Here is a 144,179-nt window from a genome sequence, read left to right on the forward strand (position 1 = left end):
CAGTGCGGCTGCATCACCATTTGTTTTCATTACGCAGCCAAAACAACCTCACCAGATGGAGACAGTGGACGACCACGGTATGGATTTAAAAAAAACCTGTTCTGACACTTTCTAAACTTCTAACCAGTTTATTCACATGTGCATATTATATAAAAAGATCACAAAAATCCCTGGCTTGCAGGTTAAAGTGAGACACGGCTCCCTGCACACCCCACACGTAGGCAGCCAGGAGTCCTTTTTAACCGCCTCTCTGTGATTTCCCCGCCATCAGGAGCTTCCCGAGGGTCGCAGTGAGCGGCAGCCCGTTCTACTCGCAGTAATGTGTTTTGTTGTCAGGGTTTGCGGTGGAGTTGCAGTCTCAGGGGGTGAATCTTCTTTTCTTATCCGGAGGCAGACAGACACTTAAATGCAAGTGAAAAAAAGAACACGTGGACGACGAACCACAATTGTTTTATTTTTGGAGCAGGACAACACCAGACGATTTAATGCTATCAGCGACGTGTCGAGACGACACTCCCTGAGGTGCTTCATCGAAAAGCTTTGAAATGGATTACATTAAAACGCCTGTTTCGTCTTGAACTTGTAGGTGTGGCAAGTTTGAAAGACAGATGGAGTTTTTGCAAGTATGAGCATGTTGCGAATGAGTAATGCGAGTATGAGCAAAAAAGGTCTGTATTTGTGTATCGTCATGGACGGCTCATGAGACGATGGGCCCCTGGGCACGGACATGTAAAGGGCCCCCACTCCTACAGATCATAAGAACAAGAGCCACAGATTTAAAGAGATATATTTTGGGTTGTTTTTCATCTCATTTGTGCGTTTCCTAATGCTCTCTTTTTGCAATTGTTTTCTGCCAATCTTTTTGTAATTTTTCCTTTCTTTGTAGTCTCTTTTTGGTCATTCTTAATCCCTTTGTAATTGTTTTTAGCCTAATTTTTCATCTCTCTGTAGTTGTTTTATGTTTCCTTTCGATAGTTTTGCGTCTCTTTGTGACTTCCCAGAAAGAAATGTTTGCAGTAACTTCAAACAGAGGCTCTGGGACCCCGAACCTGTTGAGCACCTGGGTCTTTGCCCTGTAGACCCGTTTCAGTAATCCGTCCATGTGTGGCGGTGTTGCTGAAGGCCCTTTGAGAAAATGAAATACAAACCAGGTGGTCCAGTTGTATTAATACATATGAATTTTAAAGGTTTATGAGATGCCCAAATATTGCAAAAATATGCATATTTTACAAATATTTTACAATGCAAGTTTTAGATCCTTCTGATTAACCAATTTAAATAACTACAACAGATGAATGTCATCTTAAAACCTCCCGGTCACCGTTTTATTCCACACGCTCCAGGAGATGTGTGGTAGTTGTGTCTACAAAATCCACAAATCGATGCTCACTCAGCAGTGGAAGTTTGTCTGTGGACGACTTGGGGACTGCGCAACATGAATGTGAAGCAGCAGTTTGCTCTGGCAACTTCCTCCCGATGAGTGAATGTTGAGAACATCTGGACCCCGATTGGCAGACGGCGCCGCTGCCAACAAACCTGACTGGAATCAAGCAAACCTGCTGAGTGGAGTGTTTCCGAAACGATGTGTGAATCCAAATGCAGATAACCTGCAGAGAGCTGCCGGTCCAGTTGTGCTGAGTTGAAACTATGTGTCAGCGTGGCCTTACTTCTACCTCACTAATGATGACAGTCAGATTTGGATTTTAATTTGTGGGAAAAATATGGCAAATATGTGTTTTCCTGACTTAAAAATGAATGTAGGATTGCTGTTCTCAAAAAACATTGCATGTCTAAAATTAACTTCTACTACCTTTCTGGTCATGTACCAGGCTGAACTTTCTTTTTTATAAGTAACAACATTTTGTAATTTGAGTTTATTTCTGCAATAAACACAAAATTTAAAAGAACCGGAGGAATACAGACGTTCATATTTGTCAAATATCCTTTTGATGACAGCACATTCCCATTGGCTCACAAATAGAAAACCACAAACACAAGCAGATTAAATATAAATACAACTTTTCTTAACGTTACAAAAGGCTTTACAGAGATGATAAAAAGTGAACAATACATTTTAAAAAAAAATGTAAGAAAATGTGTACACTGACAAATGCATGTAACTATTAATAGGTCAATTAAGGCAAAATCAGCTGTTGAGACATTGCAGCATTTCTCTAACCGCACGGCGAACTGTCGACTTCAGTAGATTTATTCTGTTTGTGCAGACTCAAGTATCAAAAGATCTCCGCCGAAATAAGAATTAAAGTGGGAGGCTTAACCTATTTGCCATGATATTATGCAGAACTACTGGGGTAGATGTGATTGATTGACTCAGGCTTATCCTTTCAAGTACGTGGGCCCTTATGAATCTCAAATATTGGTAGATTTCACGGCTAACCCCCGACACTCGGGCTTCGCGTCACGCTTGGCTTTATCTCTTTCTGCGGATTTGTGCTACTGCAGGTCAAAAACCTCAAGGAGCAGTTGATGAAATTTCATGAAAGAGTTAGTCACACTGCTATACTGGGACACGTGGGAAAGTTGATGTCTCTCCGTCTCTCCCCCCTCCTCCGGTTAGCTCATAGTGTCTCAGTGTGAGAGAGAGACCCCCCAGATGTCTCATTAGGTATATCATTAGAGAGACAGCTGGAAGGGGGTGCAGACAGCTGACACGGGGCTGCAGGGGCGGGATTAGCTGAGACTTCTTGGTGGGGTGGGGGATTTATTCAGATGTCCAGTGTTTCAGGGTCTATATTATGTATATCCCGCAGAGTCAGAGGTAGAAGAAGAGCTTTTAAATAAAGTTACTGTGAGGAACTTTTTAACTGGTAATGAAACAGTCCCAATGCAATTATGATGCCTCTATGTGACCTTCATTCAGCATTTCTAGATAGTTATTCTTATTGCTCGCCATTGGTGCCACCGGAGCTTCTCCTTTCTGCTCCTTCCGGTCCCCGCTGGGAGCCGACAACGTCACCACACTGCTGGAGACCTCGGCCATATTGCTGGGGCCCCTGAGGGAAGGGAGGCACGGGAGAACCAGAACCAGGACTAAGCGTGGAAGACTGTCAGACCTGCTGCAGTAAAATGAGAGGTTTTCTAAAAAGGACTCTGGCGGTCAGAAACAATACCACTTTTGTCCACAGGGGTCACCAAAATCAACCCAACTTCCATGTGGTAGCTTTAAAGATGATCCCACCAATGGGTTTGCAAATGTTTGCACCTTGACCCAATTTATAAATAAGAAGTAGCAGATATCAATCTTCCATAGGCTAAAAGGAGGATCGAACAACATTCAAACCGTTCAGTAGTATCACTTCTCAGTCATATGATTGATATTATTCAGGTTTTAGGAACATTCTTTGAACTTTCAGAATATGTTGAAGAAATACTTGCAGAACGGTTACAACAAGGGTGCACCATGGGAGCAACACGACTACAGTTGTGTAGCAGTATGAAGGTTTTATGTTCATCAAATATATACGTCTGCTTGTAAACAGGAATATCAGTGGACTATTCATTAGCCATAGAAATGTAGGAATGACTTTTGGTGTTGGGTTAGTGTTTATTTACAATTTTCATAAATTGAGTAATAGTACTTTTAGGAACCACTGGGCAGATTAAACATGCTTCATGGCTCCACAATAAGTATAAAATGGTCTCTCTCATTTAGGATCACCAAAATGACTCTGATAGTGTATTCAGAAAGCCCGATTTAGGGACAAGCCTTCCATTCATTGGACACAGGGTAAACAAAATGGAGGAAACGACGTTTAGAGAAGTCGCGATGGAAAACTGAGGTGGTTAGAGGTACGGTGTGATAAATGAACCAGCAGGGTGAACTCACAGCGGCTCGTGTGGATCGGGCTCTTCGCTCCAACGGAGGCTTCAATACTTTACCCATTAATGCGCTCTGCATTGACTCACGGATCCCTCTTAGCTAAATTATAGGCCTGCATTGCTTATGCAGTCGATGGGGGGAATTAATGAAGTAGCACGCCACGGTGTGATACAGTTGATTCGTTTCCAGCGTTATATGGTTTTCATATAGGCCATGAAAAAGTTGCTCTATTGCAACTTTGGCTGCAAACCACTGGGATAAAAGCCTTGCTGCGTTTATATATAAAGTGATATAGTCAGGTGTCACTAAATGTGAGAGATCCAGGTTCTGTATGTAAATATGTCAGCGTTTGTCTTCTTTCATCTATCAGAGACGGATTATTTAACACATATTCTGTAAAGTCACAAAAAGGAAACATGAAAGGACAGAAAAGTTATAATAAAAATACACGCATTTGACTGAAACAAGTAAAACACAAAAAGTGTTTGTTTCACTTTCATGAAAGTCTGCACAATCTGCAATCTTCTTTCTTTCTCCATTTGCTGTAATGACTGTGTTGAGGTTTCTCTAAGAGCTGTAAGAAAAAATTATGCTCTGTTACTGTTTGTCGATCTTCATTATAATCTGGGAGTATGACAAAAAGGTGGGATGTTTAAATACTGCTTGAGACCCGAGAAGCAGCCTGTCAAACTGCTCAGCCAACAGCAAGAGTGTGTTGCTGATAATGTAAGGTTTTAAATTGTCTGGACTTCGTGAGGTTCATTCCCATGTTGTGGCGCTGGGTCGCATTACTCCCCTCGCTACTACACCGCTGGCTCTAGGATGCTAAAAGTAAAAAAAGAAAGAAATCTCTCAAAAATGTTGCACTTCAGAATTAAGTAGCAAATGGATTTTTAGGACAGAAAAGTTGTGGAGTGAAACAAAAAAATGGGAAAAGTACTTAGCGTATCCAGACCTATCTCGACAGCACTGTGTCGTCGTTAAAGAAGTCTGTCTCCATACATAATCATTCTGCTGTCAGGGAAAGAACGCTCTTCAACATCATCAGTCGTCTTGGGGCGGCGCTAAGCACAGAATGCCCTTGCAAAATAAATAGGTAGAGGATCCTTGCTAAAAAAGGCGGCCAATGCCAGACTTCTAAGCACAGTCTACATCTGGTGAGTCAGACTACAGGCGACAGATCAAACCTGCTAAGAGAAGCAACACATATATTCCCTTACATCAGAGAGAAACCTCACCAAGATCATATTACATCCTGAAAATTGTGAAAAAAAGGACAGTGACCTTTAAATTCTAGATATTTAAGGATAAGCAAGAAAGGCCCGAGAACATGTGGAATAAACCAATGCAAAGTAATAGTAGCGTGCAAGTACCTCACACTTGTATATAAGAACAGCTGACAGTTTAAACGTTGGACGAATCAAAACATGCCGCATTGCTCCTCCAAGAAGCAAAAAGTTGTCCCAAAAAAGGAAATTTGACATTCTAGATTTCTTGTGAAGAAGACAGCAGCAGCAGAAAGGACAAAACAAAATAGAAGAAAATGTACATTATTAATATTATCTAACTTTTTCCAGATCAAATATGCTGCACTGCTCCTCCGAAAAGCAAAAAAAGGCCCTTCCTCTTAGAATCCACCCAAAGATGTTAAAGAAAGAATATATATATATATATATATATATATATATATATATATATATATATATATATATATATATATGTTTATATTCTTATCAACTCTTCCAAAAAAGGTCAACTCATTGCACAGAAGAAAACCCCAAGTACAAATGTATTTGAGGAACTTGGGGGTGTGATAATTGTAAGAACAGCACTCTGGGGGGAGTATTGGGGGGGGTGGGGGGGGTCGGGGTTTACATTCTTGGGGTATTGCATTTTGCTGCACTTATGCTCCCTCAACAATGTCGTACCTCATCGGGGCCGCAATCCTACGCGACCGCAGGGCCTAGCGGGGCGACAGCTGCCAAGCCAGAAAAACAACGGACGCCATTTTACTCCATGTGAACCCAATGAGAAATTTCTGGAATGGCCGTGATTGTAATGCGGATCCGATAAGGTTACATAATGAGGGCGCTTCATAAACATTATCTCTGCTTCCTTTTCTCCCCTCTTCCTCTTCCCTCGATGTCACCTTCTCATCTCCCACCCGCGGACAGGCTTACGTTCTTCTGCGTTGGATCCGCCCCCTCCCCCTCGCTGTCTTTTACATATTTCACATTATGAATTTGGACGTTCACAGCCGTGCTTACACAGCTGTTGTTTGACTGCAGTTGTGATTTTGTTTATGCATATTTTTGTGTTATTTGTTCTTTATTGCAGTCTCCCTGACAGCAGCTCACCGTGGACCATGAAATACATATCTGTAATCCCTGACATGTTCCAGGGCCGAATAATGATCGCTGAATATTTTATTCACCACCTAACTGTTCACCTTGTGCCACCATAAAAAGCCTGGAAAACCTATTTTCTAAGATTCAGCTCCTGACTATAAATGATGGGTCCCAGATGAACACACATCAGCCGACCAGACCAACAACATCAACTCATTTTAATGGAATCGGCCTCTCAGCCTTGCTGCTAATTTGTCCCAGTTGACATTTGTGGAACTGCAGTAAAATAAAATCTCCTGTGGCCGAAAAAACATTTCCCCCCAAGATTACATTATAATAGAGAGGTCTGTAACACTGCTGACAGAACACAGCCAACTGCAAAAAAAAAGGTTAATTATTTCTCCTTACCGAGATGCATAACAAAAAAAAAAGTATATCTATTTGGAAAAAGTATTTTTCTAGTTTTGGCTGAAGTTTGTTACCTATTCAGTTTCAAATATCAAATGTTATGTGGAATTATTGAGATTGAGCAACGTATCTTCTTGCAATTGTTTGTATGATATCCAACAAAAAGTGATTCTTCATTTTTCCTGCGTTTTTCTTACAAAATCCAGCAACACGCGCCAATTTCCGCTCGTTACATTGATGCAGCCTTTTTAAAATAAACTCCGGTCTTCACAGGAAACTCAGGCTGAGGAAAGGATCCATGTTTGAGTTAAAATAACCACGGAAGTGCTGTTACTACAGTGAGCAAGTCACGTGACAAAAAACATCAATGTTTACTTCTTTTTTCACGTGATGAACGAACAGTGGTTGTTGGATCCACCCACCTCACCTCCCGCTGCCCTACGTGCGCTACGTGTTATTTATACATCCCCGTTCAAGATTACGTGGATAACATACAAAAATATTTCGTGGGGTAATTATGAATTACATTATTTTTCATAGGTATTGCTACAAAACCTCCACCCTAAAGTCAGATTATGTGTAAATTCATGTATTGTCAACTTCTTCATACTGTGGGATGTAATGAACGGGGAGGCCGTTAGAGGTCATCAGTGGGGCTTTTGACCTTGAGCCTAAAAGCCTAAAAGTTTACAGAACATTTTGTAAAAAAAAAAAAAAAAAAGGTGGTTGATTGTCAAAAAAAACTACCTTTGGTCTCAAAGCATCCAACTGAAGTTTCAAACTTGTATTTAACCAAAAACGTCCTGTTGAGTGCACCACTCTCCCGTCCCATCCCATTCTGTTTATACATTGCTCAGAAAGCCACTTGACCAACAGCGTTGACAGCATGAAATGATCGTGGAACAGAAGAGACCAACGGCTCACTTTTTCCACAACAGAGGGAACTACAGTTTACGTCTGCCGTCTGTAAAACAAGCGTATCGGCTTCGATATGTCGAGTTTTGTTTACGGCGCGCTCGTCTCCCCTCTTTGGCCGCTCCTCCCTCCCTCCTCTTTGTTTCTTGGAGTGCTTGGAGTGGGTGTTGTATGAAAAGGCCTACTTAAAAAAAGGACCGGAGGGACCCTTGGCGCTCCCCAACAGCTGCCCAGCTGTGCCCCTTGTCCCCCCCCCCCCCCCCCCCCCCCCTTCAACCCCTCACCAAAACCTTGACATCGCAGCAGAAATGAATACAACAGCGCCAGCAGCTACTGTACAGCTGTACTGAACGGAGTTCTGGGTTTTCTGGGTTCTCAGCAGTGGCGCGATCAGTTGTTAAACAGCAGGCGTAGCTACAAAATCCACGGCCCGCCACTGGTTCTCAGGGTGATGCCAGGGTCAGCTTTCAATCTGTGTGAGGTAACTGACTCAGTCTCATAAAAATATACTTTGACACTTTCTGTCTGCTGCTGTTCCCTTTAAATGTGATGCAATGTGTAATGAATGTTAATTAGCTGTTTAAAAAAGGAAAAAGCATCTCATATCAAGGTTTAAGAGCGCCCTGCCTTTCTCTCCCTTCATTCATTGTGTCACTCCTCCTGCCTCATCCTCGAGATCCAAGCCCCCCCCCCATCTTCTTCCTCACCCTCCTCATCCTCATTTTCCTCAGGCAGGAGCGGCAGATGAAAGGCAGACCGAGGGAGCATGAAAGGCAGCGTCTTGGCAGTCAAGTTGACCTCTAGGCTTTTTTTTCTCCTCTCCTGCGTTTTTTTTAATCCATTCCCTCCCACCTATTCACCTGTAAAGCCCTCCTCCCCTCCCTCCTAATGCCGTCTGCCCCCCAAAAACCTCTCCTCCATGTCTGTAGGTGGGATTGAGGAGTTTGGAGGGTGATTAAGACTCCATCGTCCCGTTATTCCCTGTTTTCACACCAGAGGGAGCGCCTTAAATAGGGGCTTACTTCATTTTTTTTTTAAAACACTATTTTGTTAATCACATAGGAAACATTAAAATGTTCGAGTTATTCTGCTGTTTTTTATTTTTCGTCACTTCGCTGATAAGGAAAAGGGATGAAAGGGGGATGGGGATTTGGTGCTCATAAGAGGTTGAATGAAACTCGCTGATCTGAGGCGGTTTTCCTTCGGACACGCCTGTGAAGGCGATGTGCAGAGCGAGCGTGAACTATGAAAGTGTCAACGTTATCAAAAGGTGGATGATGGAAAACTGAGTTATGGATATGAGATGGTTCCGGCCGATGGAAAACAATGATATCTGTTTCACAATATCGCCGTTCATTCAGAGAGTGCTTTTAGTAGATGATGACCAACGGACTAATAGAACAAAAGGCCTGTCAGATAAATAGCTTCTGACCTGTGAGTATGCTAGTAATCGCCTGCACCCACTGTACAAATATGTATATTGTTTATACCAGGATAGTCTCAAGATGAGAGTACTTCACACGATATAAATACAAATATTCATACTTCCATGTAAAAAGTCAACCTACAGCACAAGTATACTCAGAGGTGAAGTCACAAAAAACAAGTGTGTTGCGTTTTGGTCTAAACCTGCACAAATATGAAAAAAAGAAACCGTTAAATTGTCAAAAGAACTTGCAAAGGGTGAAATGCAAACTCGCTGCGGGGGCAAGCTCCTTTCATCTTGGTGCTCTTTGCAAGTATTTAAATGTAGACCCTTTATGTGCAAATGAACCTCACTGAAAATATTATTGGCTGATAACCAGACGCAGTGACAGTAAATTATTAGCCTCTTCATATAGTTGGTGATCATTTTATATAGTCCCGACGCCCACACTTTCCAGCAATCATAGGATATTAAATCCCAAATACAGATTCTCTCTGTCACGTTTAAATTGGACCTTTCACTCGCCTTCTGAATGTTTCACATTTATTATTTTCTCTTATGTTCTGCCTCTGCCACATTAAAAATTGTAATCAGATGCAAAAAACAACAACGAACAGGCAAATTAGAATCTTTCAGCTGATTGTTTTTTCTTTTTCTTTTAACTAGTACTATACAATTAAAGTATTATTATTATTATTATTATTATTATTATTATTATTAAAGAGCCAGATATTTCACTCACGAGTAGGTGGAGACCAAAACAGAGCAGAAGGAGAGTGAATATTAAACTTATATTCAGACACAAACAAATGTCAAAATGAATACGGCTCAGTGTTTACTGGATGTGTAAACAATCAACGGTTGGCTACATTGATGAGTGCTTGTTGATGAATGCAGGTTTGAGAAATGAAGGTGCCGAATGTATTGCCGTCATCTGAATAAAAACTGAGTAAATTAAAAAGAAAGGAAATTATATTCCAAGTTGTAAGTAATACACTCTGAGACTACGATGCTATTTGAGAACGGCAGATGCCTTTACAGCTGGTGAGCACCAAAGGAAGCAAAACATTTAAAAAGGGGAAGAAAAAAAAGAAAAACAACTGGATGAACTCAACATCCTCTCAGAGCACCTGTCAGGCCTGAACGTTGCCAGGCAACAGCTCCCCTTGCTTCTCTCCTCCACTTCACTATATTTTGATATTCACACACACACACACACACACACACACACACACACACACACACACACACACACACACACACACACACACACACACACACACACACACACACACACACACACACACTAACCTGGTGTTCTGCTTAGCATAGAGGTTTTATGACCTCGGGGATGGGTATCGTTTTACCACGGCGAGCGGGCGGCGCTGCGTTGGCTGCTGCGGCGTGGACAGTTTTAGCGCTGCGGCTAACTAGGTTTGCAACCAGAGTGTTTCTCTCTCGTCTTTCCTCTCGTCCTCCTTTCATCAGAGATGAACAGCAAGGCGCTAACAGCCATAAGAAATCAGGCATGGAATTTATTCTAAAAAGCAATTCAGTCTAAACAGTGGGGAAGATATGGAGCGGGCCTTTCACTGAAGCAGGCACCCAGAGGAAGAACAAAAACTAAAACACACTACAAGCCCTCTTCGTTTCACCCTGTGAGTGATTAAATGTTGGCGCTTGAACACTCGGGCTGGGACTCCTCAGCACTTAATTCATGATTTAACAAGCCATCAGAATTCTGTATAAAAAAGTGATATTGTCACTGTTTTTAATGTAAATGGTGTTACTTCAAGCCACATTTTTGCTTAAAGTGACACCATTTTGAAAGAGACCTTGCTCCAAAATTAAATGAATGCAGCCGTGTAGAACCTTTAAAAAACATTTAAACAGCTTTGTGTTTTATTTAAAGCTATATTTTTGTCTCTTAAGTGCTGATTGCTGGGGTTTCTGGGCCACGTGTCTATAACATCACACGTCAATTAAGACACTGTTTTTCTATCCGCAGCAAGGCCAGCCATCGTGTTAAGACTCCTTCCTGTGAAAAAGTAAAGAAGAACTCAGCGCCCAAATTTGACATACCAGCTACAGATGTAAAAGCACCTTCACTCAACTCCAACATTCGGGTTAAACAGCAGACTGGCAGACTCATAACAGGCAAAGCGAGAAGAGACCTGACGAGGCGAGTGGAATGAGCTGCCTTTACACATTCAGCCCGATGCGCCAACGAGGAACGAGGCAGCAGGTCAAAGGGAGGATCCGCTGATGAGAGGCAGGTGTGTGTGCAGAAGCAGGAGAGCTGCCAAAGGACGACGATTTGAAATCTACTTTGTACATTTTATACATCTGCCTAAAATACACGACTTGCTCATATGCCACATGTGATGTCCTGCAGTGCATCATTGTGGACGGCAGATGAGTTTTAAAGGAATACTTCAGATGCTACTATTGCTTGGCTCTCTGTATTACTGCGTACGAGGAGTTATGTTTCAGCAACAAAACCACTTAATGGGTTTCAGAAAAACATCTTGCTTGGGTAAGTATGTAAGTATGTAAAAACATAAATAACTTAAGTGCAGAAAACACCTGACAAACATCACTGACGTAATAATAGGCCGTAATAATAGGCCGCTGTTTAAGGATCTCCTCATCCAATCACATTTCACTTCTGTTTCTCTATAGAATCGAGAGCTGATTAAACTATATGAGAAGGCCTTCTGGGGTTCTGGACGTTTGTTTTGCCATAGTGACCATTAACGTGCGCTGTGATTGGTCAGTGTGTCAGTACACACTCAGTGGGAGTACATGGCCACCTGTTGCTGGAACTGAAGCGCACCAATAAACTGTACAACCGCGTCGCTGAACTTTTTTTTAAGGAGAGCGGATGGACTTTGTCTTTAATGAACAGCATCTGGTCAATTTCTTGCTTTTTGTGTTTTTTTTCATCTGTGGTAGCGTGTTGATGTGTCTATGGTGCCGTTTTTAAGGGGTCGGGCTGGTCAGGTGGGTCAGTCAGGACGCACAACATTGGCGAGGCTCGGTCGGAGGCTCGGTCGGAGGCGTCCGACCGAGAGGCGCTGCGCAACTGTGCGTTGCTCGGCGGGGTGTCCACTGGTGGTTGAAGTGGCTTCGTGGGTCGGTCCACGCACCCAGAATGGCGCTCCGTAAAAGCGCATTGCTGAACGGGAGCGTCGGCTGTCTCTTTTTCTCTCAAAGTGGTGGAGCTCCGCGGGTCGGTCCCCACGCCCTGTGTGACCTCCCTCCATGCTCGTGGTGGTGCCGTGCGGCGGAGTGGGTGTCCGCTGTCCACACATGGTGGACTGTATGAACACGCCACGTATTGAGCAGCACGCCGTATTGAGTGGGTCGGTCTGTGACAGTAACTCCCGGGACACTTTTTCCCCCAGTCCGCCCCTGATGTGGACTATATGGCACTGAAGGCCTATCTCGAAAACACACAAGAAAAAAAAAAAAACACCACAGTTAGAAGCTCCCGTCGCTTTGTTATTCAGATGCTTTAAAATCAGCATCAAACATGTCTTGAACCTTTTTATTTAATCTTGTACTTGTGGGTGTGGGTTTGTTTTAATGGCTTTCTGCAAACTGCAGATAAACTCAAATTGCAGTTCCCTGCTGGTTGTCTGCCAAAACGTGAGCCTCCAGAAATGTTTTTTGTCTGAATCGACTAAAGTAGTCTGTAGTCTGATAACTTTCTATCTGCTGCCAGTTTTTGTAATCCTTATCATATGATTTGAAGCGTGTTTTAGTGTTTGAATTGCCAGGAATCCAGAAATTTTTAAAAGCATTATTTTTTGCAAAAAATTATAAATATGATTTGCCAATGGAAACACATTTCTTAGGCGAAGGGAATTCCAGTATGATGCAACGCAGAAAAACAGTAACTGAACATTTGGTGTTCACTCTTCCGTTACATCAGACAGCAATAAACGAAACCAGGAAAACAAACTTTTAATTTGTTTGTGCATTTTTGAACCAGTGAATGTTTTTCCACATCAGCTAAGCGAACGAGCTGAAGTTCCAGATGGCGATACGACGGCGATCCGGTTGTCTCCGGTCACATGAAAGGTTGAGCAGGTGGTAGATGCTTGTTGATACGGGGAGCGAAGGATGCTGGGAAGATTGTTCCAGATGTGATAATTGTTCACAGTCGCAAGGAAAAAAAAGAAGAAGCAGAAGACCAACAAGTAGAAGAAGTAAGTGGAGAAGGTGACGAGAAAAGAAGAAGAAACCTTTGGGCACTATGTTACACCGTGGTCTACACACAACCTTTTTTCATCTTACTCCTTCAAATTGCTTCCTTTTCTTCTCATGTCCTTTCCTTCTGTCTGCTTTCATCTCCGATTTGACGATCTTCACCTTTGTCACCTCAGACTTTCTTGTCCTCTTTCTGTTGCTTTTAAAGCCCAGTAGTGTGATTCTAGCAGAAGTCTGTGAACCACTTTGGTGCAGACTGAAATATCTCATCAGATATTTCCATATAATCGTGTGCAGACATTCAGGGTTCCGAGAGGATGAATCCCAATTGACTTTGGCTCATCTCTGACTCCTTCTCCAGTGAAAGTCAGAGATCCAGCAGCAGATCGACACCTCTTTCCAAGATGGACTGCAATAACATTTTCATGGTTTGCAGACGATGTGTTTTAATGATCCTCTGACCTTTTCCTCGAGGTTCAGGTTGAATGAATTGAAAGTGTTCAGATCATTCATGATCCTGTCAGGATGAATTGTTATAACTTTGGACTGACTCTTTTCCTTAAGCGCCATTATCAGGCACAACAATGTAGTTTGTCTTGTATTTAGTTTATGACCAAATGTTTGGAGTTCTAATGACTTTAACCTTTGTGTTGAATGCTAATTAGCAGATGTTCCCATGCAAAACTAAGAAGGTAAACATTGCCTGCAAAGCACAAGTGGCAACCTCCGGCTCTGAAAAGTGAAATCAATGCCGAATTACCTTAAAACTTGTATACTCTCTCAGGGGCCGCCTCCTCTGGTTATAGAAGTCTATGAGAAAATGTATCTCTTGATTTGTTCCCTCAGTAAACATTGTAAACATGAGTTTACGGTCTCAATCTCTAGTTTCAAGTCTTGTTCAATACAACATTATGTTGATTTGGTAAATTATGGTCCATTTAGAGTTAAATAGATCACAGAGCTGCCAGCATGGCTGCAGATAATTTTGTTTTGTCTTCTTTCTTCTTATATTTCTTTCTCCATTCTTTTTCTCCACAATATCCTCATACTCTCCTCCCTTCAGTCTTTTTATTTCCCTTTTTTGTCCCCATCTCTCACCCCTTTTTGTCTCTTCACCTCTCCTCTTTTTCAAATCCTAGCAACTTCATCTCCTCTTCTATCCTCATCTCCTCTCTTGTCCATGTCCTCCTCATCGATCCTGACTCCTCTTCTCCTTCTTCATCTCGTCTCTCCTCCAGCGTTCCTCCTTTTGTCCTTGTTGACATCCCTCCTCTCTCCCCTCTCTCTTCGCTCTCCTTCCGCCTTCCGCCCTCCATCTTCTCTTCCTCTCCCTTTCTTGCATCGTCTTCTTCTTCTCTGCTTATTCCTCTGGGCACTGCTGCCTCCAGGAAGTGCCTTGTCAATGGGAACTATTGAGTGTGCCCGGGCACGGCCCAGTTGGGCTTCTCTGGCCCGTCAACAGTTGTCTTGGAGAGGGACAGCAGCCGCCAGAGCTGGCCGTCCTCCCTGCTGAGCTCCTTTGACCCGACCCGGCCCCGACGCTGCTGGGCTGCCCGATTCCAGCCCAAACAAGCCGGTCAAGAGCCAGCGGTGGTGCTGCTGGTGGAGGGTGTGTGTGTGTGTTGCCTGTTTAGTTGACTGGCTGAGCTCAGTGTCACACTCGCAGCACAATAAACACTTCTGGCTGGGATGGACTGTCTGACCGTCTCTGGCAGGGATTTCTGTGTTTGACATTTTTGGTAAAAAAAGAGTAAAATGTCTTTGTTATCAACACAATGAAAAAAGTGATGAGATACCTCCTCCTCTGACTGATGGTGCAAGTAGGCTGAACACATAAAGACTAAATATCAAAGGACAGAAACAATTGACTATTCGTATTTGTTCGAATCCAGTGAGTTGGAGTACAAAAAGAAAACATATCACTGTCCCACCACTTTCCGACTACACTGTACCATAATTACTCACTGAATGTATGTTTGTACTTTCTGGCTTCAGCCCTCGGTGACCCTGAATGGGATAAACAGATGGATGGATGCAGGGATCTACTATGTAATTATAATAATCAGTCGCAGGCTCTGTTTCTGCGAGAGCAGAAGACAGAAATATGCACTTCAATTTTGCCCTGCCTTTAAATGCCCACACAGTCTGTACATGTATGAGTGCACGCAACTCTGCACTAAACTAAGCTCAGAGCCACAGAGCGGGAGATTTCTGTGATTTTATTTGGCTCTTGTTTGGCGTGATGTTCGAAAACACACAGCAACTGTATGACTGCATGCGATACTATAATTACACAATGTATATAGTACAGTATGTGATTATACTATAAACCACAGCCTGTGGTTTCTTTCAACAAGAGAGGCGGTTGTTGAGAAAAAAATGGGCAAAGGACGAAATGTTTGCGCCTTTCCTTTGCTCAATAGTTCACCATGTGAGGGGAAGACAGAGCTTTACTACCAATGTGTAACAAATCAGCTAACACTTTTTGAACATCGGCCTCATGCAAGAACCACTGGAACAAAAATGATCATTCTTAAGTGGCGTGTACGTTTGATTTAGGAGAATTTTCTCTTCTTTTTTATTTTCTGTTTACAAGTGGTCCAGACCTGTCGTAGTTAGTCTGCTGTTATCCAAGCCCAAGAATCTGGCGCGACACATTGGGATGCAGGGGTTAAGATTCAATATAGTGCGATCTATTGAGATTTAGTTTTAAATCCAATGAAAGCTGTCATAGCAAAAATAATACATGTGCATGAAATATGAGTTTAACATTTTTTACTTTTCTTTATGCAATCAGAGTAGTGTGATCTTTTGTGTGTGATCTGAGTAAAGGAATTCACATTTGCATTATATGAGTACAAATAATTGTCAAACCCAACAAAGGAAACTACGAGATGTGTGTGCTTTTATTTTTGCTCTGCTTTAAATACATGTAAAACACCACACTGTAAATATATGCACGAATGTGAGTTATAGCTTATGCATATATGTATGCTGTATAATTATGTTCACCACAGCTGTGCATGCAGACTCTGTTGCTTAGGGAAAAATAAGTTTGAAATGCACATGCTTTTATTTGGCTCGGTATTAACATGTTGTAGGAAATGTGCATGTAACACTGCATTTCTTACATCACATGTAGGCCTCTGTTCTTGAGTAAAGAAGTAAAAGATATGGCTGCTTTTATTTTGGCGTGCGTTGGAAAAAACAGTTCCAAAAGAAGAATGACAGGAGGTGTGTCAAACTGTCCCAAAATACAGACTATAAATATACAAATATGAGAGCACGTAATGATATGTTTACACCGTAGATGAGTTGCGCTCGCTGCACGCCTCTTATATTGAATGAAAAAAAGAAAGAAAAACTCCATTATGTGGTTTTCTTTTCTTTGTCATGGAAAAGGGACATGAAGGATAGCAGTCGAGAAAACTTGATGCACTGTAATCACTTTAAAACACGAGGCAATGAAAACAAGCCGCACTCTTTGAATACATTAAACACTGTGACACCTCTGACTGATGTTTCAAATAAAGGAGAGACTTTGAGTTCATTCCGTTCTGCTTTGACGAACTATAATGCAAGAAAACAAGAGGAGAGGAGAGTATATAAAACTTCCCCAGAATACTCTACAATCACAATATCACTGCAGGTCTTTGAGTGGATAAAACCAACGAACCAGGATGAAGAAACCTGCAGACTGTGACTGAAAACGATGATGGAAATCTACCACTGCATGACCACTATGCATAAACACATTACATCTCCATGGCTATAAAAGGCACTCTAACACAATATAATATTTTACCATTATTTTGAATTGAACAGTGCTCGCGGTGCTTTTTTCCAACCCTGTAGCTCCTTATTGATTGCAGAGAACAATGGAGACCTGAAGGGTCTTTGTAGTCCGGCTCTTGACAAAGGGAGCGGGTAGAAGTCGCTGGAGTAAGAGCTGCCGGACTCACCTGTCACTGCACACTGAGGAGCGTTTAATCTCTCTCACACCTCATCCATCACACGCTGACAGCGCAGGAGACAGCAGCTATGTTGACACGCGCCGCACGAGTGTTCACTTCTTAACCTGGTTACTCATGCGTTTTTATTTTATTTCTAGTCTCGAGGGACAAATGAAGGACCTTTTCAGTAAATAATACTTTAATTTATGCATAAAGCGCGTAGATCCTTGCTTTGAATGAAAAATAAATAAATGCTGAAGAGAGATATTTAATTTACATGCACAGAGGCAGCTTGGCTTGGATCAATGCATACAAATGTCATAGCTCTGAATAACCTTGCTGAACTCATAATTTAATTATGGGTCGTAGGTAGATTTGGATGTCAATAAAACGGCATAGTGAGCGAGCAGAGCCCACGATAACTGCTGCCATGGGAATCCTCATTTATTTCCCCTGTAGGCTATTAGAGGAAGCCTCAGTCACAGATGGAGCCGGCAGCAGAACCCTTTCATATATTTTATGCAGAAGACGACTCGGAACAGACAGGAATATTCTATTAACTTTTTTTTTGACACGAGGGAAACTTAATCCCACAGTATCAAAGGTTCATGTAAAGGTCTGACACCTTAACCCAAATAATACTGAATAATAAGTATGAGCAGGGCTTCACATACTGTATTGTGTCGTACAAAAGATGGTATTTCCAACTTTGTGTCGACAAATATAGATTTTTTCTTAGAAACAAACAGGTCTGATCAGGTATCCCCATCACTCTCATGGGAAACGCTAAAAGCATTTATTTGTGGGGGTATCACATCTTTCAGTGCACATATAACTAAAAACAGGAGATTAAAACAGCAGGAACTTTTAGACTCAATACTGGACATTGACAGACAACAGGCCTTGACAATTAACCCAGATTTAACAACCAACCGTCTGCAATTACAAACCGAATTTGATTTACTAGCAACAGGGAAGGCAGAATATCTACTAAAACGTACAAGGGCGACTTACTATGAGCATGGGGAGAAGGCCGGCCGCCTTCTAGCTTCACAACTTAGACATCAATATGCCTCCCGTTTTATACCACAAATCTCTGATTCATCTCATACTCTGACTACCGACCCATCAAAAATAAACTCAGAGTTTGCTTCCTTCTATTCTACGCTCTACAAATCACAACCCCCTCTTGACACATCTGTTATGGATGCTTTTCTTAATAATCTAGACTTTCCAACTTTAAGTGAAGAACTTTCAAAACGGTTAGATGAACCCCTGAGTTTGGAAGAAATTACTTCCTGTATTTCTCAAATGCAGAGTAACAAGAGCCCTGGCCCAGATGGTTATCCAGTGGAATTTTACAAAAAATTCTCAACACAACTTGCTCCTATACTATTAGAAGTCTATAATGATTCTCTAGAAAGGGGTGTTTTGCCCCCAACACTCAACCAAGCGTTGATTTCTCTTATATTAAAGAAGGACAAGGACCCTAATTTATGTGGTAGCTATAGGCCTATAAGCTTATTGAACAATGATGTAAAGCTGTTGGCAAAAGTGCTGTCACACAGACTTGAGACTTGTCTTCCAAGTATAATTTCAGATGACCAATCAGGTTTTATCCTTGGCCGTCAACTGTCATCTAGTGTGCGTAGACTTTTGAGTGTGGTTCTATGTCCCTCTGCTTCTCCAACCCCAGAGATGGTCGATTTCTTTAGATGCAGAGAAGGCGTTTGACCGCGTTGAGTGGCAGTATCTGTTTACGGTACTACACAAATTTGGTTTTGGCTCCAAACTCATCTCCTGGATTCGCCAATTATACTCTGCACCTGTAGCTAGCGTTAAAACTAACTCTGAAATTTCTTCTTCCTTCTCTCTCACACGTGGCACACGTCAGGGATGCCCCCTGTCACCTTCACTATTTGCATTGGCCATTGAACCCCTGTCCATAGCCCTTAAAGGCTCTTTAGCATTCTCAGGTATAGTCAGAGGAGGCATGGAGCACAGAGTGTCATTGTATGCGGATGACCTATTGCTATATGTGCAAGATCCTGTGAACTGCGTTGATGAAATAGTGAATCTGCTGAAGATGTTTGGTACTTTTCCAGGGTACAAACTGAATATTGCTAAGAGTCTCTGTTTCCCAATTAATCAAACAGCCAAATTCATTGCCCCAGGGACTTTGCCCTTTCACTTTTCCCCCAACGGTTTTAAATATCTAGGTGTCAATATTTCCCACTCTCTCAAGTCCCTGCATGAAGATAATTTCATAAAGCTGGCCGAATTGAAACCATCAAAATGAACGTGTTACCTCGAATCCTATTTCTTTTTCAGACCCTCCCTCTTTTTCTTCCCAAATCATTTTTTAAGTCATTGGACACCGTTATACTGTCTTTCATTTGGGCTGGCAAGATCCCAAGAATTCAGAAAAGAAATTTAGAAAGACCCAAAGTAGCAGGGGGTTTTGCCTTACCCAATATGCTGTTGTATTACTGGGCCGCTAACATTCAAATGCTGAAAAAATGGTGCCATCGTCTAAATATTGTCTGGTGTATCTTGGAAGCTAACTCTTGTACTTCCACCTCACTCTCTGCACTACTCTTTGCACCCCTCCCTCTGCGGCCCTCCCAATACACTAATAATCCTGTTGTTCTCTCCTCACTAAAAATTTGGAAACAGTTCAGGTACCATTATGGGCTAAAATCCCCCTCTGCCCTTACTCCCATATGCAATAATCACCTGTTTCTACCGTCAAGCATAGACAAAACCTTTGCACACTGGAAAAATATGGGCCTTGTCTCTTTTAATGACCTTTATGTAGGTGGGACCTTCGGGAACTTCACTGACCTAACCACAAAATTTGGTATTTCTAATTTGGGTCTTTTCAGATATTTTCAGTTGCGCAATTTTAGCAAAACACAATTCACTTCATTCCCTGTTTTGCCTGAAAAAACCTTGTTAGAAGACATCATGTCCTCCCCAGATTCACAAAACAGTATCTCTTCAATCCATGGTCTTCTCTCATCTCAAATTCTTCCTCTTGTAGGGCTGATGAATATTTGGGAAAAGGAACTAGGTGTTACACTAGATGAATTCTGGTGGAGTGATCTTTTGCTCAGAATTAATACTACTTGTATTTGTGCACGTATGCGTCTCAACAACACAATGGCCAGGCTGAAAAAGCTGTTCCCTGAAACAGATGAACTCTGTGTTAGGTGCTCTCAATCTCCAGCAGATCACACACACACACACTTTTTTCTCCTGCCCTAAACTACACTCTTTCTGGACATCCTTTTTTGATACCCTTTCTGCAGTCTTTAATATTCGTATGTCTCCATGCCCTTTGATTGCTATATTTGGTGTGTCTCCTGTTGTGGGAAGGTTTACTAGTCGTCAGGCTGATGTTATTGCATTTGCTGCTCTGATAGCCAAGCGCCAGATACTGCTACATTGGAAGAACCCAAAGCCGCCTAGCACATACTCCCGGTATGAAGAGGTAATGTCATTTTTACTCCTTGAAAAAGTCAAACATACTATCAGAGGATCTCTGAAGAAATTTCATTAAACCTGGGACCCATTCCTTTCTTATGTAAATAACCAGCCCTCTGCCAACAGCTAACCCCCCCCCTCCCCTTTTCATTTGTTTGCTTATTGTTTTTGTTTTGTTCATTCTATTATTTGGTATTTTTGTTTTATTTTACTATGTAGTTTTATTTTCCTCTGTCTGCCATTTCCTTTGGATTTGTGGGTTTAAAAAAAAAAAAAAAGCCTGACAAACCCTGTTAACTACAATCACAGCTTGTATCACTTTTTTCTGATCAATAAACATATAAAAAAAAAAAGATGGCATTTTCTATTGTGCTTTGTGTGGCTCAGGTGAGATATTTAGGATGGCAGGTTCATGGATGGAGGTAATAATTATAGGCCGAGTCCATACAGATGACATAATTTTCCTCTCTAGTGCTCTCTGGATGGGCGGCCACTGCTCTACAGGAGAAACCAGTTGCCAGAAAAAATGTTGGCCTCGTAGCCTCGAATCAAGCTTGCAGAAACGCACAATGTTATGTGGTTATATGATAGATAGATAGATAGATAGATAGATAGATAGATAGATAGATAGATAGATAGATAGATATCAAAATAAAACAAGCACTCCGTATTCGTAACTACTTGAGATTATATTATGTGGCTGGCTTCACATCTCTAAATCCAATCTATGTACTAGTAGAGTGAAACGCACAACATTGGCTTCTAAAATGTAGTGGAGTAGCATAAAATGGAAATACCCAAGTGAAGTACAAGTACCTTAAAGTTGTGCATAATTACAGTCCTTCTTAATTTAAATTTTTTCACTTCCTGTTCTCACCCTCCAGCCATCGCCCTCTGCACATGGCCCACACGAGCTCTGTCTCGATGGTGGCAGATAAGTTTCACAGGAGCACTTTAAATTCCTCATCGGTAGTATTGTGCTACCTCGGTGTCATCCGTCATGTTCGTTTCTCGCTCACAAAAGAAGTAGGACGAGGAAGTGTGTTCATGTGCGTGATCAAAAACTCTGCAAGGTCAAACAAAAATGTGGAACGTGAGGGTGAGAAAGAGAGATGTGTTGTTTGGTGGTGTACGTTGTTAAGTTTGTCATTGATGCTTCTTTCTAGGTCAGACGGGGGAGAGACTTTTACTCTCAGTCGGGTGAAAGCAGCCAGCTAAAGGTTATAAAAATAAAAGAGTTGGGGCAGGAGAGAGAGAGAGAGAGAGAGAGAGAGAGAGAGAGAGAGAGAGAGAGAGAGAGAGAGAGAAAGAGAGAGAGAGCTGTCTTTCTTTTGTTGTTTACCTTGAGTGAGAGATGGAGGCCGATTTTCACATGTGGAACCATTTTCCGCCCAGCCTTAATGACTCCTAATTTCATGGCAAATAAACTAAACAACGATGCCTTTGAGTCTCGCTCCTTTCCTCGCTTTGCTACAAGACAAAATCGCATTCTGTTCCAGTTAAAAAGCAGCTTAAATTGTTCCGTTCTTATCTACCAATCGACCTGCAAGTGCCCTGGGTTTGTTGTTGTGATCTTTTTCAGGTTTGGTTGTTTGTTTGAGGCCTGGTGCCCTATGGGTTGGGAAACCATCACTTCAACACGTGCTGCCAGTCCTCATTATTTCTACCATCAACGCAAGAAATATGACAACTCTTAAAATTCACAGAACTAATCTGATTAAATTAGATTTCACAAAACAAGATAATTGTTGCTAATTTGGAGCTTGCACAAGCTAGGTAGCTACAGGCCAGTAAAGCATGTTTGCATTCAGGTCAGCAGGGCTAACGAATTAATCAAGCTCTACTCTCTAATCTAATCTCGGCTTCAGTGGGTTTGTTGTATGTTATATTTGTTCTGATTAATTCTTCAGGCCCACGGGAACCAAAAACAAACCCTCAATAATCTCTTGTTTGAAGTGATTATTTTAAACACATGTTTTGTCGAAATATGAAATGTTGACACCTACAAGACAGGAAGACACAGACTGAGGAAATGAGGTCCCATGTCTTTTCCAAACCATTTTTCCTTGACCTTGATGAGGTTAAAGAAAGACATGAAGGAGAATTGAAAAGGATTTAACAATGCATAGTAAATGAGTAAAATGACAAACTCGATGCTGCACACTTCAATTAAACATTCCTATCCTAAACAGAATCACACCTTCTACGAAGGACATTTTCAATGTATCCATTAAGTACAATGTAACAGAGACGACGGATGTTATTGACGAACAAATTGTTGCTACCGCAAGGGATTGTGGGATGGTATTATCTCCTTTCCTTTCCTCCTTTCCTTAGGATGGTCCAGCAAGGTAGCAGCTTTCCTTAGCATTTCTAGAATTCGATTCAATCAGCTCTAATCACGGCTGCCACTTTAATACTTCAGGGTCATTTAACTCAGTGAGGAACCTTTATCTGTGTAAACTTAAGCGTTACAGAATTTAGGAATATAACAAACGGTATGCCTTAGTAACCAAGACGCATCTATGTGAGATTGGTGCAGAAGGAAACAAGATTCCCATTGTCCAGTAATTTCCCACGGAGCCACTGGGTAGCTGCTGCACCATGAAGGAAAACAAAAAGGAAATAATAGAAGATTTTATCTGAAGCAGCCCATTCTGTTTCTTTTTGCATTAATATTAATGTATTACAATGATTGTACATGAGAAACATAAAGCCTCATTCTACTAAAATGGAAAAAGCAAACATTTAATGCATACAAAGGTTTGTATGAAAATGCTGAACCCTGAATGCTAGATAGAAATGTCAAGTAATCGTAAAACACTTATTGTCGTTTGCGCTCACATTTGTGAGTCGTGATTTGTTAGCATCACCTTTCTCTCTGTAAATCAGAAAACCACCAGAGGGAATTGTAAACACACTGTGCCCTCCTCTCCCTTGAATCATCCCTGCAAAAGGCTATTGAACACAGAGATACCGTGACCCACACCGACATTTTTCCCTCATGATCGCACATCATGGGTGAACATGTCAAAACAGCTCAGAGACGACTCTCAACAACCAGGGCCTTCCCGTCACCCTCTAATCCAGCAATTAGAGACAAGGCCAGGGAGATGGAACAGATGTTCCATAAATGGGAATGGTAGAGGGAGTCCTGGCCAACGATGGTATTCCTAATCTCTCCGAGGAGGACGACCAAGGAGAGAAAGGGAGCAGCCACCCTTCTGCTGCACAGACTGGGGTCAAACAGTGCTGTTGTAATTCATGGGACTTGTTTTAAGCACCGTCAGTTGCCAGGGAGGTGGGGTTTGCTACTTGATGGGTCATTATACTTCAAGTAAAGTGGTTGTTGGATAATTTGGTTTGAAAAATAGTGATTATTTTCCAATGTGAAAAGGCTGCGTGTAGTGCCAAACCCATTGAGCGTTAGCACCAAACTCTTCAGCTCTACGGAGCTTTTTAACCTTTTTCAACCCGTTGTTTTGGTTCTACGGTCGCACACACAGTATGCCACATTTCCACTGCAAGGAACAGCATGCCTCTACCCAACTTGACTTGCTTTTTGATTTTCAGAAGCAAAACTTGTGGATTATACCCGGTACGTGTTTGGTACCACCTTGGTCGAGGTTCCAAGCGGGAGTCGATGTGATTCAGAGTTAAAACACTGCAAACACTGATTGGTCGGAGAGAATCGTCCCTTAGGACATGCGCGTAATTATGAATCCAACTCTGGCGGCAACCTCCGGTTGTGTGGCGCCAATGCTGAAGTGTCATAAAACGTGCATTCTCTCTACTGACAAGCAGGGGACAACTCCTCCGGTTGCAAAAAGAAGTCTTGTTGTATACATGTCTATGATCAAATTATTACTTGATTTATTACCTCAGTAAACATTGCAAACATGAGTTTATGGTTTAAATAGTCTCAAGTCTTCTTGATGTTCATTTAGTAAATGATGCTCTATTTAGAGCTGAATAGACTATAAAGCAGGGTATGCTTTAGGGCAGGCTTACTGTGATTGACAGGTCGTTGCAACTACTAGAGACATATACGGCGTCTCTACATCACTCCTCCGGATTCCAAAAATGTTAACTTATGTTTATTGGTTGGTGATGGCAAAATTGCTGAACTCAAGGCTTCAAATCAATAGTCCACAAACCAATGGGTGCAGTCACAATGGGTGCAGTCACAGTGACTGCGTCTACTTCTTATATACAGTCTATAATCCCATTGCATTTCTTGGCAAGACCCGTCCTGCAAAGTTGGTTGAGGCAGAGACGATTATTAAAGGTTAGGCACTGACCTTGAGTAACTTTCCTGAGTCAGTTACTGGAGAAACTCCACTTTGAATACAAAGCAAGAGAGGAGTATCTCGTAAGTTGTGTTTCATGTATTTAGAGATTCATCATGAATGTATTGCAATTGTTACAAAAGAAAAAAAATACTTTTAAAGTTTCCTCTCTTTATATAGTTTTATTTTTGTCTCCAGTGCGCTGAGCTGAACCCTCATTGCTGTGGAGTTTCTGCACTGAGCTTTCACCTGTCAATCAAACAATATGGGCGGGACCGTATATGTCAGAACTCCATAAATGGATTTCCTCTAGCTTGAGGATCTTTTCTTTGTGTTTTCCTCCTATTGTCCTCAGAAAATGTTCAGTCGTACAGTTAGACTTCAGCTTAATTCAAATAAAACTTTAACTCAACATCATGTATTTGCAATAAACTCACACACATATTTCTGCTTTGCTTTTAAAAGACAAAAAAAGATTGAAAGTGAATCATTTCTAAAACCAACTGTTGCTTTTCTGACCGACACCCGAGACGAGCGGCGCTGCCAGTGGGGCATCCACAACCTAAGCAGCAAACAAACCTATGTTGGTCCCTAAACTATCATCGGGTCTATTTCCTGCTGCTCAGTGGGACTGGAGTTCTCCAAGGAGCGCTGAAAACCGGATTGTTTTACACACACCTGTTCCTCAACGTCACTCGGCTACACGCCTGTCTCAGAGGGAGCGCGGTTAATCGCTGATTTGGCACACTTACAGCAACAACATACCAAGGTCCAGTTTCAGGAACTTAGTACACACACACACACACACACACACACACACACACACACACACACACACACACACACACACACACAATGGGCTGTGTAAAGAAAAAAGAAACCTCATGATGAGATGACCAGTCCTGCTCTGCCCCTCGGCAGCCATCTTTGATTTTCCTCCGACTCACCAAAATAACTCCAAAACTGTGCAAAACATTTTCAAGGCCTGGCTGAAACTTGCAATTATTTTTAGTTGTCTGCACAAAAAAAAGGATACTGATAGTTTGTGTATACTGGAGCGCTCGAAGCTTTGTGGCTTTGACTGAATGGGAAACAATTAAAGTACTTCTTGGCAGCACATGAAGCCAGAGGGCGATAAAAAAATGACTGAGCTTTTTCAGTGACTGAGGCCCCTCAGCTCGGCCTGTCTGGATCATGAGAATCTTCAAGAAAACCTTTCCTTCTGTTGTCTGGCTCAGTTGCTGCTCTTCTGTTTATTCTTTCCTCTTCAGTTCGAGAGCGCAGTTTACTCAGCAGCTGCAAAATACAACTTTCTTTTCACTGGACAGACATAAAATAAATTATATTTCTTCTCAAAAGTTGTTTTCTAAAATCTCAGTTTACAGTAGGGGTACTTAGAAAAAGGGAGACTCTACAACCACTACAACTTAAGTGGCAAAGCTCACGTGACTGAAGGCCAGGGATAGCCAAGTTAGCACAACAACTGGCGAGCTCATCGGTAGCATGAGTGTGAGTTTACTGTCTTTAGTGGTATGGATCCGTGGCCTCTTTATTCTACAATATCAGAGAGGATAATAAACAAAGCTAAAACTAATGTCATGGATCTGAGTCCATGCTAACACGTGCTCACTGATGGGTCACAAGTATATTTGTTTTAATTAGTTAGTTAGTTAACTACAGAAACATAAAGTCCACCAGCAGTAGTAGAGTAATGTTATAGAGCACATTGACCAGACAAAAGAATCTAAAATATAAATAGAATATTTTTGAAAGGTACAATGTCACATTTTGGCCAGAGGTTGGCTCGCTGCAAAATTCCAAATACATTGGAATTAGTTTTAAAAAGAAATATATTCATAAACAGTGTTGGTGGTAACGAGTTACAAAGTAACGGATTACAGTAAGGTAATAACTTTTATAGGTAACGAAGTAAAGTAACGCATTACACTCAAAATATTGGTAACTACACCACTTTACTAGACCTCAGTAACGCGCGTTCCTGCGTTACTCAAGACATTTTTACCAGTCCGAAAAGTTCTCTTTTAGCGGCGCGCGAGTCACACGACACTTCCTGCATGAACAATATATCACAGAACTCGATCTGCGTGATTTGAGTGACGTAGCTGCTGGTGCGTAGGAGGAGGGAAGAGGGGAATGGATGAGACGGAGACGGAGACGGAGAGCCCGGATCCAACTGGGAGGTTCTCTCCAGGTTCCCTAGGATTAAGGATATTGCAAAGCAATACAACACTCCAATACCATCAAGTGCACCTGTCTGTAATGACGTGGAGCTTCTAATGAGGACAGGACACGTCTGGTATGAAATGAATCACTTTACTGGTGAACTGCAGTATTACAACTGTTAAAGCATTGAGAACGCGCTCTTGCACCTGACATGTAATATATTTTCCACACGTAACGTCAACATTAGTTAGCGTCAACAAGCACGTATAATTGTACTATCTGCCATCAAAGTAAAAGCACTTCCTGTTTACATGCTCTTCACAATAAGAGTAAATCATGTAATAAAACAAGTTACAACACTGTCGAAAGGCTTTTCAACCTGGGCAGTATTGTTCTGACCCCAAGGAGGAACAGGCTGTCGGATGAAAGATTCAAGAGACTTTTACTCATGCGATACAATCGCTATTTTGAAGGGTTAGGGAATAGAGAAAAATTATAAACTTCATAGGATATAGTGCACTTTCTGTTTATTTAGGCAATGATGAAGTGGATTTTCTGTTTATTTAATTGCATTTTCAGTTTCTATTTTTTGGGTTAAGTGCATTTCTGTTTCTATTTATTTGGAAAAAGTGCCATTCATTTTCCTATTTTTCTTAAACCACTACAATGATTCCTATAACAAGCTGGTTTTGTTCTTAGGAGTCGGCCCCCATTTGGTTTAGTGGGGTCTCATGTTTCCAAAAGCCTGTTTTTAATGTGTTATGCTGTTTGACCTGAATGTCCCCACCATACACAGCCTCTTGTATCCTGTTTGTGGATTTTAAAGTGAGGCATATTTCTTTGGTCAGACGGTGTGAACAGGGTTAATGTTCGTTCAAGTTAATGGCTGAGTTTTATATGCCATTTTGTTTTACATGTTTACAATTACAATACACTATGTGGAAAGGCTAAGAAATAAATGCCCTTTATTGAAAATAAAGTGATGAAAGGGCCATGATGTTTGTCCATGTATCTTTGCGGTTAATTTGGACATTTGCTTAAAAAAATGGAAAGTAAAGTAACTAGAAGTGAAGTTACTTTTCAAATGCAGTAACTAGTAAAGTAATCTAGTTACAATTTTCAGAAGTAACTAGTAACTTGTAACTAGTTACTTTTTCTGAGTAACTACCCCAACATTCTTCATAAACCTCTCCTCCTCCTCTTACTCCTCCTCTTCCGGTCGGCCGGGTGAGAGATGGTTTAAAGGTCGCACAGCAGCCTAAAGAGGGAGAGTCGGTTTCATGACCGGCAGCCAATAGTGGCAGAGAGAGAGGTGAGTTGGGAGGAAGAATGGGGGGAGGAGAAGGAGTGGGATGGAGAGAGGAGGAGAAGGAGGAGGAGGAGGCTAGGAATGGAAAGCGTCCACCAGCGCAAACACCTCTGAAACAGAAACATCCATTTAGCAGCGAAAACAAGGCCCCCTCACAAGACCTCCGTGAATGGGCCACTTCAGCTGGCCGAGGAAGTTCCAACGAGGGGCAGGATGTTCCCCTCAGGACGCACTTGAGACGGGCTGAGGGCCAAAAGCCCGACTACATAGAGCCCTCTCTCTCCCTCTGTCACTGTCCAGCTTTGCCCTCCCACCCGACCCGAGCGGCATCAGTAACCCCCCCCCCCTGCTGCCCTCCGCTGCCTGCCAGCCTGCCCCTTCCCCCTCCTACCAGCCATTTACTGAGCTGCAGCCAGCAAGGCAGTGAGGGAGGGCGTGGAACTGTACTCAGCAAACAAAGACAGAGGGGGAAAAGACTTTCCGTGATTAAAGAGCAGTTAAGATGCTATGAGAGGCTAATTTGTTCACTGTGTGACAGAAACAACAGGAACTGGGTGCAGAAATCGGTTCTGGCCGCATTTTCCTGCCGCAATTTAAAAGGAGAATACCGCTTAGATTCAGATTTATAGCTTGTTTACTGATATCTACATCCATTTCACTTTTTCTGTCACTGAATCCTTTATGCATGCCATTATTACAGAAGAAATACATCTTTTAATTTGTTTACATGTACACAGTTTACTTGCTGAATACCTGTAGTACTGTAAAGTTATCAAAGCTAGTAAGTAGACCTTTTCAAGGGATGGCTTGTTGGCCTGATGGACGAATGGTCAGCCACAAAACTTTGGAAAGACATTCAATTCTACCAACATTGGCGATCCCTTAACTTTAACTCTATCATCATTTCTACATAACTTCAAGTCATGTTGTATCAAAATTGAAATGTATACATTACTTTGGTTTATGACTAAATGCCTGCAAAACTAACGACATTCCCCACCAGTCTCAACTGAACTTTGTGTTTAGTGCTAATAAGCAAATATTAGCATGCTAGCATGCTTAAAGGGGCTACATTTGATATTGTTAGCAGCGGAATTGCCTCCCCACGGCTCTCAACATGGCAAAGGCTGAGCAGGAGATTGCAGACAAGGGTGCTAACAGCTTTAACAGCTTTAACAGAGCTGACAGTGTTAACCTGGGGGAGAAACAAGAGAGTGTGCGCTACGCTTCGGCAACTACGCCGTCCGTTGGGGCGTTCCGTTAACATCGCGGACGCGGTTCACATTAAACTTGCTCAACATCAAGATGTCAGCCTCACAGAACCACCAGCACGGCTGGAGACTTAGTTTTGTGAGCATCTGTGACATCCATGTCCAATGTTTTGTTTGTATTCAGTTTCACCCACAGTTAGTTTGTATGGCGGGAAAACAAGCCTGGATATCTGCGAATGTGCTCACACAAAGGTTCAGACAAAACAAACCGAGACACTCTGCAAACAAACTCACTGTCGTGTGTATTCTGTGGTATTTGGGTTTCATTTCATTTAAATAAACTTCCAAACTTGTGATTTGTTCAACATGTTGGACTTGTTTTTTGTTCTCAGTGACAGACACGGCAATGACAGAGAACGCTATTATAACATGTTTATTGAAAACCTTTTTTGACAGCATGGTTTGTCAGGCACAGAGAGAGAGAGAGAGAGGGAGAGAGAGCAAGAGAGCGAGAGAGATAGATGGGAAGTAGTTGTTTTTTTCCCCAGTGGGAGATGTTTGCCCAGAGGGGTTGTTGTGGTGGAATGTTACAGAGGATTCATCATGATCAAAACAGGTACAATGCAACAAATAAGCTATGAAAAAAAAAAAAATCATATAATGCCAAATGGTTAGTTCCACCTTTCTATGTTATAAACATGAATACAGAGAGAGGACGAATAAATTATGTGGGATTGAAAAATACAAATAAAATCAAAGGACAAATATGATGTTGTCTTGTTGTTGTTGAAAAGAAAAACCTGATGTGGAATGCAAAAAGAAACAGAAAAAATAGTGTATATAAAAATCATTTCCTCTCCAAGATTCTTATAAAATAGCTCACACAGCTACATAACTCTCTACTCATGTACATCAGCAACGTAAAAACATATTTTCAAACTATAAATTAATCTGGACTAACATTGTCAGAGTTAGAACTGCATGATAAAATGAAAATGTGACGAAAAAACTGCGTGAAAACTAACCATTCCAACCTGGAACATAAAATAAAACAAACAAAAACATGAGAATTATCTATAGTTTTGATATCGCTTGAAGAAAAAGTGTGTATCCCCGACACCACAGGAAGCAGAGATAAGCCCCCTCTCCCCTAAGTCCCATCTTCAATCCCGATTTTCTTTTTGTTGACGAAAAGAGAATAAATAAGTCAGTCGACAGGTGGTTCAAGGCCGATGTGTGACTGTACATACAGTGAGAGTCGCTCCCCGCTGAGGCTGCGCTGTTTATTCATTCAATAGCAAAGAAAACGTGTTCACTTTCAAAAGCATGTTGTTTTTCACATCTGTTGAGCAGCGCACATCTGTCTCTTGTTTTCAAGGCCAACACTGATATTTATTAGCATTAGAGCTGATGACATTTTGTTGATAGGAATACTGCTAAAAATGAAATTAGTGTTCACAGTTTCCCCAAGGATTTTAGATCAAGACTATTAAGGGACATTGAAACTCAAGATTTACATTTCATAATTCATAGGAAACTTTATTGTATTACTGCGATACTGAAAAAAACATTATTTTCATACGACAGTAATTAAATGTATCGGCAAACTGGCATATCGGTTTAATACTTAAAAACCTGAAAGAAAGTCAATACATTCTGCTCTTTGTTGCCTTTCTTTCATCTATTATGAATATCCAGCTTTGGCACATGCAATAAGTGGTGCTTTACTTTTGCTGCCATAAACAACACAGACGTTAAAAACAACATATTCTGTGATCAGAGAGAAAAAGGCCGTCAGAATTGGATTGAAGGATATCAACAAGGATGCAGAAAAAAGGCCAGGGAGGGCATCATGATACAAATAAAAAGAAAAGATAATTAAACAGAAGCAAAGCCTGATGGGACGAATCAGCATCTAGTAAAATGACTACTCTACATCATCATCATCATCATGATGTTCTGGCTCTTTAATGAAAAACAACAATGAAAAGCAGATCGCTGTGAATAAAAAAACTCTCACCATAGGGAAAGCTTTTACCCAGCATGGAAGAATAAATAAAACAAAACAGCGTTTCATTAGATCCATCCACCCTTTACATAAGCGCCTTTTTGTCTGTCTTGTTCACCCGAGAAAAAAAAGGCTATTACTGAAAAACTGCTTCTTTTATTGTTTTAAATATATCTTTGCAATTATATATATCAAAAAACATGATCAAAATTAATCAATTAATCCCCTCTTTGTTTACTAAATTATTCCAGGCACTTCCTAGATTTGGGGTCAAACACTATATTGGAAACAGAAATAACAATAACTTGGTGTAACCGTTCACTTTACAAAGGCCTTGTTTCTGTGCATAAACTGATGATGAAGTAAATAATTTAGTGCTAAAAAAACATACAAATCTCCCAGTCTATCAATAGAATTAAATACAATGTTCACTCTTTTAAGTACTTTAAATATGGAGGTGGGGGGGTAACAATAAATGTCTCGATTTAAATGCAGTTCACACACTGGAATAATGCCAGTGCGCTGCAAAGCGTTTCCACCGTTTCCATTCAGCAGCAAGTCAATCGTGTTTCTGAACCCTTCAAGTCCACCTTCCCTTTTGTGACAAAAACACAAAAACACACTCTGTATGAATTTCAACCCTTTCACTTTTGTTTTGGGGATCAGCTGGAGAGACGACTGCATAAAAAAAAAAAAAGAGTGTGTGTGGGGCGGGGGTAACCATTTGGCAAATCCCATGATCCTTCACTGCACGTGTAACCTCCACCCGCCTACATTCGCCAGTGCAGTATTCTGGTTCAGAGATCTGGAGAACTCGGTGAAATAGACTTTAAGACAAATTTGGCACTTTTCATTTTTGCAAACTAAGCTAAGGATCCACCACAGACTTCAGAGTCTCCTTTAACAAACCAATATATATATTTCATTTTTTGCTGTGTACTTGTAAGTCGCAGCATGTCTTCATTTCAGTATAAATACTATAGAGCAGCGACAAAATCTCAAGCGTCTGGGTAGGTTTTTCAGGAACACTCAAGGGCAAAAGGACATAAGAGCTTTACACTTCTGTCTTCAAGCTGATGTTTTTTTTATCCCAGTGTCTTGCTCAAGGGCACTTTGACACCACACGCAGCTTGTTAGCATCGACCCTGTGACAATTCCATTCCAATATATGAGTTTGAAGCCTTCAGAGCGACCTCGAAAAGAAAATATCCTCTAATAAATGCTTTAACACAGTTAAAGAAAACACCAAATTATGCTGATATACTTTGAATTACTGGGTTCTTTTGTGTGTTTTGGAGTGTTTTTAATTTATTCTTATACATTAACGGTTCATGTCAGAATTTTGTGACCTTTTTCCAAGACTAGAGCCATTGACGTTCAACAATTATGCCTGATTGTTAAAGAGGAGCGGTCTCTTAAAAAAAACTAAATGCATTGCAGTTCTGGTTACATTTCTTTTTTTTGTTCATTTGCTCTGAAAAATCTATTGCTAACACTTAAAAAAAAAAATTAATGCTGTAATTGTAAGCATCTTCCTTGATAAGTACTGAACAGCATTCTAGGAAATGTAGTCATGTACAGACTGAACAGTGAAACCATACAATTAAGAGATATATTTCCTTGAACAGGCTGCTGAGGTTCTCTGAAGGCTCTTTATGAATCACAGCTAGTTGTTGTTGATGTTGATCATGTTGATGCTTTAAGTACTCCAGTCGCACTAAAAGGCCTCTCTGTACATATCTTGAAGCTCTGTTATTTCTTGCCCAGCAAGACTTAATCGTTGCTTTGATATTGCAAACATCAACTTTCCGAAACCACATTTAACTCGAAGGAAACATCCAGCTTCCCTTTAGCGGGAGCCTTCAGCTCGACGAGTCTACCTCTGTTGGGCGAATCACACTCGCTCTCAAAATAATCACCTTCGATTCTGTAATACATTCTCATATATTTTTTTTAACTGTAAAAAGAGAAAAGTAAAGAAAAAGATGGATCAAAAACCAGAGGAGTCTGAAAAACAATGTTGCAGTTCTGCTGCAAAATAAGTTACAAAAAAAATTGAAATAAAAATCTCTGCGTACAGTACTAAAATCCTAAACTAGACATTTCGAACTTAAGAACCACATGTTAAGTCTATAAATATCTTTACAAATATACATGTTAATTATTCAAATAAATCTTTTCTGTATCACTTTAAATGATTAAATGTTTTACACTTTCATGACAGTGTCTTCTAGATTGCAATGCTTTCATCCTAAAACAATACTTTAAACAATGTAATTTCTTATCTTTTAAGTACATGGCTGTGAACAGCAATATGATACATATTTGCATTTATATATTTACAATAAATCATTTTCTAGATACATAAAAAAAACACTCTGAACCTTGTACTAATTACTGAATGGCCCTGAAACTCCGCCTCACACATGATGAGGAATTTGTTCCGTGATTATCAAAAACCTTATTTTTTTCGGGGTGCTAAAATGTGACGATGGCGTACGAACACATTTGTACGCTCACGTAATCCTCTCTCTCTTTGAGCGTCTTCTTTCAGTGAAAAGTTACTGAGTCCCATCATCAAGTTGATTCTGGCTTTGCTGGTATCTTGTCAACGGATCCTCTTTTAGGTCGCACACTTTTATCTCGCGGTCTCAGGGCTCCATGCAGACGAGGGGATAAAAATCTGAGGTCCTCGCCTACTGGAATCGCAAACCAATCACTGACCAATGCCCTTCATTCCCTCCTCTTGTATCCTTTTTTTTTTTTTTTTTTTTTTTTTTTATCAGTCTTAGGACGTTTTCATCCCAGTAGGCACGGAATGGTTTCATCCCCAAAGATTGTCCGTAACAAAAAGACTGGCCCGAGTACAAAAATATAATTTCATTTCTGAAAAAAACACAAACATGGTTCAACGGCAAAAAATAATCCTTCAATGTTTCAAGAGTCTCTTGAGGAGGAGGAGGAGGAGGAGGAGGAGGAGGAGGAGGAAGAAAACTCAGTCAAAGAGGATTTTGACGAAGAGTTTAAGACTAATTGAAGAGCTGAAGCACTGTGAAACTATTGCATGCTGAGTTTTCCTTTCCATATCTTGAGGAGTCACTTCAGAGGTGTTTTATAAATCTCAAACTGTGAGGGGAGGTTAAAGTCCAACCGTCCCCCCCGTCCCCTCCAGCTCAGGTTTTATGTCCTAATCACGCCGTTACTGGGAGGCTGTTTGGGAAGACAGGGCTCGTCGGGCAGCGGGTCGTGGGCGAACACCGAGTCGTCCCCTGAGGAGCAGGTGCTGTTGGAGTCCTGACAGGTGGGCGAGTACTGCTCGAAGGGCACCGCCAGGTCCAGGTACTCCTGTCAGAGGAGGGGTCAAAGGTTAGACTCCGGTGTCACAGTCAAATCCCTTCTGCGGTAAATAAGTGAAGAATTGTATAGTTTTACTGTGTTATCACTTTATATATATATATATATATATATATATATATATTTTGTACATGTTTGTCAGTTCAACAGAAGATATTTAAAATATTTTTTTATATATATATATATATATATATATATATATATATATATATATATATATATTTATTTTGTACATGTTTGTCAGTTCAACAGAAGATATTTAAAATATTTTTTTCTTTCTTGCATACTTTGCATGTTTCTTTGACAGTCAAAATACATAAAACACATGTGTCGGTTTGTGGAAGCCTCAATTTTGGCTTCTTGGCCGTCGCCATCTTGTTTTTTGCAACCAGAAGTGACCGGAGAGGGTGGAGCTAATTCCAACCATACGCTGAAAGGGTTAACGTCGTAAAATGAAAACACAAACGCTCCTCCCTCCTCCAATCCCTCCCTTTTCACTTCTGGTAAAATATTTTTTAAGACTAATCTTGAACTTGGCGGTGTATACATAATCCAATCAAATATGATGTGGGGCGACTATCTAACTTTGTGGTAAAAAAACACATTTGACTGTTAGCTTGTCGGTCTTAGTAGCTAGCAGAGCCTTATCATCAGGAGATGTATGTTTAGAGAACAAAAACATTTCCAAAGAATGTGGTTGTGATCTAATCTACTGATGTTTTGTGGCTAAAGAGTCGCTCAGCCATCTGAAGGAATTGTGAAACTGAGAAATAAGTTTGATATAATATTAATAATATTTTTTATAAATGTGCTTTCTAGCTCGGTGAATGTGCATTATGAAGTGAAAAGTTAACAGTGGTCCAAGGTGAAACTGAAGGTAATGCTTTTTGTGTTTCCATGTTTGAGTGAGCAGCAGCTGTGCTGGGAGACTTACATCGGTGGAGGTCATTGATAAAACCCGGTCGTGATCTTCTACCAGCTGTCTGAAGGTTGGCCTTTGTGACGGCACGGCGTGCCAGCACTCCCTCATGATCATGTACCTGAAACGCCCACATCAAGCTTTAGTTTCTCTGCACATCAACCATTAAAATGTGGTACTCTCAGATGGACTGTTTTCAGTGATTCGTACTGGTCTACTTGATCTGCAGCTGGATGGCGATGCTCTGTAATTAAAGTTGAAGTAAAGTAAGGGCTCATCATTTTAGTTTTTTACCAGTTTAAATGTTTCTGCTGCGCTTCCAGCTGCAAGAAGACACTGTTCACCCCAGCTGACTGTAATGCAGGACATCTTACGACAACCACAGACATGAGCAGAAAACCCCAATAAGTTGCTGACCTTGTATGGTGAGGATCAATGGATCTCTCGAAAGTAGTAACTAAACTAAAGCCCTTTAAATATATGTTATTGATCTTTTCTAAAACCAGATTTCACCACTTTTTGACGTTCAAAATAAATGTGGATACATTTCACCTCAAACACTCTGGGTATTTCATATTCAAGTTGCAACTTGTCATTTGAGTGCAACTGAATATGAGTACAGAATGCAATAAAAACAGATTATATGAAGACCCTTTATATTTTGGGGAATGTGAAGGTTTTTCAACCAGTTACTACGTGCAACTTTCCATTTTGGTGTAAATTCATCAAATTAATTTGGAAATGTAGGGTTCGTCAACACTATGTTATATCCTAGTAGTCTATCAATTGGGTCTCACAGCCAACTCGTCTAATGTCGCCGCTTGGTCAGCACCTAACGGCATCGGATAGATGCATCGACGCATCAAGGCGCCCCGTTTGACGAACTCCAATGTAAACATTTAAAAGCCTGGCTTCAGCTGTGGTGTCGTGTCTTTCCTTCCAAAGCTTTTCCTACCCAGGTCAGTCCCGGTCTTCTGCTAAAATCATAATATATAAGTAACAATAATTCAGAGACACCTACAGTTCATGGGTGCAGTTGGCAGGTTTGTCCATCCGATGTCCCTCCTTCAGCAGCTTAAAGAGCTCTTCGACTGGGATTCCGGGATACGGCGAACCTCCCAGTGTGAAGATCTCCCACAACAACACCCCATAGGACCACCTGCACACAAACACACACAGTGGATACAAATTAGAGGTCAAACAGCACTCATAGCCTGAAGCAGTCAAGACGGTTGTGTTCCCCGACTAAACCGATGAATCTGGTTGGGGAAATATTGATCTTTAATAAAGTTTACTTCACCCAATGTAAAAATCTATTTGACATTCTTATTGTCCAGGACGCCGGTCAGTCAATATTTGTAAAAATCAACTACTCTTCCCTCAAGCCGGACAAGGAGACAAGAAACACACTTTTTAAAGGTCCATTAATTCCCATAAAAAGACGGGCACTGCAGTTTTTAGCAAACTTTACTCACACAGGAGCAAATAGAGCATTTGTTGGGGACTATTTTCAGCGGCGGATTGATACATGTTTGGTGTTCTAGTGAGTATTTGTGGCAGCAGGACGGTGTCAAAAAAACTACAGTGTGTGGGTTCATGGTAATGAAGGAACATGTCAGCCAGCGCGGCTCATTGATGTGTTTTTAATAGTTATTGGACAAAAATGAAGCTCGATGGCACAAAGGAAAGAGATATATATCAGGCGTACACAAGTAAAAGCAGCTGGAAGTATATCAATAGCATATTAGCATTTTGCTTGTGTTTCATCAGCTTAATAAAAACATCACTGTCAGGATCCTTTGAAACTGCAGCCAGTATGAGCTGCAACCAAATGCGAAAAATATATAAATAAAAACATCTGCAGTTACAGTCCAGCTGCTGCCTTTTGCAGAAACTGTGCATCGAACTCGAGCCATCTTCCCTTTTCTTTCTGTGTCTGAGGCAGAAGCTTCAGTGAACTGCTGCATTGTTCCCACATGGCGAAGGTAATCAGATAATGGCGGTCTATTAACCCAGTGTACTATTGTTCGTTCGCTTCGTCCAGTGACTCAGTGAGTCAGAGCCCCTCCTCTCACTGCGGTGCTCAGGAGGCTTAATCTAATTATTCTCGCTCCGGTCCGGAGGATGGAAGACGAATGTGAACAACATTGGTTTGTTGAGGGCCGATACAATGCTGATGTTTGTGGGCTGAAGCTGACAATAGACGTTCACGTATCGTCTATCTTTTAACTGAAAGATATTTCGGCAGTAAATATTCCTGGTATCTGAATTTAAATAAATGCATTTTGGTCTAAGTGCATTTGAAGAAACTGTCACTTGGAAACATCATGCAAATTACTTAAAGGCATGCTGCTTCTCTGCCCAAAAAAATATGTGAGACGACTGTAAACATCCAACAGAAATGTCTCCCTGAGCGGTCTCTCACAGCCAGTTAGCCTTTAGAGCTGTAAATGTTTGGAAAGCCGCAGGAGCCAGTTGTGCCATGAGAGCTGCTGCACGCAAAAAGGTTTTCCATCAGATTCAGTCCTTTTGCCTGCTGTCTGCTTGTGAGTGTGCGACAGATTTGATTTAACGCGTTCTAATTGTCTCCTCCGTCTGTTTCAGTAAAAAACCATCACAGGTCAGGAGTCAGAGTCCCCCGAGGTGTGTGAGAGTAAACTGGCTGCAGAGCGACTACTGTATAAAAAGGGAGGAGGAGGTTTGGCGGGAGGATCGACTCTGTAATCCAGACCTGCTGAAATAACAGAGCGGGGCTGATTCTCCTCTCGGCTTGTTCCCAGTCTAGTGTAATTACACGGCGAGCCCGTGTTGACAGGGGCCCGTGTTTGGCTTGGATGGCTGTGCTGGGGACACAGCGTCTGGCTGTGGGGGGGTGGGCAGCAGTTTAAAGGGGGGTTAAACTACCGCAACACAGATTGACTTTGTGACCTCCTCTCTTAAACTCGCCTTTCTTCTCCTGAACGCAGCCAACTCAGGAGCAATCACAGGTCGTAAAAGGTGCGTTTGTCTACGGCGCCCTTTGAAATTGTTAAAGCCACCTTGTGATAAATCCACTGACCCTCTTATCGCCTTCTGTTCTGTTGGCGAATTGGATTTACTCTTATAAAAACGTGATGAATCCACAGACCCTCTTATCTCCCTTTTCTTGAATTTGTGCAGACAAAACAGCAGCTTGTGGAAACTCCGTTTCTGTCTCTCTCTGATGGCGCGTTTGGGAGATTAAAGAACAAACGCGGGCGAGGAATGCAGAGCCACTGATACACAAGAAGCTCAGGATTATCGAGTGAGCACGGGGTGACGGAAAGCGGGAGATATTTGGAAGGGGAACGCTACGATTCCATATTCACACGCACAAAACTCGCAGCTTGACGCTAACACGCTCGGTCACAACATTTCAACACCCGGATTCCTGCCGGTCTCCACATGAGCGGGCAGTTGGCATGTGACGGTTGGTTTGTGCAAACTCACACGTCGCTCTGGTGCGTGTAGACCCGGTCGAACAGAGCCTCCGGAGCCATCCATTTCACGGGCAGACGACCCTGCAACAACAGAGGAACAGCAGAACCGCTGTGGTCAGCAGAACCATTCTGTACTGAGCAGACAGAAAAACATGGACCCAAATACAGTCTGGTACCGCCAAGGCTGTAATCACACCTTGAACTTTGGCTAGCCTGTCTCCTCATAAGCCATCAGAAGTATCTTCAATCCAAACTCAACAAATATGGCTCGATAAGTTTTAGTAATGCCACAGAATGTATTAAAGATCCATGTATGTCATCGCATGTCTTGGTTATTGTTATTATCACAGTGTCTGCTGGCTGTCCTGGTTTTTAAATCAATATGCTGAACTTTGAGGACTTTTCCAGCGCTGTATAATCTAAATGTCTCTTATCTGCTTGGACATCAAATCTATATGACAAATGTTTATTTCTGTTCTTTTCACTATAAAATAAAGTATTCTAACACCTTAATTAAATTCTGCAGCCTGGAAGAACCTTTCTGTAGAATATCGAATGCTGGGCAAAGTGGCCCCGGTCTCACAATAGCTTCTCTTTTTAAAAGTTAGGGGCTGAAATGATAGGACAATCCTATATTTCTGACAAAGGGGATGCGACTCACGTTCGTGGTCTTTTTGTAGTAGTCTATATTGTGCACATCTCTGGCGAGACCAAAGTCGGCGATCTTCATAATGTTGTCCTCTGTCACAAGGACGTTTCTGGCTGCCAAGTCTCTGTGGATACACTGAGGGAAGAAATAAAAAGGCATCAAGCACACGTCGACACAACACATTTCACACACACACACACACACACACACACACACACACACACACACACACACACACACACACACACACACACACACACACACACACACACACACATTTACCATTGTCAAACTTTCTCGCTCGCAAATGTACCTTTATCCAAACACAAAGGGTCTTATCCGATCCTCTGACCCTGAAACTTATTCGAATCCTACAGTAAAACTGTTTTTTTTTTAAATATTTGCAAAGATGTTAACCGCACGATTTAAAACTAACATACATGCTACAAAGCACATTTGTGACAGGTTTGACTATCTTCACGCAGGCAGAGGACCAGCATCTGATTTACCCAGAGCAGAATCTGGCAGTCTGTCTGAGGTAAACTGCTTAAGCTACTTTAAGCTATTTTATTGAGTCTCCTTTAGTGACAGTTACCCATTCTGTTCATGCCCTGGCTTTTATTGTGAAAGGTAAGAACAGAAGGAGTAGACCTGGCTGGCATGCGCTGCCTTGTCAAGGTTGAAAGTGTAATAAAGTTAGCTGACTTATCCTATCCTCTGTGTTGTTATGTTGTTAAAATCCTCCTAAGTACTATAGTGTATGTTCTTTTGTGATTGGTCTACGCCCTTATTTGCGACACTAAACCTCATACAAATTAGTTCTGTGTGAGAGTGCTCCCACACACACACACACACACACACACACACACACACACACACACACACACACACACACACACACACAGGGTGGTGGCTGACCTTCTGTGAGGCGAGGTACTCCATGCCTCGGGCGACTTGGTAGGCGCAGGACACCAGGTCTTTGAAGGTGAGCTGCTCGTCTGGGATTTTACAGGTGTCGAAGGAGTAGTCCATGCCTGGTGGCCGTCGCGCCCGCAGGTACTCCCTCAGGTTGCATTTGGAGGCGTACTCCACCAGGACGTACAGAGGACCTACAACACAGAGCAGAGCGTCACTTCCAGCGCACGGCTTCACCACAGAGCTAATCATCTCCTCCGTGATGCACCGAGGCCTCACCGTCCTGCGTGCACGCTCCGAGCAGGTTGATAATGTTTTTGTGTTTTCCAATCATCTTCATCATCTCCATCTCTGACACCAGGTCCGACAAATCTTTGTCCGTAGCGTCATCTAAGGACAAATAAAAGAGAGTGTTGATGTTGTGTGCATCGAGGGGAGGAATGCAGGGTGAGAGGAAAGACTTAACGAGAAACGAGACGAGACAAACCGAATTATGATGTGTACAGGGAATGCGTTTGAAAAACAGAGAGGGAGAAAGACACTGCTGATTTCCGTCAGGGAAATCTCAGAGCGCAACACCACGGCTGTCTCTAGCCATGTTTCCATTCAACTGTGAAGCAATTTTCAAGCAAACTTTTGAAATGTCACAACAAAAAAAAGAATTGCCATGTTTCCATCGACTGGTTTGGAGTGAATACGGTGAGCTAAAGTGCAGTTAGGTTATGCACAGTTGCAATCTGCCAGTTAACACAGCAGAAGAAGAAGAAGTAGAGGACGCCAACAGTCATGTGTGTTCAATGTTTGCTACGTCAGAATTTTATCAGCAAAAGTTCCACGATCTATTTATTTTTGACATACAGCTTTTCTGATATGATACTTCAAAAACAAGCATAAAAACACACAAATGGAAACACGGCTACTGTCGAGGTTGTGCATTCACTTGTGAAGCGCTGCCCACAACGATCGCTCACCTTTCAGCATTTTCACGGCAACGTCGAGAGGCTTGTTGGGCTTCTCCTTGTCGATGCCGATGGCTTCGGCCATCACCACCTGACCGAAGCAGCCCTCGCCCAGAGGTTTACCCAGAGTCAGCCTGAAACACAAGTGAGACAGTCTCAGAGCTGGGATTTCTTTTAAGTGGGGATGGGTGTCTTTTTTGCCTATCTGTATTGTGTTGAATGAGACTGATGTGATTGCCAAGTACAATAAACATGGAGGGAAGGTGTCATTGTGCCCTTGATGTATTGACGGCTCATGTCTTCACAGCACATAACGTTACAAGGACAAGAGCCTTTGTCAACTCTGAAATATGTTGCTTGGCAGCGTGAAAAAAAAAAGCCACAGCGCACCATGTTTTGTCTCTGACAGGCGTTTAGACAGCCATGATGAATGTAGATCCGTGGAGGTATTTGTCTCACCGTGTCCGAGGAAACTCCCATTTGGGGTCGGAGGGCAGCTCCAGCTCCGAGACGTTAGCCAGCATCGGCCCGTCGCTGGATGACAGGCGGGCGATCCGGACCAATGGGGTGTTGGAGTTCATGGAGGAGTTAGAATCCAAGGACACCTGCTTGGGTTCAAAAATAAACTGTTATAGACTCTGAAGAAGGACGAGGTGATGTGTGATTATACAAGCAGACAGGAGAAAAGAGAGGAAACACAACATGACCTTTGACCCGACACAGAACACTTTCCCAAATTCTAAAATGTTCATCCGTCAGAGTGAGATTTAGTCAACATAATCAAAAACATTTATATTGAAATATGTTTTGTAATTATCTTTCAAGTTAAAATAGTTAAAACTCCCCTTCCTAAAAAAAGACGTTAGTCTAATTGATTTTAAATGTCAAGGCCAGAAACCCAGAAATTGAAAAAAATACACGTAATTAAAAATGCTGCAAATGTTTTACAGCTCCGTTTTTTTAGAGAATGTCGTGTTGGATATAAATACTTCCAGGTTAACCTCGGTTTGAACTTCTCGGTGTAAAAACAACATTTAAGGATTGCATAAATGACTGAATAACTTCACAATGTTTTTTTGGCAGCGACAGACTGCAAACATCACACTTCTCGAGACCAACGTCGGAGCTCTCTCATCAGCTCGGAGTTTCTCTGGGAAAAAAAAAAACCAGCGAGACTTCTGACGGTGACTTTTACAAACAGCCGGCCTGTGGCTGTGCACAGGAGGAAGCGGGCGCTAACAAAGACGAATGAAGGAGGGAGCAGAGGTGGGCGAGCGCGTGGCGAGGTGGGATGGACGTCTCTATCCATCAGCGAGCTCCGTCTCCAGACTGGCGGTCCTGCCGCCGAGCCCCGCCGGCTCGACATCCTCCCACCATTTATCTGGCTGCTGCAGGCGAGCTGATGGCTCCGGCCCTGCGTTTGATGGATCTGTTTGTCTCTGCCAGCTCGGGCCCCTTCAGGTGGGGTCTTCAAACAAATGTCCACTTACCAGACTTCCCTCCAAAAACTTCTTGACCGCAGGAAAATGAGAAAAAATGTTGTGAAGCTTTAAAAAAAAAAAATGCCTCAACCACAATTTCGGAGGGCATGAAAAGTAATATCTGATAGAACATGCCAGGGGGTTTATGGGAGATTTACTCAGAGTTATGAAAAAGAAAGGAGAGAACTGGGAGATTAGCTTTACAAAAGCGAAGCAAAGATTACAGAAAAATGCAATAAGATCTTTCCCTGCACTACCTTATAAGAGCATGTATATGAAGGTAGCAGAATAGAAAATATTTAGAGGCTCCAATTAGAGCATCTTTCAAAAGATGAAGTTTCTACCTCATAGAACCTGACAAGGCTGCTTTTATGTAACAAGGTCTTATTAGAGAAATCACTCATCTGCATTTCACACCCATTCAGATGATCGTTGTAACCGCAGTGCAATTCGCAAACATGGAAGAAATTCTGGGTCACCTCTATTGCAAGAAACCTAAAGAACGAGAGCCTCACTGCACTGCATGAGGAATATATAACACAGGGAAGCGATGAGAAAGGAGAAAAGAAAGTGTTTGGATGAGAGTAATGGGGAGTGAACAGGGGAAAAGATGAGGGTGAAGGTCTATTAATTAGTGTGGAGAGGGAAAGCCTGCAAAAGAAACTCTGGCCCTGTTTCAGAAATCCTTTTCCCTTCTTGCACATTTCTGATTCTCGTTCCTGGTTGGACTCTGACATGTCCTGGTCGAGCCTCTGATTGATGTCGAGTCAAATATTTGCTCCTACCCATCTAAAGAGCAATCTTGCAACAACAAAAAAAGCATAATTCCTACCACTTAATCTTTTCATCTGATGAACATAGCTTTAAGATATAAAATCAAGTGTATAAATGATGATCCACCAGAATCCTTAGATCTGGATCTAGATCAACCAACTCTAACTTCTCAAAACATGTTTGTTTTCATAGCTTCATGTTCAGCAGACACATATGAGAGTGGGATGAATCTTCTCATCTGATGCTTGGCAAGAAACCGAGCCTATTCCTTTATTCTTTGTTTTCAGTGTATTTCCTATTTTGGTCTCGAGTAGGACTCATTCTTGTCCTGGTCTGTATTCTGTTTGGACTTGGTCTCGAGTTGGACTTGGACCTTGACCGCCGCCGTTTGTCTCGATTGCGGCGCCCTGAGAGACAATGACGTGAAGTGCCGTGCAGACCGCAGACTGCAGCGATGCAGCTGCACCACTTTGTGTTTCTCTCCAAACAGTTGAGTGGGCGAGTGTGCGTTACAGAGAGTGAAATCTAAAACTAACACTGACACAGGAGGGCATAAATATCCCAGAGCTGAATCCACTCCAAGATAAATGTGAACACATGTCACCAGCGTGACGCCTTCCAGCGTCCGCACGACATCATCAACACTGCTGGACGGAGAGAGATCCACCACAGATAGACGGACATTAACTCACTCTATTTATTCACACTCTTAGCTTGCGTAAGTCCGATCCTGCAAGCAATTCTTCTTTGAAAGTTGAAAAGACAGAAATTGCAAAAGCACACTCTTCTGCAGTTTTCTCAAAATTACACTATTTTTCCACGACTCTCCTTTACTAATTCAGGGTGCTTCCGTGAGCTAATAATGTTACTCCATCCCTGACCGTTGAGGTTGTTTTTAAAGTAATCGAAATTCTGCTGCGGTTCAGTTTGCAGGAAAAGCAGCATGCTGAAAGCAGGATCTGATGCAATGAATGTGTTAACCAAGTTTCTGATGTGTTTTTTCCCTCGATGTTCTATGTTTTCCCAGAAACTTCTGTATAGTTTGCTGAAAAGTTGGTGAACTAAAAAAACTAATTAATAGTTTGGTAGCAAAAGACCCTCATGGATTACTGGTTATTTCGTTCTGTTTTCTAGCAGGTCATATCATGTTTTCAGCATGATTGTGACATTAATTTAACTGTATCATATTTAACCAACGTTACCCCTATATATAATGCTAGATGCTAAACTAAACAGACAAGAGAGAAGAAGAGGGAGGAAGTGCTCATACGAATCTTGTATCTACTTTCTGTTACCTGTCTCTTGAGGGGGAACTTTGACAGTTTCTGCACGGGCGGCTGTGGCAGCGTCTTCTGCGTCGTCATCCTCATGCGGCAAAGGACGACGATGACCACAGCGAGGATGAAGAGCACGCAGCCCGTCACGTAGATGAGGATGTCGGCGTAGTAGTCCTCTTTCTCCGGGCTCACTGCTTTGGGACGAGGAGGTCACACACACAAATTGTTCGTTCGAAATACAATAACCATGATAGTTATTATGTTATTCATACTTTTCCATTAATAACATTTCTTCTCAATAATTGAAAAGAAGCTTTGCTCAGTAGCACATTTCACATTTCAACAGATTCTAGGAAGCAGCTTTCTATGGAATAACAGAAACACATCAGAAAGTAATCAGCCTATAGTGTTATCCTGCAGCAGGTAATTGCACCTGTGACATGCTCCTCCTCAGGGAGGTAATTATTGTGTGAACACAGAACACAAAAATGTCTTTAAATTGCCTCGTAGCCTCGAGACATTTAAATAGAGGATCTGCTCTGATTAAAAAACGTCTTTCAATGGAGGCTAGATTGCATGTTCGGTTCGTCAAATTTAAAGGGGAGATGACACCGCTGCAGCACACTTAAAACCTGTTAACAAGTAACAATCTATGGTAATTAGGTTTGAAAATGAACGTTAAAGATTGTGCTACTGAGCAAAAAGAAAAAAAATAAGAAAAAAAATGACAGTTTCAATCATAGTTTGGAAATGGAAATGGTCGACAAGAGTCGAAGGACCCGCAGAGAAGAGAGGAATATACCTGGAAGCACCGTCAGCCAGGCAGAGTGGTAAGTATAGCCGATAGAGTTCCCTGCCAGACAAGTGTACACGCCCGCATCCTCAAAAGACACATTGGTCAAGAAGAGAACCTCTAGCTCCTTATCTGTAGTGTTAATACCGGCCGTCTGTGGAGGATGAGAGGGGGAAAGATGGAGGGAGAAAATAAAGAGAGAGAGAGAGAAGAGATATCATGAGCCTAAAAGCTCCTGAGAGGAAACACCAAATACACCCTGTAGGAAAGGACAGGAGTGAGGATTTATAGGAGGGATTTTCTTCTGCTGACAGTGGCGACGCCGACACCTGAAAACACCCAAAGCATCACCTTCACCGCGCTGCGAAAGAAGCCTGCTGGTTCAATCTAAAACCACACACAACCCAGAAAGATGTCATGCTGCAAAACCTCCTTATCAGTCAGTTTAACTCCTACTGAGTCCCAATAGTGAAAAAGTTTCCTGTCAATTTGTTTCAAGAATTTGCTCAAATTCATTTTCTTGATTCTAGTGTGGCAACCTGCATTATACAGTATTTCTTGAAGATACTGTCACTAATGTAGAAAATACTTGATACATGTTGAATTATACTGAAAACAGGTTGATATATTCACACATCGATTTCAGATTTCATCACTTATTTTAGTGCTCAGTAATAGACAAAAATGACTTGATAAGATGTACATTTTTGCAGCGGACATTCAATTTTTGCCAGTGTCTCAAAACTGATACTTCTGAACTTATAATATGATACTATTTTGAGCGGAGAAGTGTGTTCACACTGACAAGTATGTAAATATGCAGAATGAGCACTGGTGGTGAGCGCTTAACGGTGAAAAGGTTGATTGCGCAATGGAACTTTGCACGCCTCAATGTTCGCCATGTTGTCTACGCAGTGGAAAGGGCAGGACATTTGTTTGTAATGGCCATGTTTGATTCGAGACATTACCCTAAATGTGCACACTTGACGAGCAAGTGCATAGTGTAGGCAGTGTACTACATGTAAGTGTACTAACAGAAGTATAGGATTTGAGATACAGCATTACAGTTTTCTCTCGGTTGCTGCTACAACATGCAAGTTTAAATTAAACCAAGCAAAGCAGATCACTTCACCATTATTTTTAGACCTGTAGCTTTTCAGCTTTCAGCTTCAAACTTTGATTTAGGATGTTGGTCTGAAACATTTTTCTAGTTGTCTATTTTGTAGAGGTTTTAGAGGTTGATTTAATGTCGCCACAATTGTGCATTGATTGTGCAACCTCTACAGCCTAAACTCTACTTTAGTTTTTAGGGGTGCCTCAAGGACCTATTCTGGGCCCACTGCTTTCAAGAACTACCTGTTCATGATTTGTACACATCTTTTATGAAGATTTTAGTTCCCTAATGCAAGATGTTTGAAACCATTTTTCAGTATGTTTTTCAAGCCTTATTAGAAACACAAAGATGGTATTCAGTATTATAAAGAGAAAGACGTACAACATACTTTATAATACTTTGCAGCGTGGTTGCTAAATAACCTTGAAATTACTCAGAAAAGGGCATCACTGCAGTTGTGGCTTTTCCCCTTTGACTAATGGTGGGTGTGATGACCAGTGGGGGAGTTTCCCAGTGTCTGATGTGGCTCGGTAGGGGGTGGGCAACTCTCCTTCCCCCGGCCTCAGTAATGAACAGTGACATCCAGACCCAGTCATGAATCAGAGCCCTGCAGAATGCTTTCATATAAAAGCACATTAATACAGCTGGAGAATGCACTCCCGGTGAAATCAATATGGTTGTGTGTGTGTGTGTGTGTGTGTGTGTGTGTGTGTGTGTGTGTGTGTGTGTGTGATGGTGGTTTGTGGGAGAGAGAAGCTTTTGAAGTTGTCTCAGTAATTAAAGGGTGCGATATTGTGTTTGTTATTGATCTGTAAGGAAGACAAAGTGGCACTGCGTGTTACAATGGATGATAGCAACTAGCAACAGAATGTGAGAATAAGCCAGTGAGCCAATCAAACCCACAACCAAGAGGAGCCCCGCAGAGAGGAGACACAGTAGAGGATCAAATGTGGTGAAGACAGCAGTCGCCTGGAGCTCAGGATTTACCTGGTTTGTGTATCTTAAGCCAGAAAGCGTTTTCCGACTTGCCTACAAAGTTTGAGGCGCGACACCAGTATTTCCCAGCATTTCTCTCTGTCACGTTGGACAGTTTCAACTTACTGTGGGCCTCTGTGTGTTTACTGACAACACTCTGTAAAGGGAAAATTGAGAGGCAGTGAGGCCTTTGCAGCGAATTCCTGAAAGATCACATGTACAGAACACACACACATATTCCATTTGCAGAACTTTTACTTGCAACTCAGTACTTTGACATGAGCCTAAAAGAATTGCAAATTTACATGAAACACCTGGACAGTGAACACACACACACACACCGTACTGTACATTGTAATCTATTGGGAGATTAAAGGCATTACAGCGTGTCAATCTTCTCAAAGTGTGTGCGTTGCACACAAACACATCGCTTGTGGCAGGCTCTCCAGCAGAGAAACTGCAGATGAATAATTAAATGGGGCAAGCGCATAAAGGAGCAAACATATCATGTTTTATGGTTGCTTAATGAACATCTTTGGCTCGGCTCCAGACGCCTCCCCTCTCCCTCCCTTCGCCGGGGTGAGACGCTCATCATTAACCGTTTTTCCAGGCATCAAAAGAGCAATTTAGGCATTTCTCCCCCCCAAAAAAAGATCTTGCATGACCCCCCCCAGCTGTATTTAACTCCTATCAAATTGGCCACACAGGAGATGTCGCAGAGAGTCTGAGTGAACTGCGGTGGGACCAGAGAGAGGCAAACATATCTCAGTAAATACTGTTTCAATTATGTGGTAGTTGAAAATAGAGCGTGGAGTGTCTCTCTCTCTCTCTCTCTCTCTCTCTCTCTCTCTCTCTCTCTCTCTCTCTCTCTCTCTCTCTCTCTCTCTCTCTCTCTCTCTCTCTGTCTGTCTGTCTCTGTCTCTGTCTCTGTCTCTCTCTGTCTCTCTCTGTCTGTGTGTGACGGTTCCAACTTCTCAAATCAAACGTCGTTACATTATGTGAAAGCTAGAGCATGCAAATGGTTAAAAGAAAAAAGCGGCGTCTTGTTCTGACTTCTTAGACCACTGCAATAAACTTGTTATTTAATTATCACTTCTTTTGCATGAAGGAAAAACAAACATTTAATAGCTGTTTCTGGCAGTTTTAATACATCACAAAATATGGCGAGTGAGCCAATTTTAAAAGAGGAGTTCAACATTTATGGCAGATTTAGTTACTGTAGCCAGAGCTCTCTGTTTCCTCCTGTCCTCAGTCTTTATGGTAAGCTAAACTAAGCTAAGCTGGCTTCTTCTTTACTAATAAATACATAAGAGTAACAAATTCCATCAGTGAGGCGCTGAGTGTCCCCCGTGCTCACGAAGGCCAGCTGTGGAGGAGAGAGCCAGAGAACACTCTCCTACCTTAATGATATCATTATGTATCAACTCACCGCTGAATAAAGTAGAGCTAAGTCTGAAAGCCTCAAATCCATCACAAGAAATAGATGAAGGCAGCAATGTTAGATTATCTTTGTTCTGTCTCCTGCCACTCTTCTTCTTCTTTCATTTTCCGTCTCTACCTTCTCCCATTTCTTTCTCGTTCCCTGCGTTTGTCTACCGGCCTCTCTCTCACCCCCTCCCATCCCACTCATTCTTGAAGCCTCTCACCCTCCATCTTTACCCACCACTCTGTCACACACACTCTCTCTCTTTCTCTCTCTCTCTCTCTCTCTCTCTCCCTGCTGACTTTGCCCTTCCTTGTGTTCCTCCACTCATTTTTTCCATGGCTTTTTTGGGTGCCTCTTCCCTCTTTCCTCTCTACTCCTCCTCCTCAAACCACGCGACGCAGCACATCTGACGGCAGTGGCGGTTAAACAGAGCCTGTCTCTCTCCCTGCGTTGCCGCCACCACGGCAGTTAACTTAGTCCAAACCAGATGTTTGTTTTATTCCCTCGCTCTCTCTAGAGGCAGAAAGAAAAGAGGGCGAGGCTAAATAAGAAAGCAAAAGGCCTTCCTGGGTTTTTTCGATGGGTGTCTTCCTCTCCCCAAATAAAAAAATAAAAAATACACGCCTCACAGTGGGTTTAGGGTGTTGTCCTCTTCGGCGAGGAATGCTTTCTACTTTCTATTCTTGAACACCAGTGCTGCTTGGGTAGAAGATGAGACCTCCAGGAGTTATTCTTAAGACTACCCGGTGCCTTACCCTCTGATTGAGAAAATGCTTTTTATGCATTTCAGACAAAAATACTGGGACAAAAACATCTGAGCAGCTTAAACCAAAAAACACAAATCAGAATGAATCAGTAACTAATTAATACTTGGAGATAAAAGTTCACAGCCTGTTGCTTTACTTGATGTATAACAGAAGAGTTAATTCATGTAGACACGTCCAGCCAATCAGCAGCAAGATGCATCATCAATGAATCAAAGCTGGACTGCCAGTGTGGCAGGTGTGGCTTCAAAATGTCCAACATATGGCCTTTAAGGTGGATTTATGCTTTTCTAATATCTGATGAAGCATTTGATCTGGTCTATGGATGTAACAAATAGCTAATAATATCATATTTGTTGTTGTGACTGTTGTCAGCTTTTAGACAACTGGAACAAAAATCCACCTTTAATTATGATTTAATTTAATTCACCCTCACAGTTGCCAATCATTGTCCGACACAATAAATACTGTAGGTACCAAAATGCATCATCTCCTATTCAATCCTATACAAATCCTAAAAAAATGTACTCAAGCTTTTGTTACAAACAGATTAGATTATTAATATATAACCGTCAACTGAAAAATGTCAATTTAATAAGAACTGTGCTGCCAGACTTTTAACCCAAACAAGGAAAATAAAGCATATTGGCTTGGTTTAACTATAATCCCTTGGCTTCCAGTATCTTTAAGAATAGATTTTAAGGCTATGCTCTTCATGGTTTGGGACCGGCCTACATTGCAGACTGTTGTTTTATAGCCCTTCACGAGCTTTCAGATCTTCTACTGATGTTTTTATTACACACAATTATATGTATAAGAAAAAAAGTAGCACAGCTGTTTTTTTAAAAACCATGCTTCAAAATGATGGAATACCCTTTCAAAAGCTGTAGGAGACACAAGCGCTGTGAACAATCTTCAGCAACAGCTGATTTTGGCCTAGAATTATTGTCGTTCAAAGCATCCGTTGCATTTTTATTTATATTTTTTTTTAGACGCTTTTTGAGCTAATTCTCAGTATGAAAAGTTCTCCATGAATTAACTTATTATTTTGTATTATTTACTGTTAAAACTGAAGCGGTGCAGGTGCACAGAGAGGAACAGAAACTGATTTACAGCGGTATTATTAGGTTAATGATGCTGCCGTAAAAGTGCAGGTGAGGCTTTCCTTTCCCATAATGCCGGCGTGGTGTTCGAGGAACGAGCTCGTCAATTACACGCTGCAGTGAAAAGAGCCTGTGGCCCCCGCAGACCCACCTCCAGTACAAACTCATTAACCAAGACATTTAGGAGGGATTAATAATGAGTGAAATTATCACAGGTTGAAATCTACTCCCGGCAAACGCCGGTGGGACCCGGACTCGTGACGAGATGTGGGCCTCAGACCCACCTTCAGGATGTTGACGTAGGGACCGCCGTCGGGGCCGTAGTGGCTGCCGTTCACCTCGATGTGCTTCAGCCACTGGATGTGCGGCTGGGCGTCGCTGTAGACCTTACAGTGGAACTCCACTTCGCTGCCCACCACCACCGTCTGATTGGCCGGCAGGCCCGCCTGGAGGATGGGCCTGTGGGGGGAGCGCTCTGGGAGGGAATGCACAGAGTCATTAGCACAAGTCATGCATGGGAATGATGCTGCAGGAAATGAAGATATACAGTCTTTAAAAAAGAATATTTCACACCAACAACTCTCGTGGGTTTATTCAAACCGCTGGTGCGTGTTAATGTATTCCTTGTTTACACAGAAGCAGCAGTGAAAGTCGGTGTTGTTTACCTAACACATCCAGCTGGTAGGTGTGGGTGATGGCGCCGTACTTGTTCTGCACCACGCAGGTGTAGTTTCCCCGGTCTGAGGGCACGGCGCTCTCCATCACCAGACTCCACTGCTGGTGTCTCAACTGAAGGAGAGGAAAGAACAGTCAGGATATGTCATGACAACACATCTAAATCTGTGAGGATACTGAACCTATTTCAAGAAATCTCAGGGGGGAGATGTGTCGGGATTTCAGGCCTGACAGACGAGTGCTTATGTATATTTCCACTTGTGATAACATACTATCATCTCAAGTTCATGCATATATATTAGGACTTAAAATATCATCTTTTCAAGTCACAAACCGAGGCTGAAAGAGACCAACGCCTCTCTCACTAACAAGCGGGTGCTCTGTCCAGAGGAAAAAACCCTCCTCGCCAGCATCAGATCTCCTGGCTCGCTCCCTCCTTTGATTTCCTTTTGGTATGATACACAAAGAAGCCAGGTTTACCGAGCCGTTTTGAACAAACATAAAAAAAAATGCTAATACAGCTTTAAACTGCTTGCATTAAGTGCATGATGGTTGATGCAGAACAGACGCTGATAAGCAGAAAACTACATCTTTTGGACACGGTGAGAACGTCTTGATGGATGATTGTGTGCCCACAAAGTACAACTGAGACTCGTCTGATTAGGTGTTTGCTGCAGACTTTGCATCAGTTTTAAAAGTGACAGGAGAGACCAAGTAATCCTCAAGATGCAAGATTGCTTTACAAGTTTCTAAACAGTGATGGCAAGATAAACGGAATGCCACAAAGCAAATTGATTAAAGGAACATTTCATATGAGTCTAAAAATCATTTCCTTCTCTCCCCCTGCAGTGCAAGCTCTTTTATTTATTTTTTTGCAGCTCTGAAATGTGGTTCCACTGTGCCAGTCAAGAGCAATCCATCCTCGCAGAGAGAGTCGCAGGGCTAAATCTTGCGTAGTAATTCAAACCAGGTGTGGCTGGATGGCAGCAGCAGACAGATACTAACTTGACAGCTTCAGGAGCTGCTCAAGAGGCGGAGCGCGCAGCCCGGCGAGGCGAGAACAGAGAAACCGGCCACGCATCGATAGTCAGAGTCTCCACGGTGGCCAAGAGGGACGACCTCCGCAGCTTAAGTGGAAACATGCAGCGAGACGAGCATGGAGCGAAGTCCTCGGAAAAGAGGTCAGATTCACCAAAAGACGGGGGAGCGAGTGATGTCAACAAAGAGGCTTTTCAGGGTGGAACACTCGGCATCACCTGCGTCGGAAAATGTGCCGACCCAGAGAGGGCTCAGTGTTTTCACAAACGTTTAACCCCACGCGTTTCAGGTGGGAGGCCAGCCATTCAAGGAACCTTTATGTTTGTAGGTCGAGGATCCCTCTTCCCCCGTCTGTGTTATACACTCCTTCTCTCCCTCTCTCTCACTCTTGGAGGCGCATGCGGAAAATAATGTAACTACTGTAAATATTATGCATGTGTATGCTTTTTTTTCTTCTTTTTTTTTGCAGTTGCGTGGTAACGTGGAGCAGGCCGCCCTGCTCAACGCTGGCAAATGACTGGCTCCACCCCGTCTACCCCTCTCAGAGCCGGGGAGTCAAACTGGAGTCAATGGCTGCTCTCATGAGCAGATGAGTGACGCCTTCTGCTGCGGTCACTGAGCACAGAGGAGGGGGAGGAGGAGGTTAGAGAAGGCGGCACGTGAGGAGGGAAGCTTGAAGGTGGTAAAAAGTCGATGCTCAGTTGAAGCCAAGACCACCAACAGAAACAGACTGAGATCAGGGTTGTGGTCTTATTATTTAAGTCTCCGTATCATAAAAAAAAAGACATAACTTCATAATAACGCAAAGCCGAGGCAAGGTACATTTACTTTAGTTCTCTGCTTCTTTTTAGGTACTGCTACTTTGAAGTACTTTTGACTCCACTAAATGTATCTTGACAGCTAAAGTTGCTCTGCAGATTTTCTCGTTTAGCTCGAGTGATGATTATGACTGCTGACAAGGAAGAAATCGTGAATGTTGCCACTCTTAAAAGCTAGAGCTGTTTCAGCTCAGTAAAACATGGATTTTTGATACAATCTGTGATCTTTAAACTTTAATTCGTCAGCATGAAAGTCCCCAAACTGGAGCTCCAAGTATTTGATCATTTCATTATTTGCAATTACATGAACTTTGTTTAGGCCATACAACTTTTTTTTAATCTTACACAACTTTCAATTTACAAATGAACAGTTTAATTTAAAAGCAATAAAACCCACTCTGTTTACAGACTGTTTACGCTCACACATTCTGCTCTTACATCATTACTGGTGCTGGTATGACTGATAGCATATGGTGGCTAATATTAGCTCTGGCTATTCATATTGCTGTGCCATGGATTTTTGAGTCACTTCACTGGCTTTTTTTCCACTTCACTGGAGTGTAAGTGCAGGTTATAACATTATTGATTAACCACTATCCCATGATGGTCATGTGGCCACTTTCAGCAAAAACAGCGGATAACTATTAGAGAAAAGGCAATTTTCAAATGCAAGAAACATTGTAGGCAATAATTAACTGTGAGTAACATTTTCACTTTAATTCTCCTCTGTCTTTCCCTCGGCACATTTAATTACTTTCTTCATACAAGCCACTTGCTTTTATGACCATGTTACATTGGCTAACCCTTGTTGAACCTGCATCATTAGTCCCCAAACGTGATAATCCCATCCATTCCAATCACGCCAGATTCCAAACAGAATTAAATTATTAAGGAGCTTATGTTAGAGTCATAGGAGGCTTGAAAGGTTTTAGGGCTTTGGCCCTACAGAAGGACACAAGCCATGGGAATGGACGGGGAGTTTCACACTGCAAAAAGTGTGCATCTGAAGGAGACATTAAATCAACATAGAGGAAAAAAGAAAAGAGGGAGTTGTAATGCAGCATTTTGTGCATGAATTATCTTGAGACAAATAAAGTTATCGGCTTAATTTTAACACATTTTTTGCCTTTCTGAGTCTGCCATGGAAAACAGTGAGGTTAGCTCACTCTACTGGCGGAGCCTTTCGCTTATTTTAATCAAAACAAGAATTCCCAGCTCGACTGCCAGCTCAAATGGTTCATAAAGACGCAGCCATTTTTTGCAGTGTAGCAGTTGTCTGAGAAAACACAGGAAGCTCTGCTCCCTTTATAGTCCAAACCCTCCGTCTTCACCTCGCAAAATAGCCCCGTCAGAACCAAGTTACCAGAATTTATGACTTTGTCAGAGCGGACCAGTGGCCCGGATCTGTGCTACCGTCTAATTTGACCTCCAGAGAAAGCGGAAATAGATAGAAGCGGCCCTGAGGGCTCGCTGGCAACGTTTGTGGGTCCGTTGCCTGAGTTTAGCTCTTCCTGCAGTTGCATCAACACAGCGGAGAAGTTTGTAAAATTGGAAGTATGAGAGTTCAGAGGAGAAATAAAAAGAAGAGTGCGAAAAACAAATAAACAGGATTATCTGTCATTTTTTCGAGACCCCTTGGTGTATTTGTGTAAAACGACAGGGGGGAAAGGTGAATGACCGTGGACGCTCTGAAAATTAAAAAGAGTCCAAAAATAATCTTGCAAAGTGTAGGAATTCCTAAGCGGCCTACAGAGACTCACAATCTGGGCTGTGTTAAAGTCGGGACTGGAAAAACAAGGATGTAAAGTGCTTAAAGTCTTAAAAAGTAACAGTGTGGCGCCCGTTTAAGAGCTCTGGGTTGGAAACCTGTCAAAACAGGGATTGAAAAATCTGTTAAGCGCCAAGCGACCTGGACGAAGTGAAACACAATAATTACATTGTCAACTTTTGTCTCGCTTGTGCCGCCGCGGTTCAGCATGAACACAATGCAGTCCCTCCCAGCATATGTGGCAGCGTACAACAGCATTGGCTATGGCTTTCAAAGACTCAGGCCGCCTCAATAGGCCGGTGACACGCCCATCCCTCCCCACCTCCATCTGATGGCTCAATAGAGAGGTGAACTTTGACCTTTAGGCCCTGCCCCGCCATAATGGAGGAGGCTCTGAGTGCCACAGTTTGTCTGGCAAGGCGCACAAACCTACGGCACGTCGCCTCTGCTGGAATTTCATTTTCCGTATTACAAATGAGCCACACATCCTATTTACCGTTTCATTTAGTTTCAACAAACGCATCGTTTAGTTCTCTGTGTCGCATTTCAATAGACTCACAAAGCACTCGCAAGACAGAACTGAATGTCTGAACAGCCTCCAGCGTGCTGATGGGAAAGAATATACTGAGACGACGTTAGTGTACAACTATACCGGCCCGTGAGACTTTGTGTTTTTAATAGTGATAATCAAACCAGCAATATTGTCATTTTTGTACTCAAGTTGTTGATAGATTTATGTTGCTGATGTTCTACTGAAATCTTTAAGTGTTACTTTCTTTCAAAAACTACAAATAGTCAGCCATTTGCTTCCAGGAAAAGCATGTGCAGAAGCATCCAGACCATCAAATTGTCCACTGGAAAAAAGGAGAAAGAAATCCTCTTAAATGCAGCGCCAACACCAAGACTTTCTAAGAAAAATTACCGCTGCGAGAAAGTCCTTTTTGGAAAATGTATTACACAAAAAAAATTGAGGTGGAGAGAGAGTCTCCAAACATAACTGCACATATAAACTTATTAAATAGGAGCTGGCTTATGCACACTATATTATCATAACATGATAGTAATATTTCATTGTTAAATATCCCCATTACCATCGTTACCGGTGTGTTATATATCGGTGTAAGATAATAATGTCCCTCACAAAAGTTTCCTCATATTATACAAAAAGAAAAGTGATTTCAGGCCTTTATGGAAGATGTAATCTTGTTAAAATGGACGTCTTCAAGGAACAAAGCGGAACACGGTGCATCTTCTGAAAGGCCACTTTCAACCACTCCAGTATGAAGCCAGGAGGTATTTTACTAGGCGGGTAATGGGCCTTAATGGTCGGTAACTTTCACCTCTTGGTGCAGATCGGATGGCACTAGGAGTAAATGACAAATTGTGCTGGTAGGCAGTGCTGAGTGGATGGGACTGCATTGTGCTGATCAGCATGGATCAGTTAGCAAGTCACTTAGACACACACATTCACCCACTTGCAGCCCTGAGAGACAGGTGACAGAATCATCCCATCACACGTCCAGACCTTTAAAAAAGAGAATCAGACACGGTCGCGATTCTTTCAGCAGAAATTAACCACGGCTGTCGAATCCAAAATGATCTTGTCATTTCAAGACGGCTGCCAGAGGAAAACGGCTTCACCTTGAGGACCCTGTTGGAGGAATAGAGTCTTTAGAAGGCCTTTGTGAGGCTGTCAAGACCCCCCTCCTCCCAGTCCTACAAGGTGAACTCATCACTGGCAGCTGTGAGGCGGGGTGACACGGCTGGACAGAAGTCTGTCCTGACAACAGATTGCTGAATTCTGTTGTTCACGTGTCTGTTCGCACGATGACGATTCAATCTACAACTAGTTTGTTCGCTTGTCATCCTTCTTTCTTTTGCTCTTCATAAACATTTCTAACAACTATGTGTTGCGTTTCCTTACACTGTTGCCGTTTGACACTAAAAATCTCTATAGCAAAACAACAAATGAGTTTCCTGAAGCTTCCACAAAGCAGTGATTGTTCAAAAAATAGCCCCATGTGTAGCATTAGCCACCAAGACTGAAAGGACAAAGACGGGAGAATAAAAAAAGAGGCATCTGCAGAAACATGTAAGTAAGGGACATCTGTAGATCATACAATTGATTACACCACTTACTAAATAAATCAATACTTTGATGCAAAATATCAATCTAAGAAAGCTTTTCTGTACACAGAGATCAGAACTGTGTCCATAGCAGCCATCTGCTATAAAGAAAAGAACAGACCGTAGAAGGCCGTAAATGACCAATCAGAATGGAGTATTCAACAAAGCCGCGGTGTAATAAATAATAGAGAATCAAGCGCTTCTCATGGTGTTTGACTGACAGGTGATTTCTGGGTAATGCAGTGAACAAACACTGGACAAAAACGAGGATCTGAAGGATAACCATGTTAGAAATTAAGCGACAACATAATGATGTTAGACACATCACTCAACTCGATTAAGAGTTAATGTGATTAGATTTTCGGTGGTAATGTGCAAATGTCCGAATTATCTTCTACACATTGCTTTAAAAAGAAGAAAAAAAGACTGATGAGTTTTTAAAATATACTTTGTTAAATGACTGAGCACCAAAGACATTAAACATTGTTTTGTGCTGGACAGTTGAGCCTAATGTTTTGCAGGGTGGAGGTGGGGTTAGCAGAGGATTTGACATCAAGACGGGTGAAGCTGTTACCCCTGACCCCTCTGAAGCCAGGCCATGTCACGGGCTTGTCTGTCACCCAGCACCCTGATTCTATAGAGGGTGACCTCTCCGTTCACCTCCCTAAAGGCCAACAGCGGCCACATGGCTAACTGGATTGTAAAACGGCTCTGGGACAGGAGGGGAGGGGAGGGGGAGGAGCATCTCGATAAAGACACAGAAAGGAACGTCTCAATAACTGCCACCTCCAATCTCACATCTCCATCACTGTGGAAGACTTTGTTCGAGAGACTTTTCTAATGATACATATGGCTTTAATGTTCCATAATTGTGTGCAAAAGGAGCCACACAACACTGTTGAGTTGGGTTAAGTGGCTTTAAAGCATATAGTCGGCAAGTTATGTGAAGCCACGTTCACTGAGAGTGAATTAAAAGGCAAGATAAGGTAAACGGGGAAAAACGTAAGTGGTTTCTTTTATGTGACTTACCCTTTGACCCGAATTAAATCCCAAACAAATAAAAGTTAAACCGGAGAAACAGTTTCTGAAAGAAGGGCAGCAGAAAATATGACATTAAAACATGTTTTAATGGTGTACAACTGCCCCTGTTCTGCTTTAAAGCGCTGTGCACAGACCAACAATCACGGTATCAATCCAACGTGCACCTCAAATAACACAGGGACACCCACAGACTTTACAGCACCACGAGGGCCTCCGCCGTCAGTATGGGTGGCCACAGCAAGATATGGTGCCAAGTGCAACCCGCTGAGCTATACAGAGTGGAAAATGTAAAGGAATTTGCCTCTGACAACCCAGTACAAGGCCAACAGGATGCCACGTACGCTGTGAATGCTTACTATGGATAGTCAGCTATACTTATCACTCTCTAATTACACATGCAACATCCCATCGGTGCATGTGTTGCAGTGACCAAAATGGCGACTGAGGGATCAGCACTGCACAGTGAGATTTTAATAGTGATTGAGGCTGCAGCCAGCGGTTATTTTTGGAATTGAGTATTCTCCAGATTAATCGATTAATCGGATTGTGTGATTTTCTTGAGGTAGTAGAGCTGGAGAACGTTTAAGAAAGAGAACATAAGACAGAACTAATAATTGGTTTCCCTTTTCAGACACTACTATCTGTCAAAGCTAAACCCACTTAGTGCATTAAAGTGCCAAATTACATTCCAGGTTTCAAGGCTCCAGACTAACTTCTTTCACCATCGTCCTGAAAAATAATCTGAAGCCTCTTAAACCGTCAACAATTCTTCATGGGATCCTTTTACTTTGTTATTAACAGCTTCTGTGATAATTTACATATAAAACACACAACTTGAATGATTAGGATATAAAAAGATTGTATATTTAATTAAATATTGGCTTTGCTGAAAAACATATCTTAGCATTAGTAGGTCATTATGTATTCATTATAAGCTGCTTAGAGCCAGTCTTAGGAAGTTAAACTGGTCATAATTCTCTCTCTAATATCTTCTGATATGTCTGGAAAAACATCTTCAAACAACTGGATTTATTCAAGTTTCTCGCCAAGAACTACATTTTACAAGATGACATTTGAACGCCTCATAATAACGTTATAATTTACCTTCACTCAATTGTCATTTTTATTCAATAGAACTTGAACACTTCACAATGTAACTCAATGCAACCTTCTTTAACCTTAGCTTTGTTATCAACTAGCTCTCATCCTCCTTTCACCCCTTATACTGATTATGCTGACAATAATATCTTAAAACAGCACCAGGCACCAGAAAAACAATCACTAGTTTGTAATTTTCTACACAAAAAGGACACTTATGGATGAGGGTGAGCAGTCAGAGATTTGTACCGTGTACAGAACAGTGATCTGACCGAGATTCATTTGCTGCCAACAACGCAGCTGTAAACTTTATCATCGGCAAATCATCTGGCGTAGTAAACGTGCTAAAGGTTGCTGTCGTGGAGCCACTCAGAGTGTCCTGAGGGTTGGTGACAGGTGTGTGTGTGTGAGAGAGAGAGAGAGAAAGAGAGTGGGGACAGAGGGAGGGAGACAACTGCTGTTGGTCTGCTGGGAGCAGATGTTGGAGATCTCTGTAAACTGTTAATAGCTGCAGGATCTCATTACATTTAACTCTTTAAATGCCAAGCCTCCACCGGGGAGAGAGCGTCTCTCACTGCCTCGGCCACCACCGGCCTGACACGCAGACAGCTGAGGCTAGACAAAGCAGTTTTAGTTTCACTCTTTCTGCTTATTGTCTTCAATACGGTTTTAAAGCAAAAACAAATGCCTCAAAGGGTCGCTTCCCCCAACACAGCAATTCAACATAACAAAAATAAGATAATTTTATGAATTGTAAATTGGACCAATGTTTCAACCGAAACTGTGGGGAAAATTAGTAATGACTGTAAAATCCAAACAGGTGAACTGTCTCCCCTCAGCATCACCTTATTAAAACAGTGTGAGGACTGAGAGTAAGGGGGTATTCAGGATCAGGCTTTTTCTAACTGCTTTTTGGAGAGCGCCTCACGTTTCTCCGAGATGAAAACTTAATTCAAAGCAAAAAAAGCGCCCGACATCGTTAGCGGCTTTTTCTTTTCTTTCACATTGCCGTGACCTTTTGCAGGCTCCCCGGAGCTATATGACTTTACCAACCATAGTTATTATGATCTCAACGGGAAACAGCAGGAGGCAAATTAGTTGAGGATATGGTGAAACTGTTTTCATTCATTTTAACTGGACGGTTAACTATGAGGTAGCAAACAGTTCATGGTTTATTTTGAGCTAACGTTTGCCTCGCAAAAAATAATAATATTAAAAAGCAGCAACATGAAAAGAAAAAAAAAAACACTTGGGCTCAAGATAAGGACAGAACGAGGACTGGAACAATGTACCTCCCTGGACATCGTTTTAGCATTCATATGTCATTAAGTTTGAGTTTATTTTGAACCAAGACACAGGTTTGGACTGTTTGAATTCCGATCGTCTTACCACACTGGGTTTGTCTTTTAATCCTACAGCTCAGGGCCGTTAAAGGAACACAAAAGTAAACCAAGCCCTGTTACTTTAAGCAGTGCCATTCCACATGAGAGCCCAGTGTTTAGAGAGAATCCAAAACGGAGTACAACAGCTGTTTGCTGCACTGTATTATGTCAACATTGAGCTATCACGCGAGGCACGCATGTATCTGTGTAACACTCTTGTGTTCAGCACAACAGTTCGACTTCCTGAATGTATTTCTGTGAGTTTAGCAAGAAGGGGGGTGGGGGTGGGGGTGGGGGGCTTAGAGCAGCTCGAATCCCGCTGAGGACGTCCGGCCCTGCGGCGCGTTTCTTGACCTTTATTTACCGTGAGAAGATTCACAGAGCATGAGCGCTCTTTCAGCACTCCGCTTCACACTCCACTTCCAGTTATAGCAGTTCACACCAGGGAGCATCGCATCACTCACACGGATCTACTGATGGACACACAAGCAGCTACGCTGGACTAGTGGGGGATCAAGATGCCTTGCTAAAAGGCACTCGGATGGCCGCTCAAGACGGGTGGAGCATCACCTCCTGCTGGCAGCTGGTGTGAGGATTTGAATCCTTCAATCACAGCTCCTCTTGTGCCCTTTAGGTGTCAACATGTTTAGAGTTAAGTCCTCTCACCTTGATGCCTCCCATCCTTTGCTCTCCCTTGAACTCTTTGCCGTTCTTCAGCCAGTGGATGGTCGGCGTCGGGTTTCCGGACGCGGCGCAGCGGAACTTGACCGTGTTGGCGGCTGGAACGGCCAGGAGCTTCTTGTCCATCTTGTCGGGCTTCGTCCAATACGGAGCTTCTGTTGGGGAAACACAAAACATGCGTGAGTCATGGAAAACTACTTCTCCAAAACAGAACATACTGTACTGTGCGTGCTATTATTCAAAATTGAACAACAAAATTCAACATCAAAATTGAACATAACATTTAATGAATGGTTATCATTTGAAACCATTTGAAATAACTCAAGTATCGAGTCATTCAAGACGTCCATATAAAGACTCAAGTACCACTCAAGGCGATTATGCTCAATGCGCTGTTTGTTGCATTAGTAGAGTGTACAAACAAAATGAACTGTAAAGAGTCGACAAGTAACCTTCAAAAGCCAGACACCAACAACCACAAGGAGGGATTGTAATTAACTGTAAACTCATGACTCATATTCATGGACTATTTTTTGTCCTTTATTCAGGCCCTGTAAAGTAAGAAATCAAGTATTACATGCATATTAAAGAAACAGAGGTTGAATATCCTGTAAATTATTGGATTTGGCCGCGAAATATGTATTCAAATGTTTAAGACCTCTTGTTTCTAAAGCACCTAAAATGAAATGAACCCTCTATGTGTGAAATCCTCAGACATGCTTATAGAGCTTTTTTGTGTTTGAAATCAGTAAACTATACTACGTCTGAAAAGCTCAGATCGTGCATCGTTACCAAAAATTCAGAGGTGCACAACCAAGTGCAGCGACTGATTTCGGAGCCTTCGCCTAACACATGCAAACTGTGATTTCGTTGTTTTCCAGCACGCTCATGAAGTATGAACTGAAGCTGAAGTCTCATGACCATTAGGGGAAGTCCCAGTCAGGTCACAAGTCCTCGTGCAAACCATTTAGGTCTCAATCCTGCCAATTAAAGTTCCCCTTCAAAGTGTTAATGCGAGTTGCCTTTTAGCCAGCGGATCGAGTCCTTTTGATGAACACGGTTCTCTATTTTCTCCTCTCAAGTCCTCATTTCTGTGACTCTGCCAAGATGTACCACTTTCAGATGACAGATCAAACCAGAGTTTTCCATTTTCTGGTATAATCTGAGATCATACAAATGTTTGAAATGTTTGGGGAAAGACCCTCCAGGAATTCATAGTAACATGTTTTAGTAATCACTAAAAGATGGTACAAGACGGTACAACTTGCTCCACTGCCCCTTCTTCAAATTGGTCCCCATCTTGGACGAGTTATGTCCACCGTCAGAACAGATGTGAGGCTGTGCTTTCACTGCAAGTTTTGCATAGAGTACCTGCACCCATTTGTGTCTCCATTGTCAAGCCCACCCTTGTCCCGAGAGAAAGTTCAAGATGCACAAACGGTGTAAAAACAGTTTGACGGAGGACACAAAGCGAAGCGTCACCAGGGCCAAAACAAAGCGTCATCGCCTTCCTCCCCCTCCGACGACAATGCCGCAGTTCATTTGAATCGTCCGATTCCCGAGCGTTTGTAAAAACCTGTCGGGGCGATTTATTGAGTTGTATAGAGAAGACGGCGGACAAAGAGAGTGTAGCGAGTCAGAGAGGCCTATTGTTCCTGCTGTGTGGGTGTGGAAGGGTGAGAGCACCGAGGCACGGCTCAGCCACTTTCTTTATAGGAGTGTGAGTGTGTGTCTGTGTTTCCCAGGACAAAAGCTGGGGAGGAGGCTGACCGCTCATCAGATGTCTCTTTTACTTTCAAAAAGCAGGAGAAGAGAGAGAGAGATGAGCAAATTAGCATCTCAATGTCTGTGCTTTTGTGTGTATGTGTTTGTGTGCATGTTATCAAACCAAAGTAACCCACATGGGCCGGTTTTTATTTCATCAGGACGACTCAGGTGAGCTGTCAGTAGGCATACCCCTTGGAAAAACTGAAAGGAAACCGGTTCTAAATGGGTAAACACCTGGAGTTATGTGAAGGTCCAGAGTTCACTGTTCTGCTCTTTGTACTTTAGATGTTACGGAGTAATAAGACTAGTATTGATAAATTCAAAACAATACCCATCCCTATACGTCAATCAGAGAGATGGACTTATTTCATCTCTCTAATTGGCAGCATGTGAGTCTGTTTATCATAATGCTTTTGGCTGTTCTGATATATTTCTGACATTTTTTTTTTTTCTTTCTTTTTGGCTGCCGCCATCAAACCTTTGGCTTCGGCGTCACAGAGTAATTACAACCAGATCAGGAGAGAGAGATTCAGTGATGAAAGCCGAATCTTCTTAGAGAGCAAACAAACGGAGCGTTACTTCACTCTATTGAGTGGGCTGTGAACCCGGTGTGTGTGTGTGTTTACAAACTGCAATGGAGCAGCTGAAACACTGCTCCCTGCTTGAGTTAGAGACTCCCCAGCTTGCTGAGGCAAACGCTCTCCACGTGCGCGCGCGCACACACACACACACACACACACACACACACACACACACACACACACACACACACACACACACGCCACCTTAAAAGGGAAATATCTGTTAGATTTCATTACTTCTTGTCTGTCTCGGCGTGTTCTGGAGCGACACTCGGCACAGCGTGGGACAACCCTCCGAGGAGTCTGAACACATTGTTTTCTTGGCATCGCGATCAGCCACACACACACACTCGGTCAAACAGAAACACACAGAGAGTTTTTAAACAGTCTCTCTCCTGATGTGTGGTCCCCCTCCTCCTCCTTTTTGTCCTGCTGAGCCTAAAAACACCTTCCTGCTGCTGCTCCTCTAGCCACGATGATGTTTTTAACCCAAAATAGCCGCTAAGTACTAACTGCTGTGTTTCTGCACGAGGTCACCTGTCAATCAAACCGAGTTGTCGGTGCTGTGACAAGTTCTTCTTCATAATTTCTGGCGATACATTGTGGTATACCAGTGGTGCTTGTTTTTTTTTTGTTTTTTTATCTGTTGCGAGACAGCGGCAATTGCTGCTCATGCTAACCACCATTTTTTCTTCAGCACCAGAAATACCATCACTTCCTTGTTTTTACCATTTTACAATGACAAACTGTCTGCTATTTTGTTTTCAAACAGAGCTTGAATGATCTGATTTTCACTTATTTTTGTTTCCAGGCTTTTAAAATTGAATGTGTTTGGAAGTCAAAAGAAAACAACATCCTGATATGAAAAACCTTAGATTATGCTTCAGGAAGACATCAATAAACAATAAGATAAGGAAAACTAGAATCAAAGCTGAAAGTAATTATGAAAACAAGAATTGATGCATGCTATTATTTTAATAATACATGCACCTATATTTTTATTGATGAAAACTTTTTAAATCTATTTTTGACATTTGGTCACTTTGCAATGTAAGAGAGTAAAACATGTTGCCTTTTCCAATTTAGAAACAGCAGTCGATGTTTGAATTCAAGCGTGTTTTTTATTTACTGTGGAGCCCTCTGCTCTGTGCGCTCAGCAACACTCAGGAATCCCATCCCGGGCCTAATTGGCTGGCTGGCATTTCCTCAACAGAGGAAAACCCCACAGGGACGGGGGGAGGTCTAGAGATAACCCTGCCCCTGCATGGATATGCAATCGCTGTAGTGGAAAGTGGTTTAACGTAACATCTCTCGGCTCAGCAGTTACAGTGTCGTGTCAACCTGTCAGCTGTGGAGGTTAACCAAGGGGGGGAATCTCTACGGGAGCCTAAAAATACACGACTGGACTGTTTGTTTGGTTTACACCTTCACACACGCACACGATATGTCGACTGGGGGGAAAAGTATTGTGTTGCAGTTACCAGTTATTCGTCTGAACTGACATTTTCCTAAAGTTAGTTTTAGATTTCATTAAAATGTATTTGGCAGCAAATTTAAGCCGTTTAATTTCTCGACTTTGCCTTTCTATATCTAACAAAATATTGCAGGTATTTGTATTCCGAATGTTCTATTACTGCAGTCACCTTGGTTGTTTGTGTGTTATCTAGGGCCTCTCAAAAGTATTACTAATTTCAATCAAACTAAGTGGAAAGTTAAAAAAAAGTATTGATTGAGAACCAGAAATTGTTCTATTTTCTCTTTCCTTTAGTCTTTGGAACTACTGCACTTACTGACAGAAACAAAAATCCGTCACATTTATCCCAACACCGTCAATCCGTGTGGATTATAATGCGGATCCAGATGCTGATTAAAATAGTTTAAATACTTTCTATTATAAAAATAGTATACATATAATACTTCAGAGGACTATGCAGCCTTGCAGGGGTTCTGCTGTAAAACCTGAGTGCTGTTTTCTTGTCTCCACCAAAACCCCTACAGCTCTCTGTGTTCACTTTTTTCCTCCGACTCCCAGCTCTGTGTTGCGGGTCGGAGGAGCGTGACTGTGGCTCTCTATCAGCCCGACTTTAGCAATTAGCTGGAGCAGGACACACCGATCGCCGTGGCACAAGGCCGTTCAAGCGCTCAGACACCGATCTGGGGAAAAAGGAGGAGGAGGAGGAGGGGGTCTAATTGTGTAATTGTATAATTTGCCCTCGCTGACGCCTGCGAGCACACAGGCAGATTTCATTACAGATTACACTGGGGCTCTTTGAAGGCACGCTGCCCCGGAGGGCCTGCGGGGACTAAAGGCAAACAAGAGTCGCAGGAATGGCGGCCGCGGACCCGCCGTCCGGCTCTCTGCTCTCCTGCCAGGGTAAACAAGGAGGCTGCATAGCTCAGGAGCACAGCACAGATTAGGCTCTGTTAACATTCCTACTCCCCACTACCCCCCTCGACAAACACACTGCTCTTTCAGAGTGTGGACGCTGCTTTCCATGTCACAAGAAAAAACTCACTTTAATAACTTGTGTATCGTGTGAGGGTAAACTTTTATTTGTTCTGCTGTCGAATAACTTTAACACAGCTGTGGTCTTGAAAGATGGTAATCATCCATGATGACTTAATGTAGACAAAGTTCCTTTTATGATCGATACAGGCTTGTTAAACCAAACATCTCAACAGTTTACTTTGCATATTTTTATGTGTCTTCTGATTTATATTGATTCGGCCTTTCCCAAAGCAGATTGCATCAGAGATTTTCCTTTCTTTCATGAAATAGCTTAAACAGACATGAACCAACTTTGTGCTGTATTTCCGACACATGTGGTTTCCTTTGTGTTTGCCTCTCAGAGTAGAACCGTCAACCTCACAGTTTGGTCAAGGCGCCAAACTCTCTCTACCGGCCAGGGGGCGACCCCTCTAGTCTCGTTGTATAGAAGTCTATGAGAAAATTACTCTACTTCTCACTTGATTTATTACCTCAGTAAACATTGTCAACATGAGTTTATGGTCTCAATCTCTAGCTTCAAGTCTTCTTCAAGGCAGCATGATGTTCATTTAGTAAATGATGGTCCATTTAGAGTCAAAGAGACCATAAAGAGAAAGCAGAGTATGCTTTAGGGCGGGGCTACCTTGTAATTGACAGGTCATTGTCACAGCCAGAGCCTTATACGGTGTCTCTACATCACTCCTCCACATTCCAAATATGGTCACTTAATGTATTCCATAATCCAAAATCCAAGATGGCGACGGCCAAGATGTCGAACTCTGGGCTTCAAAACGGCCGTCCACAAACCTATGGTTGACGTCACGATGACCACATCCACTTTCTATTCAAAGTCTATGGTGTAAACAGAACAGACACAGCTGCTGTCTTTCTCTTCGAATAAAAACGAAAAACTAAAACTTGTGTCAATGTTACAAATTGGTCGATAATATCATTTGGGTGCAGGAATTACTGTGACTGCCGGGTAGGTGTCTAGCTCCTCTGTCTTTTCCCAGAAGGCCGTGGGAGTCAGCTGAGCGACTTCTGGAGGCCGGTGGAGAGTGAGCTCATGACTTTCTGTCTGTCTCTCTCCTCTGAGAACAGTCAGCTGTGGCCAGCAGCATCATTTCAACAGAGTGACTCAAATCTTCTCTTTTGTTGCGCCATCTTTTCTCTTCTCTTACTCTGTTTCTTCTGTCTCGCTGTCCACCCCCCCCCCCTCCACTCCCTCATTACATTAATTGTCTCTTTCGCCACGTCCACGTCTCTATTATCGTCTCTCTGCATGTGGGTGTGGAAGTTCTTCCGCTCACCGACTGGGACTCTCTGTCTGGCTGCATGGCTCGTCACATGGCTCCTTCCTGCTCATAGTCGGCTAATTAGCGGTGGCTTAGCGGACATTAAGCAGCGATAGGGGTTTAACGTTTCTGGGCTAATCCCTCTCCTTTTGGCCAGGAAATCGGAGCCTTGTATGTCATGAGGTAGACTTACATCCAGAGATTAAGTCTGGCAGTCCGAGGCTATTTACCGGCATTCAGGATGTCTGCAGTAAGCTGCTGCCGCCGCTGCCACTTCGGCCCGTTTAGAAAACACTTCAGGCTTTCACCGCCACATTCAAACACATTCAGGTTTTTACATCACAGGTGTTGGAGCCTGTGACTCTCAGTACAAAGACAACGACAGGAAGCTTCATGCTCTGCTTGTTCTGCTACTTTCTTTCACAATCTCTACGGATAAGAGCATCAGCTACCTGCTTTAAAGGAAAATGCAATACTGTACCTGTATACCTTAATATAAAACATTTTTGAATCCTCCAACATCTGAAGTGAGCTGAATGCGTGGATTACATTTCGAAAGTGAGCCAAGACAAAGAATATTAACATTCCTGTGTTCATTACAATTTTCGAGCGCTATATGAACAAGAATAACTGGGATTATTTACTTTGAGAGTTGTAAAATGACAGGATTAGGATAAATTAAGAGGGGATTACTTGATCCCTAACTGGGCCTTTACTCTTATTTTTCCAAGCACAAGCCTTAATAACAGTTGCTCCCTGTTTTTGACAGCCTGTCTTTCTCAAAGCTCCCTTTGCATGCTGTCATTAGCAGCAATTGCCTCATTAAAATACAGATGTATTTACAGTGTCCAGACAGAGAGGAAATCCTTAACATAAAAAATAAAAATAGCAGAGAAAGGAGAATTAATGGAGAGCGAGAGATCAGGGTTGACAACAGAGGGGACATTCACTCAGTTAATTAGGTCCCCCAAACTAAAAGTAAATTGTCCATCTTTTCACACATAATGACTGTAGCTGGATCACAGTGGTTTGGGTGAAACATTGATGGCGAGCGACCATATGGCGTTTGGGCTGTCTCCGCGCCTCATTTTTTAAGTCCAGTTGGAACGACACAAAGCTTCGTAAGAGTCTTTGATTTTGCGTCTGTGGCGTCGTCACCGACCCGGTTCCACATTTCGCCTCTGGCCCCAATTTTGTCGAGCAGTTAAGGCGGACTGGGATTCGGTTCAAGATATGATGGACTGTTTGACACTGCTGGCATGTGTTTTAGGCAGTTTTTTTTCATCGACGACTGCAGTCCACAGTCACGATGCAGAGTCGTCAAATTGATCCTTTATACTTTGAACTATTGTGAGCCGTCAGAGTATGCAAACAGTTATGAAAAATGTGTGGAAAGTTAAGCGTTTGTAGATCTCTCTCTTTCTGCAGGTTTCTCAGATTGTCTCCCTCGATTTACATCATCTCCTCCTTTCTCACCATATTTACAAAATTTCTTTCCTCTTATTTCTCTCTGGATTCATGCTAGCTGACAGAACAGAGCATGCAACAGCGCGTGCAGCCGGCAGAAGCCATCCTTCATCGTGCTTTGTTCACCTGCACCTGAACTCTGCACGTCTCCCAAGTGCCAAAACAGCTCACATCACAACAGAGGCAGTGTTACCTGCTGGGTAAAAAAAAAAAAACGGCAGCTTTTGATCCGTGCGACGGTGGCGTTTAGCTCAGTGCTCTGGGGAGACGCTTTGCTGGTGAGCAAAGCGAGACAGGGTGCAGTTATGGGAGCCATATAATTCCAATTACAGCTATACAACTTGGATCACACTCAGAGAAATCAATTTAGTTGCATCAATCCAATTATATTTGGCAATAAAAACTCCCTTAGAAGCAACTCTTGTGGTTCCAACAAACATGTTTTAATCTCAGTGACAAGTGAAGCTCCAAAATGCAGTTTAACTGCATTTTGCACAAAACACTACCTGTTTGTCATGGAATGAGGTTTACTAATAACTCAGCGTTTGCAACAGAAGAATACCTCAAATAACTGGAAGATATATAGACTTCATTAGGAGTCTACAACATGTATTTGAATGGAGGCGAGTAACATGCTTTGTTTGAAACAGAATACCTGCCTACCTACTATTTAAACCATCCATGAAGTTATTTCTTACAATGAAATTACAGTCAGGTAAATAAAAGAGACATGTAAATTAGGTTTTTACGTTTGTTTTAGACTCTCATATTGCACTGCAGTCCTGCCTGTTGCCATTATTTAGTCAAAAATATATTGTGTATATATTGTGTGTGCCACTTTATACTATTCATAATACTAATACTAATCATAGTTTCCAGTATCATGTATATTTCTCACACTGCACTGGAACTTTTATTCTTGTATGTCATACCTATCTTATCTTATTTTTATTTTCTAGTCGCATGGCTCGTTCTTGACTGTTTTAATTGTATTTAAATATCCTTTAGTAATGTGTTTCTTGCTTGCGATGCTTTTATATAACTTTTGATATGAAGCCCTTTGAATTGCCCTGTTGCCAAAATGTCCCACATAAGTAAACTCGCCTCGAAATGAAAGCCAATAAAAAGTCTGAAATTGTCATTAAACGGAACAACTGCGGAGTTATAGTTACGATTAGTCTAGCGAATTGATCCACACAACCTTTAATATTAATATAGAAATGACAAATCCATGTCTTCTTTGTCCTCATTCTGACCCTCCAGCAGCTCAAGGCTCCCAGACCATCCAGCAGTCTGTGTGGCAGCAGGTGCTGCTCATTAAGCTTAACGACCTAGTTCATGCCGCCTTAATGGAAGTCAGGTTGTATTTTCTACACGAGAATTCAAGAACGCATTAATGCTCCGTGCTTACGTGCTAAAAATAATGTCGCTAGTGGACCAACAAAAAAACTTGCTTTATTCTCGATTTAGAAACGAGTAACTGAAGAGTGGTCAGAAAAAGATGAAATTACAACACAAACCACAAAAAATGAAATGAAAACATGAGCCCACATTTAGGGATAAAGTTGTTTTCAGGTTTGAGTTTCTAGTTATGTGCCTTCATTGCTCCTACTTTTAGTAGAAGTTCTTTGGTATAATTTCACACAAGGCTGTTTATCATGAGCATTAACTATCTCCTAGTCGTAGGAAAGGCTTCAAAATGTCGCCTTACTTACACCCAATGACAGTGTCAGAAGTTAGCTGAAAAATATGAATTAAGAATTCACCATTTCCATTACCTGCATCTTCTGGATCTTCGTCATAATCTTCATCATCGCCGGACGACAGAGAATCTTTGGAGAAAAGACAAAAACAGAGTGCGATCAGCGTTTTTACCAGATCTCATTTGGCATCTGTACTCGTTCATCTGGACAACTTAAACTCCGTCAGCCATCAGATAACACAAGAAGATCTGGAACGATCATACAATTGATTCTGTGTAAGACAAGAGGGGAACAAAGAAAAAGCAGGAATTTTAATGCCCAGTGAAGATGAGAAGATGTGTGTTCATAAACAAGAATGAGTATACACAAAGATACACACACACACACGTTTGAATGCATCTTGAAACTGACTCTACTAAATGAGAAACTCATGAATGAGTCTACAGTTCTCTGTAGCGTAACAAATCGAACATACAAGCAAAACAACACACATCCAATTTTTGCGACGCTAACTCTTGCTAACAGTTAGCATGTGGGGTGACGACTAATTACTCTCCAGCCGCAGATACCACTGCTCATTATCGCTGTTTTCACGGCTGTGTCGTAATTATTTTCGATCTGACCTCGTCTTCCGGCTCAGCCTCTCAGGTCTGGTTAATGAGGGCCAGCTGTTGCCTGGACAACCTCGGTGAGCTTTAGCGGAAACTCCTGACGAGCAAGTTCTAGTTCCTATTGTTTGACACCTCGGCCAGGCGGCTGCTGTGGTGCAGCTCAGCCGAGAGGAGCTGGTTTGACTCCCGTCACATTACAAGTTTGGAAGGATTCCATCACTGTCAAAATATTCATAGACTATTGATGACTCATAGACTATATAGACTATATGATGCATTGCTTGACTTTATGGAAACAAATGGATCATTTGAGTAAAATAGCTGAGTGTTGTAATAAACACTAACACCAAAGACCGGGCAGTTTAATCAGGCTCAGTATAAATGGAAACAATTATCTATTTTTTTCACACTTTGCTTTTGCTAAAATGGATCTACACCAATATATATACACACACACACACCTTTACTAACAGATTTCAATCTATTTTGTCACTTTTTGGATGGCACTCCAGATATCTATGTTGCATTTGCGAAACATCCAATCTCAAAGGGACAAGATTTTTGTTTGTAGCATTGGCCAATCGTGTTTGAGCAGGCTTTGGTTGCATGGAGGTGATTTAGCATTTTATTTGCTTTTTAAAAATGTATCTTGAGATTAGCAATAAACGGTCTTGCGTCTCACGTTGCTAATTGGACTGTAAAAACATTGACCGTGTACAAATGAGGAAGACTTGGCCATAATATTCGCTGCAAATACATAAACCCAGAAATATTGTACATTCCATGACTGCAAAATATGCTAATTTGTATACATTTGATGTTGCTGATCATTTCTTTCACGTCCTCACATTACGGCCTCTTGTTTCCACATGTGTACTGTGTGTGTGTGTGTGTACAATATGAACCGCCCCGCTCTCCGCTGTCTGGACGCCGTCCAGGTGTTAAATCTGATACCACTCCTAAATATCCGACACCTTACTCAAATATTTGAGGGAAAACAAACACAAAAGCCCATGTGTGTTTTAGATGGAGCTGCGGCTCTGTGTTGAAAGTAGAGGGAAGAGAACAGGATATTGCTGCCATATACAGTAAAACGTCTGACTTCGTGTAATTTAAACACGTACTGAGTGTTACAATGATATTGAAATGACTGACAATGGGCTGCGATGAATTTGCGTCCTGTGTGGTTTTTCTCCCGAGACGTGCCGAGCTGGAAGCAAATGCAAATGTCTCACCTCATCTCAATAGGAGATCTAAATATATATTTTTCCTCCACTTGTTTAAAAGGGAAAAAAAAATCTGATTTTAAAGAGTAACATTTTTCGTTTTAAAATCAGTGACGTGTGGAGTGTGTTTGCGTGTGTCATCCTGCAGTCTGAAGATGATACGTGTGTCCAGGAAAAGGCCATTTTCTCTCAGGCTTGCAGCCAAACACATACATCTGTGTGTGTGTGTGTGTGTGTGTGTGTGTGTGTGTGTGTGTGTGTGTGTGTGGAGGTGGGGGGTGAGTTGCGAGGCAGTGAACTCTCTCATTTCTTGCCACCCCATCTGTTTTCAATGATGAAATGTTTCGAGCTAATTGCTTTCTAATTAGTTGTCAATAACAGGCTCAGCTGGTGTCCATGAGTTTTACGGGAAAAAAAGCTGCCAGACGTTTTAGGCTACTGCTTGCTCCCTTCTGACCCCCTCCTCCCTCACCCACACTCCCCCTCCTACTATTAGAGCTCTGTTTGCATCACACACACACACACACACACACTCGTTTAAGTCGTTACTCATCTCATGATATAATAATTAGTTTCACCTTTTGGTTGTGCATTACATGGGGGAATCTGTGTGAAACTTGGCTGGGTGTAGTGTCATGCAGGCTGTGTGTGTGTGTGTGTGTGTGTGGGGGGGGGATTGGCTTGGCAGCCAGCTAACTAGTAGCTGAAACCGAGCCGGGGGAGAAAATAATAGAACTTTGCTCCCCTGAGCATTTCATTTTTTTTCTATGAACCACTATGAAAAGCTGTCACATCGCAACATCACTGCTGTAACTGGTCCACTGTGTTTATTGATAGGAAATACTTTGATTCTCAGTTGTCTGTCAGCCGGACAGAAAAAAACGGAGGCCTGTTGGTTTTCGGAGAGCGCCACAGTGTGCAGCCAAAGTGTCTGTTTCCATTGGAGCTCTGCTACCGACTCAAGTATGAAGTAAAATGAGTGTGTCCTTTGTGTTATGTCTTATTTAAAAAAGGGAAACAGATTTTCATTTCTTACAACTTTTTCCATATTTTCACAGTGCGAGTAAACAATATAGATTTATCTTGTAAACAATTTATTTTCTTTAGGTACTAGGACTTTTAGAGGGCTCAAGAGGTGAAGTAAAGAGTACGTCTCCCTCTCCCATCCCCAACAAAGAAGACTCAGTGATCCCTTCTGACTCCCTTACACTCAATACGGCGGCAAACATAACAAAAACTGGGATTTAATCATCTTGTATAGTGCCTAAATGAGCACAGAAAACAATCGGCTGATTTCCAGCAGTGTTAGCAGAGTTCAGCCAATGACGGACAGACGCACACAACTAAGCGCATGATCTCGTCAGATGATTACTGGTCTATATTGCAACGCATTCCAGCCTCCTGTAAAAACTACAGGTTTAAAATCAGCCCTTTGTTGCCCTCACCTGTCACACGGATGGTGTAGTTGCTGAGCAGCGCGTTGCTGTGGGCGAGCCGGCAGGAGTAGACGCCCGAGTCCTCGAACGACACGTTGATGATGCGCAAAATCCTCTGGCCCAGCCGCGTCCGGTTGCTAGGCACCAGCCCGGCGCCGTCTTTGAACCAGACGATGGGCTCCGAGTGGTCCTCCAGGTCACATGACATTTCGAGGGTGTCCCCCATGCCCAGAACATAGTCCTCCAGGAAGGCTGTTTCGCTGGACACAGAGTCTGCGCACAAAAAGAGGACAGGGATGAGGTTTTGTTTTCAAAAACGTTTCAAGACACATTCAGCTGATGATTGGAAATCTGTGTTACATGACATTTTTTTTATTTAAATTTTCATTCATCAAGTAAAAATGCCAAATATTCTTTGGTGCTGCTTCTTAAATATGAAGGTTTGCTTCTTTCTGTCTGCATGTTAGAGTTCTACGTCACAGTAAATGTAGACATGAAGAAGACATTTTGAAATTATCAGTTTAAATAGCAGGCTAATCCATCATGTAACTAACATCAATATATATATTGAGGGGAAACCAGGCAGGTTCTCTGACGTTTTGCTCCCTGTAACATCAGAAATCACTTTTCTCCCCACAGGTTTTGTCAAATTCTAAAAACAAAGCGTTTAAGATTTTGTATTAACACCATCTTTCTCTTTCAACAGTGTCATTAGGAGGCAAACTCAGTCTCAGATCGTCTCGGCACAAGAAAAGAACACTCCTTCTCAAACAAAGAGGCAGTGATGCTGAATTAACTGCTGACCCGCTGGCGAGCTATCAGCTAATCTGCCTCTGGAAGGCAGAAAAGTGCAACTTTTCACTCCAACCTCTACCCTGTCACACACCAACTAATTTACTCCAAGAGCTCCCTCGGTTAGAGCCAGGGGGAAAAATCAACACTGTTACTGGCATCGTTGAGGATGGAGGGCACGTCTGGATAAAACAAACAGTGGGTCCCCTTGTGTCTCCTCCATCATTGGTGTCTCCTCATCCAGACCTCAATTATACATCCTCACCGTTGGGGAGAGACAGAAAAGCAACATCACACAACACTCTGGTCGCTCTGGCAACCATTCAAGGGAACGGCCACGTATGTACACACACACACACACACACACACACACACACACACACACACACACACGAGGGCACTTAGAAGCACATGCACATGCGTAACTTACATATGTGCAGGCGTGCAGTACAAACGCCCGGTGTGAAAGTCTTTTTGAATGAGCTGCTTGGGCAACGGAGTACACAAATGCTCACCCGGCCGCCCACAGGGGGGGAGAACACTGCACGAGGTGTGTTAGGATGCATGATTTATGATGGCAAACACAACCACTGTTGACCCAATGAAAGGGCGGCGGCGGCCTCACCAAGCCTCGCTGGCAAGCAGCGAACGTGAACGCAGCCCTTTTTCCTTACGGACAGCCTCAGAGCACAGATTTGGAAAATTTAAATTGAGAGGCAGGGCTGGAATCGGGAGTGGCCGAGACGAGACCATCTTCATGGGGAATACAAAATAGCCGCACTAAATTATAGATGGGATCTCCACTGTAGGTGCGGACGAACGCTGGCCATGTAGACGAGCGCTCCCTCGCAGACAGACAGACGCAGTGTTTACGTGGGAGAAGAACTCACAACTCACAAAACCAAACTGAGGGGTTTCCTCCAGGTGCTGCAGGTCTTAATCAAAGTGGACTGAATAGATGAATTGCGAGTCGTTCTTTTTGCTCGTTACTACACCCGTTAAAAATCTTGGAGATGTTATAAGTCAATAATATGCTTAACGCGGCCGTGGCGTTCTCTTGGCTTTGACAACGATATTTACAACACTTTTTTTTTTAAAGCAGAAAAGGCCCATTCAGTAGAAGAAAAGCACCGAGACGATGGCGCATGGAGCATAAATCCAAGCCCAGCATGTGTGTTACTTATGACCTCTGTGAAAGGAAAGGAGAAAATGGTTCTTAGAATATCTTCGGGTCTTAAACATGGGGAATTGGGCTTCATGGGGTAGATATAATAATCTCCAGAGACTCGTTGCTCACTCCGGCTTTATGGAGCCTGAGCAGCTGAGCACGAGATCCTCTGGCAGCTCTGAACGAGCGGCAGCAGACGTCTTCTTTGTATTAAGCACATATTTCCTGCTTTAAAGGGTTAGTTTGTCCCAAATTACAGAACACATATTTTCTCACTTTGGCTACACTTAATGGTATTCAAACCATTCAGATAGTTGTGTATGCTTAGGCTTTTAATCTGTTATTTTTCCACAACATTTCCTCATGTACTTAAAGCATACTGCTGCCACACAGCATCTCAGCTTATTTAATTAGAATGTGTTCATAGCAAGGCAATGCATGTATGTGTGTGTGAGATCCTGTTGTAGAAATAAATACTTTTGCTTTCATCCTGGGAAAACTAATAAAAGTGAAACGCTTGTGCACCACTTACACTGCCGTAGGCAAAACAAATGCAATTTACCAAAAGAACAAAACAAAAGATGTATGCCTCATACATAAAAAAATGTAAACAAAAAAAAAACTTAGGTACAACACAAAAGAGCAAAGCCCTCTTTTTTTACGTCACCGTCAATGACAAAATATCTGCTTCAGCTTCAGATCCTGCACTTTGAAATGCAGATTTAAAATATGAAGAAGAAAAAAAAAGACCACTGCAACATTTCAGGACAGATCTACTGGCTTCAGTGGAGACTGAGGCGGCCTCGCCGCAGCTTTCAAGTAGTGCACGGCCGTTTGATCACAGTCTCAAGAGACGGCAAGAAAAACATGCAAAGAGACAATGTCCTAGTTAGTAAGTGGGCACGTTAAATTCCTGAAGAGAAAAAATTCCAGCTGCTGTGTGTACGTGAGTGTAGGTTGTAGGTGAGTCCTCCTGGAAATACAAGAACAAGGTCCACAGGAAGAATTCCAGAAAGCAGGAAAAGCAGGAAGTGATTGGGATCCAAATGTATTTTCATATTTATGTTGCTAAAACCCCCAGTTGAAGCTCCCGAACTAGTCACACAACAGCTTTTCATATTTCCTTTCAAACATCACAAAGTCACAAAGCGGTAAATAAAAAACTCCAGTTTTTTCTTAAGATGTGGATTCGTACTGAAAAAGCAAAGGAATTAAACGACCCACGTCTACGGGTAAAATATCACGGCTTTGAACCAATCGGATTGTTTGGAGGGCCGCTGTGTGACAGCACTGATGCCATTCCTGTACGTATTCTGTTCTGATTAAACACACTAATTCAAAACCTTTTGTCTCTTCAAAACCTTTTGTGTATACGTTCTTTGTTCTCGACGAGCCGCTCGACGACGAACCTGTTTGATATCAAAGCAGCCGGAATAAATCAGATCTGAAGTGATCCTGACACTGCAGATAAAGGAAAGCTCGGCTGCAGCGTTCTGGTGCCGTCCTCCAGCGCTCGTACCAACATCGAGACATTCCCACTGTTTTCTCGTCCGGTGTGGCATGTGTGAGAAATTCTGTTGTGTGTGTGTGTGCGTGTGTGTGTGTGTGTGTGTGTGTGTCCTCTCGCCGGAAACTGGGGCCAGCTGGAAGCAATGTGTGATATGTACTCTTTGAGAGTGTGTGTGTGTGTGTAAATGTGATATGTACATGTGTGTGTGTGTGTGTGTGTACGTATGTATCTGCCATTGTAAACGAGGAACTGTGTGTGTGTGTGTGTGTGTGTGTGTGTGTGTGTGTGTGTGTGTGTGTGTGTGTGTGTGTGCAGTAAAGCTGGGTGGTCACTCCATAAATCAAGAGGCCCCCTGCCCTCCTTGCCCTTCTTACCCTCTCAGCTCAATATCATAACAAATAGCCCTTCAGAATAAAATAAAGTCTCTCTTTGAGATGCTGCCGCGTCGTACGTTAACGCGCCGCCGACAGACGCCATCTTCTTGTGTCCGTCTGAAGAGGTTTATTTATCCTCTACAAACTTCTGCAGGGGCCGGCGGGCAGGCTGCGGCCCTGGGGATGAAAAGAGCTCTTTATGTGGGGAGCCTTTCCACGCCTGCCTCTCTTGCTGGAGGAACAGGAAGGAGTGCAGACCTGACTGAGGAGCCGTCGCCATGGCTGCTGTCATATTGGGCCACATGAGGGAACACGGATGACGTTCAGCTCAGCAAACACACTTACATGAGCGCTTTTTCCAACTTGCATGCTTTAAAGTGGCGATAAGCAGGGTTTTACTAGTTTACAACGCAGGCTGACGCACATTAATATCAATGACTACGGGTCCCGATTTTCTCTCACATTTGGAGAATTTCTCCAGATGTTCAGGGGACACACGGGTGAATAGGGAACAGATATTATTATTATAATTGTTTCAAATCTGAACTTTGGAAAACGACAGGTTGAAAATTCTTAAATCATTTTGTTGACATATTAGAGCCTAAAGTTTAAGAGGGAATTTGAGATATCACTCCATAAATCAAAACATACTGTCATAACAGCCATGCAGAAAGGTGTGGATGATATATGAACCAGTGGCGGGTCGTCAGGGCCTGCTAAGCCTTCTCTGTTAGCCTAAACGGAATCACCATGAAACTTCCACAGTTGATTACTTACAAGTTGCAATTACTTTCTGCATCACAAGTTTTCTGAAATGTTATGTTTGAATATGCAAATGATGCATTATCTAATGATAACTTTTGGTGAATTTAGGAGAAATATCCAAATAAAGAGTAAAATAAAATCCTAAATGTATATTTGGGATGTTTTCTTTCCACTAGTCTGAACAATTTAGAAATGTTGGTCTATTTATCTTCCATAACGCGTCTTCTTTCAGTGTCCCACCGTGATTGTATTTATATTTGAAGGCAGGTATAGCAAATGCTGAACTACCAAGTTATACACTTCTGCAGCAGATTCAAGATTGTTTTAAAAAGGAGATTGAACATTTGTTTTCTTTTCTTATGAACTCTTGACAAGATTGTCTTTATTCAAATAAGTGCAAATGTATTATTGCCTATTTTGATGCAGATGGTCATTCAGAACTTTCTTAAAGAGTAAATCTATAACTGCAGACTGACAACTTGGACTGTCTCCTTACATTTGAGTGTGAAAACCCCACATCCAAGTTAAAATGAGACACTGAATCTAGACTTGGTCCTTAAAAAGATTGTTTTGTGTGCGGGTGTGTGCGCCATGTTTCCTGATGCGTGTCCCTCTTCAGAGGGAGGAGGATATTCTCCGAACTTCACATCCATCAGTAAACAACCCAATCGTGGCAGTTTGATGAATTCATTTTCCCCGCTGGAGGATAAAAATTCAGGGTTTCATCTTTGCTGGAACACTAAATCTGTGATTCTCAAGATATCCTCAGAAAAAACACAACTTTTGCAAGTTTAGTATCCTTTAAAGCTCTCCACCGGTTCATGTCGCTGCTTCAGAATGACGCCTTCTTGTTCGTGTTCGGCTGCTTTGCATAAAGGAACACCTCTGCAGGTTCAAACAGGCCGGCGAGAAGGATCATAAACGGTAAAAGATGACAAGGCTCTCTTTCTGTCAGGGAGCTTAACAGGTACTTTTATTGGTCGCAGAACCGCATACCTTTTAAAACCATATCTACATTGAAACCGCTTTGGAAAGTGATGGATTCCAGATGTACCAAGGAGACATTCATCTTCATCAAGCTCCCTTTTTTCCTCCTCCTCCTCCTCCTCCTCCTAGCTAATAATACAACAGGGGCATGTTTCCAACATGTGCAGGGCGGACTGCTCCCAAACCAGTGGTAAACAAAAGGCGACAAAAGGCCTTCTTTTTTTTTTTTTTAATGGCAGGTAATTAGTTGTTTGCTTCTACTGCGGAAAAAAGAATGAACTCTCCTTTTCTATTCAGAACGGGGGAGAGCAAACGCTTTCCACATTTTCTGTGAGCACTTACGGCCAATCGGTGTGCACGTGTGTGACGCCGTGTGAACAGTATGTCAGTGCTAATTTCATGTGGAAAGAGATTATAAATCTATGAAAACAAATTCAGTTTGTTTTCTTCACTTTTGTCTCCACCAATTAACTTTGTAAAAAAAATAAACTGTAATAAATACATCTTTTAAAAAAGTCTCTTGAAGAGCTACAGCGACATGCGGGCCGCGATGTCCTCCGCCGCAGCCCGTCTGCTCGCTCTGTCCCGCCAACCGATTCTTTTACTTCTGCTTCCTATGCTGAAAAAGTGGACCCGGCTGCCAACCGTTTGGCACACTCACCATCACATGCCCTTCAGGATCTGTGGAACCCCCCCGTCCCCAACCACCACCCCCACCACCAACCATCAGCCCCCTCTAACTCCATAAAGAGCACATTTCTCTTCCTCCATTTCACAGCTATGCCTATTGTACATCCTGCTCGTCCTGGAAAAGCTCCCTCTTCTTCTTTTTTCTTTTCTGCAATGTGCAGTGAAAACCCCTCTAATCTCTGTTTAATATGGTTTGGCCGGATGTAAATACCTTCGGACAATGCCCTTAATCTGGGCCAGCCTGGCAACCTCACACCGTTGCAGAGAAGCCTGCCAACAGAAGATGGAGAGAAAAGAGGGACGGCTCGGCGGAGATCAAGGAGGAGAGGAGAGGGCCGAGAAGGGGGGAGAGGGAGGGTTTCCCCAGCTTGTTGCCCCTATTCTTCACCAAGCTCAGCCGCGCTTTATCAAAAGAGCCCCCCGAAAATCAAGTTAAAGATAGACGTTGCCTCTAAACATCCCGCCCCCGGCCTGTGCCAGCCGCCCCAACCCCACCTCCCCCGCCTGGCCCTGTGCTCGGCTGCACTAACGAGCATCGGAAGCTACTGTACATCCAGAGCATCTTGGCAGCGCCCAATCGGCCTTTCAGAGCCTCACCGTCACCCCCACCTGCCCTCCATCCCTCCAGCCTCAGAGTAGGGCCTGGGTTTGGTCAACGGTAATTGTCATTCCAAAGACGAACTGGCCTAGTTTCAATTCAACAGACAAGTGTAAGAAGCTCGGGCCCCACAAAAGCCAGGATGTCTGCAAAGTGTGTGTGGGGCCACTATACAACATAATCACACTTCCCTTCACAACACGGAGGAACCAATCCGATTACAAGGCGGCTTTTGGGATCTCCTGATGCTTTTTTTTTTTAGGCAGCGACTTGCTCTTTGTACTTAATTTGGACTTAACGAAGAGAGCGGGGGTGATATTTCACGAGTCTTCTGTTCAGGTTTATTGATTTAAGGTCACTCTGGGAGACTTTGGAGGGAAGACTGATGCTCGGTCAGCGTTTCTTTAGAGGCTTGCTGAATCAGGGAAATTATCAGAAAAAGACAAGAAGCAGAAATTGGGGCAAAAACACAAAAGTAGGAACGCTTTGCTGGATGTAGAGCTAGCTACAAAAACAAACGCAGTCTATGAAAAATTAATAGTCACGGCACCATCAGAAAGTTTCAACATACTCGTCAATTTGAAACATTGCTTCTCAGAAATGTTAAATTAATAAAACAAAAAAAATCTGGAATGGTTGATAGATTTCAACCCTCATCTAAAAGAAGATATTGTCCAATATCCATTATCCAAACACTAGTTGCACAAATTCATAGTTTAACTTCTGGATGTCCTCAATTCTCAACCTCCAGATGTTTAACTCCCAAAACATTTGAACATCCAAAACTCCAAAGACAAGAAACAGCTGATTAAAAACGTCTCTGGACACTGACGCAGCAGCATGAGGAGACGCCTGATTGAAACGTTAAACTTTGACCTCCATTGACCCTGACCCTTGCCCTGGACTCTAGCAAGTGAACCACCCCCCAGTCCCCACACACACACACACACACACACACACACACACACACACACACACACACACACAGACTATTGGTAATCCACAGCTGGAATGACCTGCCGCACACAAATGTCTGTGGTGGTGGGTGGGATGGTGATGGTGTGAGAGGTGACAAAGACATCAGTGTCATGTGATGTATGGAAAAGCCCACTTGTTTTTTTGGACTTCTACACCCCCCCCCTCCCCCATCAATCTATCAGTCTCTCACACTGACTTTGTGCGACAGAAGTTAACAATGACGACGAAGAGGAGAAGCTTTGAACTGACCGCTTAAAACCATCATCTGGACTTTGTTAATTAATCTGTCAAGCGCAACAAAGACGGAGCTTTTCTTCAACCTTCAACGCCTTCACTTTGAGTAAACACCAGCAGCAGCAGAAACATGGAGCAGGGAGAATGAAATACAGTCCTTTAATGTCTACGTGTTCTGTGCAAAACCTGTAGGGCAGAAGCTAACATTAGGGACTCCGAGGTCTGGTCATTTGTGTTTTGGATCAGCAGGACATAAAAGTGTTTACTGCTCCGTTTATGATGCCGTTTATTAGCGCAGCGGGACTTTCTCCCTGGTTGTTAGTGCTCTACGTGAAACCTGCTGCTGCTCTCAGCTGCCTCTGATCACCAAGAGATCAGCACACAGACTTCCTGAGCTGCTTCCTGTGCCGGACCGGCCTGTTGCTGAACAACCAACAAGCTCTTCTTCTGTCTTTCGAAAGTGTCAAAGGCGCAGGTTCTGAAATGCACCAATTGTTTTAAACAACCAAACATGCAGCAAAAGTGTTATAAGGCGAGTCAAGCCGCTTTGACGGCTCCAGGCCGGCCTTGTTCTGAAGTTTATTATGGAGAATCAAATGGAAAAAACAGTGACCAAAGCAGTTTTTTTCTGCAGCCACAGTATCTGTTTGGAGAGCGCTACTGGGAATATAAAGGATTTTTTGCCAGTGCACGATACTTTAATACTCCCTTTTACTGTTGAAATGACAAAATCCATGATGGCAGACCAAATCAAAACTGCAAAATAAGACATCTGTACTCGGCCAAAGATTGTTTGTGAGTTAAGCACTCTGAAGCGCTCTGTGTTTTTGTAGCCCCAAGAACTCCAACTGAGTGATACGTAAATGTGTTGAAAATGACCCTCCAAGTAGCAGATGGACTCTCCATGGGTCTAAAATATGAACATGGTGGAACTCTTCGGTGCAGAAACGGTGCATTTAGTGTGCTTGCTTATGAGAGCGGGACGAGAGCAGGAAAGCCTCTAATCCCATCCTCCCTCCCTCCAGGACCTGCCTTCACTTTCAACACAAACAGGCCACAGAGAGGAGAACAACTGGAGCACAGTTGTCCTGAGACATCTATACCAGACATCTATCCTAACAGTCTGAACACTGAACAAAAGTCCTCTGGAACCAGGGTTAAGATGAACCAACGGACACTTTATAGAGCAAGTAAATGGTGTCTCAAAATAGAGTGTCAGCCATGCCCTGCAGGTACTGACAGCCTGACCATATGCATATATGGAAACCACTACAGTAAACAGGGTGGCTGCAACTGTATATGCTTCACATGGCCACAGTCGTGCTTTGCCATTCGTCAAAGAGTTAATGGAAGATATGAACATGTTCAATTGCTTTCCTATTCAGGCAGTGCCAACGTGCCACTGAGCAAAGAGCTCACACTTGACTTCCGATTGCTCCAGAGAAGCCGCTCACTGGCTGACGGTTTGGGGCTGCAGTTGAACATATTTATCTTATTGTGGTTTCTTACAGTTTTGCTACAGTTTTGTTACAAAAACGAGCGATACGCATCATGAATAATGCTGGCTACTATGAGCACACAAATCCTTTGTTTTACAGATCACATGTTATGAAGTTTAATGATTTGGTATAGTATAAAATAATGCAGACAATGTACAGAGCTAAAGCAAAGTCACTGCCAGACCGTGTACAAAGGTTGTTTTCAATACATGAGTGTAAATATGATTTGAGAGATGTTTGTAAGTTTATTGTACAAAAAGCTAAAAAAAAGGGATTAAAAGAAGATGTATTTCTATTGTAGGAGTTCAGTTATGGAACAACGCTAAAATGGATGTAAGAACGGTCAACTCATTTTTGGTTTTGAAAAGGATTATTTATAAAACAATTTTCACAGCTGTGTGAATGAAATGTGTATATATATATATATATATATATATATATATATATATATATACACACATTTTTTGCTTCTACCTATACCTTTTCAGTCTTTCTGTTTTGTATATTATGTAGAATATTGTATTGTAATAATTGTATTGTAATGACACAGTGTGACGCTGAAGCATGGTGGTTCCTAAAAGGATCAATACCAGGAGTGGTACCACATTGGCTTCACTTTTCAAGAACCAGAAGTTGCCGTCTGTTCTGGCCAAGCACATTTGGAAAGTGTTCAGCACGACAGCAATGCAACTTGTTGTGATCTGCACCAGAGGAGGATCACTTGATTGAAACGGACTAAATGTTGGCTTGTGAAAGTTAATATTATAGAGGCAGACAGGAAATGAGGGGAGACAGAGAGAAGGGTATGACATGCAAAGGTACCCATTTGGAATTGAACCGGGGACAATGCTGTTATCTGGTATGGAAAAAAAAAAATCTCACAAGACGTTGGCACTGCAAAAAGTAGCAGCTCTGCTGTTGATTTATTCTTTCTATGATTTAGCTTTCTTGTGTATTACTTTATTACCAGATGTATCAGTGCTCTTTGTTGTGGAAACTTGACTTTATAGTTCGTCGGTTGGAGGTCATCGTATCAGCAGGGTGTCAGAAACTCCTAAGCTCTGGTTTATCAGTGTTGTTGCATCTTCTCCTGTCAGCAATCATGCTCTGTGAAGGTCAAAGACGACACCATGACCCTTTAAAAAGGCTGCAACCAAGTGCAGACTGCAAACTGCCACCCCGGTTAAACAAAAAGAAAATCTCAGACTGGTAAAAATAATCGAATGTTTATTCTGATTCTGACTTTGTGGTGAAACGGAGCAGATAAACCGGCGTCCGTATAAGCTGCGCCAGCGGTGAGGAGAGAGTTGTCCCATGAGGAAAAAATGACCTAAATTATCAGATACACCACACTTTAAAAAAGTAACATTTCATGGGAATTTTGAAAGGATTTCGGACCTGGGTTATTTAAAAAAAAAAAAAAAACTGCAGTCAGCTCGACTGTCACTGCTCTGCCGTTAGCCAGCTCAACACTGACGTCTCTCTTTCTCTTCTTTCCACTCTTCCATTACGCTCTGCAGACGGTACCAGGGTTTATTAGTTTAGCTCCCCTAGCAAAATAACATAAGGGGAGAGAGAGTGTGAGGGGAGGGGCGGCGTGGGAGGGATGGAAGCTGAGTTTGGTTTCTATATTAGATGTGTCAGCTGCCCTGGATATGGGAGGGTGTGTGTGGAGGGGGGGGGGGGGACTTTAAACAGAAGCGAGTCGACCCTGGACCTTTTTGAACGAAACGGTGACAGAGAAGGTGAGCAAAGATGATGGATCAACCAGCTAAGAGAGAAAGAGATGCGGAGACTATTATACTATAACGTGTTTTGGCAATACTGCACTAAATTATGGTCAAGTCAATGAAGCTAATTGGGATTTGTTCTGGCAGACAGAAAGAAGAAGAGGAGGGATGGAGGAGGAGGAGGAGGAGGAGGATGAAGGGACAGAGAGAGCAGATGTGCAAGTGTGACCACGAGAAAGGAGGGAGGGGGGAGGAAGAGGACGATAGAGGGAGGAAGAAGATGGAAGAGACACACACACACACACACACTCAAAATGACATGCACAGAGGTAAGCACATACCCCTACACATTCACTGCCACACACACAAAATGTTGCACACTGTCTGTTGGCTCTCTGTTTCCATTCACAGAAATGTAAATGGGGTGCAGCAGAGCCAGACAGGCCCACTCTGCTTCTGGTTAGGGGGGCGGGAGAGAGAGAGAGAGAGAGAGAGAGAGAGAGAGAGAGAGAGAGAGAGAGAGAGAGAGAGAGGACGTAAGGTTGTTACAACAAGGCCCTGTTGCATGCCAGTTAGTTATGAAGCAAAGAGACACTCCTAAATTAGTGTATATTTATGTCAAATTGACATTGTATAACATCAATAAACCTAATACCCAGCAATTTGATGTCTTTGTTTGCAGAAGAAACATTAATTTGTTATAGCTAGTTATTGCTTCTGACTTTCATTTTATGTGAGTTCTTCTTTAAACACAGGTGGCAACTACACTGTCTATAGGTACATCTCTGCCAAGAAAGAACAACAAAACCGAAACAGGACAACAGTTGAGCAAATACAAGAAAAGGTACAGTAACAGCAGTAACGGGGGGGGAAATAACACATAGGAGCACAAAGAAGCAGAAACAAACAGAAGAGTGTGTGTGTGTGTGTGTGTGTGTGTGTGTGTGTGTGTGTGTGTGTGTGTGTGTGTGTGTGTGTGTGTGCCTCCTTACAGCTCGGCACACAACCTGCCATCTGTTTGCCTCTGCCAGCAACAAAATACACTCTTCCAATGGTGATGGCACAAAACAGACATTTATATGTATGCATGCGGACTGTGTATATTGGCTAATTTTTGCAATGCCATCCGTTACAACTATTCAATCAGAATTAAGTAATTATAATAATAGTGTCCATGAATCAGAGAGAAAGAGAGAGAGAAACAGTTGAAAGGAGACACAGTTTTCAATAAAACACAATCAACTAGTCACTTCACAGCACAAAAACATTTTGTCAGATTTAATTGCAGCTCCAGCTGACTTAACCCCCGACTCCCCCTCCCTGCACGCCCTCCAGAAACCAGTCCTCCTGATATGACACAATGAGCCTCTTTGTTGCCCTCCATGTTTGCCTTATCTATTAAGTATCTCAACAATTTCCTCAAGAGGAGCTTTGTAATTAAAAACACACCGTATGTCATCGCCGCTGTCAGCCGGCGGACTAAGAAGCCAGAGGTAGAGCAGAGGACATGTACAGGTGTGTGAGTGTGTAACAGAGAGTGTATGTATGTGTGAGTGTGTGTGTGTACGTGCCTTCAAAGGGCTCCGAAAACTGACGGGGATTTGACAAAATCCCAAATGATCAGAAGTTTCAAAGCTTAAAATGTGTTTGCGTAAGTTCGACAAAAATATCTGTGAGCTGAAAAGGGCGTGAAAGGGAAAAAAATGAAATCCCACTGCGGAAAGGTGGTCGGGGTTAGAAGCGAGCAGATCACACAGACTGGTCTGTATGTTCATCCATAATTCATCTAGTGACATGCAGAGAGGGTTTCAAAGGGCATTAATGAGGTGTATTGATACAAACGTAGCCGTGGCCTGCAGACACGGTTCGTACGAAGGCCCCCGGCTGACAGTGACCTCCTGATCTACAGCTGTCTGCTAATGCTGTCCATACACGGTGAAAGCTCTCCGAGGTGTGCATTTAACCCAAACCTGAGACAGCCGCATGACCTCTGGGAGGATTCCACACTCTGTGACTACAGATGAAGGGATAACAGTGACTGGATATCTACATGAGGTTACTTTCATAGTATACTAGCGCAGCAACAACCTTTTTCCACATGAACTCAACTCTGAGTGAATACTGTGTCTAGACTGTTATACCCTGCAAAAATCTCCCTAATTCAAAATGTGCATATAAAAATGACACAAAGAACACACTCAAATGTCGTTATACACAATTTACAGTATTGTGTTTTTTAAAGAAGTTAAAGAGGATCATTGTGTGAATTTAAGACAATAGGTGTTTAGCTGTGAATCGTGATCGACTTAAAGGAGTCCCGCCGAAGCGTCCCACCATTAATCATTTGGTAAACAGGACTATGAGCTGTGTTCAATGTTTAATTCCCATGTCTTAAGTGTCTGCTGGACTAAGTGCCTGATGGACTAAGGATAGAACAGCCATTGTTTAACGAGTCGTCATTCTCCAGAGCTTATTTGGCCTGCGCGCCTCCAATGCTTGCCAAAAGATTTCTTGATAATGTTGCCAGGGAAATGAACATTCATGCCGAGACTCCGAAAGCCAAAGTGTTGCTGCCGGAGGAAGAGAAACCGCTTGGAGTAACTTTTACGCTTAAATTATGATGAACAGGTCAGAGACTCGCGTATACAGCCCACACATGGAGGACTACTCATCTACATAATGGATGATTAAAGGGAGTGTTGAGCGCCCCACAGGAGGTTACACTGCGATCTCACTCAAAAAACAACCTTTTTACGAAGCCACTGTATCTCTCCAGGAGGAAAAACCCAGAACACAGAGCTGAACTGATCAGCAGAACTGAGTCCAGGTAGAAAAGTGTCCACTGGGTGTCCACTTTGAAAAGTGTCCACTTTGTGACGCAAATTTACTGTTAATTTACTTCCTACTTAAATGTTTGCAAAGGCTGGATTCCTTAAAGAGCATAATGTAATGTCTTTTTATATTGTTTTCTTAAATGTTAGCTGTTAGCTCCAAGCAGGACTGTTACCAGCTAACGTTTGCTATCTCTCCTCCTGCCAATTTCAAAATGTATTTTGTATTTATAATTTATGCATTATAAGGGACATTTTTTTGTCGTACCCAGAACGACGGGAAGCTGTTAGTCCAGAGCCCTGATTCCTGGTACCACCGCCAAAACAAATACCATCAGGTTTTCAGAATTGTGCCATCAACATGATACCAAAGTATCAGTTCTAATGATCCCTAATGGAGATATACACTGAAATAAGTCGTTCGTTTTGGATATGGCACAGGAGACATTCCATGGTGGTTGGCATTCAAATTTAGCAGTTTCAGCTTGCGTGCGCTCCTCTTTTTTCTTCTCGTTTTTTTGGGGGCGGTTTTTAGACCAAGGCAGCGAGGCGACGCTTCCATTAGAAGAACAGTTTTCTCTACACTGAAACACGGTGAAAAGTGGATTTTTTTTCACACTGAAATCTTTCCTCGTAAAATTAGCTGAACAGCTGGTTGTAAACGCTGCGTGTTTTCTGCTGGCTGAATGCACTATACACACACACACACACACACACACACACACACACACACACACACACACAGCCACTTTCAAAGATCTACAGAACACTGGAGAGGTTTTCAATAGACGTGTGTGTGTGTTCATGTGCGTGTGTGTTTGTGTTCATGTGTGTGCGTGTGAGAATTGTAGAGCCTGAGCGTAATTCTGTAGACGCCGTGGTTTTAACGAGTATCCTAATGACCCAAACAGCCCCTACTGACATTTACAATCCTTGCTGTGGGGGGGGCACACACACACACACACACACACACACACACACACACACACACACACACACACACACACACACACACACACACACACAACCTTATACTTCTATCTTTGAGAGGATACTCTCACCATGCCAAAATCCTTTTTTTCTTTTTACTCTTTGCCGTCCTCCACAACGAAATTTACAGCCAGATGTTACACAGCTCCCTCACACAAGAAAACACTTGTTTACATTTGCATTAGACCATTAAGATACACATTTTAAAGCTACGTGTATTAGTGGAATAATTACAAAATTACCTAAACATCCTCACTTTTCAAAGTCCTCACTCTGTGGGTCTAAAACTTCCATTGGTCCTCAGAAAGATAGTTGTAGAAAAGTAGACACACACAGACAAACTCAGACATTTTCTGTCTCTAAAAATGACGTAAATATTTGTTTATGTGGTTGAAGGGCATAATGACCCCCCCCCCCCCACACACACACACACACACACACACACACACACACACACACACACACACACACACACACACACACTCGGCTGTCCTTTAATTTTTGTTGTTTGTTCTTTTCATCTTCTTTTACCGCCTCCCTTTCATAATCCGCCTCTACTCAAACAGACATAACATTCACTTAACTGCAGACTCCACGTAGACCTGCTCTGTCACACATAAAACACACACACACACACACACACACAAGGCATTGGCTGCAAACTGAACGTGTTGAATTTATACGTCTGAGAACGTCGGAGAAGATGAGCCTCATATTTCTTCTGAGATGCACGAGGGGGGAGAGAGAGAGAGAGTGTGCGGTCATTTAATACAGAGGGCAGAATAATAAAACACACACACACACACACACACACACACCCTCTGTTCTTTGTCATCAGTCTCTGACATGGGTCAACTTGGCTTCTCAACATTTTATCTCACACATGAATACAGACAGGGGAGGACTTCAATATTTATTCCAGAGAGCATTTTAGAAGTATGACCATTCTGTATTTTCTATTTGTGTGGCATTCTGGGAAGTACAGCCTCTATCTGAACTATATTGCAGGTTGTCGTATGTGATATCTCAGGAACACCTGCAGGTAATTCCTTCAAATTTGGCAAACATATCCACTTGGACTCAATGATGAGCTGATTTTGGAGGTCAAATGTGAAAAGGTCAAGGTCATCATGACCTCACAAAACCCGTTTTTGGCCAAAGCTCAAGAATTGATTTGCTAATCATGACAATTTCACACATATTATGAAACAATGAAGTGATGATATTTTGGACAGATGTGAATGTAAACTGGTTGGCGGAGACATACAACCACAAGGCGGTTATTCTAGTTTATTTTATAGTCAAAGTCATATGTAGCATTTCTTAAACAGCTGTCTTGTCTTCTCAACAAAAGCTGTTTTTCCTCAACAGAAAGCTATTTCCCCATCTCAAAAAAAACGTTAATATCTGACAGCTCAATTGAAATCAATACATCATTTGGAAATATGAATAAAACTGCCCAAACTGCAGCTCAATCACTTTTAATTTATATTTACATGTACGCTGTAAACTATCAAGGGCACCTTTGTCCTTAGCACCTGCTAATATTTGACCCTGAAAGAGATCAACACATTAATCCCCCCACCCCCACACATACACACACACACACACACACACCCACACACCCACAGCAGTACACACAGAAAACACTAACCGACCACAGACAACTTTGACCGGCGCTGCCGCGGCTGAGGGGAAATTGTGCCATCTGCCAGTAAACGACAGTCATTTTATCCCCACTGCTCATCCATCTGTGGACGCGGGGAACTCTGCTGGAGGCCAGCGGGCCGCGGGGGAGACAAGACGCAAGCTGGAGATGCCCACCAGGCACAAGGCCACTGTAGGTGGGCTTCACAGCCTACTTTACCTCCTGATTACATGGAAAAATGCACCAGCGGCTGGAGGACAGAGGAGGATACTGTGAATGTTAAAGCTAAAGAAGATCGGTCACCATCAAGGATGAGTTCTATTCCGTATCTGAGGTCATGGAGAAACCTCTGTCACGTCAAAGGTGGACGACACGGGCTGAAAATGCCAACCTCCATTTCAAAAGGAGATATTCAGCATCACACTGATCCCAAAAAAAAACGTCCCATCTCACCAGGAGCCGTCTCCGATAGAAACGCGGCTGCTCATGTTATCAGCTGACCGCTCAGGTCAAATTAATCGCATCACCTCCACCGTGACAAAACTTAAGCTACTTGAAACAATAACCTCTCCAGAGCGGCTGTATTTCACCGTGTCTGTGTACCACGCTGGTGAGATCACTGCTTGAGCGCCCGCCGCCCAGAGGGGGTTCAAAAAAACTAGACCAAAAAAAAAAAAAATCTTCTTTTTGGCTGATGCTAAGCAAGATAGGCTGCGATGGCTCCCAGCAGGGAAGGCAATGAGGCGGACACAATCACAACACGTCTGTTGTAACATTGGGGGTTTTACATGAGAGAGGGCAGGGGGCGGGGTCTTTTGGCTATAAAGAGTGAAATTCACACACACACACACACACACACACACACACACACACACACACACACACACACACACACACACATATATATAGCTGTCACATCGGCCTGAAGCAGGGATGCTTTTGATGGAAGTTCACGTTGACATGAAGTCAAAATGAAAGTCTTTTAAGTCCCTGAATGCTCCACGTAAGGGATTATGTAATGAGCCATTATAGGCAGGGTGAGCAGGAATCTGAAGGGCTTCCTTGTCCTGCACATCACAACACCCTTTATTAATTAACTGAGTCACAAAACAAATTGATACATATAAACAATTTCGAAATAATTGTATAACTTCTGCTCGCCGTGTGTGAAGATATCAAGTCCTTTCAATGAGTCCGTGTCTGAAGTCTCAAGTGTATTTGGTCTGACCTCGGTTATTTGGAAGAGATACACTTAACACACACAAGTTAATAAAACTGTATGTCCGCGTTGGTGCACACACACTCCCGGAGTCTCTCAACAGCTGGATGGTATCCAGGCTCCTCGTCTTTCTTAATGCACTGCAGCGTGTAAAGTGTGTCAAAGACTAAATAGCTCTCACATAAAAAGAAAAAGGGAGGGAAGGGGGAAAAACAACAGTTGACTAACGCCTCAAAAAAATGATTACTCTACGGGGTTTTCTTTTTTTTTTTGCGCAATATGGAGATTAAAGCAAACACAGCTCAACGTTTACTTTGGACTGATCTTTGAGTAATTCTCCGCCTCGAGAACAAAGAGGGAAAATCCAAGCGAAGCAAGAAGAGTCTAATTAAATCCACCTCGTAAAAAAAAAAAAAGAGACTCCGCCACATTTGTACAAACAAAACATGGGCCTTTTGAAGTAATGAACCCACAGAAAACTGAACCGTGGTTTGTAAGCAGTCGCATTAGCATGGAAAATGAAGCGTGGAACAATTGAGGAAGAGAAGCCAACGTGCATGAGCAGCTTAACATGGTCTTTCTTGTTTTTTTTGTTTGTTTTTTTGGGACGAGCCCCCTTTAAGGCTTCTTTAAAGGCTGGTTCAAGACGCGGTGTGAAGCCGACTTGAGAGGGGAATTCTTCTGAGCTGTGTGTTTGTTGTCGCGCTGCAAGAAAAGTGAGTTACGGTTTTTCTTTTTTTCTCATCTCTGTCTGACTAACCGTCCAAAACCAGAGGACCTCACGTTTTCAATATTTGGCACTTTTGTTTGATAAACGACACATGATCTGATCTATTCTTCATCTACTGATGTCCGGCTTCCCTCGCATAAGGTCACCAGTGTGGTGGAATCAGCAGTCCTACCTGTGGGCTGAGCGGTGGGCAGCCTGGCCGGAGCGACGCAGACGGGCAGCAGGAAGGTAAGCCAGAGTGAGCACCACAGCGCCGTCATCCCTCTGGACGGCGAGGTGAGACGCAGAGCAGCGAGGCCCGACTCGGACTCAGACGGCATCCTCTGTTCGCATGCTGTCCGGCAGAACGGCGGCCTCCGACGCCGCAAGAAACTATCCAACAACTCCCCGTCACCGACCTGGAAAGGAAGAAAAACCAACAAGGAGGGGGAAATCAATCAGAGCTGAATGACAGAGAGAGACGTTCCGAACGTTCAGAGCGAGCTTTGGGCTCGGGTTGGACTGAGGCAGAACATGCAGCAATCAACTCTGGAACTCTAAAGTATGAAATATTCGACTGCAAATTGAACACAGCACGAAGAAACGCCTCGGGTGCTGCACACATGCTACCATATTTTGACCTGACATTCCACACAGATTTCGAGGATTACAGTGGAAATCCCTCTTTGCAGTTTGTCTCAGGAACGTTCCTCGGAGCACCTGATCGTCATGGAAAGGCTGGATAGGAGCTCTGATATTGGAGCAGCTCAACAACCCCCACAGACTAGAATACACGTTCATTAACCAGTTGAGGAGGAAGACAAATCACATTATTTTCTGCTTGAGAAACTCCTCTGCGTTCACTAATCTTCCTGCGGATGAGGAATGCCGACATCTACAGTGCCAGTGGCCCAACAAGCCCGCAGGAGGAGGAGGAGGGAGCGTGACGGCTATACGGCAAGCGGCAGCGGCGGCAGAGTGCTCCACTCTCTGTTTGCTTAAGCAGGGAGAAGCTGGAATGCACTGAGGTTTGAGGCAAAAGCTGTGAGCGAGGTGCCCAGAAAAGCACCCCCCCCCTACACACACACACACACACACACACACACACGCACACAACACCAACTGTTAGCTTAAACTTTAGGGGCTCTGTCCAGCTTCAGAACAGCCTTGGCTGTGAGACCCCGACAAAAACAGACGCACAGGTTTGGCGGACACACACGCAAACATCTCAGAGTGAGCTTTGCTTCTGCACACAAAGCTGTATTGTAGACACACACACGCACACACAGAGTCCAGAGAGAGGTTGTGTTGTCTTAAGCCTTAACAGTACTGTTTTTCTTTCTATCAGAGGACCTGTGACCCACTCCTTGCTCAGCACAAACCCAAGCCAAAGGCTCTGTTTGCACATTATCGCTCTCCAACACGGAACTCGGGGGGGAACTTCACAAAACACACATGACTAGATAAAGCAGAACGAGTTAAATCTAAACACTGCACCTATCGAGCTTCAACATAGTGCAGCCTTCTGTGTTCTATACGCTGCTCTCTTCAGCCCATCCCCGAACGTCTTGGGACACGCGCCGCCTCCACGCTGCCGCGGTTTGTTTGTGCAGCGTGATAAGGCCTCGCGCTCTCGGGGGCGTATCGGTAGCTGATTGCAGCGAGGCCTTTCTCTGATTTGAGACTTCAAGACTTCTCTCAAGACTTCTCTGATGCAGCCACTTCACTTTCGAGGGCCAACTCTTGGTTCATGTCAGTGTGCAGATCTGTTTAGACAAGTAGCACGCAGGAAGAGACTGGAAAACAACCCATGGTACTTAAGTGACAGGTAATAGTTGAGACTACCTCGTGCACAAAGTGAATCCTTAAATTTGAGGAGCAGCCAAGTGTTGCAACATGACTGATAACATGAAACAGGAACCCATTAAATCCTGTGTAAGCGCAGTAGGTCATATGATCACTCTTGACAAGACAGCAACTTTATATCCTACATTTCTTGGGGGGATGTATTAAGTGATGAAACTCCACTAAGAAGTTTTTACACTTAAGCCGATTATTGGAAATGACCTCTTCACACACTCCACAGACGAAAACACTTCGATTGCACTTAACAACCCCAAGAAGCGGAGAAGAAGAAGAAGGAGGAGAAGGCGGCGAGATATGGATCCTAAAAGAGACCCAGCGAGGAGTTCAAAGCCTTCTGACGTGTTTTCTTGCGAATATTTTCTTAAAGCATGAAAGGGAAACACAACCAGCGTGGTGAATAATACATGAACATTAATCATGCAGAGCTATCCTCACATTGTAATAGCTCGGAGGCAGAGAAGGGATTGCTTTAACCGGGGTTCAAATCCCTGTCATCCCATCCCCTCTGTGAGGATCAATGCGAGGCGGGTCACATGCTAGTCACACCTCTACTGAGTGTTGGTAATCTTTAATTATTAAGATGGAGAATCAACAGCTGGGGACAGATGACGAGAAAAAAAAGTAGGGATTAGAGGTTTTTGGGGGGGAAATCACAAGTGCAAACAGCAGCCGGGTCGCAGAGAGAAAGATAGACGGACACACAAGTGGGTGATCTTCCACATCAGTGCCTCCTTCTTCTACTATTCCTGTGTCTCTGCTCCTCGTCTTGTCTGCCCCCCTCCCCCTTGTCTCCTCACTGCTCCCATCACATCATCGGCTCTCTTTTCCAAACGCACTCAAACGCACCCTCGGGTGAGAGCGACTGATGTATCGATCAGCCGAGAGGGCTCTGCGTTTCAAAGCTGTCAGAGGTGTGGAGAGCGTGAGTGACGGTGTTATCGTGTGCAAAAGCCCACACCTGTCCACTCGCGTGTCCTCGGCGAGGATACACATGTGGACACTTTGGTCTCTCCAGAAGGAACACACTTAGAGACCACACGGTGTGAAAACCAACAGAAAATAGGTTGATCTCTCTTTGAGACTAGATTGGTAACACTGCAGGAGATGCCATGGGAAATTAAAAAGTTATAACACTTAATGAGGTCGACATAAAGAGTTTGAAACGCCTCAGACACATTATAAGACCTGGAAGTGATTATAGTGAAGCTAGGGGAGGTGAAAAAACATTAAAGGCTTTAGGGCCATGGTCAACTTTCTTTTGAATGTCACAGCACAGTTAGGCTATAATCTATAGGAATGTTAAGGCATGGAGTATTAAACCCAATTGAGTATCAGTGGCATGTTCTAATTGATAAGAGTCCCACATAGATGCAATAAGGCCATATAAGGTCCCTGCTGCAGCGCATAAAGCTTTTATTATTGGAATATTACAGTCAATTAGTGTTTACACGACACAAATCAGCGTTTCTTCTTCTCAAATTAGACAAGTTGGGGCCAATTAACGGACCATGCTCCTGTTTTATAAAAGCGGAGAAACAAAGCGCGGAGCTCCACGCAGAGGGATTCTCTCAGGCCAATTTCGGTAATGAAAAGAGGCAATCAGAGTCTTATTTGGAAGAGAAATACTTCTGAGGCGCCTCTGATTGAAAACGCCGCACATTTCTCGGGTCAATAGATGCAATTAATTTGCAGCGAATGCCAAACTATTATCACCCGCGAGCTTGTTTTACGCCTGCGACATTGAATAGGCTAAAGGAGTTCCAAATCTCGTTTCAGGCCCGTGGATGCTCTAATCCGGTCACTTTCACCGGTGATGGGTTTTGATATGGTGGGAGTCAAAGCTGCGGCTGAGTGGCCAGAATCACCATCTGAATCCCATTGAAGCGCGCGTGCGTTTGAAGAGGGGGATGACTGATCTGCTGCTGAGAGGAGAGAACCGCACAGTTCGTTCATTCAAGGGGAGGAGAGGAGGGGAGGAGGGGGAAAGTGATGCTTTCTGGAGAAACTTCAGAGATGATGAGAGGCGTCGAGGAGCGCGGCTCTGTGGACGAGGCTGATGTGTAATTCATATTTCTGCTGCTAACCAGAGAACACGTCACTGTTGCAGTGAGGAGAAAAGGCGTGCTCGTTCTAACGAGTCCATATTTCACTTCTTTTTTTTTGGGACAGTGAAATCACGCAGGGGAGCGTTTGATTATGATAAATGGAAAGCCGAGCTTTTACCAGACGCATCTAATCCTCACACTCATCCTGATGGACAGATACACGTGCGTAATTTCACAAATCATGAATCTGCGTTTACACGTTTTGCCCTCATTCCAGGTATTTTCTAGAAACCAAAGTGTCAGTACATTTGTAAAAACCCGACAGAATGAGTTCAGAATTAAAAAGATTTGAGCAAGTTGATTTCCACTGAAAATATGGGAATGGGCTGAGCCAATTGCCAGTTTGAGCCCCGCAGTGTAGTGCGTAATGTCACAAACCTGGGCCACGCGCAGTTCAGCCAACATGAATACGCTACGGACCAGAAACCCGTGCGCGCCTTCTCACACACCAAGATGGAATTACGCGCAGAAATGCGTCCTTTCACTCCGCTGACAGCGGCCGAGACGCGCCGGCTGCGCAAGGATCTCCTCTGCGGCACCTGTGCCATGGCGCGGCCGCGGGGCTGCTACTGCTGCTCCGCGCCTCACAAGCACACAGAAAGTGGACAGCTCAACCTGTCTGATTCACATCTACAAGGAAGTGGAGCTATTTATCTCACATCCCAGAGGCTGCAAAGATCTGTATAATCTCATATCATAAATAATAATATTATTATTAATAATAATAGTGCGTTACTTACCAAAAATATCCCGTTTTGACAGCAACTCGCAGCCTTTCAGGTGTCACCAATCATTCAGGAGAAGTAAAACAGTCATTATTCTACTTTAAACTTCATAAAAACCTATAAAACTACTTTAAGATCCGTAAGTCCTCTCGCTTCGGGTTGCGGTTTGGCGACAGTTGGGGGGGGAAAGTCCGAAATCCCCGTCACAACTTGACAAGGAGAGTCCTCTGCTCTGGTCACCGCCGCTTCGAAAGGCAACTTCTCCACTTATATCCCGTGTCCCTCCGCGCGCTGCTGTCCAAAGTGTCCAAACCTCCAGAACGGGTTCATCCTGTGGTGCACGAGGCGCTGCGCAGGAGGCGGAACTGGACGCACTGAACGCGGCTGCTCGCTCGTCTCCAGCGCGGATACCAGTCGGTGTGCTTCGTCGCCTCGGATCAACCAACTCGGACTGGTGGCTCTCCTCCGCTGGCTGCCTGTGAAGTAGCAGCTGCACGGGGCTGCTGCCATCAAGAGACACCGGCTGGGAGACGGGGAGGACTTCCCGTGTGCCCCTTCAAAATAAAATGTCAACCGACGAACCGGTGACGCAATGCTTTTCTGGACGCTCAAGGAAGTGCGAAATAATATGAGCTATTTGAAGTGGAATATGCAGTGAGCAAAACTACGTTTTTACAGCGCCACCTGAAAGGATGTTTTGTCTCTTGTAAACGTCATCATCATTTGAAGTGGTTTAGTCGTTTCCAAATAAGCAAATAATAAAGTTAGATAAACGACCAGTGCTTCCAAATCACATCTTTGAATCCGTCTGTTGATTTTTTGTTCTTATCATATTTGCTTTAGTTAGCATACTTATCTTAATACTCTCCAGTTGTATCAACTGCTTCCACATTTTGTTGTGTACTTTGTACCAATATATTTTCCCATTTTATACACATCTTTTAATTTTACAAATAAAAAAAAAGGTTTTTCGGCATTCTGTTGGTTTAAAATATTCTTTAACATAATGCCAAACAACGAAACATGACAATGATTCCTTGAGGGGATTATTCGTATGGAGCTTTCAAATGAATCACAATCTGCCACGCAGCTATACAGAAAATACTTTTACTTTGAAGGGTCACGTTGGTTTTGTGTGTGTGCGTGTGTGTGTGTGTGTGTGTGTGTGTGTGTGTGTGTGTGTGTGTGTGTGTGTGTGCGTGTACTTGTGCGTGTGGGTTGCCTCTCCAGTCCTCCCGCGGTACGGGATGCAGCCTCTGCGCGCCGTCGGGACGAGCAGCAGCGGGGGGAGGGAGCGGGGGGAGGGAGATCAGATTTCGGCGCGCCGCTCCTACGGGGCCGCTGGAGGCAGCAAGTGACGCACCCATGCCTCTTCCTACACCTCTTTTACTCCAAGTCAGAAAGACTCAATCCTGCGAGGCGTCATGGCAGAATCCGAAGATGCTGTTTGAGGCCCTAAAAAAACATTCCGGAATGCTTTACAGTCAGTGGTGGCCAACGTGGGGGTTTGGTAACCACAAAGGGACGTGAAGGGACTGTAGGTGGTCTTTTGGTCGGAAAAAAGAGATATACTTTAATGTTGCTCTATTGAGTTTAATACAGCGGCCAAATGTCTCGAGATAGTTATTGTGACCAGAGAATTCACATGTCTATGTATTTGTCTCCAGTGGCGCCATTAAGGGATAAAGTCCTGAAAGAAATCAGGGGGCCCAGCCCTGCAGAGGGACCCTGAACACATCAGGGATTACAGATCATTGCCATGCCCCTGATTACCCTAAAACAACTCAAATAAGTGATTGAAAACTTTTTCCTTTTTATTTTTTACACCACATATGTAATTATGGGAGACAAGTGTTTTTTTTAAATCAGGATGTTTGGGATTCAACAAATGTAGAAATCTCTCTCTGAAATAATTTGTCAGTGTACAATAACATCGTGGAGGACTAAACTTTATTTTCAACACATGTGGATGATATAAATGAGCAAATGGAGTTCAGAATAAAAGACTGTACAGCCCATCTGATTTGAAAATATGCGGCGATTTTGTTATTCTAGTGCCTTAATGTCTTGTAGTGATTTAAAGTCACTCTTTTTAAACGCTAAACGTCGCCCCTTCATGTGTTCTCTTGCTGCCGTACTGTAAACGTGCACTGCTGTTACCTGGTACATGCTAAACACTGTTAACCTACGCGTAAGTTATGCCTTCTTTTTTTTCAGACGTAATTGCCTCTCAGTCGTTAGCCCATTGCAAACCAATGTTTGACCAGTCGGCCCTAAAGTGTGCTGAGTGAACAGTAAATGACCATTACGCCACCCATTTATTCTGCCTGTGTGCTAATGACTGCTGTCAGAACAGAGGTGATAGCTGCTTTAAACAAGACAACAATTACTGTCATCTCATAAACTGAGTTTTGAGAAGGCGACTTTATGACGCCGTAAAGCGGAGTGGCCCGCGAGGAGGCTGGGTGGAGTGTGCCGTCGGCCCTCTTCACTGTGGTCTGCGACAGTCTGCGTCAACACGTCATAAATAAGAGGAAAAGGGAGGAGGATCATCAGGTAGATGGATTTAATTGCCTGATATCATTGTAAATATATTATCTTTGGATTTTAGACGGAACCAATACGTCCCATTGGGTTGTGGTAGCTTGTGATGGCTGTTTTTCACAATTGTAGACTAAAACTACAAAACATTTTGGTGTAAAATAATGATTTTCTCTTCTCACTGTTCTCATGTTGATCACGTTCAGAAGCCTGAAGAGGAAGAGTTTAAAATGATTCAGTATTTCACACAAAAACTGAAAATTAAACCTAATTCTGCGTGGCAGATTTGAGACGTTCTTATTTCCTATCAAGGGTCATCATCATGCAAACCCATGATTGAAATAGTGTGCACGTTGACCTGAATTGTATTTGCTAGATGTAAAATTATGTTTACAGTAACTTCCATATTTGCTGAATCATGTGACATATAAACATATTATTTCCCTCCTTTCTCGCCTTTGTCCCTTTTTAATCCAGGCTTCAATCTAATTACACACACAAATTGATCTCTGGTTGCATTTAAAAATACATAAATAATGATATCTACTCCACAGATTTGACATTAATAGTTCAAACTGGATGATATTAACATTTAAACTCTATAACATTCAAAGCACTTTAAAAATGACTCAGCCACCTTTGAAGTTGTCATGTTTATTGTTTTACAGCATTGACTCAAAGGAGATTAAATGTGTGTTTTTTGACAGCGAACAAAAGACCCAACATGATCTGAATCCGTTACGAAAATAAAACACGTGTTTAATAAAACACCTAAATCATCAGCGAATCAGCTTGTAATCTGAAAAGGTGCTGACATTACAGGTGATAATGCTTCAGTGCTGTGGAAAAGTCAACAGGGAGAAACAACATGCCGTTCTCATTAAAGTCAGTGAGGAAGAGGAGAGCGGGCCGATGGTGAAGGCCAGACTGAAGGCGACCTTTTGGACTACAGTGCTCCGTGAGAAAACGTCAGCGGGAGGGAGAGGGGACAAAAGCCAGCCGCTTCAGGAGGAGTGGTCATACAGATGGTGAGAATGCTCAGTCAGACAGCTCCAGTACTGATGGGCAAACTGACCAGATGACCTCTCCACACACACACACACACACACACACACACACACACACACACACACACACACACACACACTTCGGCTCTCCACCACTGCTCATGTAGTAGGAAAAACAAAACTCCTCTTTGCACACCCCCGAAACACCCTAACTTCTCATGAACACACACACACACACACACACACACACACACACACACACACACACACACACACACACACACACACACTCCACTTGCATTCCTCACCCTCCCCTTCCCCAGCCCTCCAGGGAACAGATCAGCAGGAGATGAAAGGTGAGGTCTTTTCATTTAAAATGGAGTTAAAAATTAAACAACAACAAGAAAGCCTCAGAGGTCGGTTTGATTAGTTTGAGGCTGCGATGTTGAAGAAGGGAAGCAGCCAGAATCATTTGAAAAGCTCTCCAGTTTATCGGGTGGGGGTGCATGTCTTCACCGATAACCCAGAGGAGCCAGTGGCGGTCTCTTTGGGCCCGGTCGCCTGGGTGGGGGCAACAACCGATTGACCCTTGGTGTCTTTGTCTGGAAGAGGTGGACAAAAGCAGCAGGACTAATCATTAACCCGAGGGATTCTGGCCGGACAAGGACGCAGCACAAAAAAGGGAGGGAGTCGATCACTGAAGGCCACACTCGACTAGATGCCGCTCTGTCCACTCAGCGCTGCTGACCCAGATACGACGACTGTCGCGGGTTGTCTCTGATGCCGCCACACACAGGCATCGTGGGGGTCGGGGTTGGGTCACGACGAGATGAATCAGAGGGGTGGGGAGAGGATTTATGGGATAGGAAAGAAGAAGAAACACTTACTTCACTTGTTTTTGCTTTTCTGTGAAACACTGAATAGTTGATGCGTAAAACACTGAGTTACAGAGGACCGATATTAGGTAGAACGGATATTTTTGATAAAATGGCTCTGCAGTAGTTACAGGTATTTATGGGCTCCAGCTCCTATCGGCAGTGATGGAAACACGACACCCAGGAGGACGAGCTTTTTGAAGTGAAGCGCAGTTAAGTGTTTTATATAATAAAATCAGCAAGGATTTGGACAATTATCATAATTTATTAACGTACTAAACACACAATTAATATGCTCTCCTCAAAGCCACAAGACTCCAACAACAGTAATTTAACCTTGCTGATTATCAAAACACAATTCATTTAAACTCGACACAAAATAAAGCTCATCAAAACTATCTTTGTCAGTCTTTCCACTGTTCCAACAATCACCAGCTCCGAATAAACCCTTAATTCACGGAATTAGATGAGAAAAGAAACAGCCAGTTTAAGTGCAACTCAAAGCCACTGGTCTCCATTGACAGAAACAGTAACTTTACCTCTCTCATACCTGATTCAAAACATGCATATATGAGCAATGTTTGGTGGAAAAAGGATTTTAGTGAGTTGTTCCTGACTAAGAGAAAATGTTTTATCTTTTCTGATATCAAAGATAAACCAAGTAGACACTTTTTATGTATTTATTGGCATCCAAAAAAGGAAAAGATTGGGAACCACTGCTTTATGCAAAAATGTAAATCACCTTTACTTTCCAAGCAAGTTATGAAATGTTTACAGTTGAAATCTTTTTCTTTTCTTACAGAGATAAGTGCCAGTATCTTGTAAGTGTCCACATCAATTATTTGAAGCAACTTTTAAACGTGAAATTTGACACTATCACATCGCTAACATGAAAAACCTCCCCACTAAGGTACTCTTTGGCTTCCCGCTCCTTCAGAGGTGAGAACTGTAAAGATAGTTTTCAACAGTGCAAATTGGCAAAGTCAAACCTCATCAAACTGTTCAACAACTGCTTTAGGAAATCTTGTCGACCGGTTTGTGCTTGTGCAGCTATTTCCGCTGTAGAGAACGCTCCGTACTGAAGAACGTCGGCATCAGCGCGCATTGGCAAACAAGCATTTGATGTGATGACAACCTCAGAACACAAGGAGATGCAGTCGATGAGAGAGTGTGTGCAATGAGCACCCACACCTCAACAAAACCCTAAAATCTGAAATGACATCCCACGATGTGAGCCGAGCCGAGCGCTCTGCTCGGGGGTTCCAGCATAACGTTTGTGTTTGTCTCTCTCCATCTCCGCTGGGGTGTAATGGCCCCGGTAATGGCAGCCTTTTTGGTGGATAGCGCATAGAGACGGGCAGCTCAGTCCGCCTTGTTTGGCACAGTCGCTCCTATTACACTCGAAAAGACCGCTGAGCCGCGAGTCATTTCCCCTCGGTAGGCTCGACATTTCCCCGCTCGCTGTGAGAGAGGGAGTGTTGACGGTTTGACAGCTTGACTCTGAGCTCCTGAGTGTTTGCCCTGAGAGGAACATCGACACAGTCAATCACTCGGGCACAACTGGATCTCGGGGCTCAGAACTCTCAGAGTACGACTGAGGGGACAGTGGTCGCTTGTAGCCAGGAGGACACGACCTCTATGGAATGAGACAGTGAGCTATTACACTCGGATTGCCTAGCGTGAACCAGTCCTGAATGGTGATTCATACGAGAAACTATATCAAAATATTAGTCTACAAAATCTCACTCAATTCGTGCGAGAGTTCGTGAGCCTCATTGATCCAGTCGTACGCTTATTAATTCACAGACACATCCACTGCTGTTTTTAAATCTGAAGACTCACCTGTTCCTCTCTGCTGTCTCAGAGGGTCCTGCCTCATCCGGGTTTTTTTCCCGTTAAATTTGTGTCTCTAAATTGTGTCAATCATTTTTTTTTACTTTTAAACTTGGGTCATGAAATGTTTTGTCTTTAATTTTAATCATCCTGTTATAACCCCTTATTATCATATGGTTATTTTGTGTCAATTGTTAAGTTTAACGTTATATTATAAATGGTTTTACCCTGGATGGTAAGCATATTGAGATTTTACTTGGGTGTGCTGTATAAATTAAATTATATATCATCATTATTATTATCATTATAAAATAACAAATTATCATTTGCTAAAAACTTACTGGATGTGTTTATATTTATTTCAATCAATCAAGAATTTTCTCTCTTTATTTTGATTCTTCATTGGCTTGCGAGAAAAACGTTTCTTCACTAATTCGTGGGAACACAAAGTGAGTGGCTGATATCCAAATACATTTTTGGGAGTAGAGGATCCCCTTTTAAACAGCGAGGTTTCTGAGGAGACCTCTGCATGACAAAGTGTCACCAGCAAGATTGGAGATGTTTCTCTTTCTTAAAACAACGTACTCTGCATCATCTGAGTTGAATTGAATCCTGATGCAAGGACAAAACCCAGGGATGTGGCCCCTCCGAGTAAATTAAAAGAGGTTCGTTGGAGATTATTTGCCGCTCTTCAAAGCTATAGTTTGGCACAAAAGCAGTGGGATCTTGTCCACAGAGGCTGCTTGTTCTGTCCGCTGGGGTCTTGGCACACTGCGTCCCTCTTCATCTCCAGCTTGGCCATCACCTCCTTTCTGCTCTGATTATGAGCTGAGGTGTAAAAGTGAGAGTCAATAGAGCAAAACAAAACAAGTCCTCAGCTGTGTTTGCATTTGCAGTCACACACACACACACACACACCCCGTCCAAAAAAACAACAACTCCAGAGAGTGAAAAAGCCGCTCTCTTATTTTCTACTGGCCCGCCTCTCCTCACCAGAGTAAATCTGCTGTTTACAGGGGATAAACAACAGAAGCACAATGCCACACAAATCCATTTATATTTAAACTCAACTCTCAGACAAAACTCAAACAAGAGGCAACAACTCCTTGTGAGGCCAGAGAGCGAGCTAAACGCCCGGCTTAGAGATGGAGCATGAGTTTCTGTCTGTTTGCATGGCGGCGGGAAACAAAAGAAAGATTTGTAGAAACAAGAAAAAAAAAGAAAGCAGAATCAGATAAAAAAGGCAACATTTTCGTGCAGTTTTTTTTCTTTTTCTTTTTGAATTCCAGCACAGGCTTAACCACTTCAGTCTGATCAAACAAAGCAGCGCTATCTAATCGTTAGACCTGAACGTCAAGTGATATCTTGGTTAAATAGGCAGCTGCGAGTGCTTGGCAAGAAGCAGCGGGCCAGAGCGAATCTCTGCCGGCTGCGTATCAGCTGTTGTGTGGCTGCGAGAGTTGGCCGGCTGCCTCGCTGCCAGCCAGACAGCGTGAAAAGAAAAGGAGAAACTCTATTGAACTTTATTGAATCAAGGTGGAGATGGTGGAGACACGGATCTGGGCCTGGATTAGAGCAAAATGTAGCTTTCTGTAACTTTCTTCTCACACAGTCGGTTCAGAGTGGATCACAACAAGAAGAGCGAATGGAGCTGATGAGAGTTAAACTAACTGAGTCGCTTCAAAGTCACAATCAGTGAACTAAGATGTCAGCTGCATACAAACTCATGATATCTTTTTCTTTCCTAGATTCCTTCTTTACTTCCCTTTCTTCCTTCCTTCCTTGTCTTCCCTTCCTTCATTTACTCTCTTGACTTCATCCCTTTCCTTCATGATATATCTTTCTTTTATTTCTTTCCTAGCTTCCTTCTTTACTTCCATCCTTCCTTCCTTCTATCCCATTTTTTATTTTATTTCTTCCCTTCCTTCTTTACATCCACTTATTTCCCTGTCTTTCTTCTATTTTATTTATTTCCTTCCATTCTTCCTTATATCCCCTTGTTTCATCGTTTTTGTTGCTTCCTTTACTAGTTATCTTCCTACCTTCCTTTCTTTCCTTAGCATTAAACCCAGAGGTATTTGGTCATTTTCATCTAAAATGCATCTGTACTACTCCAGATACATTTTCAATCTTGTACTTAACGTGTGCTAAAGAGACTTTACTGAAATGACTAAATGTACTTTTTCGTCCATCACTCCATCACAGCAGCAGGACTTCCCGCTCCGTCCCAGAGGACGGTCCAAGACACACAGCAGACAGCAGACTATACATTTCACTACACAAACATACATTGAACCCAGCGGTGAGCCGGCACACAGCCAACACGGTGTGCAAGCTCTTCTGTTGAGGTAACACAAACTCAGCTGTCCCTCCTTCTCTTACTGGGTCAGCTGCTCCTCTTAGAGCCACAGTCTCTCATTATCACAGCGCCTCAGTTTTATCCTGCCGGTGCTCTGATCTCACGTCTCAGGCGCTGCATTGGTTATGACACAGAGGCATCTGGTAGAGCGTTCACCTGAGGCCACTCGTACAGCGACAGGGAAGTGGAGGAAGATAAGAGAAGTTAAAGGGAAAGATGAATTTGACTGTTATCATGTGGACAGATTCAGTATTTTTGTATTTAACTGACCTGGGGAGAAGGACTGTAACAATCTGGTTTGTTGTCAGTCCGAGAGTCAAGGTTTCTTTTGCTGTGATTTGGTGCCAACGTTTAGAAATAACACACAATAGAAGGAGGAAGCCACAGAGAACCCATTTCCACACCAGCAGTGTAGAAATTGCAGCCATAATAGAGTAGAATCCAATATAGAAACAGCTTGAGTCTTCAAAGACCTGCCAGCTACTATTTTGTAACAACCAAGCAGGACACACTTATATAATACCTTACAATTATAAAAGGATGAAGAAAGATGTAACTGTTTAAACTTTAGATTTCATAATAAGTAAATGTACCAAAGAAAAGCTGATGTTTGAGCTGCAAATGCATCCAAAAGATGCATCAATTCCGCTGATATCCACTTTTTCATATCACATTTTCACATAAATCATTCTTGGAAGTTATTTTAACCAATAAAAGACAAAATCCCTGTCACATTATTTGTAAAATGATTTACTTCTTGGCATCTACATGCTGTCAATGAGCATAAAACAGCTACTTTAACATTGCATGAAATCTAAAGCACCTTTTCCACCTTCATTTTCCCATCAAACGAGGAACCTTGAGGGGAACTCCTTGTATTTCGACAGCAGGAACCAGGCAGGGTCTAAGTTAAGTCCCTGGTTGAGGGGTAGTACTTTCTGAAAGTTCAGGAACTTTGGGTCGGGGTTTGCATCACTGTGCATTTCTAATTGGTTGAGTACTCGGCATGAACCTCTATTTTTTAAAATTTTTATCTTCATTTAAGAGCAGCTGGTGAGGTGCCAGCTTATAGCTGTTAAAATGTCACTTTATTAAGTTTGTATGTTTTTAGGTGAGAAGGTTACCATCTAGATTTCCTATATGTGTTCAGTTTATGCAAATAACGACGTTTTCGGGGAGGTGATTGTGTGCCTTGCTACCGGTTCGGCTGGAGAAGTCAATGGCAAAAACAAGGTGAAAAACAGCCGTCGCTTTTCTTCATGGGTCTTTAGACCACGGTGGAAACGCGGATGAATATGGGCTGAAGGACCGGACGATTTAATTGAAAAATAGTCCCTGGGACTACAGGTTAGTGGAAACCAAGCTTAAAGGAAGGAAAGTGAATCAGAAGTCTGCATTCATGCTAAGACTTGCTGTCTGTTGGTGACAACGGCTGAAAAGAATCTGTTCTCACAAGATCGATTTCGATGTGAGACGACATCACAAGCAACGCCTTGTAAATCCCCTTTTTTGTTATAGTATAGTATAACCGAGAGAAGCTATAAAAAGTGCAATGTACGATTAATGTTTGTATACTTTATCTTCAGAATGAAGGGTCAAATTCGGTCCGACTGCAACATCTGACCTGTTCCCTATTCGATCCTTTACTGATTATCAGCTGTCATGCGTGTTTTTATTCCAGGATTCCTTCTCTTTGTCTATCAATGAAGAAGGGAGCAAACGAAGGCGTGCTGCAAAGACAGATGAAAGGCTATTCTCTGCCCGTTTCTCATCCAAAACCTATTTTTAGCCTGCTATTTTTTTCATAACCACTCCCTCAGTGTCTTACCAACATCAAAAAGCCGCTGCTACAACCGAGGGCTTGAAAGAGAGACGTAGCCAAAAGAGGAGATGGAGATGTGTGTGTGTGTGTGTGTGTGTGTGTGTGTGTGTGTAGGTCAGCGCCAACGTGTCGACACAGCTGCGCTAACGTAGCGCGGAGGTGAGCGAACAGGCGGGGGATGGGTGCGCTTTGTGTGTGTGTGGTGATGGAGGAAGGTGATTTAAAGGAAAATGACACTCGCTGTATAGGTGAATAGTGGAGTCGCTCTCTCCCATGATTCAGCTCTCCCATGACCATGTCAGAGAAAGTGTTGCCTACGTGTTACAACAGGATCTCCCTCTTTTTTTGCTCTCTGCGGCATGAGGCCCTTTTAATGACCGCGGGAAAGGCGTCTCTGCCCGGGTTTTTAATTTTGTTTCCTGCACAGAACGTCCGGGCTCGAAGGAGCTACAGCGTGGGAATCCATAGAGGTGGAGGGTGAGACTCACACGGCCAGTCAGACCGGTTCCTTTAGCCTGGGTGAAAGCAACACGTGATGACTTCAGTTCGACGTGATTTACAGTCTGCCAATCAAAGTGAATGTTAACTCACCTGCTGGGAAGAGACACTTGGCCTCGTTACGTCATCGCTGTCCAAACAAGTGGTTTGCTTGTCGCTAATTCTTTAATCGCTGTTTAAACACCGAACGAAACACAGGAGCTGTGACTGAATATGCGTTGTGTCAACTGTTTCCATGCTACTGGTTGTTTTACCTCTGTGCTTGACTTTCTTCATCATTTTTTCTCTGAACCCGAGCGAAAGGATACAGGAAAATAAGCTTGAGGTGTGTTTTGCATCCCATCTCTTACTAACAGTCAGTGTTAGTGTGTTTTAAACATGACCACCATCTTTTCATAATCTCAACCTGGTAAATTAAGTACATTTGTTCACCTGCATATTTCGTCAGCTGCAACACAATCATTTCCAACAGGAACTAGAGTGATACAAATCCGCCTGGTCTCCTAAAACTCACGCACTGCCTCGTCAATTATTGAGCGTTTCCAATGATCGCATTGGCTCCTGGATTATGTTTGAATGTGACATGTCAGTTTAATCGAAGTCCACATAAATCGATTGATGTATCAAACACAGGACTCGTTAATTTTTCTTGTGTCACAAATACGTTTAATCAAGCACTGCATAGGGAGGAGGTCGGGATGGATGGATGCATGGGTGAGACTTTCACCCAGGAGACCGCTGTCTGTGTCTCTTGTGAAACCAACAGTAGTGTACTCATTTGAACCCAAAACATTATCTCTAACTTAACCTCACCAAGTAGTTTTGTTGCCTAACCCTTAACGTGATAGAGAATGCAGCTCTGAAAAGGCCAAAGCGCCACGAGCAGTTAAAACCCTTAAACTTGATATACATCTATGTAGAAATGTTGAAATGAAATGCTATGGAGCTTAGCGGTAGTTCAGGAAGGAAGACCCTACACTACGGGTCGTTCATATATCACAGTCTATTTCTTCATGACGGTAGCAGCTGATCGGGGGGGTGGGAGGGGCGTCCACTTGTAAGCAACCAACCGAAGGCATCACGGTGTTTCTAAGCCAATCAGATCGTTGCTGTCAAACTTTAAAGGTGTGCTCTACTCTGTGCTGTCAGTTGTCATTTCAGCGCGGAAATGAATGCGACCCTCGTCCACCCCAGTCACCTCCAGGCAGCAGGCAGTCAACTCCTCACTCATCACTGAAGGACAGCAACTCCCTTCTTCACCACCACCACCAGTGTCTGGACTCCAGGGGGGATTCGGCCGGGTCAGAACTCAGCGTCCCTGCCCCTTGTTTATCCTGGTTCAGGATAGAGTCTGATCGCCAAAGACTTTGCACTATTCATTGTTGCACTATTCATTGTGATTCCAACGGAATAAAATTATTGTGAATTCGGAACAAGTCTCTCCTGATTGAAATGTTGTAATTTGGCGACTTGGTTGCCATTGCATAGTGATCCATCTTGTGGTGGTGAAAAGTCATCTACGTGTTACATAATTTGAATCCACATTATGCAACCTGATTTTGTGGGAGTGTGTCGGAGTCTCACTCCCTGACTGAGCAAGGACTTTCTTTGGGTTTTGTTGGGAATCTGTTCAAACAGATGCAGAATGCTACTGATCGTGTTCTGTCATTGATGTGTAATCAAGGGGAGAGGCACACATGAAATCAAAGCCTGTGTATGCATAAAGACCATACAGCCTTGTGCATATGGAGGCGCTGAGAGGTGGTTTCATCTGTGAGCGAGCCTGTGAGGGAGTGTTGTTGGCAGACGGCAGGTATGTCGCAGCGTTTATCAATCGTCACTTCCCTTCAGCGGGCCCTGATCTGTCACATGAAGGCACAGGAGCGCACGCCGTGAGCTGGCTGTGGGTTGGAGGCGGAGCTTTACGATGAGAGAAGTTGTCCTTGAGAGATGAGTTGTTACGCAACAGACAGTGAGGCATTCATACAGTGTTTCGCAAGTGTTGTGTTTTAGGTGTAGATCTCCATTGTGGTTTTTTTGTTTTGGAGAATTATTTGTAGTTTTTTATGTTTCGATTATGATAAACACTCCAGCTGTTCTCAATTGAACTCCAAATCTGTTTGTGGTTTATGTGAGAGCTGATGTAGCTCAGGGAGCCCACAAAGCTCAGCTTATTGAATAGTAGGTTTGGTATCAGAGAGGTCATCAGTTCAGGTTAAGTTTGAAAACACGTTCTTTGTCTCATGTAAAAACAAGACACTTCTCGTCAAGTTTTCAACATTCATGTCTTCATCAGCCTAGTCGCCAGAATACAATGTTGGCATTGTACATTTTTGCAAATCATAGATTCATTGAATAAATTATGTTTAGGCAACAAAACGTCTGAGCCATCTATCCCGATCTCCCTATAAAGACTTAAAACAAAAACCGTAACGCAGACAATGCAGTTTTGTTGTTTGGGTTTGTGATTTTTAGAAGACCATGCTGTTTTTATTGCATTTGATTATTTATCTAGTAAAGCTTTTCCTTATTTGCTCATATTTAGTTTGGAATGTATTTATTTATTCATAAATACATTTTTGAGCACTATTTGTTATGGAACAGGACCACGGTGAGCAGGACCAGTAGACAAGTAGTTTCAATGAATTAAAATCTTTATGTATATTGTTTGAAATATCTTAAAATAAATAATGCATTTCCTTTACAACTTCTAGAGCATTTGACTTCCAAAGGTGTTTTTTCCTTTTTCTTTTCTTTTTTGTATTTTTTTTTAGCTTTGCTTTCCTTGTTCTTGGCTGTTATTTATGTTTTTGTGTAATTACACTGAGAGAGATGCAAACAGAGTAACAAGATCCCCAAAAAAATCTGATGCAATGTTTTTAACAACTGGACCATGCAACAGAGTACTCATTGATTGGCAGTGGCGGGCCGTCAGGGCCTGCTAAGCCTTCTCTGCTAGCCTAAACAGAATCACAAAGTTATAGCTATTTTTTTTAATTATTATAATTAAAAGTTAGATCTATTGTATGACTTCCAGCTGTTTGCACCCCGAACAGCTGGCCCAGGTAGAAAATCGGCCTGCATAACAATGAAGTGATAAACTGTTATCTACTCCGACTGGTGACTGCAGTGTTGAAATTCTACTTTTGCACATCTGTTTGCTCACACTTGTCCACAGCTGCACCTGCGTGCTCCGTCACATGCCATCAGCGCACAAACACCGAGCTCCACATGCAGATTGTGATCTCTGCTCCCAGGCGCCAGGAGCAGCTCAGCACTTCTCCACTCGCTGAAAAGAGCAAAATGTGCCGACTGCATGTCAGATGCCTCCCTGAGGCGCACTGGATCGAACATTGAGGCCCGTCAGCACATTCTTACAAAAAATATCTGACACAAAGAATCTTTCCGGAGCTGAGTATAAAAGGCAAACAAGACCTGCGATACCTGCGCGTTCCCCCTTTGAAGACACTTTGTGATCGCCGATGAATTTGCCTAATTCTGATTAGCCTCCCGCTGGGTTGCCTCTCTGTTGGTCACTGGAAGGTAAGTTTGATTCAGTGGTTTCTTTTAGTGCGTGAATGGGACAGAAATGGTGAAAGGGTGGAGGAGAAAAGCCCCTCGGCGCTCCAAAGCTATTAGCTCGCCCTCTTTCCACCTGTCACACATTGGTGACTTTATTTCGACTCGGCCGAGGCCCCCTGGCAGATATCAGAGGGATCATCTCCGTCTTAAGCTAAATGACTCCAACAAGCGTCGCGGCCCTCCCCTCCCGTTCCCCCGTGACCCCCCGCGACCCCTCGGCACCACGGGCCGCCCGAGGAGCAGAGGTCTGAGCCCAGCAGAGCAGCAGCGGCCATGGGAAGAGAAGGAGATGGGCCTGAAATGAGCTCTGTCATGCAGAAAACAGCGGGAGGGGGAGGCGACGAATACACACTCCCACCCCCCACAGATATGCACACACAGCTGGGACAAAGAGTGACACACACACTCACACAGATGAAAAAAAAGAAAGAAAAAAGACTCAACAGCAATCAAGCTCTGTTTTATTTTTCTTCCTCACACTCTCTCCCTTGTGTTTTCTCTCTCCCTCACATTTTCATTCCTCATCCATCTATCTCTCTCTCTCTTTCTACCCTCTCTCTTTCTCTGTCTCCCTCACTTCCACACACACACACCACACAAACACACAATCGCATCTACGACAAAGCCCTCTGCAGGATTAGCCAGCCTTTGTTGGCAAAACACAAATTACAAGTCTCTTAGCGCTGACTCCTCCCTCTCTACTAGTGTGTGTGTGTGTGTGTGTGTGCGCGTGTGTGTGTGCGTATGCGAGAAAGATAGAAATTGTGCGCATGCAGGCGTGTACATGTGGATGTGCTTCTTGCTCAATATGATGCATACAAGCGTGCACAAGGTTACATGTGGGTGTTTTGGTGCTTGTGTGTCATGCTGTGTGCAGGCAAGTGAAACCAAGTGTGTGTGTTTATGTGAATGGGGTGGGGGTTGTTATCAGTCCCAGGCCAGCAGAGAAAACGGGCGTAACGGAGAAGCAACCCCTCGACAAGACGCCGTCAGAAACGGTGAGGAAGAGCAAGCTGTCAATTATAGACGTCTCTTTTTACAACCGCAGTGCCGCTGCGATTGTGCCGCTTTAGAGGGTTCAAGCGCCCAAATTTCCCCCGAAGGTTCTTTGTGTTGTCACATCTGCACACGATGGAGCTCTGGAGGAGTTGAAGGTGGCAACGCTGCAGGCTCTTTTAGTCCCTGTTAGTCATTTGTCTTCATTCAGGTAATGAAATTCCTAGTCAAGCCCTGCTAAGGTACCACAGAGACCCATTACTGTGCTCACTTACAGTTTGAGAAATAAGGCATTATGTTATCTCGCTGCACGGAGATCATTTCAAAAATATAACTGCATTTTTGTCATTTCTAAACAAAAAACAACAAGCATAACATTATGAAAAGGGAGCCTAAATAATTTATTCAGCCAATAATGGTAGCAGGAGATATTTAATTTATTTATTGACTGGTAGTGTCGGAAATTATATTACTCAAAAAGCAAAAACAGGAAATGCTATATATATATAATAACTCAAAATAAAATATAATGTGTATCACCTTTTTCAAAAAATTACTTGAAATGAAAGAACTCTATTCTGAAAATGTCAATAATCCCCTAAAACAGTATTAGTGCATTTCAATTGTGAGAAATTATCTAACTTCTGTAATTTCTGTGCCTGTGGTTTGGGTCATATTTTCACATCAGCTGTATCACTGCATTGAAAAATGTCCCAAACTTCTTATTGTTAAAACACTGCTGGAATGTAAGTATTTAATCCATATTGTTGCATAGTCCCACATCCCTGTTTCCTCTGTGAGTGCACTTCGTCCTTGAGTCCTCTCCTCAAGCCAAACCAAGCAGAGGATTTATTCAGCATTGATCCCTATTGATCCGTAAAGGCGCCCAGTAATCATGTGGGCTGTTAGGGTCAAGAGAGAAACACATGCAATACATAACATTGGTTGTTTTTCATTGAGTTCCACTCTCTGAAGACCTCGCACATTCATCAGTTGGTCCGAAAACCAGTTATGTTGAGAATGATATGGATTACCATACTGGTGGGGTCCATCTGAAGGGAATTGACCTGGAAGTGCTGTTTACAGTGGTTTTCATTTCCAGACAGAAAAGTACAGGCATAACCCAGAGGCCTTTCACACTTTTCACTTCTACCTGTGATGAGTTTTGATGCAAAATGACACTGGATCTTCTGACAGCACATTAGGACCTCGGCAGGTAAAAATACTAGAACAAAGAAGCTTTGCCAAGTCCGTCCCCATCAGCTCCATATCTGTCTGAACACATTTATCATAAATTAAAGTATGCAGTCAGTATAAATGGGTGCACTTTAATTTTAGCATTGCTGATTTGACCAGAGAGATTTGAGTGATGGCTGAGTTGACCACAGTAATGAGGACAATCCAACCTTGGACAGTGGCGCAATGTGATAACTTGATGAATAGTACATTTATGTTTTGAATCACGGCCTCCTTGTCTCCATAATTCATACCACTTTAGACTTTTTAAAGTATATTTCATGCTCCCATTTCTTGCACTCTGTTTATTGTTTAATGTCATGCACCTCCTGCCAGGACAAATTCCTTGTATGTGAAAAAATACATGGCAATAAATGGTTCTGATTCTGATTTTTATTGGAGGTATACACTCTTTTTAATGTTTGAATCCTTCACAATTGTAGTATTTTTCAGCTTTCTTGCAGCCTTCTTCTTCTGCCCTGTTGTTGGTGCACTAATGCCATTCATACTACCAACAACACCTTCTGCTGTCAGAACTGTGCATCATATCACGTCTCATGTCTAAATTAGGGGGAAATGGACCCTCTTCTCTTTGCCTGCTGCTTCATCAAAACGTATTCCTCCCAATATAAAACAAACTACAGAAAATTTGAAAAATGGAGCATTATAAGTAAAAAAACAAACAAAAACAATGACACTTCTCAAAACTTTTATTTAGTGATTGAAGGATATATTTACCTCCAACACATGTGCAGATCATTTGGGAATAAATGTCAATAATCACACATTTATAAAAGTTGTTGAGTCGGCAGCTGTGAGATGTTACTGCCTTTAATCAGTTAAGCACTGAGGTCAGTGGTGTCAATATTTTCCCATATCTGCCGAGCATTGTGTCCTTTATTTACCTTCCCTCTCCCCTTTGGGAATAGCATTCCAGCTCCATCTTAAGATGGCCCCAGATCACTTAAGCCACTGACCATGTGTCATAACTCTGCCCGGAATTAGGCACATTCTCCACTTTATGGGCTAACTTCTGGGAAAGTGCTGGACTACCAGTATTACTTGGAGAAAATCCAATTCAGATCAGAATCGTCTGAAGCTGTCGTCAAACCTGTCTTCAAAAGATGGAGTGAGAATGAATAAAATATCTCGAAACTGGGTTTATTAGAGCCACAATAAAGCTTTTTTTATTCTGGCACACAACACATGATACACTATTTGAATACACTTCTAAGTGCTCCTTGTTCGCAACGTGAATACATGTATTTGTAATGTTGTTAATGTCTTATTAATGCCACAAATACACAGATTTCCTTTTCAGGTGCCGCTGTGTTTTATTCTTGTTTTGTTTCGTCTCCATCGTTGTTGCTAAGAGCTTATCTCTGGTGCTTTTGTGCTTTATTCACATGTCAATCAGACATACTGGGAGGTGCTGTAAGGTCACACATTTGCTCCTTTTGGAAAGTCACTTCCTCTGTAGGTTTTTCTCAGATACGGACAGACACAAGGAGCTGTGTATTTGACTCAAGGTGGTTTTCCTGCCATTTTGAGTTGTTGAGTTGTGTCCTAATCTGTTTTTTTCGCTACTTTGCCGACACATTTTGAGCAATCGTCGGTACAGAACATCTCTGGACCATGCTGGTAAAAGTGCTCAGACTTTTGATGTTTCATAGAGTTTTGCTACAGCTGGCCCATAGAGTCTGCTCAAATGCTATGGGCACTGCTTATATTACAAAAAGAAATATCCCTGAGTGCTTTGTGCTATTGTAACCATATTTGGTGAAAGATATGATGTCTGAGTGACCACAACAAATTTGGTGCCATTTGGCCTTTAGAATGCTCTGCAGCGGCATCATCGAACAAAAAAGCCTGTCTCTGTCTCTCTGTCTGTGTGTTCTTCGCATATCTCAAGAACTTTTCATCCGGTCTACTTTACACTTGGCAGGTAAATTACTGGGGAACCAAAGACGGGCAGTTAATGCAATTTGGACACACAACACATTCAATATTAAGACACTTTTAATAAACAACAAACATTGGTCCATGCAGGAGAAGGGGCACAGCTTCAGGGCTCTGCGGACTAAATAAAGCATGTCTTCATTGACTGCAGTTCACTTTTGCTGCTGGATTCTTGACAACGCTGCAAGCAGCACTTCTAGGGGCCAAACAATCGGCCCGCTCAAAAAGGCCACATGCTCCGACAACGCAAGCAGCAATACCGGGAGCAAAGCAATCGATCAATTTGAAAAGGACATGCCGTGATTGGCCTCTACAGTATATAGACAATCCTCAGACATAATCCACACATTCATTCTGTGAGATATAAACTGTAAATTGCTTAATTTGTCTATCCATGAACTCAAGGACAAAAAGAGATTGAAATGTAACCTTGATTCTGGTTTTATTACGGTTAAGCTTTGATATAGTCACAATACCTGTGTGATATCCGTGCAAATACTACCCCAAAGTCCAACATTTTTGCGTTTCCATGGCAATAAGGACACCCAATTGAGACGAGTAAATAAGGCCAGCAGGGACCACCTGTGAAGATTTACGTCCCGCACCCCAATGATGATGGTGCACCGTAATGATGATAGCAGCAGGGAGCAATAAAGAGACAAATTCCCCCATAAACCAGTTTTAGTGCTGGAATTATGTAACACATAAGCTTTTATGTACAACCTTCAAAGCCTGATGGAAATCAATGTTATACATTATGCATGTTGCAGATGAAGATGAAAAGCAGCATGGCTTCAGTTGTGATATGTGCGGACAGTTTGTTGCCAGGGTGAACCTTTACACCTTGACATTCGGTGATTGTATTAAAGCCTGGCAGGGTTTGGGTCGATGGAAAACAACTCAGATTGTTTACAGGAACTGACTTTGAAAATATGGGACTGGAATGGTTATTCCGACATGCATCATTGTAGGATTTCGCTATTTAATACCTCACAACTTTGTATGTTTGGATATCTATTGATTAGAAGTTGAAAAGTTACATGGCCAGTTACTCCATTAATCACCAGGGCCTTTGACTTACCACTCATCATTTGCAATGTCAGCTGTATTTTGATACATATATTTTCAAATACATTTTCAGTTTAATGAATCTGGGCTTATTAAAAAGGTAGGTCATATTATATTTCACGCATGAAATGTCTGGCACTCGAGGCGAGGATACAGTACAACTGAAATAATAATATTCTCATACACTGACATTTATGCTAAAGACTAGACTTGCTGACCCATGACTATAACTGTTTCTTTGACAGTTGTTTGGCAAATCACTACGGGCCTTCTAGACGTCCAGCATCGGCTGGAATCCCAAAATGCCTTGTGAAGCAATTCCCTTCTCTCATCAGGCTTTCAACTAACTCCAAAGTAAATCCATCCATTTCATCATAACACAGTCAGAGTAACTGACATTGTGCTAAGAGAGAAAAAGTCTGTGCAGGGCGGGTGGACTTTCACCCAGGAGGTCGTGAACACCAAACCGAGTTAAACCAAGTCAACGTTGACTTTCTACGTTACTTCCATACATAAGTAATGGCAGGAACCAATCTACCTATTTTGCATAAAAAACATACTAATTGTGAAGACAAACCCCAATTTTGAGCCTGCATGTTACCAGAGACGTCAGAGGCAGCACAGTAAAGAATCCAGGATATGTGGTGTAAAGCGTAGGTGGATAACCGCTCAGCACTCGGACCGGATATGTGACAGTCTTTAGATTCTTGTGTGTGTTGAATACCTGTCTTTTTGCCTCGAGGGACGAGCTGCCGCCTTCAAACACACACTCAACACACACTCGATTCACTGCACAACAAACACTAAAGAAAGTTTGCGCAAGGGATCGCGACAGAAATAACTTTACGATGCGTGGATCAAGTGACCTGATTTGTGGCGTCGACATTTCCCCGCTCAAGTGCAAACATTCGGAGCGTAGAAACAGCCTCTGCACTCCTCCAGTGTGTGATTAGGCCCAGATAAATAAATGCATTATTGGAATGATTGTTTAAACAATAGTGCTAAAGCAGCAAAACAAAGCATTAAAATGATTAGAGAGCTAATTCCAGTTCAACAAACAAGAGAGATTCAATAGTTGATTATAAAAAGTGTCTCATTAAAGCAATCATGATGATAATACTCAAAATCAATTTCTCAGACTCTTAGCAGTCCCGGGGGTAATGGTGTGATTAACGATGGCGGGTAACCTTAATTGGAAATAAAAAAAAACATGTAAGGATGTTTATGTTGCATTGTGGATGAGGTTCACTAGGATGGCAGTTGCCGGTTACCTTGGAAACAGCAGTGGACCTTGAATGGAGTGGATATTGGGCTTAATGCATTTAGAAAAAAAAGCAAAGGATAAAGAGTCATGGTGTCTCGATGCATTTATTGCATTTTTCTTGATCACTTCATCATCATGCATTCACAAAAAACAGCTGCTGTCACTATGTAAAATGATGTAACTTAAGTCAAGTCACTTGTCGTTTCACACAGGACACAGACATTGCTGTCCTGGGTGAATGTCCCGTGTTTGTTTGACCGGTCCATCGCCCCAGACTCTCGCTGTAACCTCGACTCGCGTAAGGCCGCTGACTAATCCTCTGTATTTGAAAAGTTGGGAGTAAGATTGGGCTGGAAAATGTTTACATTTTATGAAATACGCTTATTCATACTTCGATGGTAGTGTGAATGTGTTTCCCCTATCACTGTGCATGTCATTTTATTAGTAATAGTAAAGTTCTTGTTTTTGTTATGAAATAAAGGTAATAAAGGTGATACCTATGTACGTGACTTCTAGTCTCAGGTGAAAAGCTATCTTCAGGATTTTGAGATTAGTTTTTCTATCAAATCGGACACTTTCTTTAAACGATTTGAACAAAAGGGTCACAACAGACATCAGTTATACATTCTACATTTTCCCGGCTAACTGAATCTGCAGCCGCAGTCTGACGACAACGACTTTGTTTCTAAAAGACAACAGTCGTCATTCACACGGCCACGAGAGGCCAGGAAACTGTGCATTGGTCAATTTTGGAGAAGGATGACATGACATGCTGCCATTATTCTAGTGAACAAAAAAAGTATGTCATCATGTTCAGAGTGAGTCGAAAAGGTACCCCGGCATCTCTTTGTGCCTGAGCCCGCTTCTCTTTTTAGCACAGTACATTTTTCCACAACGTAAATAAACTTTACGAAATTTACATGGTTGTGGTTTATTTAAAGATATGTGTGTGCACAGGCGGGACACTATGGCTGATTCAAAGCTGGGCCAACGCTGGAACCAACGCGTCCCGAGGATCATCCATCATCCGCAAACAGCCCAATCTGGTTCCACAAAGGAATAGCACCTCAGCTGGCCCGGATAAAGGAGGATCCAGCTGGACCCGGTGGACTGGTGCGGTCTTCTGTCTCTGGATCTGTCTCCTTTAGCTTGGGCGTCTTACTGGTCCTTATCTGCTTCTGTGTCTGACTGCCTTTCAGTTTCCCTGCCTGTCTGCAGCTCTACATGTCATATACGTGTCATATAAGGAGGACTGTTTTCTGGACGGTGTGCGGGTAGGAGGAGTCGGGGGTTAAGTCAGCTGGAGCTGCAGTTAAATCTGACAAAATGTTTTTGTGCTGTGAAGTGACTAGTTGATTGTGTTTTATTAAAATCTCTCTCTCTCTCTCTCTCTCTCTCTCTCTCTCTCTCTCTCTCTCTCTCTCGACATGATTGGACTTTTGCCCACTTTCATGCTCCCTCCCGTTGTCAGCGATGCTATCTTGCAGCCGGCCGCTGCAGTTAAACACGGGTTACAATGTCTGGTTAGCGGTTTTGTTCGCCGTGACACCCCTAGGCTGTTCTCCGCGAGCCCAAACATTTTGTGTTATGACAGCTAAAAGCAGGGAGCGTAATTACTGTAGCATAGTAACCTGAGTGTTTCTGTGGGGGCTAGAGGACTGCATAAACACACACATCACTCTTAAATAGGTCGCATCCAAAATAGAAGATCGCAAATAAACCCCAGTAATAGAAAGAGCGCTGAGAGACCTGAGAGCACTTCAGCGAGCTGCAGAGTGCTTTAGATACAGAACCAATTCTGATATAAAAGCCTCCTGTTTCTCTGTTCGTTTATTCTGTAAACTAATATAAACAGCTGGTAACACCAACAGAAGCTTGTACATAGTTGAAATTCTCAGTCTCTCTCTCTCTCTCACACACACACACACACACACACACACACACACACACACACACACACACGTAAAACAACAGCAGAGAGCACCTACCTCCATGCACAATCCTCCCTTTTTACTTTTCTAATGACAGATAATATTTACAGAAGGCAGGGATGGTAATCTCCTTCAAAAATATATTTAATATTTGTGTTGAAATGCTCATTACATCCTGACAGCTATCAATGAATCAAAGGCTCTAACAAAGATCATTTTGGGGGAGTGGCTTTGGCCTGAAGGGACGGGGTGTCTTTTTTTTGCAGGATGTAGCGACTTTTGGAGATAGTGCTGCGAGCTACTTTCATTGGAAAAGAGACGGCAACACTGGGCTGGGTTTTTAGGTTGGATGCTTTTTGTTTTTTATCTAGCGTGCTCATGTTAGTTTCCCAAGATTAGCAACCCAAACTTTAATCAGCATGCAGATATGTAAGAATCATGTTTGTTAAATCGAGAAACAAGAGAAAGGTTTTCTCAAATATTCATTTTCAACACAAAACTAAATTAATATCTGTTTTTGAGATGAGCTATAAAAGAAGACAAACAGAATCACGAACATATTGAAGTACTTTTTTAAGGATTTCGTTTTTGGATCATCAGGCAATATTTAAATCCAACACTGCATTTTGCAACAGAATACGTAAAGTCGTAAATAGATAGTTAATAATTCCGGATAAATAGGACCATTTTAGAGTATTAGGCTGCTGGTTTTGTGGGTTGCATCGTTTTCCTTCCTCGTGCCCTCAAGTAGCCGGACCTTGCATTCTCACGATAGCTTGTTTTGATAGAAGCTCTACACTCCAGACGGACCGAGTATTACTCGACTCCAGACCTCCCCCCTTTTAAATGCGCTGAGCCTCGCCTCGCCTCAGAAGCCTGATTTAAAGCCTCGAACAATAATCTTCCTCAATTTCCACCCCCTCATCTTCACTCTCGCCTTCCCCACTGCCCCTTCAGAGCCCCTCGGTCTCAGCCAGACCTTTTGGGTTTTGGAAAAAAAAGAAGCGAGATCCCTGGCGCCGGGGTCTGCATGTTTTCACAACTGCTCTGCTAAGCGCTCGGAGCGGCCTGTTAACGCCGTTCTGTCCACCACTGAACGCTTAAGACAAAAAGGATCTTTGAGGAAGGGGTGTTAGTGTCAGTCGGTCCATCCCCCTCTAAAGCCCACAAGTATTATGTTTCAATCCGGGCGGATTTACTGGACCGATTGACTACTGCTGTTCAAAGATGGGTCCCGCTCTGACTCCATCTTTAACCTGTTTTCCCTCTACCATGCCTTTATTTAGCCATCACTCAACCAGGCCAGGGGTGCTGTGCATGCACGCTCCTTTTCATACATATTATCCATATTCACTTCACATCTGTAAACTGTGTCCCAATTCCAAACCGTGCCAACTCTGACAGAAGCCTGACACTAATGATATATCTGATCGTTGATTCATCTTTTTTTTCAATCAATCGATGGATCATTTAAATGTAACATTCCCAGGCGATGCACATATTTCACACCTGCAATTCAGTCCCTCTGATTTGTGTAGATTAATAAATATATATAAAAAAGCATAGATTTTTTTCACTTAATAAGGGAGGAGTGACTTCCACATATAGGGACAAGAGACCGTAATGTGTGTGTGAAAAATACATAGTTTCCTTGATTTTCATAGATTTTACTGCACCGTACTACTATGGAACAGGTTAAGGAAGTCAAACTGCTGGGTGTCACTATTGATGAAACACTGTCATGGTGCTCCCCTCATATCTGACTTTAACAAGAAATAAATGTGATTTTAAAAGGAAACTTAAGGCAACAATAATCAGAAAGGGAATTAGTGTAGATTAGGTTACTTTAGGTATTTAGACATTTTTATTATTTTTCTTTGAATGTAAATGTTGTTTCTAAGTCTTTTGTTCACCAACATTGATCAGGCTGTACTGCATTTTATGATTTGTATTGTAATGCTTTTGCCTGGACCCCAGGAAGAATAGTCTCCACTACGGTGTAGACTAATGGGGATCCTTAATAAATAAATAAATACATTTTATAATCTTCAGCAGGAGGATCAAGTGAACTGTCACAGTTGCAGACACACCTGGTGGAGTTAGATTTATTATGGGTTTTTAAACTTCTTTGGCACATGCCAGCATGTTTTCTTATTTGTTCTGTACACACTGTCTGCCGGATTACTACCATTCATCTCCAAACATTTTATGACAATACTTGCATGAAGGGCGTAATTGATATTGAGAAACAAAGATATAAAGAACTAATAAAGAGAGTTATCCCATTGTTCTTCCATTGTCGGTATTCAGACCGAAGTATCAGTCAACAAATTAAGTAAATACATTTTTTGAGACTGTCTTTGGCTACATGGCTGGTCTGCTTTAAATCAAACATTAAGATCATGCTCCTAATGTTGGCTGGGAGCCACATGTTGGGTTGCAGCCACTCTGCCGAGCCACATTTTGGCTGAACCGTCTCGTTGATGAATAATCGTTGTTTAACCATCCTCTTCTTCTTCACCTGCACCTTCTATTCATGACTGGATTTAAGAGGCAAAATCCATAACCCTGTGTCAGCTGGGCCACCTGCAGCCTGTTTGTGTGTGTGTGTGTGTGTGTGTGTGTGTGTGTGTGTGTGTGTGTGTGTGCAGCGCGACCCTGAATCAGTCATGCGCACACAAAAACAGGCCGACTCTATACCTGCCTGTTCACACTCACACTCAAACACATGGCCGCCTGGCCTCCCAGCATTAAAGGTGGGCCAGAATGATCAGCGGAGGAGAATTACAGAAACACGTATGAGACACGGCAGAAGAAGAGGAGGCTCATTGTGCAGCTACGCCTTCGGGCGAAGGGACAGAGTGGAATAACCACAGATATCAATCATGCTGCTGGCTGCTGGACCGGTGCCGACATTCCCCGGCAGGTGTGACATACCAGCAGTGAGAAATAATTAACAGAGCAGTGAAGCGCTGCAGCCTCTGATGGGGTTTCTCTGCTCGCTGGTGTTGTCAGGACTCTCTGTCCGCTGGCTCCATGAGCTTAGGTACGCTGACTTTAGTTGGAATTTGTCTAATAAGCACTGAAGGCTCTCGGATCTCTGCTCCATCAAGTAAAACTGTTTTTGTTTTGGGAGGCAGAAGTCTTGGACCCGAAGTACTCAGTGTCCCTTTATGTACGACCACCGCTACTGTTTCTATTTGTTGTCCATGGCTCCATATCGGAGCACCTGGTATTGATATCACAACAATCTGTTGATCTTTCCTCCTAGAGTTGGTATGGCTAAAACAAAACTCATATTTTCTATTAATACAATATTGTAGGCGCAAAATAACACCTTCCACGTTGTGAAAATGTGAATTTCAGAGTTTAAGAAAGCCTTTTGTGTAAACATGTCAGACAACTTTTTTCCCTATTTATTCATATATGTGCATATTCAGCATTTCTTTTTTGGAAAACATTTTGAGGAACCAGACGAGTCTGTGGGATAACAAGTTTATTTTTTGTTTATTTATTTTTTTACAATAGCTTCATAAATATGTTGCTTGTTTATAATATTGTTTAACTGCAGATTGTTTCTCCTAATGGAAATATTTTCTGTGCCCAAAAATGAATGTAATCAATAAATGACTTTTTAGTTGATCCACTTATGCTCATTTAATCAATCCAGAATATAAAAACACCTTTATTACAGAACTACATTAAAAGGTTTTGAGTGCAGTCAGTAACGTTTTTATAGCGTTTTTTTTCATTCCCGAACTCACCCTTGACTTTTGGGAGGTTGGAATGCGAATGTGAAAATGACTGAAGCAAAAGGGTGTTGGCTGACAGTTGTTCTCGAGCCTTTCAGGTGAGCAAATCCCATCATAGATCACAGATATTTAATTGTGTCTGTAAATCTTACTATCCCAAACCTCTTTACAGCCACTTTGAGTACCAATCAGACGCACATTAGACCGAAAGCACTGCTTGCTGTTCAGAGTCGACATTGGTAATTACATATTTTGCGAGTCCAAACCTGTTGTGCTCAAAAGCGATGGGGCGCCAAGTCCTTCTGCAGAAGCTGTTTCTTTTTTTTAAAGCCCAGACAATATAGGGAGAGTGAAACTGCACGTCGCCACCGCTAATGCACACACCCAGACAACACCCTGTGAGCAACACACACATACCCGCGTCTCTTGGCTGTAAACGCCTGCGACAACTAATTTCTCTGGGAGTATTGCAAGAGGCCAAATGTGTTGCTTGCACATGCATGTGGGTTGGCACGGAGGCTCTTCTGCTGTAATATCTGGTTCCGCCGGTGAGCTATTATCGACTCCAAAGATCTGAGGTTGCTCAAGAGCCTCCGGGTCACCAGCAATCAATGGAGTCACTGTTCCTATTTGTAATCAGCAGACGAACAATGCTCATAAACGTGTCTCTTTCATACTCCATAAAACTGTTCACTGAGGGTAACTGGTGCTCATTTTCACAACTTTAATTTAATTGCCAAAACAAAAAAAGCAGGGGAAGGGTTTAGTTCCTCGAGCATATATTGGCATTTATGGAAGACGATGATATGGAGCCGGAGGAGCTATGTCTTCCTGGAGCTCCGGAGTTTCAGATCTTCACCTCGAGGTATAGCTGCATGTACGATGCTCCCGGACTCTCGCAGCCACTAATTGCTCTGCACTTTCGTTGCCATCCTTAATTAGAGGAACCAATGTTTGCATATGACTCCAGCAGCTGAGGATCTCCCAGTCAGTCATGGCGGCTGCTGGCGAGGAGGCATATTGCTTTCGACCGTAGAGTTAATAATGCAGGATGGTGCTGACAGCCAATATCAGCGGCATGTGTTGAACTGATGACCTGCCGTTAACAGAAATGCCGTCAGGTCAAGGAGGAGTGAAGTGAGAAAATTAGAGGGTTTCTGGATCTTATAACCAATGTAAGGGGCATTTCTGCCATCTTGACTTGACATGATGTTTGGCAACTGTCATCCACTCAAAGGGGACTACTGCTGGTCATGTACCGTGTGTCTGAAGTCCACGTTGACATATTTGCTTCTCCGTATCATCCTTATTTAACATCAATTCTGTAGTTATTTTAATCCAGAACACAATCTTTTCCTGAACCTAGCCAAGTAGTTTTGCTGCAGGGTTTGTGCAGGAGGAATGATTGCGCTTAAAATAGATATCATACGAACAATTGCATGAGAATACAATTTACAGCTACAGAAGCTTGTAATTACATTAAAGTGATTGGTAGCACAATGGGAAGGTAGTGAGGAAAATAAGAAAATAAACATGTAAATTTGATTAATGTTGAGATGATATGTGTGGAATACAGAATGCATTGTTCCAAAAACTACTGTAAAGTGGTAATAATACAATATGTTTGGTAAAACTTTCACGTAAACTTGTGAAATTGTGTACATACGGGATACAACAATAAATTAAACAAAGCCTGAAACCTGTCCAGGCCCACAGCAGTTATGAGCAATATGTATGACCGTGGCTCCTTCCCATAAAAAAAGGGCATAGAATAGGTAAATTATCATTTTGCTGCCTCTGGAGATGAGCATACGTTGCTTTAACTTCATGATAAATGTCATATTTATAAATGTCAAATTAAATGTCAAAATCTTTCATTCAACACTTGATATTTAGCCCTAACCGGTCAGATTTTTCTATTCAATTTAATATTTTTTTTACGTGGGTAGCAGCAGTCACATTCTGGGATGTTGGTCCTAAAATTCCAGATCTGTCAAGAGCTTTTTACATACACAATTTGCCCCGGTTACCGTTTCACAGGCACTGTTTTTGATTGACAACTACATATTTCTTGTCAACTTTCGACTTTGAAAACCCAAAGTTGTAAAGTGGCTTTAGTCAAGCTCACATTCGAAAGAAAACAATTAAATAACTTATCTTAAGATCCCCTACGAACAGTGCATGAGGATATATATTATATTATATATATATATATATATTGAAGTGTTTAAATTGGAGCACATACATCTTCACAGAGCACACATGCAGTGTTCAAGAACATCCAAATTGATACAAGTCCAATTGAAAGATGATGTAAATCAATACGGGGAAGTTTGTGCAACATGAAAGGAACGTCTCTCTTGAAGTAATTGCATCTGAATGTGCACCGAGTGCCGGCTCCGAAGACACCACATGAAGAAGCGTCATTCATCTGAAGCCTTTTGTTGTCAATGCTGTGATTAATACGGGCTAATATATGTAAAGTAGCTGCCATTTAAAATCGCCCAAAACCGGTTTCACAAAGTGGTTGAGCTGAATGTGACTGCTGTGAAGAGAGGAAGCTGCAGATAGAAACACTGTTTGCATTACGCACAGAGACACTCACAAGGAAAAGACACCGACTTTGAGCCCAGGTTATCAAACGCTGTTTTTATCTCTTCACATTTTGACGTGTGACGACGTATCAGTTGTGCTCAGGAAACAAATACACGGCAGCGCCCACGTTTAAAGCTCTTTTTCCTCTTGTACTGGTTACATTCATATTTCTGAGCAGAACGGGAGAACGCGCTGCCGTTACCTGAGAGGAAAAACGTTTAAAAAAAGGCTCTTTTAAAAAGCTCCACCAGCGAGGAACTACCTCTAATGAAACATTCATTGACCTGCGTTTAGCAAAAGGCCAGAACTTGACGTGCCATTTTTCAGTCCCAACTCGGGCCACTTTTGAAGATTGATGACTTGACACTTTCAGTAAGCAGCCCATTTGTCTGCAGCTGGTGTTGTCTCTATGTCGTGTACAGTATGGATCAGTGATGAATCCAGGCTGCATCAGATAGTACGGCACCCGTGTTGCGGGACGCTGTTTTTTTTCCTGAGATGCTTTGGATTGTGAACAAAGCTTTAGTGACTTGAAGGCCTCCTGAACGTTTACATTCTCTGAAGTTTCAGCAGAGAAGACAGACAAGACTCTGTAGCTTTTGTGTTAACTCAGCTTTGATAAATGGCACAGTTGCACTCTCTTGCAGCTCTCTTGAAGACTGGAGATATTTTTGTGAACCGTAAACTTTCACCCAGGAGAATGCTGCTCGTGTCCCGTGGGAAACAACCAAAACTAAATGTAGGTTTCGGGAACAAAACCACTTGGTTGGTAGCCTTCATGATTTAAAATAAATTTACTTTTGGTTTCACCCTGGACACCAACATGAGTTTTCAGAGTGAAAGTCCCGTGTTTGACCCATCCGTCCATCCCAGAATCAAATGTTTTTGTGTCGCACAGGTTGAAAACAATCCAAATGGAAAGTCACTTTTTTGACTTTTCTAATGTCCCAATCACGCCTCACGAACAAAAAATCGTGTCCCTGTCCACAAAATCAGTCGATTGTATTATATTTAAGCAATAAGGTACGAGGGGCAGTACTGTATTGTCAATAATGTACAGTTCAAGGATGTTGTTAGGCCCGACGTGTAGCCATTGAACAGTACATTATTGTAGATACAGTACTGCCTTGAGTACCAGTACGTTATTGCTTTTATAATACTTTTCATAATACCTGCGACATTATAAATAGTAAGTAAATAGTAAGCTGCCTTTCAGCACAAAATAGTTGTAGTCACCAAACGTTGTGTATCGCATTTCAGAGAGAAAATGAAATAAAAATAGTCCCCGTATGTGTGGCTGTCGCTATGTAACATACAAACAGCATTGGGAACATCACATTTGTTCTCTCAACATCTCATTCATTCATATTGCTGTGGGATGAATGGCTGAGTGGCATTCATCCTCCACCGCCACTCAGTGACAGTAATTATCTCTCACTGGAAATCATCACGATTTTGTGATCAAACTCTTTTCATTCCTTATCTTAGTTTCCGGTTTTACGCACTCGCTCCCCGCTAATGAGTCTGCTCGCTCAGAGCGTTATCTGCTCTCCTCCCCTTATTCACCGCTGCCATTCTCATCAAAAGTCATTCCCCCCAAAATGTCAAAGTTTACACGAAACATGTTTGTTTGAAATGACAACTAACGGTCACGCACAATCAACCTGTTATTTTGAATCCGCACTGATATGGAACACTCTGGTAAATGTAAACAGACGTACAGTACATTATGGCTCAATAAAGTACACCCTGTGACTCACTCTCAACCAATCAAAATGCTTGATTTCACCAGCCCGTATTATAAAATCATTTAACGAACTGCCGTGAGACTTTGCTGAATATGCTGTTGGGAGGTTTTGGTAATTGCATGTATTTATGTGAGGTCATGCTGCTCTGTCTTATTAACCTAACCTGTCTCCAAGTCTGGGTTTATAGTACTAATTTACAAGATTTGGGATATTCATTCATTTACTTTAATTATATTTAAAAAAATTGTATCTTTGATACCCTTTCAAACTATATCTACATGTAGTAAATAACCACAGTACACGATCGTGTTCCCCTCTAACCACTTGTACTCCCGTGTTTAGGTTCAGTGACAAGATGCAGACAGGCGGAAAACTAAAACCATCAGTGAAGTTGTGTTGTGTTTAATCATAAATGATGAGAAACAATATTTTAAGCCAGTGGCATTCCTGACATGCATCCAGACAGGGAGACATCCAGGTAGAGACAGATGAGCAGAGAGTTATAACTCTTCCAGCTTGACTGATCAGCAGTAATGATCTTTTCGGACCAGAGGAAGGCTGTCTTTTAATGCCTCCCTCGCCGCTGACAGCTCATTAATCTCCAGCAGCTATGCAGAGAGAGCCGGGTAGCACACAAACCTGTTCCGACAATCTAGATACATACCTGAGAGATGACAAAAATAAAAATCACTCCCCCCGGTTACCTAAAGAGGTTCGGCTGCATAAGAGTTTCATGAGCTCTGACAAGTCTCAGATTTATAGCAGAGGGTGATGGGACTGAATTAGCCTCTTGTTTCTGTCTGCTGTCAGACAAGAGAAAGACTTTTGAGATGTGGCGTGAATACAGCGATGATGACTACGAGCTAAGTTTGTCTCAGCTTTACTCAAATGTATGGTGAAAGTTGATCTTTGTGTTCTTTTTTGATTTGTTTTATATGAGCAGGCCCCAAAGTGCTTTCCGTTCCGTGGGAAGTCAGATGTGAAGAGTTCCAGTACAAATGAAAATAAAATGACTGTCAACAAAATATTTAGAGATGACAAGAATGAGAAAATGTGTTCTTTAAACTGGAATAAAAAAATAAATATGATTAAACTGGCTCTTTTGCACACACATTATCAGCTCCTCAGCTACATTCCCTTGAGATTGGTAGACCCATTCATTCCCATTATGGAAGCAATCACGGAAAGTGAACCAAGACCAGATGCTGTTGATACAATGTGAGTTCATTTGCAGGTTTAACAACTTGCATTGTGTAAAGCAACAATAAAACAATGCCTCTTTGGTTGGGTGGAATGCCATACACGAGGCAGGCATGCAAGTCTGCTCACTGCTTAAAGAGCTGGAGGGTTTCCATTCATTGTTAGCAATCCGTCAAAGAGCAGAGCATGCACGCTGCTGTCAGACTGTGTTCACCTGCAGAAAGTGCATCTCTTTAAGAATGGTGTTATTTTTGTCTCTTTGACATCTGTGTTTTTGCTGATTTCCACATTTCTGATGATATCTTTTTATTTGTAGATATATTTTTTTAAGATGGTTTTCAACTGATTTTAGTTAAATGATATGTCTAGAACTTTTGCATGATCTTGAGATTTTAACACCCAATCCCTCAGTTGCTGTCTTTTCATGCTACATCTTCATGACAACACTCTGCCAAGTTTCCATGTACTGTCATTGTAACGCGGAAAAAATCATATTCAAGACTTAGAATACAACGCTCTAGCATTGCTAACATTCTAAACACTTGCATACCATGTTAACAGGCCAACTTAAGCCTGTCATTATACAGAAAAAAACTCAGTTTAATGAAAAACAGAGACTGACAAAAAAATCTGATTGCAGATTCGAAAATGTAAACCTTGCTTGAAATTATGCTAATGTTTCACAGGATTCAAGTGCAGAGTTGAGTTAGATGAGAATGTCGCTACCACTTGTCTGTTCAGTAAATATGAAGCTAGCGCCGGCAGCATGTTAGCTTAGCTTTGCTTGAAAACTATAAAATGCAGGAAACAGGTAGCCTGGCTGTCTGACCACAAGACTTAAGAAAAGTATCACACTGGGCCAAGAAAGAGTTTTATCTGCAACCTGTTGTCACTGTTATTTTATTTATACAGATTAAGCTAATGAGATGCTGAAAATCATTTACATTTAAATTTTTGTTTTTATAATATTCTTTTTTATTTCATAATAATTAAAAGTGATATCTATGTTATAATGTAATTGTTTTTCACAATTACACTACATGTATTATAATATTTTTTCCCAATTAGTTTATTTTCTTATTGCACAGCTCTTGTGTTCCTCTGTTGCTGCTGCCTGCAGTCTTCAGCCTGCAGCACGGCAATAGCAGGTCGCAGCAACAGAGTGCATGCACGGCTGCTTAAGGGTCTGCTTACAATCACATTTCACCTCTGATTCTCTCTGGAATCGAGAGAGTATATGGAGATGCATGCTAGCGTTATGGAACGTGTGTTCGCCATAGGGCCTGTGTGACCATTAAAGTCAGCTGTGCATGGTCAGTGTGTCAGTACACACTCCGGAACTGAAGCGCACCGATAAACTGTACAACTGCGTCGCTGGACTTTTTGTCATCTGGTAAGTTTCCTGCTTTTCGTATTTTTTCATCTGCGGTGGCGTTGTGTTGATGTGTCTATGTGCTGTTTTTACGGGTTGGGCTGGTCAGGTGGGTCAGTCAGGACGCACGCGTCCGTCCGAGAGGCGCTGTGTAACTGTGCGTTGCTCGGCGGGGGGGTCCGCTGGTGGTTGAAGCTTCGTGGGTTGGTCCACGCGCCCCGTGAGCTCTCCCCGAGCCCAGAATGGTGCTCCGTAAAAGCGCATTGCTGAACGGAAGCGTCAGCGGCTTGTCGTTGAAGGCAGGTCTTCAGTCTTCACAGCAACACGTATCACTTAAGTCCAGAAGTGAGAAGTGAGCTCCAGCTTTCTGTTGACCCCCCTCTGTCTGAGTCGATGCCCAGAGCCGCTGGGATTGGCAGGTAATTCATTTCTATTAAACAGGTTCGTTAAATTGTTAAATTGGTAGAGTGGCGTCAAGGCGATTAACACACAGACGGCAGGCTGAGCAAGACAAATTAAAATCCCGTCACCTCGGCGGCCACCGTCGGCACTGTCGCCGCCTTCACACAGTCAGGAGAATACGAAGAGCTTACAGGCTCTACACGACACAGCTGTAAAATACAGCTCGATACACAACGATAAAAAATGCATGCGGTAAAACTCAAGCGCAATTTAAAATTCACATAAAAGGATATCCAGTCAGTAAGCATTGAGACCCACCCCGGGAGAAGATGTCGCATGTCATCACTGAAATGAATCACAGGATAATAACAACAACAACAACAACAACAACAACAACAACAAAAGGCCAGCTCAGAAACAGCTGCCCTTAAATGATCAGAACACCAACAACAGAACAGACAATGTGGAAAATAAAAGATAAAAGGTAGAACCATGTTCATGTTACTGATTAGGTTTATCTACTTATCTTTATATTATCACTATTTTTAGCAAGGCTTGAGAGATCTGGGGTCTGTCAACCACTTTGGTCCAGACTGAAATATCTCGTAAATTATAGGATGGATTGGCCATGAAATGCATCACAGACTCTCATGGTCTCCAGAGGATGGATCCTAATGATTTTTCATCTTAACAGCATAATCAGGTCAAAACATGAATTTTTTGGATGAACAAATACCATCAGCCTCAGATGCACTTTGTGTTGAGGGATAATTAGTAAATGTTAACATGCCAAACAAAAATAATGAAAATAGTAAACACGCATGCCAACCACCTCATGTTATCATTGTCAGTGAAAGGATGTTCACACGTTAAACATTAGCATTTTGCACAAAGCACTGCTGCACCTAAGTGCAGTTTGACAGAGCTGCTAGCATTCTTTTTTCATTCCATTCCATTTTCCAAACCGCTTATCCTATTTTTATTGGTTGAATGCAGGGTTCACCCTGGACAGGTCAGCAGTTTATCACATGGCACATATATAGAGACAGTCAACCAAGCTCACAATCCCACCTACGGGCAATTTAGAGACTCCAATTAACCTATCCTTTGGATTGTGGGAGGAAGCCGGAGAACCCGGAGGGAACCCACGCTGCCATGAGGAGAATATGAAAAATCCACACAGAAGAACCGCCCGGGATCAGGGATCGAACCCGAGCCCCTCTTGCTGTGAGGTGACAGTCACCACCGTGCTAGCATTTTGTACAACTTAAATATAATGTAATTGACTGTTCTTCTAATGTTATTAATCAATCGCATTTTTTAAATGTATTTCATTGTTAGTTGATTTATAATCATTTTGTATTTACCCTCATTTATTTTTCACATTTATAGTGTACAAATAAACTTGAACTTCAGAGTATTAACATGACGTCTTTTCCAGAGCAAACCTGTAATTTTAACCTGGAGTCATTTTATTCCGCAATGGCAATGCTAAGAAAAATACCACGAGACACATAATGAGTATACTTAAAGGCTATTTTATTTTGGCGGGGGATGCATAAATCAACAGTTCCCTTTCATACAGCAGACTCTTTCAAACTGTAGATGAGCTTCAACAGTAAAAGGCCTCCTTTTCACTTCCTGCTCGTTAAAATTTGTGTCTTTGGCTGATGTTTTGTTCCCGGATTATAATGATGTTATTCAGAGATCCCAAAAGCAATATTTGCAACATTAGATGTGAATAAGTCCTTTTAATAGATTTTCCAGTCCACCCCTCCGGTTTTATTTTTTTATTATGTCTGTCTGGCACACCAAAATATCTCCCGAGCCGTCCACCCCCGGTCCGCCAAGGCGGCAGCAGCTGATGGGGTGCGAGTGTGGCGAAGGATGGTGGAGGACGATGGGAGGAGGACATTGGAGGGGTGAAGTAGAGGAAAAGGAGGAGTGAGGAAAAGAGTGGAAAAGCAGAGGGAGAGAGAGATGAGGACACAGGTGAGGAAAAGAAGTTGAGGAAACAGGAAAAGAGATGAGTGGGGAAGCAAGGAGAAAATATGAGGGGGCGAGGGGGGGTATAGAAAGAGTGGAGGACAGGTATTATGGGGGGATAACAAGAAGGAGAAACAATCATGAGGAGGGGAGCAGAGGAAGGAACACAACAAAAGGTCAAAGGAAAAAAAGCAGTGAGAAACAGCATTTCTCGTTTTGATAATCCCTCAAAAATGGGGTGATTCACTGGATGACTCATATTGCAGATCCTCACAAATGGTGCCAAATGAACAATTCAGTGGTAACACTATCTGCAAACCTCTCTTCAGACTGCTGAAAACACTAAGTCCATTATCAACTTAGAAATGGGAGTATTTCTCAACCGTTATCGTGAAACATCAGAGGGTTGTTGTTGTGACCTTTGGCCCCTTTAATGCCAGCGTTGACTGCAAGAAGGACGTTTATTTTACTTCAGCAGTAAATGAAAATAACTAAATAAGAACGACTGAATATATCAGCAAAGGGAAATGGTAAAAACACCCACTCTGCTGAATATTTAATCGTCTGCAGTGCGTTTTAGAGCCATCTCTGCAGTGATCTCCTGATCTTTTGGTCATTACGTGCCCATGATGACCACTGACTGGTTACTGCATTACGGTAAGTAACTGCTTAGTGCATACTGATGAAGTGTTTTATCCACCATGTAAAATAAGTGGCACCTACTTACTACCCTTGTAGCAGTGTGGCAGTTCGGGTGCTTCACATCTGTATTTCAGTTCATTTTATTCCAGATTAAGGAAAATATGATATATTAATGTCTTTTATTACAGGTCTGTTTCCTGTTCACACTGGCTTTTTACAAATCAAACTGAAAACAGGAAACATAAATTCATAAGAACTGACAGGTTGCTCATCCCTTGGACAGCTCTGTGTGGTGATGCTGCTGCTGCTGATGATGATGCAGAGGGATAGACACCATACCGGTCTGTCCATGTGACTCTACATTTACTCCCTTTGGTTCATTCTGTGAACACAACCTCATCAGAACCAAAAGGGAACTGTATAATGGAAAGGGTTGGTTTGGTTCAAATGAACTGAAATGATCCGACTCAGCCTCAACTGTCTCGGCCCGGTTGGTTTGGTCCACACAAGAGTTTGATTGACAGCGTTCACAACCAGAATATAGCGGGGAAACACCCCAGATATCATCTGGAGCAAACCAAACAATGAAGTTGTGAAAGCTGCCTTAGTATATTGTGCATAAGGTTGATTGACTCACAAGAGACCGGTAAAAAAAAGGTTGCCAAAATGAGATATCCTGACTAGTGCGAGTCACACTGCATCATACACGTCCCACAATGCAATTTAACACCATCTTTCGATTAGATCCTCTTTCTTGGTGATTGTTAAGTCTTTCAAACTCCACTGCGTTGAAATTTGTAGAGTTCAAGCCCAAAAATAACCCAGACATCCAAATGCCGGCTGTTCTTATACTGTTCGTAGCTACCTACCAAAAGCAATGTATTGCAATTTTTTATATATATATATATATATATATAAACTGTTTTGACTTGCTCAGTACCTGTCATGATGAGTGACCTGGAATTACCCTCTAACATTTGGGATTTGAAAACCTGCCAGTGTAGTTTTTAAAACCAAAGTCATTCTTGCAACTGTTTCCCAACCTTACCCCAGTCAACACAACCCTTGGTTTGTCTGTTTGAACGTGTAGATTCATTTCTAATAAAATAAAAGTCTCTGGCGTGTTCCCATGCGATCCACTTTTGGCATTCAGACCTAACATTGGATCTATTTATAGCGCATTTTAAGCCAACACCTGTATTGCTGCACCTTGTTTCGCCTACAGCAATGCCACTGTTTGATTGATATACCTTGCTTCTTTGCCAAGCTCCTTTTTGTTGTTTGATGCCCCACTCTTCCTCTAGGACACACTTCTGTGAGGTTAAATATGCAACCTGTGCAGGGAAACTGAGGAGAGAGCTCCATGAGAGTTTAAGCACAGAGGAGCAAGTCAGGAGAAAACAATGAGAAGATTGTGATTCTAGTGAATTTGTGAGGAACAAATTCCTCTGGAGCCAGAGTGGAGGTATTTCAGTATAAACCTCCGAAATGCCGCTGTGTGCAGCAGCAGCAGTTGCGTGGTGTTGATGGAAAAAGGTTTTATTTCCCAATAAAAGCTGGTTTACTGCAGACTAACTGGGTGTGTGTTTCTATCTATAAAAATAAAATAAAACTGAAGGAAGGCTGAGGCCTGTGCATGTTTTGTAACTCAAAGAAATGTGCACATAAGATGCTCAAATAAAGTCCTCTCTGTGGACTTGCTGAAACAAACGTGCACCCTTCAATGCCCCAGCTGGACAGAGGCGAGTATAATTACGAGTTTTACAGTCCGGTGACGGAAAGTTGCTGGTGTATTTAAGCTTAAAAATAATCCTGTATAGATTCCTTCTCTAACAGTCAGCTCTCAGTTACAGTCGGTAAGTCTGTGAGTTGAGGACAAACAGCCAAAACAAAACCAGAGTCTTCTCATTTCCCCCCAAAGCAAAATGCAACAGTCTCCAGCCACAATTTCATGTCCTGTTTTTTTCTCAGTTTTATGTTAAAGAGAGGCAGGATGGAGCACCTCTCACCAGGTGTTCTGGAGTTGAACAGTAATAGGTCGGGGTTGAAGTTGTTTTGGGGGCCCAGAGGAATAACTGAGAGACAAACAGACCTAAACTGGTCTCGACAAACAACCGCTCTGTGGTGACGATGCCCACGGCACAGCTGCTGGTCCCCCAAAATGGGAGAGTAAAAAAGCTGCATTGGTTCTTGCGTGAAAGTATATAGCTGTTATTCAGAATGCTAACCATATGTTTTCTGTGTGTGTGTGTGTGTGTTGGCGTATTTGGGCAGCATGTTATTCTGGTTGGCTGAGCTATAACTGGGAGAGCTCTTTACCGTAACCTCCGACCAAAACACTGGCTACACTTTACTGGATTCATACCCAGTATTACTGCTGTAGAATTTAAACGGCCAGACTGGTCACCGAATAATGGCAAACAGATTCAATGCAATGAACATGGCTGCTGCAACGCAAAAACAAAACAAAGAAACTCCATGCGATTAAAGGACAAATTATTGTCTGCACATTTAAAAAGGAAAGAGTGTGGCAGGTTTAAAAAAGATTCAGATATTCGTCAAGGACGGACAAAAAACTTGATAAATAGATTTTACATTCTTAAACATTCTGAGTCCTTCAAAAAGATACTCTTCCACCATGAATTAATTATATTGAGCACAAAACATGTTTAGACTATGTTTAGCTCATGACAAAGGTTTTCTTTTTTTTACTGTTTGTCATGAATACTTTCACACACAAAGTGTCACGGTTCAGCGCCACACTTTTCTTTAAGTTATTTTCATCCTGTCTGCCTGTCTGTGTACTAACTGTCCTGTCATTTCAGATCCTGCTGCACGCCCCCTTCATCAGTCACTCCCTCCTCGTCAGCCCTCATTCCTTGCACCTGGCCCATCCCTGTCTCACCTGTAGCACATCCCCTCATTAGTCTACACTACTTAGGTCGCCTCACTTGCATTTGTCCCCTGCCAGATTGTCTTGTGTTTTTTAACCTAGCTCTCCAGCATTCCTTGTGTGTAACCTGTCGTTACCTGTTAAGTAAAAATATAATATATAATATTCTGTACCTCTGCCTTCCTGAGTTGTGCTTTTGGGTCCTTGGGCCGTTACATTACAATCTGGCCAATTATGGACCAAGCACAACCTTCTGCAGCAAGCCGGTTCGAGAGGATCGAGAATGCCCTCCAGCAGCACGAGGCGCAGATGGTCGGCTTCGCTGCGGAGACACGGTGGTCTGCAGCAGTCCAGGAGCAGGCTATGACGGCGATGACCGCCCAGATGCAACAACTGACGATGGTCCTGACCCAGCTGGTAGCCGCTGCGCCGTCTCCTGCCTCTCCACCTCCAGCCTCTCCACCTCCGGTCTCACCGGCGCCTGTGCCAACACACGAGCCTCGTGTGGGTACCCCGGAGCGCTACGCTGGAGAACCTGAGGGCTGCAACCCATACATCACAAACTGCTCCATCCTGTTCTCTATGCAGCCCCACACCTTCGCCTCAGAGGAGGCTAAGGAAGCCTTCACCATCAACCACCTGACTGACAGCGCGCGACTGTGGGGTACCGCTGAATGGGAGAGACGCACGCCGGCCTGCTCTTCATTCCTATTTTCTGCAGAGCTTCGCAAGGTTTTCGGGGCAGTTTCCAAGGGCCCAGATCCAAGCGGGGGACTAGCGGAGCTGCGTCAGGGAGACCAGACTGTGGTGGATTATGCCTTGGAGTTTCGGACAAGAGCACGCCTTAGCGACTGGAACGAGGCAGCACAGTGCGAGGTGTTCTTGACTGGGCTAGCGGAGTATGTTAAAGATGAACTGATCTCTTTTGATTTGCCTGCCAGTTTGGATGGCTTAATAGAATTGACTTCCCGAGTGGACAGACGCATCCAGGCAAGGCGACAGGAGCGACGCAAGGGGGAAACAGATCGCCACGCTTTCAACCAACGTCGAGCTCCCCCGGCAGCCACCAGCTTCACCTCGGCCTCTCAACCAGTGGAGGTTGAACCCATGGAGGTAGGGCGCACCAGTCTCACCCGCGGGGAGCGCCGTCGCCGGGGAGGTCTTTGCCTGTACTGTGGCCAGGCTGGTCACTTTGTATCCCGGTGCCCAGTAAAAGACATGGCTCGCCCGTAACAGGGGAGGTACTGGTGAGTCGAACCACAAGACTCTCTCCCAACCACAAGACCCCTTTTCCACGCTCAGCTGCTACTCGTGAACGGATCACAGACCCTAGCTACGTTCATTGACTCTGGTGCTGATGACAGCTTCATTGACGAGGACCTAGTCTGTCAGCTGGGTATCGCGCAGGTACTGCTGCCATGCCCTGTTACTGCTAACGCTCTGGACGGCCACCTACTGGGGACAGTGACTCACCAGACCGCACCAGTTTGTATGCTCCTGTCGGGTAACCACCTGGAGACCTTTCGGTTTCTTATCCTGCGGTCACCCCAGCATCCACTAATCCTGGGACACCCCTGGCTCCGCCGCCATAACCCCCACATTGACTGGGCCACAGGGACCATCAGGGAGTGGAGTGCATCATGCCATCTGATCTGCCTGAAACAAGCTGCTGCAGTTCCGCAGTCAGCTTGCCCCAGCTCTGCGTCAGACCTGTCAGGAATGCCTACGGAGTACCATGACTTTCGGGAGGTATTCAGTAAGGTCAAGGCCGCATCCCTGCCCCCACATCGTCCCTACGACTGCTGCATTAACCTGCAACCAGGCACCACCCCCCACAGGGGCCGTGTCTACTCCTTATCGGCACCTGAGAGAGAGGCCATGGAGGCGTACATCAGTTCCTCCCTAGCTGCTGGGATCATCCGTCCCTCTTCTTCACCTGCAGGTGCGGGGTTCTTCTTCGTAGGGAAGAAGGACAAGTTACATAGGCCATGCATTGACTACAGGGGCCTCAATGACATTACCATCAAGAACCGCTACCCACTCCCACTCATCTCTTCTGCCTTTGAGTTGCTGCGAGGGGCTACCATCTTCACCAAGTTAGACCTACGTAACACCTATCATTTGGTCCGGATCCGAGAGGGGGACGAGTGGAAGACAGCTTTCAACACCCCCACTGGACATTATGAGTACCTGGTGATGCCCTTCGGTCTGACTAATGCCCCAGCTGTCTTTCAGGCACTGGTGAACGATGTGCTGAGAGACATGCTGAACAAGCAGGTATTTGTCTACCTTGATGACATTCTCATTTTCTCGAGGTCCCGAGAGGAGCACGTCCACCATGTTCAATCGGTCCTCCAACGCCTCCTGAGAAATTCCCTGTTTGTGAAGGCAGAGAAGTGCGAGTTTCACGCCTCTTCTGTCTCCTTTATGGGCTACATCGTGGGACAGGGGATCGTGCAGATGGATCCTGCCAAGGTGTCAGCGGTGACGTCCTGGCCCATCCCTGACTCGCGTAAGCAGCTGCAACGATTCCTGGGGTTCGCCAATTTCTATCGGCGGTTTATCCGCAGCTATAGCACCGTGGCTGCCCCACTCACGGCACTTACCTCCCCTAGAGTGCAGTTTCGGTGGTCACCTTCGGCTGAGGAGGCCTTCCAGAACCTGAAGGCCCGGTTTACATCGGCCCCCCTCCTGCAAGTCCCCGACCCAGAGAGACAGTTTGTGGTGGAGGTGGACGCCTCCGAGGTAGGGGTGGGAGCCATCCTGTCCCAGCGGTCTGCCAGTGACCAGAAGCTCCACCCATGCGCCTTCTTTTCCAGGCGACTCACCGGCAGAGAGGAACTATGACGTGGGGAACCGAGAGCTGCTTGCTGTTAAGCTGGCCCTTGAGGAGTGGCCTCACTGGCTTGAGGGGACCAGTCTGCCATTTCTGTGTTGGACTGATCACAAGAACCTTGAGTACATTCAGTCCGCTAGGAGACTGAACTCTCGGCAAGCCAGATGGTCTCTGTTTTTTTTACCCGGTTTAACTTTTCCCTCTGTTACCGGCCCGGAACCCGTAACGTCAAGCCGGACATTCTGGATGCCCCTCTCATAAGAGTTTCACCGCAGCCACCCTGACCAGCCCTCCAAGGGGCCTGTGCCCACGGGGGCTACCCAGCCGAACTCTGCTCCCTCTCTTCCGTCGGCAGCGTCAGACATCGAGGAGGAGCCGTCCTCCGACCAGGACAATTCACCCGCCGATGAGGAGAGGGCAGTGATGTCGGAGGAGTATTAGTCCTCCCTCAGATCCCCTTCGCCAGTGTGGCAATGGCTTTGGGATGTCAGGAGCCGTCCCTTAGAGGGGGGAATTCTGTCACGGTTCAGCGCCACACTTTTCTTTAAGTTATTTTCATCCTGTCTGTGTACTAACTGTCCTGTCATTTCAGATCCTGCTGCACGCCCCCTTCATCAGTCACTCCCTCCTCGTCAACCCTCATTCCTTGCACCTGGCCCATCCCTGTCTCACCTGTAGCACATCCCCTCATTAGTCTTCACTACTTAGGTCCCCTCACTTGCACTTGTCCCCTGCCAGATTGTCTTGTGTTTTTGAACCTAGCTCTCCCTGTGTGTTACCTGTTCAGTAAAATACTTATATTCTTTATCTCTGTCTTCCGGAGTCGTGCTTTTGGGTCCTTGCGTAATCGGACCGTTACACAAAGCAAATATAAAATGTCGAAGAAGCAGAATTTTTATCTGTGACAAGATTGTTTTTGAGTTTCTGCATGGCGAAAAAAGGGATTGAACAATCACCTTGTGCTGAATGGACATAACGTCACAACACAGAAGCTACGGAGTCCAATCAGAGACAGTAGAAAGTAGTTTGACGACATGTTTAACTGTGAAATCGTTCTAGAGCTGTTTTGGTCCCATGGTCCGTCTGAACCAAGATGATTAACTTAACTCCTTCCAACCTTGACCAAGGCAGCACATACCAGATCCTCTCCTTACCTACCTTTCACAATAAAAGCCCTAGACATATACACTGCCTAACTGTTTACCAGAGGGGGACTCAAGTTCACTCAGAGCATTCGGCTCATTCGTCTAAAAGGAAACTCGATTTAAAAAGAAGTTTGCAGCAACAGTTTGGGTTGGATCAATAGGATCATAGGATGGTAACGTTAGCTGGTCCTCTGCCTCATATGGTCTGCCTCCCACAGATGCGGCACTAGCCCCCAACGTCTAAAGTCCCTTAAGGTCTTGGCAACAATTCAAAGCGGCAGGTACACTGACTGTTTTTGTGTTGAGTCTGTAACTGATGAGGGAAAACATCTTATTTAAAACATTGTTATTTTCCCTCAAAAACCCTGTACTCATTTAACAAACAGCCTAACCAGTTCACAACAACACTATCATATGTTGTACAGTAACCGCTTGGACAATGACAGCTTTTTAGTGCCACATCTATCCAGTCATATTCTATGCAACCAGCCCTCCTGCAGGGAAGCTTGTCCACATCTGCAGTCATCTTGTTTTTAGTCGAGCAAAGCCCCGAAGGCTTCTCATTTAAGCCTCTCTTCAGCATCACAAAATATTTGCATAACAGAATCATCTGCTCAATTTAAAGTCTGCGGCGTTTCGCCCCCAAATTGCCCCGTGGTCACGTTCTGGTTTGGTGCTCATCATTCTCATGAACACGGAGCGAAAGATGAATAATGTGGATCGCAAGCTTGAATGCACCCCGGTCAGCAACGGTTGCGGGCCTGATGCTCTTCGCTGTCGAAAAAGCGAAGACAGAAAACTTCTGAGTGTGTGTCTGTGTGTGATATGAGAACTCGGTGCAGATGCAGCCGCGATGACATCGCCGCCCCTGCGGAACAAGTCGGCCTGTATGACAGAGCAGCCGGACCACCCACACAGGCCCGCTAAAGCAAGCTCTCTGATGCTGCAGGCGGAGGCGCTGAGACCCCGTCTGCTAAATCAATGAGGGAATATATATGGAGGCTGTTTAACGCCAACGAACAAAGAAGTAGCATCGCCGGAGAACATTGTCCAACATGGGAAATGGGGGGGATGTTATTTGTTCTCAAAAGGTTTCACAACAATTCTGCAAAAATGACAGCAAAGTTGATTTACTTTGTAATTACACAAAACAATACAACATCTTTCTGTTGACACTTCTTTTGTGTTGAACACTGGAACACAGCAAACTATTGTTGTTATGCTGAAGATGAGAAACTGGTCAAAAGCTTCCATCTGCAACTCCCAGCACGTCCTGCCTCATGATTACCTGGGTTATACCAACTATAGAACCTATATAGTTGCTTTTCTGCCACCAAAAACTCTTCAAAAACATACTGCGGTGCACTAGGGGGTTTTTGCATGTTTTTGCCAGAGTTTGGATCGGTTGCGTCTGACATTTTGTCCCTCGGCTCTTCTCATTTATCCAAACACCAACATGGGACTGGAGCGATTATCCGCTCAAGGTAAGACAAGCCTCAGTAATTGTCTGCGGCGTGAAAAGTAACACCTCTGCAGTCAGCAGTGTGTTGAGTCTCTGCCTCCGAGACTTTGGTCGTACAAGTAATTAAATCCCTTCGGTGGGCCGGGCCAGAGAGCGAGATCGAAACCACAGACTCCCTCCCTCCATCCATCCCTCTGTCAGCCTCCTCCTCCTTGGCCCTTAACTCGACTCGGAGGCTCCGGCATTCCTTTGGCCTGACTGCATCAAACTGTGCTGAATTATAATTAATTAGTGGTTGGAAAAAAAATAGAGACTCGGCTGGCTTAGGGAAAATTATATGGTGTGCTTCCAGAGTAAAACTTGTGAAAGAGCAGTGCCGCCGGAGAGCAGAGAAACACACTAACTTTAGTCTCTTCAAGGCCGCTGGAGCAGCAGCAGCATCTGTACATACTCATGAAGCTACGCAGAACAAAAAGAGGAAAGGACAAATTAGAGGGGAACCCCTTTAAATTCCCTCTGAAAACATGTATTTAAAGAACACTGGTGACCCAAATGATGTTAAGCATACGGCCTTTAACAGCAGAATCTGGGATGAAACAGAGCCGGACATGGATGAGACTTGTAAACAATAAGAATTGTTATAAATTGATGCCGATTAAGTTTGCTCTAATTTATTAAAAAAAATTCCAAAGAAACTCAAATGTGTATATGTTGCATCTAATTAAGGGAATGAATTCAAGTCATAATTGTACTATGTGTACAGATTGTTCAAGCACTGCGAGGCACATTTCAGATTTTGGGCTATATAAAATACATTTAATTGAATACTTCATCCATGCTATGATTAAAGCTTAATGCTCAAGTGCGTCAGCAGTGCTGTTAGTTTATTCTTTTGTCTGTTTGTTGCACATTATTATTATTATTATTATTATTGTTATTGTGTATCAGTGTTGGGCTGTGGATTTTGACCATGGATTTAACAGCTGATCGCGGCGCGCGGT

The 144,179-nt window shown here is 42.9% G+C and overlaps 1 protein-coding gene across 2 annotated transcripts; it reads right to left on the reverse strand.

The window, feature by feature from the left end:
* Positions 1-30,009: 30,009 nt before the first annotated feature.
* On the reverse strand, positions 30,010-93,819 carry fgfr3 (fibroblast growth factor receptor 3; the record flags this gene model as incomplete). 2 transcript variants are annotated; one of them, XM_079231321.1, is made up of 17 exons in its annotated part: positions 30,010-34,938; positions 35,882-35,987; positions 36,888-37,025; positions 39,335-39,405; positions 39,986-40,108; positions 40,892-41,082; positions 41,168-41,278; positions 41,860-41,981; positions 42,307-42,452; positions 45,398-45,573; positions 46,182-46,326; positions 51,839-52,029; positions 52,220-52,343; positions 62,168-62,337; positions 71,547-71,612; positions 74,766-75,029; positions 93,672-93,819. In XM_079231321.1, 17 exons carry the CDS (start codon positions 93,817-93,819, stop codon positions 34,774-34,776), a joined length of 2,457 nt encoding a protein of 818 aa, XP_079087447.1. In that variant the 3' UTR covers positions 30,010-34,773. The 2 variants fall into 2 exon arrangements, with proteins under 2 accessions (XP_079087447.1, XP_079087446.1); XM_079231320.1 differs by having other exon boundaries at positions 42,307-42,455.
* Positions 93,820-144,179: the final 50,360 nt, after the last annotated feature.

This window comes from Taurulus bubalis (assembly GCF_910589615.1).
Source record: "Taurulus bubalis genome assembly, chromosome: 1".
Lineage (NCBI taxonomy): Eukaryota > Metazoa > Chordata > Actinopteri > Perciformes > Cottidae > Taurulus > Taurulus bubalis.